This window comes from Rattus rattus, chromosome 10 (genome assembly GCF_011064425.1).
Source record: "Rattus rattus isolate New Zealand chromosome 10, Rrattus_CSIRO_v1, whole genome shotgun sequence".
In the NCBI taxonomy this organism is placed as follows: domain Eukaryota; kingdom Metazoa; phylum Chordata; class Mammalia; order Rodentia; family Muridae; genus Rattus; species Rattus rattus.
The window spans coordinates 3,956,877-4,069,532 of NC_046163.1; the positions used below are offsets into that span (position 1 = coordinate 3,956,877).

General features: G+C 45.8%; 3 protein-coding genes across 3 annotated transcripts; all 3 read right to left on the minus strand.

Moving 5' to 3' along the window:
• Positions 1–8,447: 8,447 nt before the first annotated feature.
• On the minus strand, positions 8,448–14,005 carry Rab29 (RAB29, member RAS oncogene family). The gene is made up of 5 exons (XM_032915429.1): positions 13,485–14,005; positions 11,152–11,223; positions 10,096–10,277; positions 9,282–9,403; positions 8,448–9,007 (listed from the first exon to the last, which is right to left on the minus strand). Exons 1-5 carry the CDS (start codon positions 13,606–13,608, stop codon positions 8,893–8,895), a joined length of 615 nt encoding a protein of 204 aa, XP_032771320.1. The 5' UTR covers positions 13,609–14,005; the 3' UTR covers positions 8,448–8,892.
• Positions 14,006–30,829: 16,824 nt separating this feature from the next.
• Positions 30,830–50,772, minus strand: Slc41a1 (solute carrier family 41 member 1). The gene is made up of 11 exons (XM_032915170.1): positions 50,353–50,772; positions 47,797–48,763; positions 40,246–40,353; positions 39,253–39,324; positions 38,502–38,646; positions 38,213–38,359; positions 37,345–37,492; positions 36,501–36,580; positions 35,408–35,542; positions 35,000–35,148; positions 30,830–33,096 (listed from the first exon to the last, which is right to left on the minus strand). Exons 2-11 carry the CDS (start codon positions 48,169–48,171, stop codon positions 32,911–32,913), a joined length of 1,545 nt encoding a protein of 514 aa, XP_032771061.1. The 5' UTR covers positions 48,172–48,763; positions 50,353–50,772; the 3' UTR covers positions 30,830–32,910.
• Positions 50,773–61,474: 10,702 nt separating this feature from the next.
• On the minus strand, positions 61,475–83,163 carry Pm20d1 (peptidase M20 domain containing 1). Its single transcript, XM_032915615.1, has 13 exons — positions 82,977–83,163; positions 81,695–81,781; positions 78,905–79,137; positions 78,531–78,617; positions 77,914–78,047; positions 77,523–77,642; positions 76,057–76,132; positions 75,538–75,599; positions 75,216–75,294; positions 73,229–73,300; positions 67,529–67,697; positions 65,817–65,916; positions 61,475–63,628 (listed from the first exon to the last, which is right to left on the minus strand). The coding sequence occupies exons 1-13, from the start codon at positions 83,143–83,145 to the stop codon at positions 63,505–63,507; spliced, it is 1,512 nt and encodes a 503-aa protein (XP_032771506.1). The 5' UTR covers positions 83,146–83,163; the 3' UTR covers positions 61,475–63,504.
• Between the last annotated feature and the right edge of the window lie 29,493 nt (positions 83,164–112,656).

Sequence of the window (112,656 nt, forward strand, 5' to 3'; positions counted from 1 at the left end):
TTTTTTTTCGGAACTGGGGACCGAACCCAGGACCTTGCGCTTCCTAGGCAAGCGCTCTACCACTGAGCTAAATCCCCAACCCCAGAAAGTCTTTATTTTAAACAAAGTATCCTTTGTCTATCCCCATCCCGTTCCAGTCCTCCCGTGCACCCCGAACATTTCCCTCTCTACTTCTTATGTCTTTTTTCTCTCCTTTTTTCCTTTGGAAACCCAACGGGTTCAGTTAATGCTGCCTGGTGGGAAGCTGACAGATCTAGTCAGGGCCTTGTGAAGGTCATCATAGCCACAGCGAGTGCCCAAGTGCAATGCCCCTGTCTGGTCCAGAGGCAGTGTCTCACAGCACTCTTCTCAGTCCTCCAGCTCTCGTCTTCCTTCTTATCTCTCTTCTTTGATCTTCACTGAGCCTTTCCTGGGGCAGGTGGTGGTGTTGGCTGATACAAATGTCCTATCTGGGGTTGAACATTCAATAATCATTCGATCTCAGCAACTTAATGAGTTATACGTCTCTGCCTTAAGTGTTAACCACTACAGGGACAAGCTTCTCTGGTCACTGCTGAGGGCAGCACTAATTTATGTATATAAACGTTAAGTATTTAGAAGGAGTGTGGCAGCATGCCTGTCTATTTAGAGAGATGACTGTAGAGGGCTCCCCACTAGGGACTATGGACTTCCCACCCATGTACTTTTTAATTAACTTTTCCAGTATTGAACATGAATTTCCTCCTATGGAACAGGCCTCACATCCAACCCAAAAGTAGCCAGTTACTTCCATAACCTTTGTGTCTCTATCGCACTGGCGGGCGATCTTGATTGGCAGGCCAGTATTGGAGCATGGAGGGTTTGCTGGGAGGTAATATTGTTGATGGCTTTCTCCCCATCTGCCTGCAAGCACCTCCTGGCTATCCAGCCAGGAGAAAAGCTATCCAGCAGGGGGAAAGGTTTCAGGTCAGTTTAAGTTTGGTTTCTCTATGACCTGCAAGGAAAATATGTTGAATCTTTAGCATCACAGTCTTGCAGTACAGTTCTGAATGGCCACAGCCCGTGATCATTTGGAGGCCTTTGGAGCTTATAGGGAGATATCCCACTGCCAGCACTCACATTGTCATTCAAGCACTCACACCTTCTGGGAGATGTACAGTCCATCCTGTATTCAAACTCTTTTTAAGACTCCCTCTGCTGTATTTATTTATACTTTCTTTAGCACCAATCATATTTTCTATTGGATATTTTATGTATTTACATTTCAAATGTTACCCCCCCCACGCTTCTATGAAGATGCTCCCACTCCCATGCTTCCACTCCCACCAACCCACTCCCACCTCAACGCCCTGGCATTCCCCTACACTGGGGAAACAAGCCTTCACAGGACTGTCTTAGTTAGGGTCTCATTGCTGTGAACAGACACCAGGACCAATGTAAGTTTATAAAGGACAACATTTAATTGGGGCTGACTTACAGGTTCAGAGGTTCAGTCCATTATCATCAAGGCGGGAGCATGGCAGCATCCAGGCAGGCATGGTGCAGGAGGAGCTGAGTTCTACATCTTTACCCAGAGGAAACCAGGAACAGACTGAGCATCCCCAGGCAGCTAGGAGGAGGGTCTCCAAGCCCACCCCCACAGTGACACACTTCCTCCAACAAGGCCACACCTTCTAATAGTGCCACTCCCTGAGCCAAGCATATGCAAAACATCACACAGGACTAAGGTTTCTTTCTTTCTCTCTTTCTTTTTTGATTTATTTACTTATTATTTATAAGTACACTGTAGCTGTCTTCAGACACACCAGAAGAGGGCATCGGATCTCATTACAGATGGTTGTGAGCCACCACGTGATTGCTGGGAATTGAGTTCAGGACCTCTGGAAGAGCAGTCAGTGCTCCTAACCACTGAGCCATCTCTCCAGCTCCCCAAACTCTTTTTTAAAAAAATGATTTATTTATTTATTTCATGTATGTCAGTACACTGTTGCTGTCTTCAGATACCAGAAGAGGGCATTGGATCCCCATTACAGATGGTTGTGAGCCACCATGTGGTTGCTGAGAATTGAACTCAGGACCTCTGGAAGAGCAGTCAGTGCTCTTAACTGCTGAACCATCTCTCCAGTCCCCCAAACTCTTTTCAATCTATTTATTCATTTTTTATATGTAGAGTGTTTCGCCTGCCAGCAAGGCTGTGCGCTTCACCTATGTAGTACCTAAAGAGACCGACAGAGGGCGTCAGAACTGCTGGGAATGAAGTTAGGGATATTTGTGAGCCACCATATGAGGTCTGGGAACCAAACCCGGGTCCTTTGCAAGAGGAAAAAAATGCTCTTAATCACTGAGCCACCTCTCCAGCCCCTATGCTCAGTGGTTAAGAGCACTTCTTGCAAAGGACCTATTTGAGGTCCCAGTCCTAACATGGTGGCTTACAACCATCTCCAATTCTGTTCAGGTTCAGGGGATGGACGGCCTTTTCTCAGCTCCAAGGGACCAGGCATGCACGACGTAAACACATACAAGCAGGCAAACCACTCCCGCATATAAAAAAAATAAAGCCTTAAAAAACCATATTTTAATTTGTTCACAGAGTGGTGGATTTCCAAACTATTAGCATTGCTCTCCCGCGTTCTTCCTCACCTGTCTCCACACCGCCTTACCAGTGTAAGCCTTGGATCCCCAGTATTTCCTCCTTCTGTTTTCCTACCAAACACGTCCTGCTATTCACTCTCTCACAGGCCCTTTCTGGCTTCCTGGGCTCTACAAATTAAGCACACAAATCTGAAACTTCAAAGCTAGAATCCCCACGAGATGAGCACGCATCGTTTGTCTCTCCCGGCCTGGTTGTCTCATTTGATGTAGTATTTTCCATCCTTTCTCTTGCAGATTTCATCTTTCTTTATCGCTGCTATTTCGTCAGATATTAGAATAGCAATTTTGGCCTGTTTCCTGGGACCATTTGCTTGGAATGCCTTTTTTCACCCATCCACTCTAACATAATATCTCTCGTTTACGGTAAAGTGTGTTTCTTGGAGGCTCCGGCCTTTGAGACCATTAATATTCAGAATTGTTATGGAATGTTATGTGCTGACTCCTGCCATATTGTTGGTTTTGTTGTGCTTTATAAAAAGGAAGGGGGGGGTGCTGGGGATTTAGCTCAGGGTAGAGGGCTTGCCTAGCAAGCGCAAGGCCATGGGTTCGGTCCCCAGCTCTAGAAAAAAAAAAAGAAAATCTACCCTTATGGGGTTGGGGATTTAGCTCAGGGTAGAGGGCTTGCCTAGCAAGCGCAAGGCCCTGGGTTTGGTCCCCAGCTCGAAAAAAAAAGAAAAGAAAAAAAAAAAAAAAAAAGGAAGGGGAACCAGCACATGTTTGGTAGAAGTGCGGTATGGTGAGGTGGGAGGGGTGCTTCCCGGGGCCCATGCTAAGGCATCCCTTCCTCCTGAGGTACCAGCCATACGATGGATATAGTGTGGAATAGGGTTTATTTAGGGCAAGGGGAGGGAGTTGAGGAGGGAGAAGAAACAGTGAGAGGAGGGGAAGGGAGGGGAGGGAGAAGAGACCGTCCTGGAAGACGGGGAGAAAAGTGGGGGAGGGGAAGAAGGGGGAGGAGAGAAGAGAGAAGGGCAAAGAGTAAGAGGATAAGAGGGTAAGAGTGAGGAGGGGGCAAACAGCCCCTTTTGGTTGGGGATTTAGCTCAGTGGTAGAGCGCTTGCCTAGCAAGCACAAGGCCCTGGGTTTGATCCCCAGCTCCGAAAAAAAAAAAAAAAAAAAACAGCCCCTTTTATAGTGAGTTAGGCACACCTGGCTGTTGCCAGGTAACGGTGGGGCGGAGCCTAGAAGGAATGCTAACATTTGTAGCGTTTGTTCCTGTCTCTTCCTCATTGCTTGTTGGTATTGCAGCATGGTTTATTTTTTCCCGGGGCCTCATTATGGATGTATTTATTTTCCTCTTTAGTCTAAGAGTTTTCCTCTTCAACTGTCTTCAGCAGAGCTGGCTTAGTAATCACAAATTCCTTTCGTCTATTTTTATAATGGAAAGTTTTTATTTTTCCTTTCATTCGCACAGCTAGCGGAGTATTCTGGGTTGGAAGTTGCTATCCTTCAGAACTTGAAATACATCACTCCAAGCCCTTCTTGGTTTTAAAGTTTCAAACGAGTAGTGGGCTGGCATTCTGGCGGGATCGCCTTTCTGTGTGACTTGGTGTTTCTGGCTGTTTTCAACATACTTTCTCTGTTCTGTACTTAGGGTTTTAATCGTCGTCTGACAAGAGGAGATTCTTTTCTGGTCTTGTCTGTATGTTGCCTTGTGTATCTGGATTGGCATCTCTTTTCTTTTCTTTCTTTCTTTCTTTCTTTTTTTTTTTTTTGTTAAAGGGTATCAGACTTTATTTCAGATGGTTGCGAGCCACCATGTGATTGCTGGGAATTGAACTCAGGACCTCTGGAAGAGCAGTCAGTGCTCTTAACCACTGAGCCATCTCTCCAGCCCCGGCATCTCTTTTCCTAACTCTGGGGGATTTTCAGTTATGATTCTTTTGAAATTTTTTTTTAATGTCTTTTTTTTTTTTTTTTTCAGAGCTGGGGACCTAACCCAGGACCTTGCGCTTGCTAGGCAAGCGCTCTACCACTGAGCTAAATCCCCAACCCCTTTAATGTCTTTAGGATGAGATGTTTCTATGCCTATACCTATTAATTTGATCTTTTCAAAGTGTCTCATAGCTCCTTGACTTCCCATCGGTATTTTATCTTTGCCCTTGTTGGACCGTTCCAGCTACCCCAGTTTGTCTTCTATCTTGCAGACAGACATTCTACTGTTTCTTTCACCCACTCTGTTGCTGCGACTTTCTACCGTTTTTTATTTGACTTACTGTGGTTTTTTTATTTATAGGCTTTCAGATTGTTTTTTCTTTTCTTTTCTTTTTTTTTGGTTCTTTTTTTCGGAGCTGGGGACCGAACCCAGGGCCTTGTGCTTGCTAGGCAAGTACTCTACCACTGAGCTAAATCTCCAACCCCATGTTGTAGAAATTTTTAATCCCAACCCGGGGTTTCTACTGGCCTGGAGCTCATGATATTCCTGCCTCAGCCTCTGTGTACAGGGCAGGCCTATACAACCATACTAGTAACCTCTTTCTTCAGAGAGTGGCTTTACAAAAATATTTTCCTTTTAAAAATATTTATCTTGGGGTTGGGGATTTAGCTCAGTGGTAAAGCGCTTGCCTAGGAAGCACAAGGCCCTGGGTTCGATCCCCAGCTCCGAAAAAAAAAGAACCAAAAAAGAAAATATTTATCTTTTGCTATTTTTATGTATGTATGTATGTGTTATCTGTATGTTGGTCATGTCTGTACATGCCTGCAGGGGGCATCACATTCTCTGTAGCTGAATTTACAGGTGACTCTGAGCCACCTGACACGGGTACAAGGAGCTCAGGTCATCCAGAGGAGCAGCAGTGCTTTTAACCTCTGAACCATCTCTCCAGCCTCTGCAGAGTGGTTTTCAAGACTAGTGTGTGCATCAGAGCCACTGGAGAGTTGACAAAACATCCAGATGCCCAAGAAGCGAAACGGAGAGAAGACAATGGTCTCTATCTTTACTGCATTCACCAGCACTCGTTTGCAAGCCTGGCCAAACCTGGGAACCTTTGAAAACACATTCCCATGACTCACTGGACATTTTCATTCACTAGATTTAAGACTGCTCCTCTAAAAAGCTTTAAACATGAAACACACACACACACACACACACACACACACACACATACACACATACATGCACACATAACACACACATGCATAAATGGAGGTTCTGATCAGCCAGATATGGGACACTTCTTTAAGACCTAGCCAATAACTTCATGCCTTACTACAGTCTCAAATTCACTGAGACTAGCCTTGGGTAGTGTGTAAATCACCATTCTGGGAAGAACGTAACACATTTCTGTCTAACTTACAGGACTTAAATTATCTAATGATTTCCAGTGTGTCCTCTCTCCACCCCAAGGTCAAGGCACGTGCATATTTGTTTTCTGTGGCTGTTAAGCACCAGCTACTCACCGTGTTCATAACCGAATTCTGTTTGGCTAACCTCTCCTTTCCCTACTTCCACTCAGATCCCTACAGCCATGAAGAACAGACCCATTGTAGAACACTGGGCTACTTGGTTTCATTTGTAGCACTATGCACTGAGACATCAGCCAAGCTGGATGGGGCCACAGGGTGAGACCCTGTTTTGAAACAAAACAACCAAAATGACAAAATATACCAGCCCAGGACATTCCCCTAAAATCCTTGCCTCTCTGATCAAGAAACCCTAGATAAACCTGAGGGGGGGGGATTATGGGAGCCGGAGAGATGGCTCAGCAGTTAAGAGGACTGTTCTTCCATAGGTCCTGAGTCCCAGCAGCCACATGGTGGCTCACAACCATCTGTAGTGGGATCTGATGCCCTCTTCCGGTGTGTCAGTGACAGGATGCTCATATACATTAAATAAATAAATGTTTAAAAATGAGTGGAATAACAAGGAATGCTATCATGATACACAGTTTTTATTTTTTTTTAATTTATTAGTACATTGTTGCTCTCAGATCTCATTACAGATGGTTGTGGTCCACCATGTGGTTGCTGGGAATTGAACTCAGGACCTCTGGAAGAGCAGTCAGTGCTCTTAACCGCTGAGCCATAGCTCCAGCCCTATACAGACAGTTTTAAAGATTAAGGCTTTTGTTTGTTTACCTTTATTTCACAGGTATTTTCCTGCACCTACACCTGTGCATTACACACGATGCAATGCCCGAGGATGCCAGAAGACAGCACTGGATCCCCTGGAAATTGGAGTCGCAGTCCATCGTCAGCAACCACGTGGGTGTTGGCAATTGAACCTGGGTCCTCTGGAAGAGCAGCCAGGACGATTAACCACTGAGCCATCTCTCCAGCCTCTTTTTATTGTTTTGAAACACAGTCTAATTAGGTAGCCCAAACTGGCCTCAAATTCTTCTGCCTTAGGCTTCCTTCCATCTGCTGGGATTCCAGGTGAGTACCACTCACTGTTCCTAGTCAAAAGCTTGACTTTCTTTTTTCTTTTTTCTTTTTTCTTTTTTTCAGAGCTGGGGACCGAACCCAGGGCCTTGTGCTTGCTTGGCAAGCGCTCTACCACTGAGCTAAATCCCCAAGCCCAAAGCTTGACTTTCTTTTCCTTGTTCTTGAACTTGTTTTGTCCTGTATTGTTTTTATTGTATGTATGTATGCATGTATGTATGTGTATATCTGTATATATACATATGAAGACAGACATGTTATTCCACACATTGTATTGTATGTGTGTATATGTATGCATGTATGTGTATATCTGTATATACATATGAAGACACACATATGTTATTCCACACATTGTATTGTGTGTGTATATGTATGTATGTGTATATCTATATATACATATGAAGACGCACATATGTTATTCCACACATTGTATGTGTGTGTATATGTATGCATGTATGTGTATATCTGTATATACATATGAAGACACACATATGTTATTCCACACATTGTATTGTGTGTATATGTATGTATATGTATATCTGTATATACATATGAAGACACACATGTTATGCCACACATTGTATTGTATGTGTGTGTATATGTATGCATGTATGTATGTGTATATCTGTATATACATATGAAGACACACGTTATTCCACACATTGTATTGTATGTGTGTGTATATGTATGCATGTATGTATGTGTATATCTGTATATACATATGAAGACAGGTGGAGGCCAAGGTGACAAATCGCCCTGCAGCTGGGGTTACAGGTTGTTGTCAGCCTCCCATGTGGGTGCTGGGAATCAAGCTTGGCTTCTTAAGAGCAGCAGAGCTCCTAACTGCTGAGCCACCTCTCCAGCCTGGCTACTCTTGAAGCCAAGTCAAGGCAAAGTTACTTAAAAAACACAGTGATTCTGCTTAACCACCAGTAGCCCCAAATTAGATGTTCAATGTCTTCTCCCAGGACCCCAGAACTTGATGTTGAAATGTTAGATCCAATACAGGAAGAATCTGGACGAAAATGGCTGAAAGACCAACTGGTCTTATTTTTCTGTCAGTCTGAACTCATGGTATTTTTCTACATCAAATAGAAACAAAAAAAAAAAATCTCAGAAACTGGTGAGTATTTTATTGTTATTGGGGTTTTTTTTTTTGTTTGTTTGTTTGTTTTCCAAGACAGGATTTCTCTGTGTAACAGCCCTGGCTGTCACAGATTCACTTGCAGACCAGGCTGGCCTTGAACTCACAAGAGACCTGACTGCCTCTGCCTCCCCAGTGCTTGGGATTCAAGGCATGTGCCACCACACCCAGCTATTACTGTTATTTTTAAAGATGAGATCTTATACTATGTAGCCCGAGCTGTCCTTGTACATTTAATCCTCTTGCTTCAGATTCCCAGGCGCTGGGATTGTAGGCATATACACTACAAGTCTCTTTATAATTACTTTATTTCTACTTTTTATATATTTACTTATTTACTTTGTATGCTTTGTATGTCACCTGCATGGTGTGACGTGGGGTGGGTGCTTACCTAGTGAGAACAAGGCTCTGAGGCTAATCCCCGGCATCACCAAACACAGTGCACAAGTGCTAATTTTTATTCCTTCCCAGAAACTCATCTGACAGTGGAAGAATGAGGTGATCATTGTCATACAGGAAACACTGACTAGAGGACACGGGCTGTCAGCAAGTCACAGACAACATTCGGGAACAACAAATGCATCTGGGTTCCAGGCAGTCATTCCCAAGTCACAGTGGGGTTCCTTTCTAGGCAGTTGGCAAGAAACAGGTCAAATACTCTCAACAGAATTTTTAGGCCAGGTGAGCAGCCAACAGGAGGAGATGGAATGGCTGAGAGACCTGGAGAGGAAGGCGAGCTAGCAGCATGTCCAGCCTGGGGAGGGTTTGGTCTGGAGATTGATGTAGTTCCCTTGGGTGGACGAAGACATTATATCTTCTCTAGAATTGTTCATCATCTTTTCCACGAGGACTCTTTAAAAAGAAAAACAAACCGGAAACTAGAAAAATGAGCCCAAGAAGGTGAATGGAGGAGGAGGAGATCCAGCAGGCACTGTCTTATCACCAGGCAGCATTCCACAAAGACAGGAGGTGTAAGCACCTCTGTGCGCTTCACTTATCCTAGGGAAGCCGGCATCCCAGTGGCTTAATTTGTACTCCTTTGCTCAGAAATCAGAGAAGAGAACCCATGGGGCCATAGGGGACAACGGTCTGTGTGCCTGTCTCTGGAAAACTAGGAGCCACTCACCTCATGGCCTCATTGATATTTTTGTTCTCCTTGACTGATGTTTCTGTCCAGCCTGTAAAACCGTTCTCTTTGCTGAACCGGTCAATCTGGTCCCGGCTCACTGCCCAAGGGGACAGATCACTCTGACAAAAAAAATAAAAATAAAAATAAAAATAAATAAAAAATACATAAGCGGTAACACCGTAATCGTCACAGGAGCCTGTGCATTTTGAAGAGTTTTCAACCGAGACCACCAACATCTAAAATCTGCAGTCAACATTCTTCCTTAAAAAGAGGTCACTCTCAGGGATGGAGGGTTGGCTCAGGAGTTAAGAGCACTGGCCGCTCTTCCAGAGGCCCTTGATTCCCAGCACCACCTACATGTCAGCCAACAATGTTCCGTAACTACAGACCCATGAATCTGACACCCTCTTCTGGCCTCCTTAGGCACCACGCACGCACGCACGCACGCACGCACGCACGCACACGCACAGACGCCGCACGCACGGTGCACAGACATGCATGTACAAAAAACACAAAAATGGGAAAGGAAAAAAAACATTTTCTCAAAACCTCTTTAAAAGAAAGAGGAGGTGACTCTTCCAACTTGAACAAACGGGCACACTGATGTGTTGGTAGACAGGCATGGGGTACTAGTTATAGCATCTAGGCGAGAGAAGCGGGGTTGTGAGTTCTAGGCTAGCCTTGATAGGTGACATGGGTGCTATCTTTAAAAACTAAAATAAAACAGGGTGGGCGTGCTCAGAAACACAGGGCCTTTTAGATACCTCTACTCTGGCCACTGGTCGGTGCCAGGGGCCATTTACTTGCATACCTTGTTAGCCAAGAGCAAGCAGGGCACTGGCTCCCCGCTGGGCAGTGTGAGCTTGCTGTCCAGATCCTGTTTCCATCGTTGGCTGTTGCTGAAAGTAGTGGCATTGGTGACATCAAACATGATGACACAGGCAGAAGCATCTCGGTAGTAGAGTCGTGTCATGGATGTGAAACGCTCCTGCCCTGGGGAGAAGAGAGAGCTCTCAAGAAGGTGGTTCTGAGGGTGAGCACCCCCTCAGACCGAGCACCCTTCCTTCACTGGAGGTAGGACATCTGCATGCACGCAATATATCTGCAAAGGTCCCTTCCCTTCCCCTCTGACTGTGTCTATCCCGTTAAGGGATTGTTTTTTTTTTTTTTTTTTTTTTTTTTTTTTTGTTTGTTTTTTATTTTATTTTATTATTATTTTTTTTTTTGGTTCTTTTTTTTGGAGCTGGGGACCAAACCCAGGGCCTTGCACTTCCTAGGCAAGCGCTCTACCACTGAGCTAAATCCCCAACCCCTTCGTTAAGGGATTGTTAAACCCAGTCATCTCCACTGTGGATTCCGTATCCACACGGCGATGTCCAAATCCCCGTCTGCCCCTTGCTGTCTGTGTGACTTTAAGAAAATCGGGCTGAGCCCTTCAGCTGTGTCATGTGTAGAGGAAGACGAGAGCTCTCATGACAGGGCTAGTGAACCAGTAAACTGGAAACAGGAGGCGCGGCGTATACCAAGGGTTCGTCATGATCATTGTCTCTACTTTCTGGAGATCTTCTTTCTCAGTAACGTCAGCTGAAGATCTGGTGCCCACTCTGCTACTGGGAGAACATCCACCTATGGAGAATCCACCACCTTAGCAGCTTTTCCACCCACACACAGATGGCACCATGTCTGTCTTTGGAGCAGTGCATCTCTAAAATCATCTCGAAAGCTCAGAGCAGCTCAAACTTGTAGCTTCGGGGAAGAAAAATGTCAGCTGTGCTGTCCGATATTCATCCTCCCCACCACCCCACCTCAAAGAGCTTGCTGGTTAAATAATTTCTCCCCTTGTTACTGTCTGGTTTTCCCATTTTACCTGCAATATCCCACAGCTGGAGCCGCACCATTTCTGAGTCGGACCACTGGAGAACCTTCAGAGCAAAATCCACTGAAAATATATGAACATTACACCTTAATAAAAATATGTCTTTATGATGGTTCTGTGAAGGTTTCTGTCGCCAACCCGGGCAACCCAAGTTAAATCCCTATAACCCAAACCTATAAACAATTCTCTGGCTTTCACATGTATGTCACAGTGCACATGTCCACACACACATACGTAAAGTAAATGTTTCTTTTTAATCCCAGCATAAGCTCAGATCAAATATACAGCAACAACCCCAGAATCATGAAACTCCAATTAGGTTTAAGCCTTCAGGAAATGAGATCCCATGGTGTAAAAGTGTTGGGACATATAATTCATACTCTCCTAAGGGTCTTCAGTGTTTTCTCCTCTATCAGATCAAATTATTTCATACTAATTATTTCCATGGCTAGGAACAAGAACGTGGGAATGGTTAAGGCAATAATTCCTATTCTCAGGTTCAATGGTTTCTGGGAGTTTTGTTTGTTTGTTTGTTTGTTTGTTTGTTTAGGAGGGTGCGGTTCTTGAGGAAAGGATGAGGGGAGAGATAGAGGAAAGGAAGTTAAGTGGTTAGCTTTGTATCTCCCACACTCAACTTCACTGTTAGTATCTAATCAAACAGTACTTTGAGAAAACACAATGAAAACCTCTGTATCCTCCTTAGGGCCGTGGTAATTATGTCAGGCAGGTACCAGTTAAGTGAACAAGATGCCAGAGGAGGCTACATGGGTGCCACTTAAGAGCTATGCTGAATCCAACATTGGTCTGCAGGTGCTGAAACTCCAAGAGATTGGGCTGAACAGCTATTCCAGGAGAACCTCCTAAAGTTGTGCAGTGTAGCCTAGCTCCATCTGGAGATCCTCCTGCCTCACCCTTTTGAGTGTTAAAATTGAAAGTCTAGACAACCATACTGTGCTGGAAAAGCTATTCGTTAAAGAGGAAACCAGAATAATTTCTGTTTGGAAACATACAGAAGTAAAAACTAGGGAGAATTTACAATAAACACCGGGAAAAACAAACAAATCAAAACGCGCCAGAATCAATTATGTTCGTACGGCAGGAAAACTAAGACCACACCATGGGTAAAAATTAATTCATAGGACATTTTTTTAACCGAAATCCATGAAATAAGATCTTGTATTTAGGAGTGGTGGGCAAAGTAGTCAGGAAAGAGTCTTTGAAATGTTAAACCTTTAGCATTGCTAGACACTTCCAAAAATGAATGAAAAATATTTTATAGTGTGTGGTTGTGTCTCAGTGCTCCCATGGAGGTCAGAGGACAACTTTATTTGAAGTCTCTGTTCTCCTTCTATCTTGTAGGGCTAGGGACTCCGACTCAGACTTGACCTAAAACCACTGACCCATTTATCTCATCTCTTCTGTCTTTTGCCAAACATTCTATAAAGTTTTCATTTCAAAGTAAAGAGTTAATTAAAAAAGGCTGGTGGGGGGAGATAACATTTGAAATGTAAATACATAAAATATCCAAGAAAAATAAAATAAAAACCCTCTCATGTGTACACTGGCACCCACTTTCAAAATCTATTATGGTACAAGTGTAATTTTACTCTTTTACTTGATCACCTTGTTTTAACTATCTCCTACTTCTCGTGGTTTGTGTCTTTGTGTGTGTGTGTGGTGGTGGTGGGGCCCCGGGTGGGGGCAGACAGGCCGGTGGATGAACAGTTCAGTTGAGTCCAAAGGCCACACTAGGAAAGAAATGAGCTAACTTTTAGTGCTTCTTTCTCTCTTCCTCCCTGCCTTCCCCAGTGTGAGAAAAGATAAGCCACTCAGGGTGTATTTCATATTCTTTCGTGAATCCCTCACATTTCCCACGAAGTTCACGAATTACCTTTATTTAAGCAACCCCACAGGGCTCATCAGACCTGACCATAATCTGACCTCTAATCTCCCCCACAGCTGTTCCTCCTGAATGCTTAGCTCCTGGGCTCTCCTTAGATCAAGTCGATTCTTTCCTCAACACCCGTCTGATGCTGGTAGGAAGCAGGGTATCTGCTCCAGCCTGCATTTGAACCGGGGCTCAGCTCTCTCTGCTGGCTGGAGAAGTTGCTCTGGGCAGCGCATGGCTGCGGGAGGGCGCAGCTCTCTGTTGTGATGGCCCAGGATCAGACCCCTCCACCTTCTCCATCTCTCACCTGCATACTTTGGCCCCATTTTTATAGGCAGTCGGCGCAGGCTGGGAACCCCTTAGAGGCGACCTCAGTACTCAGAGGCTACCGGCTTCAAGCCTCGAACCCTGCTCCCAGCCACCTGAGACCGCTCACCTCCCACGGTAGACTTGTAGTGCTTGCTGAAGCTGTCCTGGGAGTAGCGCTGGACCAGTGACGTCTTACCCACCGCGGCGTCCCCCACCACCAGCACTTTAAACAGGTGATCTCGGCTGCCCATGGCTAGTGGTGGGGAGTTTTTTGTTTGTTTTCCCGGTAATTCGCTTATTTTAACCCCTTTGGCTCCCGGGTTCTCTTCCAGTTGAAGTCAGACATCCCCACCCTCGGTTGGTTGAAGCTTCTCTAACTGGAAAGCAGAAAAGGAAACTTTTGCACTCGGCCTGGGTGCGCTTCCTCCCCACGCCGCCGCAGCCTGGGTGGGGCGGGTACGAGCTCGACCCCCCGCGGTTGGCACCTTCTTGTCAGGGACTTCCGAGCAGCTCGCCAGAGTTGAACCGTGGCCAGCACCTTGCTTGGAGAGGTACAGAGGACCCGGGCCCTTCCTCCGACCACATACACAAAATTGGGGGTGTGCAGAGTCCTTATCCGGTACCTGTGCTGCCACGGGCGGCGCACTTCTCATCTTCCGTCAAAAGCTTGTGAGCCCCGCTGCTCTGGGCACTACATTTCCCAGTGTGCCTCTTGGTAAAGCGACCAGACCAGTGTGCCAACTTGCCGCGTGAACTCTTGGGAAATGTAGTTTCATAGCTATCTTGAGCAACCTTACAGAGCAGTTTCAAGGTTTTCTAACTTTAAAGAATTTAGAAATTTATTTGAAAACAATTATATAATTCAGCGTAGTAGCGCAGGCTCGTAATCAGGCCTTGACAGATGGAGACAGGAGGATCATAAAACCCAAGGTCATTCATCATTTTCTGCAACAAGTGTGTTCAAGGTCCCCCCCCCCTTCCTCTCCCTGAGACCAAGACAAGAAGTTAGAAGCAACTTCGGGTCACCCTGAACTACATAGACTTGATCTCTCTCTCCTGTCTAAATCTGTCCCCGAGATGCTTTCTTAAAATCACATTTAAAAATTTCCCAGATGGGTTTTTAAAACCATATTTTAAAGGTTTTATAACACGAAGATAAACTATTCCATTAATAAATTAATAAAGCCCAAGCTCCAAGTGAAGTCCATGTCCTGTCGTCTCACCTACAGAGTCAAATCTTGAGCCTTGTAAAGATGATCTTATATTTTCCATATGACCAGATAACAGGCTCTTTCAGGGACATTTGACCCAAGAGACCAATCTTTAAAAATATCCATGTCAAAAGTCACAACAGTTTCTAGCTAGCTACATCGAGAGCAATGCAGAATGAGCCAGAGATAGTTCCTCATCGTCACTTCCACATTTCTTACGGCAGCCACCCATATTATTCGAGCACCAGGACATTTCCTTTTGTTGCTGCTATCGCTTCTGAATATTCACAAAACGATTGGCAAATGTTTTTAATTTTCCTACCTGCAATTTTTTTCTGCCCTGCCTGCCCTTTAGATAGGGATTGTGGCCAGTAGAATAAAGTGTCACTTTTTTTATTATTATTTTTTTTTGGTTGCTTTTTGCTTGAGATAGGGTTTTCTGTAGCCTCAACTTTCTACATATGACCTTGAACTTGTGGTTCTACTGTAACAACATCCAGTTTTGTAGTTTTGGAGATCAAATCCAGGAGTGCGAGGTAAGTCCTCTACCAACGGAACTACATCTCCAGCCCTTCCCCTCCTCCTCCTCCTCTCTCTCTCTCTCTCTTCCTCCTCCTCCTCTCCCTCTTCTTCCTCCTCTTCTTTCTTTTTTCTTTTGAGAGAATCTCTGTAGCCAAGGCTGGCTTTGAGCTTCAGATCCGTTTGCTTCTGTCTCTGCGTCTACTCCCTCCACAGGTGCACATGCACACCATGCACAACTTGTGTGTGTGTGTGTGTGTGTGTGTGTGTGTGTGTGTGTGTGTGTGCACTCACACACACACATGGAGGTTGGTTTCTTCTACCACTCTCTCCCTTGCCCCTGTCTTGTAAGCAAAGTAATACCTTCCGTTACAATATTTCCATGTCTGTCTGTCTGTCTGTCGTCTATTCATCCATTCATCTACCTGTCCATCTATCCATCGATCGATCGATATTGGCGTTCTCTGTTCTAATCCCCATGTTTGCCGCTCATCCTTAAGGACTGCATTCTCTCGGTTGTTACGGTTTTGACATGGTTCATGTAGTTTCGTTATTTTTACTTTATGTGTATGAGTGTGTTGCCTTCAGTATTTATGGCCTTGCGCTTCTGTGCTGCGCTTCCTCCTGTTTTGCTCCTACTTCTCTGGTGATCGCTTTTTAAATTTTCTTTTCAGGGATCGGTCCATCCTATCCCTTTAAACGTTGCCTAAGGATTGGTGTCTGGGTTGATTATTCTATAGTCTGTAGAGTATTTCTCATGGCGCCAAGTCTGTCTGTTTTCACTTTATCTGTTCTTTGTCTCCAGATAATTATGTACGGTATTGAGAAAGGAAGCTCCACTCGGGCAAACCCACCACAGCCTTCCTTCTATACATCACTGCAAAAGTAGCTCCTCTCTCATCTCTCCCACACTGCCGTTGGCCTCATCGTTCATGTAGAGTTCATATGTTGAGCATTATTCTATTTTTCTATACATTCATCCTCCTCAATTACTCCTCTAAAAAAGTTAATCACCTCATCCTTATTCTTTTTCTTTTTAAAATCCTTATTCTTAAAAATGTTTCTCAGTGTTGCCTCTGAGGATCCAAACCAACAAAGGAATTGCTCCCGTTGTTGGTTGATTAGCAGAACTAGATGCTAGGATCCTATTGTTGAAGACACCACATGCTTTGATTGCAGTCCATAGAGAAATCAAGATGGAACTGAACTGGAAGCTTCGTCTCTGCTAGCAAGGGCTACACAGGCTGCTGGGGAAGGGGTGTCATGGACGGTGAACCCAGTATGTGTGCTACACTCAACCTCAAGCAAGATGTGTCCAGCGGTGCACTGGGGGTGTGACTATGGTGAGGACAACCAGTCACTTCTATCGTTATTTTTACTTTATGTATATGAGTGTGTTACCTGCATGTATGTCTGTGTACCACATGTGTCCTGGTCTCCACGGAAGTCAGAAGAAGGCATTGGATCCCCTAGTAATTACCATAACCAACTGTAGTTACAGATGGTTATGAGCTTTCATGTGGCTGAGGTGCTGGGACTTGAACCCTGGTCCTCTGGGAGGGCAACAAATGTTCTTAAATGCTGAGTCACATCTCCACCCACCTATTCCCAAAGTATTTTCAAATCGGATTTGAGGTCAGCTTCCCAACAGGGCATTCACATCTCTTTTTTTTTTTTTTTTAAAGATTTATTTACTTTATTTATATGAGTACACTGTAGCTGTCTTCAGACACACCAGAAGAGGGCATCAGATCCCATTACAGATGGTTGTGAGCCACCATGTGGCTGCTGGGATTTGAACTCAGGACCTCTGGAAGAGCAGTCGGTGCTCTTAACCACTGAGCCATCTCTCCAGCCCCGGCATTCACATCTCTTATTGTAAACCTGGTCAAGAGCCTGTGGCTGGGGACCTAGTGGAAAAACGACTATTGTTTTGCTAAATGGACAAATTGTGCCTGTCAAACAGCCTTCTAAGTACTTATGTCTATTCCCATGGATTAGTGCTATCAGCGTTGGGGTGAGAAGCTTGTAGTGGGTGATGGTTCATTGCAGAGACCCCTACCTGGTCAAAGTGCTGAAAAGTGATGGGATACCCTTATTCAAAGTGCAGGAACACTTTGGAAGAGGTGGTAGAAAGAATGGAAACACTAAAAGAAGAAGTAGGTGGGGTGTTGTGCAATTCTGCCTTCTAGCTGTGGTACTCACAAACACATGAACGGCAGCTGGGATCCTCTGCACAAGACCTGCTAAAATGGGCTCACTAACAGTCCATCATGGAGCAGGGGGAGACTCAGGAAGTCCTTCCATTACTCCTAGGAATTGGCAGTTAACAGTGTCAGGGAGGAGGCAATTTGTTTGAGACTGGGTTTCTCCAGTCTGGCTGGCTGCCCTGGAAGCCTCTATGTAGACCACTCAGGCCTTGATCTCCCAGAGCTCTGCCTCTGCCTGCTTCTGCCTCCCGAGTGCTGGGATTAAAGGCTGCCACACCCAGGAACAGGCAACATGTAATTTTTTCCGCAGTGGTGTAACCACTGATAAGATGCCCATGTTTCTGTTACTAAGCTCATCCATGCTCTGGCAAGCAACCCTGATTCAACCCATTGTGGGCACCACAACAACAAAGAGTGAAAGTGGGGACTAGCATAAAAGAAACAGAGTCAGTGGAAGTGAGAGGAGAGCAAGGGACAGTAATTGGGGGTTATTATGACCAAAATAATTGTATGTGTGTATGTGGGTATGCATGTGTGTGTATATATATATGTATGTATGTGTGTGTGTATATGTATGTGTATATATTATATATGTGTATGTATGTATGTGTGTATGTATGTATATATGTAGTGTGTATGTTTGTATGCATGTGTGTATGTTTGCATGTATGTATGTGTGTGTATGTATATATGTATGTGTGTTTGTATATGTGTGTATATATGTATGTATGTGTGTATGTAGATGTCATAATAAGGGCTGAGGAGGTAGTTCACTTGGTAGAGTGCTTACCTAGCACTCATTAGGCCATGGATTTAATCTCCGGCCACCATAAACCAGCTGTGGTGGTACATGTCTTTAATACCAGCATTTAGGAGGTAGAGGCAGGAGGATTTGAAATTTAAGGTTATCTTTAAGGAGTTTGAGGCCAGCAAAAAAAGAAAGAAAAAGAAAAAAGAAAAGAAAATGTTAGGCAAAGGAGATAAAAATATACTATCATCCTAGTTAGTTTGTCAATGTGGCACAGCCTGGAGTCATCTGAGAGGAAGGCAGTGAGGATTTATCTAGAGAGGGCTTGTCTGTGGAGGACTGTCTTGCTAATGGTATAGGAGGGCCCAGCACAAGAACTATGTGGTTCCTGGGCAGATGGATCTGGATGTAAGGGTAGCTAAGCCTCGGTCTGGGGGACTTATAAAGCAGTGTCTCTCCACAGTTTCTGCTGTCCTTCTGTCACCGGTAATGGCTGGTGGCACAGTATGCAGTTCTGCTCTCAGGTTCTTGCCTTGACTGTAAAGTGAAATAAGCCCTTTCCTCCCCCAAGTTGCTTTCGATCAGAGTATTTTTATCACAGCGACGGAATAAAACTCAAACAGCCAGCTCAGAATATGACAAAATTGATGTTGTGATTCTTTCGAGCAGAAATCACTTTAGGATCCTGGACTACAGGAAGCGCCATTTGGTACAGCTTTTTCTGTATGCGTGCAGTAGTCTTCCTGGAGGACTCTTTCACGAGTCAAGGCTAAAAAGTACCCTTGGTCACTAGAGACTGGCCACTAGGGTGGTTTGAGCTTTAATAAACACCTTCTGAAGTACCTTACTTTTCCTCCCTCCATAAAACACCTCTGGATTTTAGCAGCATTGCCTAGAATACCCACTCATTCAATTGCCCCTCCCCAAATGGGTATTGCCCTTTGCCTAAGATGAGTACCATCTCTCCCTCTCATGAGTTCTTTGGTCCTTCCTTTCTTCTTCATGTAAATTGCTATGCTTTGATTTTTGTTAATCAGCCTGTATGTAAACTCTAGCGGCACAACTGGCTAACAGAACTTACATAGAGCCAGGGTTGGGAGCACAGATGTGCCTCGCCCACACGGGAGCACCCCAGTGAACCGCTCTCTGTGACCCGAGGGCTTGTGCAGTCATTTTGTTTATTTTCTCTTTAATTCATCCCGGAGAGACTTCTCGAAAACTTTATTGTTTCTTCATTGTCAACTGACTGTCTTTCCCAAACTGACCAACCGTCCCAGAAGTATTAATAGTTTTCGCCGCACATGTTTCATCCTCTTAACCAACTTACCAACTTTATCTTGCCCAGTCTTTTTTTTTTTTTTTTTTTTTTTTCGGAGCTGGGGATCGAACCCAGGGCCTTTCGCTTGCTAGGCAAGTGCTCTACCACTGAGCTAAAGCCCCAACCCCCTCTTACCCAGTCTTAAGTGGGAATTGCCCTCCTCCCCAAATCCGAGGTCTTACACGTTTTTTAATTTTTCTAATTTAAAAAAATTTTTGACAGTGCCCTGTTATGTGGATAAATTAGAATTCGCAGCAATCTTATGCCTCAGCCTCCAAGTGCTGAGGTTAGCTACCCAGCATGAGCCACTCCATATTCTCACACCCTGAACCCCCACCTCACTCCGCCCCTTCGGGGTCTCCCTGTCCAGGTCAGTCTGTTGGACTAACCCTCGTGCCTGCTGTATAATAGATGAGCCCTCGACCACTAACTCATACCCCAGTCAGCTTCAAAAGCCCAGTTCCAATTCTGACTTTGTCGGTCTACCTAGGAAGTTTCACCCATTGAAATATTCTTCATGGTTTCTCTACACAACTACATCTTCCTGCACTTTGAAAGTCTCAAACTGACTGTGCCAGCGGTAGCACAGGCCTTTAATCCCAGCTCTGTAGGCAGAGGCAGGTGCGTCTCTGCGTTTGAGGCCAGCCTGGTCTACAGAGTGAGTTCCAGGACAGCCAGGGCGATGCAGAAAAACCGGGTCTTGAACTGCTTTCCCTGCCTGCACCTCCCCTCCCCTCTAAGGATCCTCTAAGGTTTTTGGTAAGAAAGGCTCTGATAGTATTTGTGTAAGTACTTCTGTGTAGTATTTGTGATTCTCAGAGCAGGTTCTAAACTGAGGAAGCCGCTGAGGGCCTGATTGAAGAATCAGTTCATTATAAATTGTTAGTGCTGCCAACCTTTCTACTTATGTTTTCTTCCATTCTGTTGCTGTTCTGTTTGACTTTTGGTTACATAACTATGTAACAGCTGGGGTTTAGAAACGACTCAGCCGTTAAGGGCACCTGGCATCTGTGCCAGACAACCCAGGTTTAAGTTCCAACACCTGCATGGCGGCTCAAACCCATCTGGTGGCACAACCATCTGTAACTCCACAATGGCTTCTTGGGCTGCTGTATGCAGGTGGTGTGCACTTATGTGCAGGCAAGACAGCCAGACACATAAAAATAATGCATTCAAGAATATATATTTTTTGGCATTATGTGACAGTTTATAATTATTTGACTTACAAGTAACCAGCATGTTGCAAAGCAAATGAGCACTTCAAGAGTTTGTGTTTGGCCCAGGTTTCTCTGAGAAGAACTAGTAGATTAATAATAATAAAGGTGTGTGTGGGGGGGGTCAAGTCTTTTTTTTTCTTTTTTCTTTTTTTTCAGAGCTGGGACCAAACCCAGGGCCTTAAGCTTGCTAGGCAAGCGGCTCTACCACTGAGCTAAATCCCCCAACCCCGGGGATCAAGTCTTTTTTTTTTTTTTTTTTGGGAGCTGGGGACCAAACCCAGGGCCTTGTGCTTGCCCCTAGGCAAGTGCTCTACCACTGAGCTAAATCCCCAGCCCCTGGGGTCAAGTCTTAAGAGGGAAGATATACAAGTCTGTTGCTCTCCAAAGTCACAGGGTTTCTGCCAAAGGAGGAATCATAGGCCAGGCCTGACAGCCCAGAATTGTAACCTCAGCACCTTAGGAGGCAAAGGTAGGAGAATCAGAAGTCAAAAGTTCAGGAGGTTGGGGATTTAGCTCAGTGGTGAGCGCTTGCCTAGCATGCAAAGGCCCTGAGTTCGATCCCCCAGCTCCAAAAAAAAAAAAAAAAAAAAAAAAAAAAACAAACAAAAGTTCAGGGCTGGAAAGACGGCTTCATAGTTAAGAGCACAGCCCACACTTGAGGAGGACCCAGGTTCAGTTCCCAGCACCCACCTGGCAGGCTACAAACTCACAACTGTAACTCTAGTTCAAGGGATTCAATGACCTCTCCTGATCGGATTGGGTGTTTTCAGGGTGGTTTGCCTATAGACACTGACAGTCTCTTCTGTCCCCCGCTGGCACCAGACACACAACTGGCACACATACGCTCATGTAGGCAAAGCGCTCCCATGAATAAAATTTTATTAAAAAGTCAGAAGTTCAAGGTCAACTTTAAAGTCAATAATGAAAAGGAAAGAAACATAATCTTACTCCTTTGATGGAGTCTTCCTTTCTTATTAAACTGTCACTCTGATTGTAGTTTCCCAGGGAGAGAGTTGTAAAGAAGAGATAGGAAATCTGGAAACTTGCATTGCGTGTACAGCTTTGGAACAGAGTTTGGAAGCCAAGGACCGTGGTCACCTTTGCACGGTCACCGTCACTTTTTTGATAGATGTCTGCATTCCTCATTTCTCACTTTCTGCTTTTCATCTTTTACTCTGAAATATTTTTGACCCTGCCAAAGAGAACAATTCACACCAGCTTGCTCTGTCACTGCATTTATCAATGAGCTAAATGACCCTTAATCTGAAATGGACCCGGCATAGAATTCAAATCACCATGGGGATTTGCTCTGGGGGGCATTTAGAGATGGCTCAGCAGTCAGCTAATCCTGGATGAGTTCAAATCCCATATAAACATGGTGGCTCATAATGGAATTGGGCCCTCTTGTGGTATGTCTGAAGAGAAATGGCGACAGTGTCTCATACACATAAAAACAAATACATGTAGGGGTTGGGGTTTAGCTCCAGTGGTAGGTGGCTCCTAAGGGAATCTGAAGGCCCTCTTGTGGTATGTCTGAAAAAAAAGAACAAAAAAAAAAAAAAAAAAAAAAACAAATACATGTAGCTTTCAGAATCACCATGGGAACATGTAGTAGGCAAGAGGTTCCTCATGCTCAGAGATACACATTAGAGAAACAGGGAATGTTAATAACAAAGAGTGTCGGGGGCTGGAGAGATGGCTCAGTGGTTAAGAGCACTGACTGCTCTTCCAGAGGTCCTGAGTTCAATTCCCAGCAACCACATGGTGGCTCCCAACCATCTGTAATGAGATTTGATGCCCCCTTCTGGTGTGTCTGAGGACAGCTACAGTGTTCTCATATATAAAATAAATAAATGCTTCTTTTAAAAAAAATAACAAAGAGCGTCTCCTCAGTGGAGGGAGTAAAAACCCATTTCCTACCCAGAAAGCTGGGAGTGGATGTTGCTAATGACTTGGTGACCTTTGCTATGGGTAGAGCCAGACCTCACCCAGATGTTCCCTCTCTAGACCTTCCTCTTTAGCTCTCATTGATGGAATCCATCCTTAGGGGAGACATCATATACTTTATAGCCCGCTATGCTATCTCAGTCAGAGCCCACACCAGATCCTAGGCCCCCTTAAACTAAAGAACCTGTCTTCATGGTCACATGTATTTTGAAAAGGAGTTTCTGTTTAGTCACTCTGTAAATTTCATTGTGTACCCGGAACTGTAAGTGTACTGTGTTTAAATATGCTGGCATTATGCAGTTGCCCAGTGTCAGATTCCTTAGAAGCTTGACCAAGCTGAACTGAGTTTTCCTTCTTGTTCCACCGGGTTCGTTTCTCTGCCTGCCGCGACACTCCCCAGGTTAGATTAAATTAGATAGGAAGACCCAGATGACGTGTAGGTGACATCATCCTGTGAGCTGGAGGGCCAGAGGAAAAAGAGGGAGCCTGCTTGCGGAATACCATTGCTCTCTACCTCCTGACTATGGACACAATGTTACTAGTTTCTGCCACTGTAACTTCTCTGCCAGGATACAATCTATCCTGGCACTTCCTGCAGAATCAAGGAAACCATGCTGAAGAAAATTGGTTTCAGTTTGATAGTGTCATCTGATAGTATGGATTTCTCCTTCTCTTTTTTAAAGATTTATTTTATTTATGTGAGTATACTATAGCTGTCTTCAGACACACCAGAAGAGGGCATCGGATCCTATTACAGATGGTTGTGAGCCACCATTTAGTTGCTGGGAATTGAACTCAGGACCTCTGGAAGAGCAGGCAGTGCTCTTAACCACTGAGCCATCTCTCCAGCCCCATGACTGGGGTTTCTCGATGCCACTTCTGTGCCATTTGCGGGACTGGTTGTGTGTGGTGTGGATCTTGGACTTGGCCATGTCTGCACGGTAACCTGCAGCGCCTGGGACTAGAAAGAGCTGTGTTTGTTTTTTGACATAACATCTCATGTTGCATCTCATGCTGGCCTGAACTGTTTATACAAAATAAATAATTATACATATATAAATGTATATTTATAATACATGATATTATTATATAAAATATATTTATAGAAAATGTACACATACATCATACATTATATATAAATATATATTATATACACATGTGTATATATACGAATATGTATACATATATAACATGTAAGGTGCCCCAACAAATGGCTCAGTAACCTAGAGGCAAAGGACAGACCCGGAGAATGGGTAGGCTATGGGTCTTCTATGGGCATAGAACTCTCCTGATAATCTTTGTTTTGTGTATTTGGAGCGCTAGGGATTAAGCCCAATGTTTCCTGCATGGGAAATAAATTAAAATTTATAATAAACAAACAAGCAAATAAATAGAATAAACCTGTCCCTCTGTCTCCTAAGCTCTGGTACTAGGTTTGATTGGACTGAGAAGTGCCCAGACAATTACTAAAGCACATGCTTTAGTAATTTTTTCAGAAAGGAGTGAGGGGGAGAGAGTTGTGACGTACGTGAGGGGCATCATTCCACAGGCAGGGCCAGGAGAGAGCAAAGAGGGACGAGCCAGGAGCTTGCTGGCACATACTGTCTTTAAAACGAGATCCCAAACCTTCGATCTACCAAATGACTAGATGCTGTGGTGAAAACCTGCCAGTTCAGAGAGGCAGAGAAAGCACCTAGCTGACCTTCCTACCCTACTGACTTCCTAGAAGGAAAAGGTTCCATCTCCAGGCTGTTTTAAAATACCCTTCAACTAGAAGCCTCTCCTTTCTCTTTCCTGAGTTTTCTTAGGTTCACTCCCTGTCAACTGGTTGCTTGCTCTGTCTCTGGACATACGGATGACTTTATTGAATCCTATTTATAGAAAGCTCTTGGGTTAAATGTGTGTGCTAGGGCTGGGCCACACGACAAGTTTTGTTTTTTTTTTTTCCAGTTCCCAATCATGGGGTTCGCAGTGTGATCAAACATCCTGCAACAAACACATCCATTCTCTCTCTGCTTCCTGGTCTCCAGGGTTACAGTTCCTCTGCACCTCTAGGTCCCTGCCTCTACCATGCACCGACACTGAGTTCAAACCAAGTCTCTCCTCTTTTAAATGGTCCTGTTAGAGTTTTTATCAGTGCACAGGAGCCTGACTAACAGAGAGACATACATTGTTTCTGTTACTCCAGAAATTGTAGCAACCTCTGCCACAACCTTGGTTTTAGACAAACTTTCACTTTGTAGCTTTGGTTGTCCTGGATATCACTACTTAGGCTGGCCTCAGACTAACAGAGATTCCCTTGCCTTTGCCTTTTGCTGGATTTAAAGGTATGTGCTACCATTCCCAGCTCCCCTTCTTTCTCAATAGCATTGCTTTTCTTTCTCAAGAGTAAGCCAGCAACGTGGCCTAGGAAGCCAAAATCTGTCTCCAAAACCAAACCAGACTATTCCAGTTGCCTCAATAGAAAGTCTTGCTCTTGGGATTGTCTGATCGTTTCTTCAAGATTAATAAAACCGGAAAAAACATTTTTGGCAAGTGCCTTCCTCAGAGGATGTGGTATGCATTCTAGTTGCTACTGCCAGGCAACTATTGGTGTTGCCTACAGTATGCACTCAGCCAACACTTGCCAAAGAAATGACCTCGTACCAGACAATTGCCTAAGAGCGTAGGAGTTTGTCTTCAAATATCCAGACCTTGGAGATCCACCACTGTCCTAGAAACAGGAAAAATGCTTTGGAACTTAGAACTTGCAAGGTGACCCAACAAATGGCCCAACAGACCCTGAGACGGCTGTTCGCCTTCTGTAATCATATTGCCTAAGGTCTCCTGATCATGTTTTTGTTGTTATTCATAGTACCAAAGATCAAACAGGGTTTCCTGCAAGGGATTTAAGCCCTCTGCTGACTGAAACGACATCCTCAGTCCCAGTCCTGGTGTTTTGATGACTGCTTTAGGGAAGAGAAGACAGCTTAGTGAAATGCCCGTGGCCCAGCCAAGCCTGAGACTCCACCACAGAGGTACCTAGGCAGCTCCCTGAGAGGCAGACTGTGGAGTTAAGGGCTAGCTGCTGCCCACTCTTCTGCCAGTTTTTGCCCAAATCTAGGGCAAGTTTTGAGGCTGGGTGTAGCTGGGAATCTTTGAAAAATGTTTTTACCACACTTGTTGACAGATTGCCTCATTCATTAAATATCCCCCTCTTGTTCCAAACAAGGACTAGGGGGAAAAAAAACAAGAGAGAGGAAGGGAACAGTAGCTAGAGTAATTGAGGTTTCAAAACTGAGCCCAAGGTCGAAGCTGCCAGCAAGGCTTTGAGAAAGTGACATCTGTCGAAAGTTGGGAGGGCTCTGTTCTAGCTTCTGCTGTGCTTTTCATGAACACATTTGCTTAGAAGTGAGGAAGCAGAGATCATTGTTCCTGTTAAAGTTAAAAGGACAAGGGAATGGTCTGATTGGGAAGACAACCTGGCAGTTGTTACAAGATATTTGATTATTGTTCATAGAAAACCTTATTAGCAAAACATGAAAACCTAGAGAGATATTATGTTTGTCACATGCAGTTAGGTGTGTCCTATAGAGATGCAGTTAGATGTGCCTCTAAAAGCCTCCATAGATAAGAATGCTAAAGAATGGAAAAGTTCTGCATATTTTAAGGCAAACTGCTTGGGAGAGGTCTTATGGTCTTCATTCTAGGACCCAAGGAGAAATCAACTGGATGGTCTCGTGTCGCCCCACTGTGAAGGTGAAATGGTTCAGGCTTCCACTGACTTAGCTTGGAGCTCCACCATCATGCTGTGGCTTGGTCTGCCAATGGTGTAGGGGAGGAACAAGAGACTCCTTTATAGCAATTGGACCTTTGAGAGCTCTATGCTGGCTTGAGTTTTGGGTGCTCTCTCTCTCTTGGCTTGGAAGAGTTTCTTGGAAGAAGCTTCAGGTAAGAAAGAAATAGGGATCTTCTTTTTAGGGTTTGTAGGAACCACAGAGAAGCAACTGGCAGGATACAGGTGAAACAGGATTCTAGGAAAGAGAGCTAAGGAGTCCTCTGGGTTTGTAGGAACTCAAGAGAAAGGTAGACTAGCTTGGTAGAATGACACACATAGAGAGAGACTTCTAGCAGTTCAGTTGTAGAATCAGGCTTGTAAAGAGATATTTTCTATATAGTTAGGAAAACAAAGTCACCTGACTGAACTAGCAGGTGTTTATATCAGCTCCCATCTCAGGTGTCATTTATTGGTATAAACATTAGATACATTTAAAAAGATCAAATATTACAGGCAGTCGTGTCTAGTTCAAAATAGAGCTTCGGGCAAGCCTGATTCATCCAGAAACTTTCTGACTCTGTCTTTCATCTTGATAGACAAAAAAGGTAACCGAGTGCTAAATCAATGAGAAATACAGAAGGCAGAGGCGTGACTGGACCCATTGTGGGCTCTGTCTTCTACAGCAGAGGAAGCATGGGGGCAGAGGGGTGATACTCTTGTTTTGGGAGTAGGTCTCCAACAGTCCTTGGGGCAATGGTCAATACTCTATTTTTTTCTAAAACGGTTTTGCCTCTGCCTTCCAAATCCCGAGAATACAGGCATATGTCAATGTATGTAGTTGGCATGGTTGTTGAGAGTCTGATGTAGCCTCAGCTGGCTCAGACTTGCTGAGGATGACTTTGAATCCGGATACTCCTACCTATACCTCCAAGTGCTGGGATAGCAGATATGCACAACTGTGTGTCCTTATGCAGTGCTAGGAATCAAACCCAGGGCCTTGTGCATGCTACACAAGCACTCTACCAGTTGAGCACATCCCCAGCCCTGGACTTCTAACTTTTTAAGAATGACAGCAATGGCTAGACTGTGTGAGTCATGCATTCGTAACGACATGTGAATATAATCATAAAGTCTTTCAAATTATGTTTAAAAGTCATCTTCTTGTTGATCAAACTGTCTTTACTTTTCTGCAGCTTCAGTTATTTTTGATCTCTTTTAATCTTCTAAGTCAGACATTTCCAGAGTGTTGAAGTTAAAGCATTTTATTTTTAGATAATATGAAATGCAGGATAGTGCACCCAAAGTGCCGAGTTTTAGCTGAAGGGGATGACCAATTCCAGCACTAAATTTAGAGACCGTCACCTGACTGCTTGGCTACTTTGCCAAGGATTGGAAGTGTTGTCTGTAATTATGTTTCAAAAATGTCATCTGAGATAGGCTGTGCCTGGCAGGTGTGTTTTTTTTAAAGTATCCACTGGGAAATACTGTCTATTCCAAGAATCTGCTGGGAACTACACCAAACCTGACCCCATAGCACACAGCATTATGTGAAAAGAATTGCTGCCGAGTGCTTTCCAGTGGCAGAAATTATCCTTTAACAGTCCTGGTCCAGGACTAACTATTCGAAGTAGTTGGATATTTTGGGCTGACTCTCCTCATCCCTCCCCATCCCCTAGCCCCGTGTCAGTCAGTCAGTCTGTCTGTCTGTCTCTGCATTTGAGATGATGTCTTACTAGGGGGCCATGGCTGGTATGGAACTCACTATGTAGACCAGGCTGGCTTTGAACTTGGGGTAATCCTCTGGCCTCTGAGGGTTGGGATTCAGGTTTGTAACATCACTTCTGGCCTGAAAGAAGCTGTGTTAAGGAGGCTACTTGGGGTAAATAACTAAGATTTTGCAGTTAATTTGTTGTCTGAGTGAAACTGACCTAACACACAAACATTTTAATAATTTCAGCAATGTTTTATGCTCATTTTAATGGGGTGCCTTGGCCAGCGACTTCATCTGTCTCCAGGCATAGTAGGAAGCACTGGACTGGGAGAAACTTGGCTTGAAAAGACCGTAGCTGGGCCAGATATTTAATCTCTCTTATTCTGTTTCTATCTTGTAAAATGATGATAATATCTACTCACAGCTACTAGAAATATTAACACTGTAAATAAGCTTACTAATTTAACAGTATACTGTACGGCACAGCATGCTGTATGGTGAGACACTCTGTAAATCATTGACAAGCAATTATTAGCTTCTCATTAACCCTTAACAGTCTTACTAACATGGGTACTTTGAAGAGTTAGTCCTAGAGCCCAGGGCAGTTAGAGGCATCAGCCCAAGATTTATGCTCTAGACCATTGTGAGGTACCTTGCAGGGACCATGTCCTTTATGGGTGGTGGTTCTTTGCCAAGGGCTTGGACATCAGATAGACCCAGGTGAGGTTATTCTCTGGCTGTGCCTTTCTGTATCTGCCTCATCACGCATCTGTGTCTGGCTGGGGGCAGAGCCCAGCTGTTAAGAGTGCTTGTGTAGCATCCATGAAACCCTGGGTTTGATCTACAGCATTGCATAAACTCACATGGTGGCGAATGTGTATAATCCCAGAGGCAAGAATATCAGAAGTTCAAGGTCATCGTTGGACCCATGGCAAATTCAAGGTCAGGCTGGGCTAAGTGAGACCCTGTCTCAAAGCAAAAGGAAACAAAACCAAAAACAGAAACCAACTCTGTCTGCCCCCATCCCATAATATGCATCTTACAGGTTATGAGGTCAGCTTCTAGGGCTTTTGGAACCTTTTTCAGTTCTCCAAAATATCAGTCTTTTTACGCCTATCCCTCACTAAAATGGCTTTCCCTTCCCTCTCCTCCCTGCTCGACTCTGACCTAATCATCCCTGAGGACGGCTGGCTTCCATGAACCCCATGGCTCAATGAGACCTTTCTCAGCTTTCCCTGTGGTATCTAGACACTGCTCATCATTGGCCTGCATTGCTCCCACTGATACTGATACTGGCTTAGATAGAAAATGTCTATCTTAAAGGCCTGTGTACTAGACTTGCCCCTCAGCTAGGCACTACTGGAAAGTACTGGAAACTTAATAGGTAGGTGGAGCCTAAGAGATTGTTTTAAATCATTGAGGGTATGCCTTGTAGTGGGTTGTGGAACAGAATTCCCCCTTGTTACCAGCAGCTGCTATGAGGTACAGTCTGCCCTCCTGGGTTCCTTGCCAACAAGTGAGAAACATCACAATCAAGAAACAGTGGGGCCTATTAACCAGGTACTGAATTCTTCCCTTAAAAACAAAACTCTATTTTTATAAGTGTGTGCATGCACGTGCATGTGTGTGCATGCATGTGCGCCTACCCTGTCTGTGCAGGTGTCCGTGGAGGCAAGAGGACAGCATCAGGTTGTAAGCTGCCTGATGTGGGTGCTGGGAACCAGACTGCCACCCTCTCTACAAGAGCTGCAAAGCAAAGCAAACCACTCTTAACCTCTGAGCCATGTCGCCAGCCCCTTTCCCTTTTTAAAAAAAGATTTATTTTATGTATGTGAGTACACTGTAGCTGTCTTCAGACACACCAGAAGAATTCATTAGATCCCATTACAGATGGTTGTGAGCCACCATGTGGTTGCTGGGAATTGAACTCAGGACCTCTGGAAGAGCAGCCAGTGCTCTTAACTGCTGAGCCATCTCTCCAGCCCCTTCCCTTCCCTTTTTATAAGTTGGTTATTTCAGGTGTTTTGTTATAGCAATGGAAGGTTGAATAACATAACCCATTTTTAATATTTTATAGTACTTTTGGGCTAAGTATATACCAGGAACAGAACTCTGTCTCTCTGTCTCTCTCTCTCTCTCTCTGTCTGTCTCTCTCTCTCTCTGTCTCTGTGTGTGTGTGTGTTTGTGTGTGTATATATCATCAAAGTCTCATTTTACATCTACCCTACAAACGGGGTATAATTCAGGCTGGAAACGTAAGCAGAGAAAGGGCCAACAACAACTCAGGGAAGGTCATATAAAATCCAAGTACAAGTGCGATTCCTTGGCAGCCAGTTTTGTAACTTTCTAAGGGTTTACAGAGTTGAGAACAGTGAAGGCACACGGTAAATACTCAAGGTAAAAGCATTTCCACACTGATAACTCAACTGTAAGCCTCTGCAAAGAAGGAATTCTAATTCATAGAGGCTGGTATTACCTGCACAGAGCTAATGCATGGGGAGGAAGCACCAAAGAGAGTGTTAATGCACGGGAGGAGCACAGTCTAACATCACTGGACATAAGGACTCTATAAAGAGACCGAGTTATTGCATGGGGAAGACCCAGTCTAATATCCTTGAACACACGGACTCTGTATTCGATCTCTGATGTACGTCCCATGGCATTGTGGCTTATTTCTGAATAGATGCGTGTTTTCTGTTACATGTTCTACGATGGTTCCTTGCTTGTGGCACATTGGCCCCTTCCCACTTCTGAGGTGGGAGTGGGTCCACAGAAAGGGCTCCAAGGAAATGGCTGGGGCTGCTTTTTGATGACACACACAGGGATACAAGTCGTTGAAATAAACTTCCATTTTATTTTACCAAATATAATTTATCAGTTAAGTCGACATTTGTCAATTCAGTTATAGTAACTATAAATAATTCTCTTAAGACACAGTTCTGTAGCTTTTGAGGGATGTGAAAGTAAACCAATGTTGTTTCTTCCAGTCAGGCCAAAAGTACATGCGACAGGTGCAACCCAGCGGGAAGAAATGAATCTTCTCCTGAAGTCACTCTCCTGTCACTCCAGGCCCCTCTACTCAACACACGCTGAGCCTGGGTGTGCCTACCTTTCTGTTTTCTGGGCAAAGGAAGAAGGATGCTTCAGTCTCCAGGCAACCTGATCCAACTCCGGATGTCAGGATAGGGCAAGTGGCTGGGGACTCTGGGGTCAGTCTGAGGGTATGATGCCTCTACACGAGTCTTGAGTTTTGAGGTGGAGTTAGGCCAGAGGGAAGAGCAGAAACAAGCCCAGATCCATACTGATCTGCTTGACACAACTCCAACTAGATAACCCCTATGATTCTGTCCAATTCTAAGGTTCTGATTTCAGGTGACGGGAGTTGGGGGAGGGAGGCGACGACAAGGCCAAGAGTCTCTAGGTCTAGGCACAGTATTGGTAGACAAAGGACACTGTTTAATCCTTTCCTCGGAGGCTGAGCCTTTAGACTACACATGGGGAGGAATTTGTGGGCTCCTGACAAACAGGCCAGAAAAAAAAGCCGCATCCCAGTTGTTGAGTGGTTTGGGGCATGCGTGGGGAAGGGGCTCTGGTTTTCTTCTCATCACAGACAAGGCAGATGCTGAGGCAGCCAATTCTTATCCAGCTTGCTAATTCTAAGCCTTCTCCTGAGCGTGCAGTGAGGTGGGGGGAGGTGAGGAGCTGAGGGAGGGTATTTGAGGACATGATACTGCTTGAGCAGTGGGGCTGGCAATCACTGAAGAATTAAGGAATTAGGGCCTAAAGAGGGTATGTTTACTGCCAGGTTGAAGGGGCACATGGCCTCTGTAACCTAGGGAATGAGGTGAATGTAGAGCTGTGATCCCCTTAGCACTGGCTAGTCAATGCCCTGCACCCTGTAATAACTGCTGGATCAGCTGGTGGTGTGGAAAAGGCTCATCTGGGGGAGGCTGAGATTTGCTGAATGAGTGAATGGTTGATGTGCGTCTGTGGGCAGAAGCCAAGGGAAAGGGCAGAGGGAGCCCTGGTGTGATAGAATGAGTGCGTTCAGCAAGTGACAGAGGCCAAGACTGACCATGTAGTTACATCATGAGAAGCAGTGAGATACCCCAGGTTGCATCAGTCTCCAGGTCGTTTGCCACCTTCCCTGTCCCCAGTCCTAGAAGCCCATCTGGCAAGCTGCACGGAGATGGAGTGTGTGGAGAGAATGAAGAGAGGCTTGAACTTGGTTCTCTAGACTCAGGGGGCACGCGGACCTCTGGAAACCTATGCATGATGTGGATCGGTGAAGAGCCCAGGCCACCACTCATTCAGCTGGAAAGCAATCAGGCAGTTGGGCAAGGCCCATGTGTGCAGACGGAACCCTCAGTTCACCTGACTCTGCGGGGAGGTTGGCCTGGGACAGGGCTGTGATTACAAGAAGCTGAAGCGACTTTCTCCTGCCCAGCGCTGTGAGGTTGGTCCATCTCTATAAAAGCACGTGCATGCGAAGGGGTGTTAATTATCCCTCCTCCCTCTGTTCAACCAAACCCAAAACAACCCAGAGCCCACTTGGACAGAGTTTCTCATCAGGGCCAAGCCGAGGTTCCTAAAGCTAATGTGAAGGTCCCCGGGTGCTGGACAGAATGCCAAGGTCCCAGTCTACCTCCTCCGGAGGCACCCACCGTGGAATTGCACTTGGTGATTGTCTCGAAAGTCTACTTTTACTGCTTATGTCAGCCCATCTGTCCTTCCCGAATTCTTATCTAAACTTGGCTCAATGTATAAAAATTCCCATTGAAAATAATGAGAATTTGGTATCAAAGTGAAATCCCAGAAAGACGTGGGAGTGTAGGGACGGTGGGGTAGGGAAACAAAAGGAAAAAAAATCCAAATAGAAAGTGCAGAGGGGTGGGGGAAGGGCTGAGTGGCTAAGCTAGTCCCCAACATCTGTGTCTCTGTCCCCAATGAGCCAGAGAACATGGAAGCTGAGAGCCAGGAGTCCGGTGCCAAGCAGGTCCCCCAAAGCAGTCAAGTATGGGATGGAGAAGTTGTCGGGGTCCAGGCCCCGGCCCCACATCCAGTTCACCATCCAGTCTGCGATGTACAGGAGAATCAGCACCTGGAGGGACAGAAGGGTTCTGCCTGTAGCCACCGCTTTCTGCAGGGGGAGCCAGAGGCCACCGCACTGGATCTGTTCAGTGCATCACAAGGCTTGGCTGGTCACAACCTTTTTGCCAGGACAGCTCACAGCAAGCCAGGGGCTTTCTAAACTAAATCCCGCCTTTACAGGAACTCTGCCCTTGCCTCAATTCTGGGTCAGATCATTCTTCAGTTACTGCAACTCCCGCCATGTTGGCCTCTCCGGGAGCCTGGAAGGGGCTTGGCAGGTAGAGCCAGTTTCTCTTACAAGGCCCTTTCTTTTCCGTTATCTGGGTAACAGCTGATTATACAAGCTGCTTTCCCTTCACCCTTCCCACCCTGCTGTTGTGGGCTTCTGATATTCGTCTGTAAAACAGGTCTATGAGCAAGTCAGCTAAATATGTCAGTTATAGTACACAACAGTTCAAAAACCCGTTGGATTATCTACTACATGGATTTACTTGCAACCCCGCTTATGTTCTGCAACTGTAGATGGTTGAGGATAACCGAGATCAGAATATAGTTACTGGGCCCAGGACCAGTGGTATCTATCGCCTGCCGTGGGGAGTGTGTCATAAATGTTCATCCTCGGGCCTGACACTGGGCCTTGTGAATAGGAGTCTGCATTTTAGTAAGAATTACATGCACTTTGCAATGGGAGCTGCACTTCTTCTAGGACATTAATACCTGATTTAGTGGTTTCCACATGACCATGTCTATAGGTGAAGGAGATGCTTGTTCCCTATTTTTAGGTAAACTTGGTTGTTTTGGTCTCTCTGTAAGGAAGCCAGGGATTCTGATTCTAGAACCTTTCTCTCTCTCTCTCTCTCTCTCTCCCTCTCTCTCTCTCTCTCTCACACACACACACACACACACACACACACACCCACACTCTGCCCAGCTCTGCCTTTGTACTCCCATGGCCGTGGCCCTGGGTGCCATCCGGCCCCCCTGGAATGTCATAGCTTGTCTGACCACTGCAGAAGAGGGTGGCTAGGGGGCCTTTAGCATATGTACTAGGTTGGAAACGGCGACAGCTGTCTTCACATCTTAGCCTCCTGAGTAGCACAAGGACGCATACTGGGACAGGTGGCAAAGGGACCTGGCAGAACTTTACAGGGAACATTTGTCACCACTTTGCCTCTCCACAGACTCAGAGAAGGAAGCCCAGCTAAAATTGACCACAGGGTCATGACCCATATGATGGGTGATGGAATGGGGGTTTGGCTTTCAACTCTGGAGAAGGGATCAACTGAGACGGCCACAAAAGAACTTTGGCTTGCCTATGCTCCTATCCCATCAGGGGTGTACCTCAACTCTATCTGCAAGGGAGCACGGAGAACTGGGTAACGACTGCTGGGAAATAGCATATGGTTGATTCTCAGCCTGGCTCTCGCCGAGATTCCTAACAGACGACTTTTCTAAGGACTCAGTTGGGGGTTTGGAAGGATAATTGCTTATGGCTAAACCAAATCTAGGAATGCCATGGGGAGAAGGTACCATAGCATTGCAGAAAGGCAGGGCTGGATGAGCCTTGAAGATGGATTTGTCTTATGCAATGGTTTTAACGCTTGTTCTAGCTGCGAAAACCCTTATTTTAAACGAAGCCCAGCAGAGGACCAGGTATAGGTGGTTCAAGGGTATAGCCAGCCATCTGCTAGGCACCCTGTTACCACCTGCCTGAAAACCCTAAGGCTTGTCTACTCCTCTCACTTTGAAAGTGTACCACTGGGGCTGAGGAGGGACACAACCAGGCTGAAGTCACGGCAGGGCGGTAATTCTTCCAGAGCCAAAGTCTACCCTCCCAAGTCCTGGGTGGCAGGAGACCAGGTCCGATCCTGAGGTTCTTACCCCACGTGGCCCCTGCTTCTGCTAGGCCATACCTGGAGCAGTGCAGCTGTCATGTAGAAGATGATGAAGATGAGGGTGAGGGTGGTGTGCCCGCCCTGCATACAGCTGATGGTGTAGAGGAACACCAGGTGTCCTGGGACCACAAGGAGGAAGAGGACCCGGGCTGAGCGTGAATTCACGTCTGGAAGAGGAGAGAGGAGGAGGAGAGGTCACGGGATGGTTAATGCCATAGTCTAGGTCAGCACACAGCTCTCTCTCTAGGGTGTGTTGGGAAAAGACAATGTCTCATCTGGGCTTTCACTCTTCAGAGTAGCAGGCACAGCCCAGCGGAGGAGAGCCTTGAACCCCGGCCTCAGTTGTTTCTCTAGTGAGGTTCCTGGCTGCCCACCCCTTCCCTCTGAGGCAGGGATGGCCCTGGGAGGGTGAGATGCTATGGTTACCAGGGCTGAAGAAGGTGGTACACGGACTGGGGCAGCGGCGAGGGGTTGGCTCAGAGTTCTCCCCTGGCATGCCGTTCATGTGGAGGAAGGTGGAGATGCGGCTGGCCTGCACAGCCACCAGATTGCCCCCGACACCTGCAGAGAGACACACAGGACTCAGACTTGGGGTAGGAAGGACCGGGAGGAAAGCACCTTGTTCTTTGTCCCCGTATCTGGAGGGGCCCTGTCTTCTACCTTCGCTGGGGTCTGTGCTGACTTCACCCTTCCCTCTGTACCAAGAGAGTACGGTGGAAGAAGACAAACACTTCACGGCTTCTGAGGGACACTCTAGGCTTTCGGCTTCCCTTACATGCAGTTCCACATACCCTTGAAGTGGCCCTCAGAGTGTCAGCAGGGACATGGCCTGTATCCCTGCACCTATGTGTGTAGCATGGACACTCGCCTTGGACACAGCAAGGTCCAAGGTTCTCCTTGCCTTCACTTTCTCTGGAGCTGTCCCAGGTACTCGGCACTCACATACTCACTCAGTAGCCAGCTTTCAGCATCAAGTGTGACCTCTAATCTGGTGCTGCCCCGGTAAACTGCTGGGTACTGTTTGCCTTTACACTCCCCTTCCCCGCACCCAACCCAGCCTCTATACACTCAGCTTTACCCTGTGCCCTGCCCTGAGAGGTGCACTGCTTTAGGCCCCACACCAGTCTCTCTTGCTGGATACTGCTATTTAGACTTGTGCAGTGGAAGGCACCAGCAGGTAAGCTGGGAGAGGAGTCTAGTGGGTTGTTTTTTTTTTGTTTGTTTTCCTTCTGGATCTTTTTGATTTTTGGCAGGAGCTTACTCCTGCAGGGAGCAGGGTGTCTAACTGGGCTCCCACAAGACACTTTCTGGGACCCCTTGGCCATTCAGGGCTAGAGGCTTTCATGTTGCTAATTTCGGGGTTCCTCAAGGTCCCCTGTTGGTCCTTTCACCCCATCTCTCTCTTAGGCCTTGTTCTCTCTGAGCTAGATTCTCTGGCCTGCTGGAGCTCTGAGTGACAAAGACGTTAACTCCCGTGTCCCTTTCTGTTCCCCCAGCAGCTGATATACTAAGGCCTCACCATTAATCACAGGTGTGAAGACAGCCATTCCTGCAAAGTTGGGGTCCGAGACAGTCTTGTCCAAGATGAGGCCTCCCACACTATAGAGACACAAAGACAAATGACACAAAAACCGCTGAAAGGTTCTGCTCCGGTCTCTGGGACGGGACGCATAGGTCTATCTAACCTTGGGGACAAGGATAGCAAAGTGGCTTCCGGGAGCCTCTCCTTTCAGTCTCTAGTTCTCTTGCGCTCAACAGTTGTTGCGCTCACAATCTGCTGACTTGGCACAGTGATTGTGGTACAGGAAGGGTGGGCACAGCCACCTTCCCGTGGGGACTCCTGTCACCTGCCCCCCCCCCCCCAGCAAGGATTTGGCTCCTCCCTGAGGGAACCAGCTCCAATCCACTCGTTGCTCTTCAACTGCGGCCATCCAATCAGACAGCTGCATTTCCAAGAGCAAGTGACTGATTGGAGGACAGAAGTGTGACCAATCGAAGAGGAAGCACTGACACTCTGTAGTGGGTCTCTGTCCACTGTTGGGGGAAAGTCTCTCTGTCCTCTTGCTGGAATTGGGAGGAGTCAGAGGGTGAAAACCTGCTCTGCTGACCCCCACAGAGAAGGCAGAGCAATGGAGAGTTCCAGGGTCCTCATGATACTGCCTATGTCCCAGAATGCAGCTGCTTCTCGGTTCTCAAGGTCAACACACCCTGCTTTGGAATGAAACCCAGTAGATAGTTCCCGTCACTTGCAGTAGGACGCGTGGCTGGCACTGCTGATGCATTGCCAGTGTGTGCTCCGTTTCTCCCCTCTAGGGGTTCACAGGGGGTCTGGGCTGAGGTGGGAGTTGTACGGGACAGCCTACCTGCTGATGGCCATGGCAATGATGACGGGCTCCCAGCCTGAATACAGCACCTCCCTTGTGGCTGGGCTTCTTCGGGCCAGCACCACCCAGACAGGCAGCAGGGCCACAAAGAAGGCACACACCAGGGGGTAGATGTATCGCCAGTGCGCTGCGAGGGCAGAGACCACAGGCAGGTGAGCACCATGGCCCTGGTACCCAGCTTCCCCCAGCTTAGGCTGCAGATGTCACAAGAGACCAGCTCGTCCACAGTCATTCTACCCTAAGTGCCTGGAAGCTTGGCACCTCACCTCATCCACATCCTACACAGGACCCGGTGAGGCCGGCTTTGTCCATTTTGTAGAGGAAGAATGAGGCAGAGTGCTACCCGGGCACTACATGGATTTTGAGACAATGTCTGTCATGCTATTGAGCCCAAGTTGGCCTCATACTCACTATTTTACTGCTTCCCCTTCTTGAGTAGCTGGGATCACGGTTGTGTGTGCACGCGAGCACACTGCTCGCTGCCCAGCTGATGCAGCAATGTTAACAGAGGCAGAGAGATCCCAGAAATCTCCACTTCCCTCCTTTTCTCCAGTTGGCAAGCAGATTCTAGTCTTCCATTCTTCCCTTTCCCCTTTCCACATCTCATCCCTCCAGGAGAAACAAAACCCCTAGGATCAAGCAGGGATGAGTCCTGATACTCTCCCTCCTCTGGTGCCTGCCTACAGGAACTGACATCAGTGCCTGTCTACCCTTGCTACCCTGCGCCCGGAAGTTGTGACAAACGGTTCATATAGTTAACACTACAGGAAAAATCTTCACATGTTTGCAAAACAGTCCCTATCTCTCCCAATCGCACCCGAGCCATTCTCAGTGGCCGCAGACTTACTCAGTTCCAGGTAGAGTCCCCAGCTGATGCCTGAGAGGAGTGCCAAGGTGATGAGGTCACCCAGGCTGGCGGCGATGGGAGTGGCCACGTTGTCTGGGTTGATCCCAATCCTTCGAGATCCAATGATGACTCCGATCATGATCATACCTGGGGTGAGGAAGGAGAGGCAAGGCCAGGCAGGGTGAGGAGGGGGAAAAAAGACCTCAGTGAACAAAAGGGAATATGGACACGCAAGGCAGAGTCAACAGCTTGGGGGTGGCGTCTTTCCCCTGTGCGTTCCCCTCCTTACCCAGGACCAAGGAGGCAATGAAGGCTGTAGCCACACTGCTGGCACATAGCAGGAAGGCGTGTGGGATGCTAAAGTGGCCATCAGGGATCCAGCCAAAGACGACGGCTGCGATGGATGCCAGGAAGCCCACCACTGTGGCCTGTACCTGTGGAGAGGTGTGGTAATGTGGAGAGTTGGGAGCAGAGCTCCTTAGCTGAGGTCACTGAACACCCAACAGATAATGCCTAGCCCTTAGCAAGCATGCAGGGCTGGGCTCTACAGTCCTGGCAGGCTAGACAGATGGCTTTACTCAGTGTTAGCGCTACCCTAGTACCGGGTGATGTACCCTACAAAAATCCAGACATGTTACTGGCTGGTTGCATGTTTTCTCTGGAGATGGGGTGAGAACCAACAGCCCAGAGAGGAGTCAGAGTCAAGATCCTGGGACTTGTGGGGGAAGACATTTGATCTGTGTGGCCTCCTGGGAAGATGGGACGGCAGTGGCGGAGGACGCGAACGCTCACGAATCTGATTCTACTGCAAAGATTGGTGGAGGTTCAAAATCCCCCAAACCACCTAGTGCCTGGACATGTGATGTGGAAGCTGCTGGGGCTCTCCCCATCTTGGCCACTTTCCTGAGTAACCAGTCACCTCCTAGCCTACTTTGCAGATGCTGGAGGACCTTTAGGATCCAGCTGGGCTGACCTAAGCCTTTCAGAGATTCTGACTAAGGAGATGCTTAGCCTATTGTCTCTGCTCCATGTTTTCTTACCTGGATAAGGGCCATATTCCCCGTGATCATCCGCCAGAGCTCCTTAGGTGTGTCCATTTGTCCGATGTTGGCCTGGAAGAGGGAGGGTGAAGGGCTGGGGCAGGCTGCACAGGGCTTGGGGCCCTATCTGTTACACTGGATCAAAAAGCAATGCATACAGCCTAAGGCTCTAGGGCTAGAGCAAGAAAGCGCCCAAGGCAGGTGCATTCCAGGATGTGAGGGGGGCTGCGGCAGATTCCATTCTGTCTTGTTTATCCAGGCAGCACGTTCCTGCATGGATCTGCATGACTCTGTCCTGGCTCTGAAGCAGCTTGTTCTCTTAGGGAAGGCAAGGTCAGTTGCTGGCCCAAGGGCTGAGGCTGCCAGTATTTGGAAAGGAAGGAATGGGTTGCCCAGCCAGGAGAAAGGAGGAACAAGTTGGGGTGGGTTAGGCTGGCTGCCCTCTACACCATCTTCTCCAGACTTGGCCACAGAGGGGCACGCCGGGTCCTGAGTTTTAACACCTCTTGCCTCCCAGCCACGGCTTTCTATGGGGCTCAGTCCACGAATGTCTGTGGCTGATAGGAAGGATTGTGTGACGTGGAGGTGCCTGTTCTCTTGAAGAATAAGCTGCCGTGGGGAAAGGGGACGGTTTGAAGGGGTGAGGGACGGCCTGGCTCTGCTCCTACCCAGCTGCAGAGTAGGGCTAGAGATCAGAGGAGGCCCCCACCTGTGTGGCTGGAGGGAGCAGCGTGATGCCTGCCTGTCAAAGCTGTACAAACAGTCACGAGGCAGGTTGCAAAGCAGGAGGTGGGGCAGGCGTCCAGGGATGGCTGGGACATCCAGAGCCTGAGCCTGGGAACCATTCTGGGCAGGGAGCCCCTGCCCAGGACAGGACACCCAGTCTGGGATCTCCCTCCACGGCTTCCCTTTCCTCCCCAGGCCCAGGCAGTTGTGTGGATACCTAACCAGTCTCCATGTTACCCGCTACCTTCCCACGGCTAGGACACTCACTGCAGTGGACAGCCTCGATGCCAGGGTCATTTCCAAGTTCCCTTTGAGCCCCAGCAGTGCAGGCACCAGGATGAAGACCTCTGTCACCTTCTGGAAGACCTCCCAGTGCTATAAGATGAACACAAAGTCCAAGAATTTCAGTACCTCAAAGGACTGGCGTTGATGATGAACAGAGCGGGGTCAGGGGACGTGAGTGGGAAATAGGATCAGCAGGAGCAAGCACAAGAGGCACCTTACCTCCACGCAAGAAGCCTGAAAGTAGAATAAGTCCATGAATTCCAAAAGCGCAGCCTAACCCCCACCTCAGAACAGGGGAGAGCTGTAGCCTGATTCTCCCTTCTATATGCTTTCACGAGGACCCAACAGTGAAGCCACCCCACGTTGGCTTACGCCCCAGTCCTTGATGATATACTCTCAAAGAACACTCTGCCGCTCCCTCACCTTCATCCAGTTGCTCTGTGGCCTCGGCCTTGGGAGGTGTTGTCTCAGCTGTGGAGAGCTTAGCTCCACAGGGCTGGGGCCGGGGTGACTGGAGCGTTTGTTTGGTTTCTATTTCCAAGGGCTTTGGGTCTCGGCCACAGTGACTTTCCCCTAGCGGGCTCTGAATTTAGACGCTGCTTCTCCTATGCTTGGCTGCAAGAGATTTCTGATTCCTCTCCACACTCCCAATCTCTTAGCTAAAAGAAGCAAATACACCTCCTGTTGGGAAGAGGCTGGGCTTGGAGTCAGGAGACATGGGTCATTCAGTCCTGGCTCTCCCACCAATTTCTTTGGCCAACATATGTTGATGCATCTTCTCATTTAGTCACCTCAACAAGCCAATGAAGAGCTTTTTTTGTTCCCATTTTGCACATGAGAAGACTGAGGCTCAGAAGGTACTGCCCTAGTTACTGGACCCTAGGTTGAAAAGGCCTCTCAGCTGTAACCAAAGCTGAGGATCTCCCTAAGAAGCCGGGAAAGCAGGTGGAGGTGTATAGATTGTTTAGAGACGGGAGCTATAACGCACAAGTGAGAGCCTTTGAGTCTCAAAGAGTTACTGGGATGGCTCTCATGCTGCTTCCCCTGTATGCTTTCTCAGGATGGCCAGCTGGGGCCCTCAGACATGTTACAGGGCATCGAGCTCCTGCTTAAGTGTTCAAGCATTGGCACAGACAGTGCTTGGGAGCTCTGGGTATTTCTGAAAGCTCAGGGCCAGTTATCTACAGAGGAAGATTGTCTTAGAAATAAACAAGCCAGGTGATAGCGGTGGCACACAGCTTTAATCCCAGTACTCGGGAAGCAGAGGTAGGTGGATCTCTGAGTCTGAGGTCAGTTTTGTTTACAGAGAGTTTTAGGACAGCCAGGGGTACACAGGGCCTGTCTATGTACTTGAGTTTGGATCCATAGCACGCACATGAAAAGCCGGGCACAGCAGTGTCTGTAACCCCAGCACTAAGGCTTGCTGGGCCTTGAAGATTAATGAGCCACCAGCTTAGCCAATCAGAGAGCTCCAGGTTCGGTGAACGACTCTATCTCAAAAGCTACGGTAGAGATGGGCTTGGCGAGATGGCACAGTGGTTAAGAGCACTAACTACTCTTGTAGAGAACTGTGGTTCTATTCTCAACACCCACATGGTGGCTCATAACTGTCAATAATACCAAGAGATTTGATACCCTTTCTGGCCTCCCCAGAGGCATCAGGCATGCACATGATGTACAGATATGATGCACAAAAAAAATACTAACATATATGTATTTATACATATGCATATATATATGCATGTATTATATATGTATATATACATATGGTGGAAAGCAACAGAAAAAAAAGTCCCCTGTTGACCTCTGGCCTCCATCTATGTACACACACACACACACACACACACGAATGAACAAATAAGTAGAATGGCCATATGGTCTAGCAATCCTGTTTCTTCTCTTGACTATGTAGCCCCGAGTCCTAAGTATTTATCTAAAATCACTGAAAGAAAGAATCTTGAAACGGTATCAGTCCACTCCTGTTTAGAGCTTCACGTATTTGTGACAGCCAAGAGGTGGAATCGGTCCAGCTGTCCATCAACAGCTGAGTGGACCAGTACAATATGGTATGCAAATACTGAAGTGTGGCGCTGCCTTGAAAAGGAAATCCCATCTCATGCTGCCACTCGGATGACACTGTACCACAACAGGCAGCCATGACAAGGAAAATACTGTATGATTCTCCTTATGTAAGCTCTGCAGTAGTCATGGCATTCATGGGGGGTGGAGGGGGAGAGAGAGCAAGAGAGACAGAGACAGAGAAAGATAGAGAAACGGGGTGCTGAGGGCCTGGAGAGAACGGGATTAGCACTACATGGATGCAGAGTGGAGCTGAGAGCATAGCTTACATACTTCAAGACGGTTACAGTGTAGTTTCATGTTATGTGATCTTCTGCAACATTAAAAACAAACAAACATACAAACAACCCAGAAGGTGTGTCTGTAATCCTAGCATTTACAGACTGAGGCAGGAGGATTGGGAGTCTGAAGACGGCTAGAGGTATAAAGAGAGACTTTATCTAAAACACACAAGATGTACAAGGCCATGTCATGGGCTGGGCCAGGGAGCAGACGCTAAGACACGGGTGGTCCTATAAAGCAGACCTTGTGTTTTTGTTAGTGCTTTTGGAGTGTGTGGCCTGAACAGTCACTTCTTCAGGGCCTTGCCTGAGCTCCTGGGCCTAGCCGTCTTTGTAACGGCTCCTAAAGGATCTGGACTCTGAAGCCTCCATGATGGAAGAGGCATTCCCGACTCCATGGCAGTTCTAACCTTTCAGCCATTGCTTTTCAACACTGGGGAAGGTGAGTATCTTCTCCCCTCCTAGGCAGCCCCTGTGAGGTGCCTTATGGAGCTCTCTCAGAGCATGGCCCCTCATCCTATCCTCACCTCAAATGCCTGTCTTCCTCCCTCTAAGCTGCTCACTCTCTGAAAGGTCAGCTCTCCCAGGAGTTGAAGGTGATGGGTGTATGCCGACACAGAGAAAAGAGGAGAAGGAAGCACTCCAAGTGTATGAACTATTTGTAAGGAGAATAGCATGTCTTTATTATCAAGAGAAAAAAAAATACAGCGGGGCTTGGTGGGACAAGTCTGTAAGTCTATCACTCAGGACATGAGATATGTTGTGAGTCTAGCCTGGGCTACACAGCAATACGATCCTGGAGAAAAGAATGTATCAAGTTCAGTTAACTCCCCTAGCTGCCACCCTATGCACCCCTGGTTTTCTCCTTCCAATACATGCCCTCTGCTTTAACTACAGGGGAATCTAGAAGTTGTGGGGTTTTGGAAGGGATGTGATGGCATATATCAGCAAGAGAAAGGATCAGGGCCAGTAGCAGCCTCTTGCAGAAGTCTTCCCAACTCACAGAACGCAGCCTGGAAATCGTACTTCGTGACCTTTTGGCCCAGCAAAGCCCTAAGGTGACACCTGGGACTGAAGAGCCAATCTAATTTTCCCACCCACAAAACTCTCTCAAAGATGAAGCTCGGGCAGGGGAGTCTGTGACCTGTATGCATGCCCAGGACTCTGGGAAGCAGAGCCATGCAGAAAGCAGGGTGGTCCTGAGGTTACGGGGTTGAGGATGGAGTGGTATAGACAGAGTGGTTTTTCTTACCCCTTTGGCCTAATTCAGGCCCATCCAGTTCACCCTGGCTGGGAGTGTCTGCCCGGGAAGTCAAACCAGTCAGCTAAGCCATGAGTCGAGTTACCACCCACACTTCCCTGAACCAATGGGAAACTCTGCCTGGCTTGGGCAGTAGAAGGGGAACACCTAGCTTCTTAGACTCTTAGCCTCTCTTTCCTTTGTTCTCTCCTCGGTTCCTGATAATCTAAACGAACGGTATATGATCAGAGGGCTGCTGCTTCCACATTTAGAACTAACCCTGACCCAGAGCAATCACCCCAAGCCTCAGAGCTCCCAGATCTGGCTGTGACTCCTTCCTTGGCCATCCAACCTGCTCTTCCACCTGCAACCTCGTCTGGCCGAGCCTCCTACCCCGGAAGCAGATTAGCGAGAAGTCAAGTCAGGGTGAGGAAAAGACGGAATCAAGACACTAACAGGACACCCCACACCCACACCCACTCTAAGCACAGGCACTATGCTGTCGTATGACTTTTCAGGTAGGTAATCCAGGGTCAGGCTAGATCACAGTTTCTATCTGATAGAGGCTTGCCCCAAGGGCATCCTGGAGGCGTCCAAGCAGAGGGGCCTCAGGGCAGTGTCTTCATGTCCAGAGCTGTATGAACATGACAAAAGGAAATGGCCCTAGTAGCAAACACAAGGTAGGGATGGGCAGAGCAGAAGGTGGTCAAGGGAGACAGGAACTGAATGGCCTGCCCAGGGGCTCCAGCAGCCTCCAGGAAAACAGCTCTGTTTCTGTTTCCCTCCCATACCTTTTCCCCGTGGCTTTGCAACCATTCACGTTCATCTTTAAATTTAATGGTACGGGGTTGGGGGAAGAAGGGCTCTGCTTGGGGGCGGGGGCATTGTCTACTCTCTTTGGATACTCAGAAGTGCATTAAAACAAGGAGTGGAGAGTCCCTCTATTTTAATCTAGTTGAGAGGTCCTATGGAGATCACAGACCAACTCCTACCCACAAAGGCTGATGGGAAATGGTTGTGATGCCCTGCAGGAGCCCAGGATGGAAGTAGGGGAAGGCACTTTAAAGCTCGGGCAGCTTGAGGCTCCTATGCAATCTCCTGAAGCCAACACTGGGCTCGCTCCTACTTCCCTCGCCAATATTGGCTGCAGTGGGCAAGTCAGAACAGACTGCAGTGTGCTTCTTTTCTAATCTGGAAAATCTCTCTGCTCTGCCTTTCACTGCGGAGGCTACTACACACAGGAAGTGAAGCAGAGGGTCAGATGAGACAGAAGCAAGCCTCTAGGAAAAGCCCAGTCTTAACGCAGTGGGAACCTTGCACCAAGGAGGTGTCTGTACATAGACTCCTGATGCTCTGAACCACAGGGATCCCGAACGACCAGCAAACAACCCTATCTCACCCACTTCCAGACTGTCTCACTGCGGGTTATTTTAGCCTGTGAAAGGAGAACACAGAGGTGTGACTCCTGTATCTAAGGGCGTCAATCATCCCCATCACTTCCCAGGATGTAGAATAAGAACTATCTTGTGGGGCTGGAGAGATGGCTCAGTGGTTAAGAGCATTGACTGCTCTTCCTGAGGTCCTGAGTTCAAATCCCAGCAACCACATGGTGGCTCACAACCATCTGTAATGGGATCCGATGCCCTCTTCTGGTGTGTCTGAAGACATCGACAGTGTACTCACATACATGAAATAAATAAATCTTTAAAAAAAAAAAAAAGAACTATCTTGTGGCTCCCTGCCCTTGTCCTCCTGTACTCGCCCACTCCAGTTATCTTGCTGTAGCCATCTGTGGGCCCTGCTTTAGCCCGGCTGTGGTGGGGCCATGGGGGGAGGGGCATGAGGACAAGCCAGTCATTGTCATCTACACCAACTGAACCCTAGCTCTGGTATGAGCCACCACTGAGGGAGGTGCCAGCTCTTTGTGGGCACGCTAGGCTACTCCAGGTTCCCTACAACCTAGGGCATAAAGCAAGACATCAGAGGGCTGTGGCTACTCTGGAATCCTGATGTGTCTGTCAGAGGGAAGGTGATGGGGGCAGGGGAGCTGTACCTTCCTTGGGTTCCCGTTCACTTTAAAAGCCAATGCCAATTGTTCCGGTTCCCAGTCTGCCCTGTTCTTTAAGACAAAAACAGGAGGCTCCTCAGTCTTAAGCCAGTTTGCAAATCTTGGCCATAATGAAGGTCACAGGGGTTACTGACACAGGCTCGGGGAGACATGACACGTGGCATTTCTATGCCACAGTTTCCTGTCTACAAAATGGAGATCGGTGCCTATTTCCTAGTTTCTAGGCTTATAGGAAAGACCCTCATTACCCTACACTAACGTCATCCTTATCAGAAACTAAGCTAGATGTCTCCTGGTTCACCACAGGACGCTGGTTCTGTAGGCCCCTTGTTCTCATCTTGTGGTGTTTGGGATAGAAACCGGGGTTTTGTGTATGCCGGGCAAACACTGTACCACTGAACTACACCCACGGCCCTGAAGCTCTTTGTAGGAATTAATCGAGAACCCAAAATGGTAAGAGCGAGAACCAGGGCCTCAAAAAGGAGAGGTGAGGCAGACAGTAAACCCAGTCTCCTGTCTTCTCCCCTTCTTCCTCCCTTTGTTCTCAGCCCCAGAAAGAGAGGCAACCAGCAGGCAGGGGAGGAGTCCCAAGTTCTGGATCGGCTTCCTAACTTCCATGTAGGAACAGCCCTCACAATAACAGGTTTGAAGAGAGGGAATGCAGCACCAGGCACTTTGGCAAGCTATAAATATCATTCTCATTAGCTCCCGAAGTTGCAGGGTTCTCCTGTAAGACTCACGGTCTACATGAACATACACAGCACCTACAACCAACTCCCTTCAGTCACCTGAGACGGGCCTGGGGACTCCTACGGCAGTCTCGTGTGCACGGCTTGAGTGGTAGCTGGAAACAAAGGGAGGGGATGCTGAACTTCATATCCTTTTGGGGGATGCCATAGTGAGGGAACCCTGGGGCAGGGTTGGGGGGAATGGTCCCCAAAAACCAATCTCCTTCTGCCCCTGGATAAAGCCAGCATTTATCGAGCACTAGCTATATCCTGATTCGCGCTGGTAGAAAGCTCTGCCTATCGCACTTAGCTTCAAAAGCTCTCACCTCGAAACAGGACTTTCTCTTTACAGCCTGCAGGCTCTTCCGACGTCTGGACTCACAATGCACTGAATACAGCACGTCCCTGCTCTAGCGCTTAGGTCCCAGGTGTCCTACCAGCTCACACTGTTTTGTCTATCCAGTATCCTCATAAAGTTTCCTGTTTGCCCAGAGCATGTTCGTGACTGACGCGGGAGCAAAGAGAGATGGTTCTGTCCAGGTCTGGTTACATTCTGTTCCCATCCACAACACTTAACAGCGTCTTCAGATCTTATACCACCTTCCCAGACCATCCCCTCTCACCAAGGAGACCTTGCCAAGGATGCACCAAGATCAGCAATACGAAATGCCTTAAGAGCTTCCACACTGGGTCTGAGACCCTCCTGACAGCTGAGTAAATTCCTGCCCAGCGGGGGGGAATGGAGGGGAGGAAGGAGCACAGGCATAAAGAGGAGACCCATCTAGAGGTCTCCTACTGAGCTGGAATCATAGCACTGAGGACTGAGGAGGCATAGCAAGCAACGGCCCTGCTCCTCTCTCCTCCCCTAGGCCGAGAGCTCTGGAGCCACATCTGTTACTATTAGGTAACACTGCTCTGACCACCTCCCTGGGGCTACTTGGCCTCTCTGAAAGTTCTGCCTTAAGTGACAAGAGACATAGCGATGGACACCAGATGTGATCCAGAGGGAAAGAGCATTCTAGGAAGCGGCAGTTGCTTCTGACACAGAGGTGGAGAGGAAGTTCCAAGAGTCAGCTTCCCAGAGGGCCAAGGTATGGAGGGCTTATGAGCAGACGCCACCCTCCTCTCGGGACGTACCTGCACAATGTCCAGCACCATGCCAGCGGCCACAGTCCCAAAGCCTGCCAGGAGGAAGGGGAACAGCACTTGCAGTCCAATGGAAAAGGAGGTCTCCTTGAGCGGGGAGGGTGGTGCAGGGACCCGGTCTGTGCTGACATCGTCGCTCTCATTGCTCTGGCTCCCGTTCTCCAGCAGTGCGTCCTCCTCCCGAACTCCCTTGGCGTTAGCTCGAGACTCAATCACTACCACTTCCACCCCAGCCCCATCAGGCCCCAGGAACTCTGAGGTCCCAGCCAAGGGCTCTCGCCCAGGGCCATCCGAAGAACAAGGAGAGGGAGTAGGGCCAGTACCGTTCGGCTGGTGGATGTCCTTTGGCTCTGGCTTAGAGGACATGACAGGCAGGGAGGAGAGGAGGGGAGAATTTATTTATTTTTCTTTCTCTCTCCGACTCTGACTTGGGAAAGAGCTTAGTCTTGGGGTGAACCCAGGCTTGAGTGCCGCAGGACCTCTTCCCACGGCTCTCCACTCCTACCGGGCACTGTAAAAACTGCTCTACCAAAAGACAGCCCCATCAAGCAGTGCAGCCCGGGAGCTGGAAAGAAACAAAGTCCTCACAAGATGCAGCAGGGTGTGGGTGCCTGCTCCCAGCAGCTCTGCGCAGGGCCAGGGGGAATCTTTGGTTCTCAGTGGCCAGCTCCTCAGAGCTCAACCTGAGTCTGGAGTGCCTGACGCTGCAGCCCCTCTTGTGAAAAGCTGAACGGAGTTCAGATGGTCCAGAACGGAGCCTCGATCTGAGGCCGAGGCCGGGGCTTCTTCCCACTCCTGCTGGGTGCCTTCAGCTTCCCACAGCACCTTGGTTGGTCTCAGCTGGTCCCAGTATCTGCTATCTTCCCCCTCTCTCCCAGAGATGTCGTCCCTTCTTGAGAAGATCTTGTACTTTCTCAGTTGCCTGGTCCTTAAAGTCACAAGAACCGGAGTGGAACACCTTATGTTGGGAGGAAGGAAAAAAAGAGAGGGGGGGGAGAGAAGAGAATGTTGGTACATTAGCAAATACCAGTTCCTACCAGGCTGATCTGCAGAGCATGTAGTAGTCTGTTACAGGGGTGGCTACTAGCTGCTCTTTTCCTGCTAACATTACACTGTCCTGCCCCATTTCATGTCGAGGCCCAGTGAGTTCTATTCCCAGCATCCTTCCAGTCAGCAAATCACCACCCAAAAGGAAGAGGCTTCATAGGAAGGAGGCCTTGGCATTGCCTTCTGAGCAACCTGGGGTGGGCAGGGATATGCTTCTGGAGTCCTGATAAGAACTCAGTATTACTTAAGTGTAACCCCTTAGCAGCAAAGTTATAAACTGAGATGCAAACTCCTTACACAGTCACTCTTCTTGAGTGACTTATTACAAGAAAGCAACAGCAAGACAGGCAAACAGACAAGAGAGACTGATCATTGAGAGGAGCATCCCTAGACCTCTAATTGTCCTAGGCCCCTGAGGGGGAAAATGCCAGGAGGACTCCCCAGGCTGGGCAAGCCAGATCAAGGCCAAGAACCAGAGGCCTACCACCTACCCTTGCCCTTGAAAGTCAAGTGTTACAGAAACCACAGAGGCTGACCCTGGTCCAGGCGTCATGTCTCTGTCTCTGTCTCTCTCTGCTTGGCCCTGTGAGCGAGTCAGATAGGACATGGCCGTTAACTAGGTTAACCGAGGGCAGAGGGTGAAACTATTGGTTATTACCTACATATTTTGGTTACCTAGCCTCCCCACTCCCCTTAGGGTTACTGACAGCTGGACACAGTGCAATTCTTAAAAGTAAAAATATCAGTAAAAGGTGTAGGAGGAGGAAAGAAAAACAAAGCCAGGCAAATCCAAGTGTCACAAGCTAATATGCATTTACTCCCAAATCATGTCTCTCGGTCTTTCCCTGCCCCGCTTTTCTTTGCTTAAAGGAATGCCCTGGAATTGACTCCAACTTGTTGCATTTCACCAGCATGGCTCTCAATAGTGAAAAAAAAAAAAATCCCAGAGGGTTTTGCAGGTATGATGAACAGGCTGTTAGTACTCCAAACGCTCACCATTAGTCAACTTCAGTTTGGTTAAGGCAGAATCGAACTCTAGGGCCCAAGTTATGAGTCTTCCATCTACTCGGTCACCAGCCAAGCCACCTTAACACAGCACCGTTGTTTTCAAAGATCCTCACTAGTCAGCCAAGAGGAAACACTCCGAGTCCACCGCCCCCAAGCCAGCAAAGTTTGAGTTCTTTCGCTAAAACCTGACCACCACCCCCCACCCTTCCCGTCTTTCAGCTAGGCCACTTTGACCTGGAAGGGGACTCGCCAGTCTCTCAACTACATCTGCAGTAAAGCCACTACCGATGGGCCTCAGGCTCTAGGACGCCCCATCTCCTTTCCAGGCGGGGATGGACAAAAAAGCCCGGTTTAGGTATCCCCAACTACAGGGGTGGGGACGAGGAGTAACTGGATGGTTTCCGCCGACTCCCTGCAACTCAAGACTGCAAAAGCACTGCGTCCTGGAGCCCCCTCCCTCCTATGCCTCCCCCAAGACCCGACAACACTGACCTGCGCCTCGCTGGGGAGAAAGGGCGCCTGGAGAGTGGTAGCAGGGGCCCGCGGAATCGGGGGATGCAGGGTACCCCCTCTTCTCATCACTCCTCTCCCTCAGCCGTCCTCCTCGAGCCCCCGCGAGTGCCCCGCTACACCCCCAGCCAAGGCGAGCGTCCAACCGCGACACCCGGCTCGCTACATTTCGCTTCTGCCTTCCTGCGAGGCCGCCGCTCCGATTCCACGAGGGGAGGTGGCCTGGGAGGCAGGGTATTTCGCCTCCGGCCGGTGAGGACCGGACTGGGCCTGAGGTGTCGAGCTTGCTCGTCCCCAATCGCCTCTTGCCCGCCGACTTGGACAAGAGTGTTCGGCTGTGGGTGGCAAACGTGATCTGGGGCAGAGCGGGTGGTAACCCCCCTCCATCAAAAAAAAAAAAAAAATAGATTCAGGATGGACAACTGCATCAGCCAATCAGAGCAGGAAGAGGGGCGGGCCCCGCCCAGGCCCCGCCTATTTCCCCCGCGTTTCGCGAGCTGGGGGCGGGGTGAGGGGGAAAACGCACTAGAGTGACGGGAACTCAGAGTTGGAGGAGGGTGTTGTGGGCTCGCGGTGCTCAAGCGCGGGCGGGTGCTGCGTGCCTGAGTTCCCGTGCCCTCTCCAGGCGAGCGTTCTGCTACGCATGTACCCCTGAATCTTAACTATCTCTAGTGAGCTTCTGGGCCTTCCAGAAGACCCGAAACCACCCCTTTGAGCCGGCCAGCTGGCGATCGCACAGGCCTCAGCAGACATCGCGTGTTCCCTCCTCGCGCCCAGCCCCTACCTTCTTCCTGGGCACAGTTCCTATTCCTCAGGCTCGGCATCTCTCCCTCCAGGTTCCTTGTTCCTCTGGGCGACTGGCCGAACCCTCATCCGCCTTAATAAAGTTCTAGCCTTGAAAGGGGTGGGGACGGGCAGGCTGGAGGGAAAATTTGTTAGACTCATGGCTGGGGCTACACACATCACTGAGGTAAGGGCGGAGGGGAGCGGGTTTCCTTTGACCCAGCCGTGGCCCCATGGGAGAGATGTCTCCATCCCGGGCGAAACGAAGGCCAATTTTCCCTGACGCACCTTGTGGGATCAAAGAGGAGAGTGTTTTCATCCTCACTTTTGCCACTTCCTCCCTGGGGTGTCTTCACCTAGTCAACACAAACTCAGTACCAGTTCTCTCTGGGATGTTTTTGTGCAGGGGATGTGACCTCCCTTTAAAGGAACTCCCATTCCCAGCCTTTCATCGGTGAAGCCTGTGACCAGAGATTCCTTTCCTGTCTCTTTCTTCCCTAGAAAGGTGCTTGGGGGCAATCGAGGTATCTATCCCTAGACCTTTGAATAAGGATAGGATGAATCTAGGAGAGAAAGAGAGTGCTGGCTACCAAGCACAATGCCCTACAGCAACCTGGGAGTGCCATTCCTTTGGACAATGATGACAAATGTATCCATAAAAACCTGTCCCCACCTGCCAATCCATTAAACTGGGGTTCAGCTTCATTGCTGGTTAAGGACCCAGCAAAACAAATGTCACTGTAGTAGAACCCCAATTTTGGTTTCACAGCTGAGTCTACGTTTGGATACAGAATTTACTCCTGGACTGGGCCACACTAGGTCTCCACCAGAAGGACCGTTTTTTGTGAATAGTGAGTGAAGATTGGGAGAGAAACTAAGACTGATTGATACGGCTGTTTGAGTGTTGGCAGTCTTAGCCCTTGGAAGACAGAAAAAGGAGAATCTCTACAAAAATGAAGTCACCGGGGTAAACGGAACATACAGGAAAGTGCATAACACCTAGAGTATAGACCGATGAACTATGACACAGTGAACAGGCTCGTGCAGCCACCACCAAAAGGAAGAATTCAGTCATTACTGCCACCCCAGAAGCCCCCTTGGTCACTCTCTCATCCTTCTTCCCTAAGTTAACCTCTGTCTGACACTGTTAATTTTGTCTGTTCACGACGTTTGGACTTTCTATATTGTACCTAGCTTCTCTCACTCACACATCATACACAGTACCATTTGTTAATTCATCTTCATTGGCCCCCATAATGTCACCAAACGAGCACAGTGTGTGATTTGTATCTGTTGTTTCCAGGTTTGCTATTACAGGAGTCTGCTATGGCATGTTTTTGTTTTTGAAACATAGTCTCTCTGTGTAGCCCTGGCTGTGCTAGAATTCACTCTGCAGACCAGGCTGCTTCAAACTCCCAGAGAGCTGATGCCTCTACTTTCCCCTCTGCCTCTGCCTCTGCCTCTGCCTCTGCCTCTGCCTCTGCCCCTGCCCCTGCCCCTGCCCCTGCCCCTGCCCCTGCCCCTGCCCCTTCCCCTGCCCCTGCCCCTGCCCCTGCCTTTACACACTGGCACATTGGAACAGGGCCAGATCATAGGGCAGGCAAGTGTTTAGCTTTAGAAACTACTACTAAATAATTTTCTGATGTGCTTTTGCTAATTTATATTCTTGCTAGGAATGGCTCATTGTTTCATAACCTTATCAACACTGGTACCATCAATCTGAAAAGATTAAAGTTGTAGCCGTTCAATCCTAGTACCTAAGAGGCAGGCAGAGGCAGGCAGATCTCTATAGGTTCAAGGCCAGCCTGGTCTACATAGGGAGTTCCAGGTCTGTCAAGACTACCGTGATGAAAGTTGATTAAAAAAAAGAAAAAGAAAAAACCAACCAACTAAACAAACAAAAAACAAAACAAAACAAAAAACCAAATGTAGCTATTCTAGTGAGTGGATGGCTACTGGATTTCCTGTGGCTTAAGTTTGTATTGCCCTGATAGCCAATGAGGTTAAGCACTTTTCCTACACATTTCTTTGTCCTTTGGAGATATATATATATATATTTTTTTTTCTCCCCCCCCCGGAGCTGAGGACCAAACCCAGGGCCTTGCACTTGCTAGGCAAGCGCTCTACCACTGAGCTAACTCCCCAACCCCTGGATAGTTTTTAAGTTTTTAACTTTCCACTGGGCTTTTTGACCTCTTTTTAGGAGTTCATATATTTTGGATATGAGTCCTTCATTAGCTTTGGGTATTACAAATATTTCTTTAAGTCCTTAAGCGCAGAAGACCTTATTATGGGATACCCTGAAGTGTCAGGATTCGGACCTTCATGTTTTGGATCACTTCTGTGCCTTTGGCACCCGGTGGCACACAGTAAGTACCCAGTAAGCACAGCGGATGACTGATGGGAGAGAGTCTTATCAGAGAATGGCCTCGATAGTGTTAATTTTGTCTGTTCGCGACGTTTGGACTTTCTATATTGTACCTAGCTTCTCTCACTCACACATCATACACAGTACCATTTGTTAATTCATCTTCATTGGCCCCCATAATGTCACCAAATGAGCACAGTGTGTGATTTGACAGAGAGGAGACTGGTCTAGAGTGTGTGGCCCATGTTATGCTGATTCCTAGAGTTAATCAGCAAGAGAGCCTGGGGGAAGCACATTTCCTTCCAGTCCAGTCAGCTGTCACCTTGGGAAGAGGAAGACATCTCATCCCTTCAGTACTGAGAGAGCAGAAATAGCTGTGGTCTGTGAAGTGAGAAACACAGATGTGGGGAGCAAAGGTCACAGATGAAAAGACAGGAATTAGCAGCAGGTAGCAAGCCAGCCAGACACTCCAGGCAAGACTCAGCCATGAGTGACAGGAAGATACTGCGAATCTCTGAGCCTTTTTTTATGGCTCTTTGTAAGACACAAATCTCCATGTGCCCAAGGAGCTCACACCCTCTTCATCTGGCTTCACAGATGTGTCCACTCTTGGGCCAGTGAAACGGTTCGGTGAGAAAAGGCACTTGCCCCACAAGCCTGTCGATGTAGTTTAACCCCTAGAACCATGTAATGGTAGAAGGGAAGAACTGATTTTACAGAGGTGGCCTCTGACCTCTACATGTGTACCTGACCACATATTGCCAAAAACAAAAAATTAAGTTAAAAAGTCTTTTTAAAATTAAAGTGTTATTTTTATTAAAAATCATGTGAGTGTGTGTGCCGCTTCTCTGCATGTATGTGTGTGTGTGTGCATGGGCCATGTGAGTGTGTATTCACATGGAGGCCAGCTGGAGTCACAGACAGTTGTCAGCTGATGTGGGTGGTAGGGAAAGCTTCTTGGGGTGGCCTTTTCCAGTCTTGCTTGGCACTTGTCTTAATTCACAGTTCATTTACTATTCTGTCCCATGGTTCTTCAAACTCCATAGCCTTCCTTCCGGTGCAGCTGCTGACCACTAAGGGCTCCTCCAAGACCAATTTTGGGAGTTGTCTTGATGCATCCTAAAATTCCAGAGTCCCATAGATTTGGAATCCCCCGCCAGCATGCCACGGTCACAAGACTAGCCCAGCATGGCTGGAAACTTTCCTGACTTTTGTTTTTCTGAGAGCATGCGCCCCCTCCCATTTTTCCCCTTGCTGTAACCCCTCCCTACTGCCACCCTCCCTGAGGTCACTTCTTTCCTGCTGCCTGGAGCCGAGGTGATATCCCCTTCCGGCTTCATTCAGCTCCAAGAGGATGTAGGGATGCGGGTGGTATGGGGAGGTGTGGCCATCTGTTCTCAGAGCTAAGTATCATCCTGCCTTGTCTCCTCTCCAACTGAACTCTCAGTTCCCAAACCTTCTTTGATACCCATGCTGGGATTTCTTCAAGCAGAAGAGGGCAAGGTATTTAACAGCATTCTGTGGGTGTAGCTGAGTAAATAACAGTGGGCAAAATCATCCCGTGAATTATAACAGGCATTGCATGGACATGAATGTGGCGTTTGCAGAGGCCAGCATTAAGGGCGTGACCGGGTGCAGGTGGAGTACAGAAGCCAGATGAGATGATCACTTGCACACCCTTTTCCCCCCTCACGCATATGACTACTCACTGTCACCAAAACAGTGTGGCAGGGTAGAATGTGCCCCAGCTCTGAAATTACATGGGTTGAATCATGCTCAGCCACACGTTAAATACATGGCCTTGAGTTAGTGCCTGTATGCCTGTATATTTCTGAGCCACATCTCTAATGGGGGAGATATAGCACCTTTCTGCGATCTTCTGGATTGGTGGTGATGTTGCATTTGGGAAATTCCCTCAGAGAGTCGGACTGTTCTGATTTCACCAAAAACAAACCACCCAAACCAAGCATGAAACACCAGGAAGGGTCAGCTCACACTTTCTGGGCTTCACATCGAATTCTAAACTTTGCAGACTGCCAAGAGTTAAGGACTGGCAGTCTCAGAATAAGGGTGCTGGGAGGAAGCTAATAGGGCTACATTCCTGCAGTGAGTCACAAGCCAGAGACTGGAAACTTCTCATAGAGGTAGCTAGGGAGAACATAACCTGCAAACCTCACATTATCTAGCTCAAACTTTCTTCTGCTTTGCTTAATCATCTTTGGTTTACCAAACTGGTTCAGTCACAGGAATCGCCCATGGGTACTCATTTTAAAATACAGATTTCTGGCTTCTTGGAACTTTTATTTACAAAACTTTGGGAAGATGGGTCAAACAAAGCTATTCTAATAAGGTACCTTGGATAACACTCATGATCTGATTGGTTTGAATAGCAGCGTCTTAGCCTGGAGGCTTTCAGTTGTGACTTTGTATTAGATTCTCCAGAGAGCTTTCATAGAAACACCCTTCAGCAAGAGACCCTTGCCTTTGCCTAGGTAGGCTCAGCCAGGCTCAGAAAGTCTTCAGTGGTGCACGGGAACTCTAACCAAATATGACAGTGTGGGATCATATGAAAAACTCATTTGCTCTTAGTAATTACGCTATAAATTACGCTATGTTTGCTGCAGTATAAGGAGAGTGGAGTCAGTGGATTGAACCCCAGATAGGTAGATTAAAAAGTAACAGAGGTTAGTCATTAGGGAAATGCAAATCAAACGCACAAGATAACACGTTGCATCTGCTACATTGTTTCATACAGGTGGTAGCGGAGGAACAAAACCCAGACAACAGCACCTGCCAATGTACTTTACTGGTGGGAAGGTAAAACGATCCTGGCTGTTGTGGTGAACACGTGGTGTAGTCTCAAAGTTGAGCACAGCATCTCTGCATCACCAAGCAGTTTTGCTCCTAAGTGCTTGCCTGGAAGCATTGAAAGCAGGGAGAGAAAAATCATTCTGATTAAAAGGAAAAGATTGGAATGACAGGTAGACAAGCAAGGGAGACTGCGGCATTTGTAGAGGACAGCGTTTAAGTGCGTGCCTGATGCATGTGGAAGGTCTAAATGCAAGAGGAGATGGCCACTTACACAGCTCAAGATTTCTCTCATATGTATTTTCTTCCTTCCTTCTCTCTGCCTCTCTTCCTCCCTCCTCCTCCCCTTCCCCCTCCCCTGTTCCTCCCCCTCCCCCCTTCTTTCAGTTGCTGAGGATTGAAGCCAGGGTTCCATGCACACCAGGCAAGCACTTTGTCATTATACCTCCAGCTCTAAGAATTAAAAAAAAAAAAAAAGTTTATTTAGAGTGTGTGTAGGAGAGTGGGCACACAAGCGCCACATTGTATGTGTATATGAAAGCCAGAGGATGACTGTGGGATTTAATTCTCTCATTCCACCCTGTAGGTCCCAGGGATTGAATTGTGGTGGTAAAGCTTGGCAGCAAATGCCTTTTACCCATTAACCCATCTCTCTGGCCCACAGACATCTTGTTTTATTACATTCTTTTTGTCTTCCAATCCACATTACAAAGTCTGTGAGCACAGACATGTATATATTTTTAATTGTATACATACACGTTTTTATATTTAAAAGTATCTGCGATATCATTTTTGGGTCAACACAAAGGTGTTTGAACACCTGTTGTTTTCATATCTCTTGACCGCGCACTTTGAAGTGGAACTGCTGGGTAGTATGGTAATTCTCCATTTAACTTCAGAGGAAACACCAGCCGTTTCCACAGCCGACTCTACAGCTGCTGTAGCATTTCACATTCCCACCAGCGATGGCACGAGGCTTCCAACTTCTCTCTATCCTTGCCAACATTTGTTATTTTCCACTTTTTTTTTTTTTTTTTTTGATTACGGCCAACCTGGTGACTATAAAGTGGTCTCCCGCTGTAGTTTCGATTTGCATTTCCCTAATGACTAACAACTTTCACATTTGCATATCGTTTTCCATTGCACCTCCTCTGTTTTCCACTTGTTACACTGCCAACAGCTTGCTTCACAGGCTAGTTCTATCAGCGCCTTGCCTCATATATCACAGTGCGTAGGAGATAGGAAATCCTGCACAAGGGTTAGGGAGAAGGAACAGAAGACAGGACCCGAGAAAGGGTCTTTGCTGAACTTCTTTCCTCCCTGATGCGTGAGGCTCGATTCAATGCTGCTTGGGTTTTCTGAAGGTCTCGCATGCCCAGCTGCTCCCTCATCTTCTCAGCTCTCTGTCTCCTTTAACTCTGAAGTCTCAGCCGGAACAGATGCAGACATACAGAATACAGCATTCTTGCTTACACTTGGGCTACAGAATCACCTGCCCTGGCCTTCTTGCTTTAGAACGAGCCATATATTATAGCCATGACGTGTCTAACACTCAGCATTTGATATCCTTGTTGGTGGAACAACTAGTGACCCTGAGTATACATTCCTTAGAGATTAAGCTCCAGGGAAACAGTTCTCTCTCTTGCTCTATGTCTTGATTTAAATTAATAAATTAAACTAGTTAATATTTTGGCCTACCTTATAATTGTTTTGAAGTAGGTATAGATTAAAAATATGGGGGGATGGAGAGAGGACTCCATGGTTAAGAGCACTGGCTGCTCTCCCAGAAGACTAGAGTTTGATTCCCAGCACATATTGTGTCTCACAACCATGTATAACTCCAATCCTACAGGATCTAGTGCCCTCCTCTGGCCTCTGCAGGGACTACACACATGTGGTGCACAGCATACATGCACATGAAACACACATGCGTGCACGCACACACACACACACATACACACACACACACAATAAAGATAAGGGAAAATTAATTTAAAAACTATGTACCATCTTGTAAATTCCCATACCATCCTTACAGGGTGGATGGGGGGACCCTAATCTTTGTTTGTTTCCAAGTTTGGAGTGCGTGCTTGCCCAAGCAAGTGTGCCCTTTGTCTTCAGAAAAGTTAACCATGTCTGACTGTCCTAAAGGCTTGTGGGTTGGGTTGTTGTAAACTATAGACAGACATGACTTTGGAGTACAGGGAAGAACCGAGTTCTCCCAGTGCTCAGCTAAGACAAAGAAAAGCTTGTTAAAACTTCCCCTCAGAGAGAAAGACAGCAATGATCCTCTTTCTCGTGCGTCAAGGTGTTGAATATGTTTTCTAGTCTTTTTTAAAATTATTTATTTACTTTACATCCAGATAGCAGCTTCCCCTCCCTCCTCTCTTCCCAGTCCCTTCCTCTCACTTCCCTTCTCTAAGCCTCCACCCCTCCTCCCCTTCTCCTCAGAAAAGGGGAGGCCTCCAATGGATATCAATCAGCCCTGGCATATCAAGTTGCTGTAAGATAGGCCCATCTTCTTCTCGTGAGACTAGACAAGGCAGCCCAGTTAGGGGAAAGGGAGGCAAAGGCAGGCAGTATAGTCAGAGACAGTCCTTGCTCCCACTTTAGGATTCCCACGTGAAGGCCCAGCTGCACATCTGTTACATATATGTAGAAGGCCCAGGTCCATGCCATGCATGCTCTCTGGTTGGCAGTTCAGTCTCTATGAGTCTATGGGCTTATTTAGTTGATTCTGTAGGTTTTCTTGTGGTATCCTTGACTCCTCTGGCTCCTTTAATCTTTTTCTCTCCCTCTTCCACGGGATTCCCCAGCTTCTCTCTTTTTTTTTTTTTTTTTTCTTTTTTTTTTCAGAGCTGGGGGACAGGGCCTTGCACTTGCTAGGCAAGCGCTCTACCACTGAGCTAAATCCCCAACCCCCCCCTTCTCTTAATGTTTGGTTCTGGGTCTCGGAACCAGTTTTCATCAGGTGCTGGGTCAAGCCTCTCTGATGACATTTATGCTAAACACCTGTCTGCAAGTATAGCAGAATATCATTAATAGTGTCAGGGGTTGGCTCCCTCTCATGGCGTAGGTCTCAAGCTAGCCAGTCATTGGTTGATCTTTTCCTCAAATTCTGTCCCATCTTTTACCCCTGTACATCTTGTAGACAGGACAAATTGTGGGTCTAAGTGTTTGTGGCTGGCTTGGAGTCCTGATCTCTCCATTGGAAGTCTTGCCCTGCTATAGGAGATGCTGGTTTGGGCTCCATATCCCCCACTGCTAGGAGTCTTAGCTAGGGTCCCCCTCATAGATTCCTGGGAATTTCCTTTTCTTGATGGTCTTTGGGTTCCAATTCCTGGTTTGGTGTTAGGATAGTATTTACAATACTGCAGAATGGCCAGGGAATATTTAATATTCAACGATTTATACAATTCTGAACATTTATGTTTGTAGATCTAATGTTACATAGGCGAAGGAGCATTTTCAACGACAGTGTGTTGGGCAACAAGCAGAAGAACTTTAAGTTGCTTTATTTCAATTAAAATATTTATGTTTTCAAAACGTTTGATGAAACGTTCAGTTCTCTGTGGAAGAACAGAATACAAGCCAGGGGTGGTGGCATACGCCTTTAATCCCAGAATTCAGGAGGCAGAGGCAGGAAGCTCTCTGGGTTTGAGGCCAACCTGGACTACACAGTGAGTTCCAGGACAGCCAGAGCTACAATGTGAGACCATGTCTCAAAAACCAAACCAAAACAAAGAGAACACTAAATAATTTTAGCAACCAAGAGTCACAGTCAAGGACTGTTGCCCAATTTTACTCAACTTGGCTTCCTCATTGTCTTTGCTTACAAATATTTTGTCTTCCTTCCCACCTAGGTTGGGAATGAAGCGAGATGTATGGAGAAAGTTTGGACTGCGTCTGTGGTTAGGGTCAGGGGCTGTGGGTGTCGGGGTTGACCTGTGGTGAGAATTTTGGGTCCCTAAAAAATGTAAACGTTATAGGAATACAGTTTTGTTTTAATCCAGGTGTGGGATGTGGGGCTGCTTTAGATTGTGCACAGCAGACTGTGATTTGCCTCACGCTCTGGCAGGGGTGTGATTTTGCCAGCTGCAGATAAAGATGCTAGAGAGAGGTGCTTCAGTGACTACTCCTCCTGCTGCTGGCTGCTGGTTGCCGTTTGCTTGTTGGAGCCATCCTGACGAGATCAAACTTGCCCCAAGGAACTCCACACCGCCCCCCAATCAGCAGGAAGTAGTCTCACCATAGCTGATACCTTTCTCTCCTACCTAGTGTTGCGGGGTTGGAAGGGATTGGGTTGGAGAAGGGTGGGAAAGGAAAAGGAACTCATAAAGTAGCCAAATAGCCCAGCTACATTCTTCTGCTGGGTCTCTTTCAGGGTGAATTTGGGGACTGGTAGATGGGTAGGGTTTGGGTTGGAGCAATGCCTCAGATTTTTGGGCCATCCCGTGCAGAGTCTAATTCTAGCCATGGTACCTAAAGCTTTGAGCCACCCCTTCCAGGAGCCTTCAAGGACATCGGATTAGCATTTGTGTTCTCTCAGGGCAGGAGTGAGAACCTTTTCCCCCAGAGTCTTTCTTCCTATTGTTCCTGAAAGCTTCTTCTTTTCTTTCTCAGGCTAGAAAAGGAAGTGAGGTGGAAGGGGGAAAGTTCCTTGCTCCTCCCTCCGAGGTCTGATTGTTCTTCGAGAGGGGAATACAGCTGAACCTAGAGGGTGGGAGCAGGGCAGACAGACGTGCTGGCAGACACGGGGAGAGGTCAGCCCAGGGAACAGAACGAGAACAAAGAACTAATTCCAGATGGAGAGAAATCTTTGCTGTCTCCACTTCTCCAGGTCACAAGGAATAAGCCAAACCTCATGGTTTTCTGGGGAGTCAGGACTTGGGGGTAGGGACCTCCTTTTAGTTTTAGATCTGTCCCTTAACATCCTGTCACCTTGGGCTTTTGGGAGTCTGTTTTCTCTTCAGGACTAGTAGCATAGACTTTGAATTCAGAGAGACCCTGTTCTTAACACTGGCATGGTCTTGTGCAGCCTTGGGATTTTTAAACCTGGCACTTCCTTTTTACAAAATGGAGCAATAGTGCATTCAAATTGTGCTACTCTTGTTTTCTGTCTCCAAGAACATGACACAAACCGGGTCGAGTTATAAAGAAAAGAGGTTTACTTCGGCTCACAGCTCGGGAGTGTTAAAATCATGTGGGGAGCACTGGTTTGTCCCCTGATGGATGAGGTCTCCTTGTGCAAGAGATGGTATAGGCCCTCACATGGCGTACATGTATGAACCTGTCTGTCTTCTGCTCTCTTTCCCCCTCTCTTTCTCTGATTTAGTGGATGGAGTACTGTGATGTTTTGACACAGGTATTCATGGTGCCTTGTCCGTATCAGATTAAATGTGTCCATTTGCCCAAACTCTCTTCTTAAAAAAGCCATTAATAAGTCAAGGATGGAGCTCAGACCCAGGGCCTAATCCTAATGACCCTACAAAGGCAAGACCCAGTCGGCCATGTTCCCTCCCTGTGAATACTTTTCCTCATATGACTAAGTTTACAACATAACAACAGTGGGGGTACTCATGCCACAGTAGTTATGAGAATTAAATAAGAAATCAGTGGGGAGTAGGTGATTCAGGATCAGAGAATGGTCCCGGTGGCAAGGTAATGAAGGTTTGACAACTGTTTCCAGCAAGATGTGTAGCCAGTCTCTGTAGGAAGGGGTAATGACAGCATGCTCACAGGGCTGAGATAAGGCATGCATAAGATGATCTCACAGAGCTCTGCACGAAAGTGAAGGATTATCTTTGTTCTTACGCTTGCCCTCCAACTAAAGCTGAGTAAGTATTGAGTTGGCCAAAAAGTCAGAGTGAGGAAGGAATGTGAATCTTAGCAGGAGTAGCTAAAAAGCTCGAATAATCCCCACACTGTTTCTAACGCTAACAATTAAGCCAGAGTTTCAAAGGAACAGTTCACATCCTGGGAGGAAGGTACGGACTTGGGAGGAGGGAGAATGGGGATTTCCAAGGGGGGGGGGCAAGTGAACCTAGAACTGTCAAACTGCTGAGAGACACAGAAGGTGCTAGTCTGGAGAGGGGAAAGAGGGAGCCTTTCAAGCTCCGGTTCTGTGTCTCCCTGTGTGACCTTGACTCCCCTTGTCATCCACAAAGCAGAGATGGTGGCCTTGAGCCAAGAAATGTGGCTTTCCAATGCCCCCGACCTGGCAGCTACTGAGTGCATTCAAATATGCGTAGGGTTGGAGTCCAGAGAGAAGACAAGAGCTCCGATACACTCTAATGGACGCTTGCTTCTTTTGTCCAGGGAAGAGCCCCTCTAACCATCCCCTTCCTTGCCCTCCACTTCCCCTTGGTCATTCTGAAACAGGACAAGCCAGGGCCAGGGAGCCACTGAGAAGCTGGATCTTGAGTGTTCCTCTCTTGGGAGCTCAGCCCATAAACGGTGCCAGGGAAATGCTTTCACAGATTAGAGCTTCCTGAGGTGGGGCAGCAACAGCAGGTGGCAGGAACAGGGCAGGGGAGGGGAACAACAATCCCAAGAGCCCAAGCCTCTGGAACCAGGAGTTCTGGGTTTCTTGCAAAGTCTCCAGCTCCCCACTCACTTGTCGGAGGCCAGCTTGACAGTCACTACATGGACCCCTTTATTTGACTGTGATCACGGGAGCTTCTCAGTTTGAATCTTAACTGCAGATATGGAAATGAACCGGAGGAAGGAAGCAGAGGCAGGAAGAAAGAGGCCAAGGGGCAGCTCCCAAGTGGGAGAGAAGACAGGAGAAAGGAAATTCTAGAAGACAGTCCGGCTCAAGTATCTGAAGTCAATACTCTATTCTAGATTAAACCCTGCTTGAGGTGTTCCCCAAATCTGTATTTGTTAAGACAGGCTGGGAAAGTGGAATAGTTAGTAACCACCGGCATGAGACAGGCCAACAGGCAGGACAGGCAGCAGATGCCACTCATGGGAAGAACACGGGTGTCAGGAGGATGACAGGTGAGATTCTGTTCATCTCCCTTTCCTCCTCGGTGAGTGGAGGAGGGAGCCAGGCAGGTGGACTCTGCGTTATAGGATGGTTTCCACCAAACATTTCCTTAATACCAGCTCCTCTCCCCTTAGGTGAGTCCTGGCTCAGCGCTGGGCACCCCTCACCCAGCTGGGTCCTTGTCTCATAGTTCATGCTGATGAGGAACTGGCTTGCTGTAGGTGTCAGCATTTTGGATCAACTCAAAGATGAACTTCACCTGGTTCTGGTAGCTCTCAACGGAGATTTTCTCATTGATTCCATGGACACTGAGGGAAGAAGAATTTGGGGGAGGGGATAATGTCAAGGATGACAGCCTAAGAGTCGCCACAGAGCACCCTCCCTGCCTCCCTATTCCCCTCGATACAACTGATCTTTGGTCTTCCATGGGTGCGAGGTGAGAAAAGTCAGTCAGCTTATGTATGACCTAGCGGTTATTTCTCAAGGACCTGTGCTCATGTACAAGGACAGTGGGGAAGATAAAGGCTAAACGCATGGAGATGTATCCCCTCTCTGCTCTGAGGTCCATGTCTTCCCTTGGAGAATTATCTTCCTAATTCTTCTTTTTGTCTTAGGATAGAGTCTCCTGCTAGAGTGTTCTCTAAGGTTCTGCTCACCAGGGGTAAGGCAAGGCAGAAAAGGCAACACTTCAGGACACCTCTCAAGTCTCTGGCTAGGAACCCTGCTATCAGATCTCACACTCACCCACAAAATACAAGCATGACAGGAAACAGAGGGGTCACCCTCAATTTTGACAAACAAACCCTCAAACATGAATACTATGCTGTTTGCTTTGAGACAGGGCCTCTCTATGTAGTCCTGGTGCTTCGGGAGATTGCTATGTAGACCAGGTTGGCTTTGAAGTCACAGAGATCCTCCTGCCTCTGCCTCCCTTGTGCTGGGATTAAAGGCATGGGACACTATGACTTGCTTAGTGAGTGCCTTTTTTAAGAATACATTCAAATGCTTTCACTCTGTTTCAAGTGACCTGTGGTGTGGTGAAGAAATCGGGTCTGATGTGTGATACATTGCTGAAGGCTAAATGGAAATTATCTCCCCAAATTTCAAGGGTCAAAATTTGCTGAAGAAACTATCAAACAGTTAAAATCGGTGCTCACATTTTGGATTTCCATAGTATTCCTTCTGAGATGGCAAATAACATGCCCACATTTGAAACCAATATGTTTGCTTATTAAAGAATGTTGGTGGGTCATCTCCAAAATTTTAACCCAGAATTGCTCCTGCTTAATGGAAACACAGGGACAAAGAGTGGAGCAGAGGCTGAAGGAAAGGCCATCCAGAGACTGCCCCACCTGGGAATCCATCCCATATACAGATACCAAACCCAGACGCTATTGCTGATGCCAAGAAGTGCTTGCTGACAGGAGCTTGATACGGTTGTCTCCTGAGAGGATGTGCCAGATCCTGACCAATACAGATGTGGGTACTCAAAGCCAACCATTGGACTGATCACAGGGACACCAACGGAGGAGTTAGGGGAAGGACTGAAGGAGCTGAAGGGGCCTTATCTGGCATCAATGGGAAGGGAAGCTCTTGATCCTGTGAAAGCTTGATGGCCCAGTGTAGAGGAATGCTAGGGCGGTGAGGTGGGAATGGGTGGGTGGGGGAGCACCCTCATAGAAGCAGGGTAAGGGAGGATGGGATAGGGGGTTTGCAGAGGGGAAGGGGATGACATTTGAAATGTGAATAAATAAAATATTCAATAAAAAAAAGAATGTTGGTGGGTCTCTTTATTTTATAGGTAGAGAAAGTGAGGTCCAGGGGTGAGCATTCTCCCAAAGTGAGAAAGACTACTTAAGGGTCTCTTCCGTCTTTCTCCCTCTCTCCTTCCTTTCCTCCCTCCCTCTCCCCCTCCTTCCCTCCCTCCCTCCCTCCCTTTCTAGACATGGTTTTGCTACATAGCTCAGGCTGAATTTAAATTTGACAGTCCATGGGGCTGGAGAGATGGCTCAGCAGTTAAGAGCACTGTGTGCTCTTCCAAAGGACGTGGGCTTGAATCCTGGTTGGCTCACAACCGTCTGTTCTTGGGTGCCCTCTCCTGGCCTCCAAAGGCAATGCATGCAAATGGTGTACAGATATACATGCAAGCAAAACACTCATACATAAAATAAGATAAATAAATCTTTTTTTTAAAAAAATGGTTATCCCTGTATCTCAGCTTTAGATTATAGGCCACTACACCCAGCTTTAGCTAAAGATCTTATTTTCAAAGAGTTCTCACCGATCATCTGATCTCCAGCTTTGAAAAGAGGAGTGTGCGTTTGGGGTGGGGGGTGTTATCCCCACAATTCCCGGAGCAATGATGCCAATCTGGTTTCTACAATCTCCCTAATTTGTCAAAATCCGGCTTTCCTCTATTCTGCAGGTCACCGAAACGGGAAGGGACAGATCGGATACACCTCCTCTCCGCCGTGCTGCCTAGCCACGCCCACTTACCTACTGAAGTCCTGAGGCTTCAGGAAAACGGGGTTGAACCGGTACAAGCCATTGGTCAGGTTGACATAGTGTCGGGTGTCCGTGTTGCCAATACAAATACCTAGAAAGGGAAGAGGAAGAGAAAACGGACTTTATGTGAGCATCACAGCCAGCAAAGGAAGGGGCGCTGGGTGACTGACTGGGCGCCATGCCTGAGACTTCTTCAGAGCATCTGCCTAGGACTTTTTTTTTTTTTTGAAATAGGGCTTCCCTGTGTCCTGGAACTCCCTCTGTAGACCAAGCTGGCCTGGAGTTTAGAGATCCCTCTGCCCCTGCCCCTGCCTCTCTGCCTCTCTGCCTCTCTGCCTCCTCTCTGCCTCTCTGCCTCTCTGCCTCTGCCTCTCTCTGCCTCCTGAGTGCTGGGATTAAAGGTGTGCACCACCACTGCTCGGCACCTAGAAAAATTATTTTCTAAGATGCCCATTTTCAAATCCTTACAAAAGCTTGAACTTTAACCAGGAACACGGAGTCCCCTGGAAGCCCCGTGAGATGGCCCTGAGCAGTCCAGAGTTAAGTCGTTCTCATCTCATGATGCCCAGGGAGGCCAGTGCTTTTGTTTTATCCCCACAGACAGGGCCGTTTGCTGTCACTTAGGACAGAAGAAATAAACTAGAGTGGGGCATTTTACCAAGATAAACCACAATCCTGCCTCGTGGACCAGAACGTTCTGCTGGTCTCATCTTCCGAGAGATGACTCTGCCCTGAAGGCAAAGATTGGATGGGACAATCATGGGAAACTCCCTCTAGTCTCCTACTACCCCAAGGATCGGTAGGTCAGCCAGCTGGGCTGGGATTTGTCTTGGATAGACGGGCCCTTTGGGGAAAGGCATTTCCAGAATCATCGAAAGTGTGGTGAGGTGACTCGCCATGGGATTCTGTGCTATTCCCCTCTTCTGATTTCAGACGGGTACCTGGGTCTAATTCCGTGCTTTGTGGATTTCTTCCTGTTGGTTTTCTCTACCCCTACTGCAGCCCTGCTAGCTGGATTATGGCCAGTGTCCTGGAAGGGGTGAAGGGAGCCTTTGAGGCTGAGACAGGAGGATGTAGACTGTGAGAGCCAGGGTCCAACTATTCTCTGCCTTTTTTGTGGACTTGAGCTGATAGGAAATCCCGCGTCCGATTCCGTCTCTGTAGGTTTACCTGTGGCTCTCTGTGAACATCTCTGGACTCTGGATCTCACAGTAGGTGTTCTAGATTTTATGAAGTTCCCTAGGAGAACCACTGCCAGATTTGGACAGTATGCTAGGAGATGGGGAAAGTGCTCGGGGACCTGCAGGCAGTAGACTGAAGCGGACAGGGTTGACAGGTGTGTCGTGGGCTGACATTCTAAGGCCTGGTGCTGGGCTGTTTGTTATCCTTGGATGGTGGGGAGGTAACTCCTCCAGGAGAGGTATATCCTAGGCCAGTCCCCTCTCGATGTCAGGGAGGCAAAGATCATTGCTGGCCTAGGTGAAGCAAGTACCCACTACCATTCAACTGACCTAGTTTATTGTTTTTGCTTATTTCCTGTTTGCTTTCCCGCTTCCACTCCAAGGGGAAAATACAGTTCCAGGGACAGAAGCAGCCAGCTGTTTCCCGGATGAATGGCTGTGTTGGGGGTAGGGGAAGGGGCGTCGGATAGGAAGCAGACCCAGCTCCCACCACCCACCAGCCACAGCTGATGAAGTCATTACCGGGGACAATGATCTTGACTTCCGGGAAGACAGATTGTATGGTCTGTTGAAGCAGCTGGTAGCCCATGGCCTGGTCATCAGAGGGGCTGACGGGCAGTGGTTCAAAGGATCTCAACACATGCAACTGGACTCGGTCATCAGCCACAATGTTCTGGACGCGTTCTACGACCTTCAGTGTAGAAGCGAAGAGGGTTAGAGTTCTCACTGACTGCCATCTGAGCACCAAATTCAGGTCCTTTGTCTCAGCCAGGTAGCACTCTGGAGTTTAGAGGGAAAGCTGGCTGGCTTTGCAGTCGGACCCCCATCTTTACTGCCTGTGGGGTGATGTAAGAGCTGCCACTTCCTAGAAAGCATTGCAGAACTCAGCTAAGTGTTTGAGGGGATTGTTTTACAGCCATGAGTCAGATGGGAAATTGGATAATCTGGAAACGGTCCCCCCCCCACCCGGGGGTTGTGAGCCGTGGCCTTTAGATAAAGTGTAAGAGATGGCAGGATGGGAGTCTCAGCCATTTCAAGGGGTGATCCTGCTCCAACCAGAGAGTCTTGGAGGGGTCACCACAGAGCCACACCACTTAGTTTCCCCCCTTCTCTTGGGCTGCGTTTTTTTTGTAATCAAATCCACTAAGCCAGAGAGAGAGCTGAGCTCAGTTACACTCACAGTCAGTGTGGAGCTGGAGTTGAAGGTTTTTCCCTTTGCCTTTTTTTTTTCTTGAGAGGGACCATGAGGAAACTCCCAGAAAATGGAGCCTGAGGTGACGAGGGGGAATCCAATGAAATCTGGTCCCAGGAGAGTAACAGACCTGAGGCTCAGGTCATGTGAGGAAGTGGACCAGTGGGGCTTACAGTGGTCCCTGATCCAGTCAGACATACAACAAAAAGCCTAGTGTCAACCATGGGAACAGCGGTTGGTCTGAAGCTGCTTATCTCCTGGCCTCAGGGCTGGAGCCTCAGACCTGGAGATCACCACAATGGGGGTATTATCTGGAGTACTCATGTCAGGCCAACGGCCCCTAGAAGTGTGGTAGAGGCTGCATCTGGAGAGAGCAGTGAAGGCTCCCACATCTAGAACCCCATTGGAATCAAAGCAAATGAATGCCCTTCGGGGGAGTGGAAGGTTGATTTATAAGAACCCATTTTCATTTAGATCAATTTTACTTGTATCCCCAGTGCTCCCAATACTGAATTCACTGTGGGTGTGGCTGGATGGTAGAATGCTTGTCCAGCATGCACAAGACCCCAGGTTCAAGTCTCAGTATGTTAAGAAACACCCCCCCCTGCCATACACACATATTCTTCACACATGTCTTTACTCCAGGAAAAGTCTCTTAAGTCATCCCTTATGCAGTAGGTAGGGGCTGTGCCTGCTTTTCTTGCTTCAGGCCACTCTAGAGGTTTCTACATCTAGAAACTGAAGAAGATACGGAGATTGGTTCCCTTGAGTAAGATTCAAAGGCAGGGGCTGTGTCAGCCCCAGTCCCTTATCTACAGTATTGAGCAGGTAAAACGTAATACATGTAGACTACTTAAGCGGTAAAAACCAAGAACCGATGAAAATAATGAATAACGGGCGTTGTGTCACTAAGTGCCTTGCCCATTGTACACAGTTAGGGGGCAAGGGTCAGGACGGCGTTCTTCGTAGGTGCGCAGTCTGGCGTTGAATCTGAAGGGACGACACGGGACTGGTAGAGAAGAGGTAAGAGATATTCCCAGAGTGGAAAAGGATGGGAAAAGGCATGACGGAAACGTTGTGCTTTGGACAATCACCCCCAGTGGTGTGACCCTGGGCGAGGTCCCGACTCACTGTGCCTTTTCTTGTTCAACTGTCACCCAGAGCTGAGATCCTTCTCCGTGTTTACGTTCTACTCGGTGCAGCATGCACAGTATGAGAGAAGGGAATGGGGTTAGGTGTCACAGGAAGCCATTCCTCAAATTCATCCTAAAGAAGGTAGTCCTAATCGGGTTGCTAAGCGGTGGACTGGTATCTATTGACGACCGCCTGTCACGGGTTTCCCAGTAAGTAGCCCGGGCAGCTGGATGGGAGCTGGCGTTAACAACCATTCAGACCTGCCCAGATTTGAAATAGCCCATGTTCTCTCACCTTCCACAAACAGAACACTCATGAGATAGGAACATAACTCTCCACATAAAAGAGGACACCACGGACTATGGGAATGCGCCGGGACTGCGGACGGACAGCTCAAAGGGCAACCTTGGAGATCTCTCTCCCCATGGAGAGTCCCTTCTTCTAGTCCCATTATCGAGCCTCTAATTATTGCTGGAGGGGTTATGTGTATTACCAACAGATAAACAATAGTCATAGCTCAGAGTGACCTCTCATTGACCATCGGGCAGGGATAAAGGCGGGTCCTGGCTGGGTGTGGTGTGCGACCTTTTTTTTTTTTTTTTTAAATGTTTTTTTTTTTTTTTTTTTTTTTTTCCGGAGCTGGGGACGGAACCCAGGGCCTTGCGCTTGCTAGGCAAGCGCTCTACCACTGAGCTAAATCCCCAACATGTGTGCGTACCTTTAATTCCAGCAGAAGCCGGAAGGCCTGTGAGTTCCAGGCCAGTGGGGGCTACATAGTGAGATCTTGTCTTGATGGGGTATAAAGTGAATAATGAATATATTAACAGGGGGGAATCAGGGAAAGCATGTCAATATGCCCGAGCTGAAACGCCACTGCCGTGGCATTTAACTCTGCTTATGTCCCCTCTGCCACTGCACAATCACTTGGTGACAGAGCAGCCGGTTACCTTGTGCTAACCACTTATACGAGTCTTGTTCTTTCGTTTGATTACTTGCTCCTTGCTGTCTCTCCTCACTAGACCACAGGTACCATTAGAATGGGAATCTTGTCTTTCTTGCTCATCACTATCCCAAGTACTTAGAAGAATGTCTAGCAGGGTCCAGGGGTGCAGGCCTATAATTCTGTCTACTTTGGAGACAGAAGGTAGGAGGATGAAAAGTTCAAGGCCAGCTTGGGCAACTTAGCAAGGCCCTGCTTCAAGATGACAAAGTGGGGAAAAGTGCTGAGGGGCTGGGGATAGAACGGGAGGGCCCTCACCTAGCGCGTGTGTGGCCCTGGCCTCCTACCTCTTCTAGGTTGTGGGCAAGAGTAGTTGCAGACGGGAGAAGAGAACTGTGGAGCCCACAGGATCCAGCATGACGCTCTGAGCGTGTGGCCCCTGGACAAGAGAAGTTTCCAGGACAAATGGGTCCTCTGGGCTTTCTAAAGCATGGAGACTTTCCATCCCTCAATGGGGCATGTGGCCAGGGTGAGTCCAGGGGACTCCAGAGGTGTCATCAGATAGACCAGGCGGGAAGGTCTCTGTGGTTAGGAGGGGAAAGTACCAGGACTAGGGAGATGAAAGCTCTTGTTGGTGGAAAACAGCCTTTGGGAAAAGGATAGTTAAAATGGGACGGAAAAAAAGCCTGGTGGAAAGCTCGGCTGAGGAAATCCAGTGACTTCCTGGTCCTGTGAGCCTCCAGGGAGAGGACAAGGTTGGCACCTGATGGAAAGCTGCTGAATCCAGGATTCACACTGAGCTCAGTTTCCTTCCCCAAGGCTGGGCAGGCTGCTCCCCCACTCCTGAGTCTGAGGCGTGGGCCTCCTTCCACACAGGGAGAGATGAGTCTTATATGGGAAGAGGAACTCTTAAAGACCAACGGGTAGAAATCTAGGTGTGTCTGACCCTTGAGGAGATGGATTCTAGAATTTGCTATTCATCTGCCAGGTGTTGGCTTGCCCCTTTTCTTTTAGTTGTCAGTGTGTGTGTGTGTGTGTGTGTGTGTGTGTGTGTGTGTGCATGTACGCACACATGTGTAATGTGCATATCAGAGGTCGATGCTGGGTGTCTTTCCCTATTGCTCTCTGCCTCAATCTTGACTCGTGTGGTGGTTTGAATAAGAATGGCCTCCATAGGTTCACATATTTGAGTGCTTGGTTATCAGGGAAATATGTCACTGGGGATGGGCTTTGAGGTTTCAAAAGCTCAAGGCAGGCCCAGGGTCTCTCTCTTCCTGGCAACTGTGGATCGAGATGTAGAACTCTCAGCTCCTTTTCCAGCCCCATATCTGCCTGGATGCTGCCATGCTTCCTGCTGTGATGATAATGGACTAAGCCTCTGAAACTGTGAGCGCCAATGAAATGCTTTCTTTCATAAGAATCCCTGTGGCATGGTGTCTCTTCTCAGCAATGGAACACTAAGCTGGCTTGGAACTTGCTATACACACTAGGCTGGCCTTGAACTTAAGGGTTTTACCTGCCTTTGTCTCCCAAGCCCTTGGGTTAAATGTGTGCTCCATCTCATACTGGTCTGAGAGCTCATACAGCTAGACTGACCCGTAGCCAGCAAGCTCCAAAGATCCTCCTGTCTCTGCTCCCCAAGTGCTGGGTTACTGAGGTGCACTGCCTGTCTGGCTTTTCTGTGGGTACGGGATCCAAACTGAGGTCCTCACGCTTACAAGGTAAGCACTTCCTACTGAGCCGTTTCCCCAGCCCCTGCTGCTTTTCATCTACTTGGTTTTGTTGTTGAGAATTTCATATGATATATTTCATATTTCATACTATATTTATATCATTCTACCCTCTAACTCCTCCGTATTCTTTTGAAATGTCCCTACATTCTTTTGAAAATCCGTGGCCAGGGGTTGGGGATTTAGCTCAGTGGTAGAGCGCTTGCCTAGGAAGTGCAAGGCCCTGGGTTGGGTCCCAGCTCCAAAAAAAAAAGAACCAAAAAAAAAAAAAAAAAAAAAAAAAAAAAAGAAAAAAAAAAAAAGAAAAGAAAATGTGGCCTCCTTAATTATTATTGTTACACACACACACACACACACACACACACACACACCCCTGCTGAGTTCCCTTAGTGTAACTCACATGTGCTGTTGTTTGTGAGGCCAAGCCTCTAGCCCAGGCTGGTCTCAAACTCCACTTACTTTCTCATTTACCCTACTCTTTGGCCTTAACATCTTTTTCTTTTTTAAATTTTTTTAAATTTTTATTGGCTATATTTCTTTATTTACATTTCAAATGTTATTCCCTTTCCTGGTTTCCTGTCCATAAACCCCCTATTCCCTCCCCCTTCCCCATAAGGGTGTTCCCCCCCATTCCAGCCCCCCTTTACCAGCCTCCATGTCATTCCCCTGCACTGGGGGTCCAACCTTGGCAGGACCAAGGGCTTCCCTTAACACCTTATTCTCAGCAACATCTTATTGATCCTTTAACGCCGGCTCGAATGTCTATTAATAAAAGACTGTGTGATCTTCGAGTTGGCTTGGCAGCGGTCCTGTGGGATTCTGTTCTCCCCTGATTGTTACAGCAGCAGTAAAAAGCTGCAGAAGGAAGCAGCCCCCTGGAGCTGGGTTATTGCCTACATAATCGCAGGCCCACTGCTTAGCCATTCAGCTGTACCACACCCCAGTTTTCCTTAGCAGAGTGAGGACAGTATAGTTCCTTCCTTACTGGGTGGTGTGAGTGCACACGTCTGTCTACCTAAGGATGGTAGCAAGCACATAGCTATCCCACAAGCCACTATAAAGATTTACTTCTATCATTCATTTGTATTTGTTTCCCAAACCAGATGCCTCCCATCCTATGTAGTTGCTGCATAGGGACTTTTCAAGACAAACCCAAAACCAAACCTTAGGTATTGAGGGTCCTGCTTCTTGATGGGGGGACCTCTCTTCGGAGCATAAGTACATACCTCGTGTACTGTCTGCGAAGGGTGAATTCGGAAGTTGACTGTCGCCTGAGCCAATGGGGGGATGACATTCACCTAGACAGAGAACCATGTTATCTCACGTGAACATCCTCCATAGCTGGTCCCTGCCCAGGAAACGCCAACCACCACCAGGAGGAGCAGGAAGAGCTGCTCTGGTTTAATATGGAGTCTGCCTTTGTCTGCTCCCAGCCCTCCACCTGCCGTTACAGTCACTTTTAGGGCCCTTGCTTTAGGTGAGATCTTTGCACTTAATGGTCCCGGAGGGATCACAGAGCAGTTCAGAGCAGGACTGCTCTCCCTGCAACTGCCCAGACGACTCTGTTCTATGCCACTGGGAGGCTTCCGTGTGTGTTCCCAGGACGCCCTGGCCATTTCTGTTAACATTAGTGCTTATTTGTGGTGGAAGACCCAGATTCTCAATCCCTCAAGGGATACCTGCGTTTAATCCCTGAAGGGAAAATAGTGGTTGTTTTGCATGTCTGATGATTTTTTTTGCCTGAACCTATGACCAGTTGGAGAAGACAGGCTACAAGGCCGTTTCCGCTATGTTTTGAGAGAGATTTCCTTTATCTTTCTGTGAACTGCTAAGAAGCCAAAAAGCAACAGGTACAGGGATATGCTGGGCTGTTTACAAACTGCCAGTGTGAGTTTTGAGGACCTGCTACTTCGCTGCACCTCTGCTATCCTGGCTGGAAGTTGGGGCAATGCTACTTGCCCCAGTTTAATTGAATTCTCGTAGAATTAAATGGAATACCCCGCAGACCCCATGGAGAGAAAACCACAGGTCAAATAGTAGAGCACAGGACTAGTATTATATAGGGGCATAGCTGGAAATATAGGACTATTTGGAACAGCAGCTGGTGGAGATAATCTGGGTTGGGTCGGGTTTGTTATGTCAGGAGTAAACTTGGGAGGCATCATTCACATGTATCAAGCCTGGGACCAGTGCCGTGGCACACGCCTTTATTCCCAGCACTCAGGAAGCAGAGGAGGGCAGGGATCTGTGGGTTTTAGGCCAACATTAGGTCTACATTGTAAATTGTAGGCCAGCAAGGGCTACAGAGTGCAACATTGTATACAAAACAAAACAAAATTTCCAGCCCAAATCAAACTTGGGTTGCAGGTTAGTATAGTTTCTCCAGATCATGTGGTACTTCTGGAAAATGATGGTCCCTGGAACTGTGCTGGTGACACTGATAACTGTGGGTGGGTCTAAGTCTCTTCAAAGCCTACATTGGATAGGCTTGGTCTGTTAACCAGAGATACCTGTTACAAAACAGTACAACTGCAAATGGGCCAACATACTGGAAACGAAATGCTGTCTTTATAAAATCAAAGCTTATCAGATTAGTGATTTTTAATCCTAGGAAATAAGACTCACAGAAATTATATTTACTGAGGTGGACTTTGGGAAAAGATAGCATAGATTTTATAAATGGCAATCGAACATCTCTTTGAACTTATACCAGGGGATCATACATAAATCATCCACTGAATTAATTTGGTGGATAAATCTTTATAAACAGAGACGTTCAAGAAAAAATTCTACTTGGCTGGTGATCTCACTCAGGGGTAGAGTTCTTACCGGGTAGAAGGCGGTAGGCTTGGTCTCTAACTACCAAAAGAACAAGTAAATAAAAAAAAAAATAGAGACCTTTAATGGTAAAGGAGGTTTGAAAGTTTTAGTGTATATGGCCGAAGTGCTAGGAAAGTATAAAACAAGTGGAGTTATATTCAGGGCATGGGTTAGGAGGCCCAGCCCCCTCTACACATACATAGGTCAATGTGACCAGCACCCTCAATGGCCTGTGGACCTTTGTTGGAGCCTTTGCTCTTGAGACTTAAACAACTGATGGCAAGGAAGAGTGGTGGGGGACAACGCTGGCCCTTTCTGTCATTCATACTGTGGCCACAGATAAAGTCAAGGGATGGAGGTGCAGGTGTGGCTGGAGGAACTGGAACACGTTACCTTGATTCCTGCATTGAACATGGTAAGGGCTGTGGTAGTTCTGACCAACGCATTCGTTATGGGATTCCTCTCCATTACCCTGAACCAAAAAGGCCATGGTTAGCCATCAGGAAGAACTGTACAATGGAGAGAAAGGGAAGCTTGGGATTTCATTCTCTTCCCTAAACTTTAGAGATTTTCAATCCTGAGAGAGACACGAGCTATACATTAATAACATGAAGTATCTGTGGTAGAGGGATGACTTGGCCAGGTAAGCCAAGAAATGGGCTTGGGAGCAGGTATTTGAGGTGAGAGATTTAGAGGAGTAAACACAATCTATTACCTGCTTACAATGGGACGGAATAGCCACAGGTTCCCCAAGATTATATTGGTAGGGAAGGAAAACTGAAAGAGAAGGAACAAGGTTAGCAGTAGGAAGGGGGTCGGCAGAGTGAGGACGTTGTTGTCAAAGCCTGAGTCTCTCTACTTCAGGCCTAACTCGGGGCCCTCAGAGCTCAAGTCCCCACTGAGTCAGCTGCTCAGTCTGCATGAAGCCGGAGTGAGGCGTTTTTCCACCTGGGTGGGCACATCTGACTATTTGGAACAATCGTTCAGCATCCTCAAGGATGAGTGGGAGCCAGCTCTCAAGGGGACCTGGGTAATGTTAGACTGTAGGGTCTCAGATATGTCCCATCAGCTGCAGACAACAAGCCCCTTCTTGGCTCAGCTGTCTGGGAATAGGTGAGATTGGACGGAGACCTGACTGACACAGTGGTCCTTTCATTATTCTACAGCTCCTTCTCCACCCCCTTTCTGCTCTTCCTCCATAGCTGGCCAAGGGCATGCAGCGTTCCTCCCACACCTCATTTGCCAGTAGCTTCAATGTCTTCTTCAATGGCCCGTTTCCAAACATGTTTGGCATTGGTGTCTGCTCCAGTCTGGAAGAGAAACAGTTCTTAGGATCAAATCTCTTCCAGACCAAGATCTACATCCTGAAGATAAGGGAGATGGGTAAAAGTTTCAACATCCTTGCTCAGTCATGAGCCTGCCTGCCACCTCCACCAACCTGAATCGAGGAACTTGAGCTCCGTCTCTGGCCATAGGTGTAAGTCAGGGACATGTCCTGCCTTTGCTCTGCTTCTCTGCACCCTGGGTCCAGTCTCGTGGTGCTTACCAAGTTGTGCCAGGACTGCCAGTCTACTCTACCAACTGGGCCTTACTTAGGACAGGGGCCATCTCCTTTCTTTCTTTCTTTCTTTCTTTCTTTCTTTCTTTCTTTCTTTCTTTCTTTCTTTCTTCCTTTCTTTCTTTCTTTCTTTCTTTCCTCCTTCCTTCCTTCCTTCCTCCCTCCCTCCCTCTCTCTCTCTCTCTCTCTCTTTCTTTCTTTCTTTCTTTCTTTCTTTCTTTCTTTCTTTCTTTCTTTCTTTTTTTTTTCTCTATATTCCCTGACACAAAGCCTTGGTAAATGGTGGCTATTCATTCACTATCTGATGGACGCAGTTCTCCGTTCTGGCTAGGGTTAACTATTTGTTGTGATGAAACACCCTGACCAAAAGCTACTTGGGGAGGAGAGGAAAGGGTTAATTTGACTTTTCCACTTCCACATCACTGAAAGAAGTCAGGACAGGAGCTCAAACAGGGCAGGAACCTGGAGGCAGAAGCTGATTGCAGAGACCGTGGAGGGATGCTGCTTACCGGCTTGCTCAGCCTGCTTTCTTATAGCACAAAGCCTACGGGTAACATCACCCCGAACGGGATGGGTCTTCTCACATCAACCACGAGCTAAGAAAATGCTCTACTGGTTTTGAACCAACCAGCCCTTATGGAGGCATTTTCTCAATCGAGGCTTCCTTTTGTCCAGTGACTCTAGTTTGTGTCAGGCTGACAAAGTAACCAGCATGCTTTCTTTTCACTTTGCTGAGAGAACCTAGACACAGGTAGTGTTGCTTCTTGCAAACCCTGACTCTTCATCCACAGCCGGTGTCCCTTATTTATCTTTGTCCTCTTGCTGGAGCAGCAGGAGACTTTAGACAGCTTGACTGGTCACTGCCCACTGCTTGGCTAGGCTCTGGACTACCAGGCTAAGGTGTTGGCTTGGCTTTTGTCTACTGGCTCCCTCATGCCTACTAGTTGTACTGATAGATTTTTTTTTTTTGACCCCAGGACTGTTCTGGGTATTGGTGGCTTTGTCCCTTCTGTCACCTGCACCTTTTCTCCCCAGGCCAGCTTCAGGGCAGGGAGCACAGGCTGGCTCTTCAGTCTCAGAGTGAGTAAGTGCCCGGTCTTCCATCCAAGGCCGTCCTGGGAGCACAGCCAGGAGCTGCTTACCGGCTTACAGCGGCAGAAAGGATGCCAATGCTTGTCTCCTTTGGGGGAGCTGAAGAGTGGCCTGGAGTCATGTTTACTTGCAGCATGAGGTCAAGGGCACCCTTCTCGGTGACTGAAATCCTGTGGGGGAGGATCAGAGGTGAGTCTTCAGACCGCCTCCCTACCGAGTTATTCCAAAGACCCACAGGTCCACCTGTATGATGGTCCAGTGGTCTGGGAGGTCAGCTTCTTGCTGCTTTGGAAAAAAAAAATCAACACTAGAAGAAGCCCAGGGCATGCTGAAGAGGAACGTGAGAGATATCTGAGCGTGTCTTACAGATGGCGGGCTGTATTTACCTCAGATAGAGTGACAACTCTCCAGAGGGTGGAAGGGTGTAGGTGTTCCACTTACATGGCAAACGGCTTCTTGAGGTTTGGAATGAAGTCTTCCAAGATAAAGCTCCCTTCATCCACAAGAAAAGCTAGCTGGACACCCCTCGTCTGTAAGAGTGCTGAGATCTGCTGAGCCCCCTTTGTCCCAGACACCTGCAGACAGATGACCAAAGCCACAGTCTTTCTCAGCCAGAAACAGATAGAGAGAGACAGCAAAGGCGGATTCACTTGTCACTCCGGAATCTTCCTTCCTAGTCTTATTCGGTGGGGCGGAGCCCGAGATGATTGTCTCGCAGAACTATGTGAGAGTCAGAGTCCTTCTGGGCCCTACTAACTTCAGAAATGAAACTGGGACCTAGACAGTGGAGCGGCTGTCCAGGTTTAAAGACAGTGGCATCACCACAGAGAAAACACCCGGCTCTCTTTCTTTTGTACTTAGGTTTCCTGGGGTAGAAATGTCAGACTGTCTGTTTGCCTTAGATATTAGCAGGAGTTTGATTCTGCCACACAGACACATAGAGAAACTGGCAAATGGCTAGAGTATTTCATGGAACCCCTGTAGCTGATGGGCATACTGGGTAAAGCACCCCACCTCCAGAAGGGGCCCCGAGACAGGTACTGGGCAAGGTGGCTTACCTCCTCATCATGGCCCAAAGCAATGAAGAAAGGTCTTTTGGGGCTGTAGTTTCTGATCAACAGGAGCTCCAAAGCCTGCAGAATTGCCTAGGATTCAGGAGAAAAGCTCATTCAAATTCAGGTGATCAGAGCCAAGAAAAGCATGCATTTGTCAAGGTCCACTGAAAGGGCCCCCGTGCAGGAGGTCATCTGCCCCCAATTCCTATGTGGTTGAGAAATCAAGGTTCAGAAAAACGGAGTTAAAAACGGATAAATACCATCCAGGCCTCCTACCACCAATTCTTTCAACATAGCCTCTTTCCTCCCCCAAACCAGTCGAACTCTCCCATCCCGATCAACCCCCTAAGTCAGATAGTAAGCAGAGCATTCCAGACCATCACAGAGTTTTTGTTGTCCAGCGCACCCCGGCCATGGATGAACCCATTGCGCTCCAGGCCTGAGAACGGGGGCACCTCCCATCCTTCTTCAGAGGCAGGAACCACATCAAAGTGAGCCATCAGCATGTAGGGCTGCAAACTGGGGTCCGAGCCTCGGATGGTGAGCAGGTGGCTATACTTCCCCACGACTTCGTGTTGGATAAGGTTGCTGTGGAACACTGTAGGAAAGGCTTGAGGAGGAGGAAGGAGAAGCAGTGAGCACGCGTGGGCCACAGGGTGGTTTCCTTCTGTTTCCCCACCACTTCCTGTTCCCAAGTCTTTTTTTTCTTTTTTTAAAAGATTTATTTAATATATATGTACACTGTAGCTGTATTCAGACACACCAGAAGAGGGCATCAGATCTCATTAGAGATGATTGTGAGCCACTATGTGGTTGCTGGGATTTGAACTCAGGACCTCAAGAAGAGCAGTCGGTGCTCTAAACCACTGAGTCATCTCTCCAGCCCCTTTTTTTCTTTTCTTTTCTTTTTTTCTGTATTTCTTGGAATACAAGTGCCCCTTAGAAATCTAAATTCTGATCCATCTATTCAGATTCTATAATTCCTCTTCCATATATGTGCAAACATTTTAATATATGTATATTATATATAATATATGCAATATATTGTATAGGTACACACAGAGACATTCCCTCCAGGATTAAACCCCTCCTATATATTAGGGCTGGAGAGATAGCTCAGAGGTTAAGAGTATTAGTTGTTCTTATAGAGGACCCAGATTCAGTTCCCAGCATCCACATGGTGACCCACAACCATCTGTAACTCCAGTTCCAGGGGAATCTGATGCCCTCCTTTAGCTTCTGAAGAGTCTGTACACACATTGTGCATAGACATACATGCAGGTAAAACGCACACGCGTGCACGCATACACACACACACACACACACACACACACACGCACACATACTCTATGGGTCATAGCTCAAGATCTGACTCATTTTAGCCCAACATGCTATCACACATTAACGGGTTTACAGATGAGGGTTGTGTTAAAATATAGATGTAATAGTTTCTAATATCCAAATTACTCAGAGGTAAACATAATCACTATGTACAAAATTCTAAGATCTTTTTCTTTTAAGAAAACTCCCAGGACACGTGCCTACAGTTCCAGGACTCAGGAGACCGAGGGAGGAGGACCTTGGTTGAAGACTGTCCCAAAACCAAAACAAGATCGGGGTGAGGCAGACAGAGAGAGAGACAGAGACATACACAAGTGCCTTAGGGTTACTATTGCTGTGATGAAATACTTTGAGCAAAGTAACTAGAGGAGGAAAGGGTTTAATTAGCTTACATTTCTTTTAGCACTGTTCATTACTGAAGGAAATCAGGACAGGAACTCCAACAGGGCCATAACCTGGAGGCCGGAGCTGATGCAGAGGTCATGGAGGAGTGCTGTTACTAGCTTGCACAGGCCTGCTTTCTGATAGAACCCAGGACCACCAGCTGAGGGGATGGCACCGCCCACAGTGGGCTGGGCCCTCTTCCATTCATCACTAAGAAAAATGCCCCACGGGCTTGTTTACAGCCCAATCTTATAGAGCGTTTTCTTGATGGAGATTCTCTTCTCTTCATGACTTTAGCTTGTGCCAAGTTGACATTAAACTATCCAGCACAGCAAGTTTTTGTTTTGTTTTGTTTTGTTTGTTTTGTTTTGTTTTGTGACAGGCTCTTACCACAAAGTCTAGAAACCCATGATCCTCCTGCCTCAGCCTTCCAAGTTCTGGGATTACAGGTGTGAGCCACCATGTCTATCTTTTTAATATTTTCCATTAAAAGATTGATTGACTCCACACATGTAAAATCCACGGATTTGGACAGTTGTGCTTAATATTTTTAAAATTAATACTATTGTCTACTTAAAAAGTATGTGTGTGTTTTGCCTGATTGTATGTTGGTATACCATATGTGCCTACTAGTGCTCATGGAGAGTGGAAGAGGGTGTTTGATCCCCTGGAACTGGAGGTACAGGTGTTGTGGGCCACCATGTGGATGCTGGGAATTGAACCCGGGCCCTCTGGGAGAGTAGTCAGTGCTATTCACCACGGAGCCATCATCTTCCCAGCAACTGTACAATGTATGCTTTAATTGGCTATTTGTGTCGTGATAAATATGTAGGCTGTTTCCATTTTAGGCTATTATGAACAATGCTTTCATGAAGAAAGAAAAGAGCATTTCTACTGTGTTTTGTGGAGACAAAACCGGCACTGTGCAGCCATACTTGTGTATGCAGGTACAGATGTTTCCAGGGCAGGTTATTCACAGTACTGGCAGGCCTTAGGAATGTGTTGATGATTGCTATAAACGGAGCCCACTAGGTGGGGTGCCTGTATCTGTGTCAATGTGCATGGTAGTGGGGACGGAAGTGCCTGGACAGAATTCTAGACATCTGCACAGGAGAGTGAATCCCTTGTGTTACCTGTTAATGACAGAGTTCATTAACCGATACATATATTTACGGAAAAGGTTGGCGAGTCAAAACCCAAACTCTCAGCTCGTTCCCAGTTCTTAGCTCTTCAAAAGCAAATCTGTTGGTTCTCACTTTACCCTCCGCTGTGTAATGTTTGGATTCACCCTTTCACACATCCTACGTGCAAAGTAAAAGGCAACCTCTGGGAAGGTGACTGTCTGCCTTCTATTAATGAAAATGTATTTCCTTATTGCCTTTGTCAAGGACAAAGTCTCCAGCGTAGGTCTGCCACCCTTAGCCCTTAGTTTGTAAACTGACCTTTTCGGATATATTCTCCAAACTCAGCAAGGGCTGTGGTGTTGGATTCCTCGTGGCTGAAAGACACTGTGGGAATCCGGATGGCACCTGTTGGGATTCAGTGGTCAGAGTTAGAGGATTAAAGTTGACAGAGGTTGTGTGTTTCTGATTGAAGTCTCAACCCATAGCTGAATGCAGTGGTGCACACAGCTCTAATCCCAGCACCTTGGAGGAGCAGGAAACTGTCCTGAATGGAAGACAAAACCAAATCCAAAAAGGACAAGAAGGAGGAAGGAAGGGAGGAGGGAGGAAAAAAGAAGGAAGAGAAGGGGGAGGAGGGGGAGGAGGAAGAAGAAAGGAGGAAGGGGAGGAGGAGAAGAAGAAGAGGAGGAGGAGGAAGAAGAGGAGGAGGAAGAGGGGGAGGAGGAAGAGGAAGAAGAGATAGAAGGAAGAGGAGGGGGAGAGGGAGGGGGAGGGGAAGGGGGAGGGGAAGGGGGAGGGGAAGGGGGAGGGAGAGCTAGATGATGACAGCCCACCACTTGCAAGGGGCTATCTCTGTGATGCTCTGGGAAAACTATTCCCAGAAGTGTCACTCCGTTATAGGCACAATCCATCTGCCACTATGGGTTAGCATTTGGTCCCTGTGTATGTTTGCTAAGGCAGGTTTTTATTAATCCACTACTTAATGAACAGAAAAGAGAAGTTGAGCCCAGTGGTCACAAGGCCTCCCACGAGCCTATCCAAATGCTCTTTTCTCCTGAAAGGCTAATGAGTTAGCTGCCTTGCTAAGTTTTTTGTTTTTTGTTTTTTTTGTTTTGTTTTGTTTTGTTTTTTAGGGGAGAACTAGTTACATATTACACTCCACGAATAATTCACTCTTCAGAACCACCGAGTCCTATTGACTCTAAAATGTTATTCAGAGCTTAGTCCTTGCAGGAACCCTGGGGAGGATCACTTAAAGAAGCAAATCAGTTTTGTTTTAAGGCACCGCAGAGATTTAAAAGGTTAAAAGATTTAGAGTGGAAAGTGCTACAATTACTTGTTGGAGACAGGCAGGAGTAGGATGGGTGCCAACAGTGCGGAGAGAAGCTGGAGCCTCCAGGCTAGGCAAGGGAACACCAACGCGAGTGGCATGCTAGACCAGGGCACAGTGTCCCCAACGCCTAGGGGAACGCTGGCTGGGCCTGCCTGATATGTGGCGGGTGGAACTCCAGTCTGAGCAGTCCCTCTGCAGAGGGAGGAAGTCCCACGCTGACTGGGGACTAAGGGACCCACATCTGAGCCCAAGGGGGCGGAGGTTCACCTTTCAGCGCCTCTTTCATAGCGACGCGCTCCTCCTCGCTGAACTGGGAAGGGATCCGCGACGACCCTCGACTTTCCCTGCTGCCAGGGCCCGTGGATCCGGAGACGGTAGCGAAAAAGAGAAGGAGCACAGCTGCCCGGGTGGGCAAGATAACAAGTAGCTCAGCCATGTCTCTCCGATGGCGCGCCGCCAGTCAGGCTGGAGTTTAGACCTAAAATCCTAAAGCCTGACTCGCTGTTGACCAATCATTGGTTGGCCTGGACAGCAGCCAACCAGCCAACCAATCAATAGAGAGAGACCCGCCCTTGCCCTCTAGGCAAGGGTCAGGATTAGCCAGTTCTTGTTGTGGCATTTACTATGACAGGAAATGTGTGTGTGTGTGTGTGTGTGTGTGTGTGTGTGTGTGTGTGTCTGTGTCTGTGTCTGTGTCTGTGTGTGTCTGTGTGTGTCTGTGTGTCTGTGTCTGTGTGTGTCTGTGTCTGTGTGTGTCTGTCTGTGTGTCTGTGTGTGTGTCTGTCTGTGTGTCTGTGTGTGTCTGTGTGTGTCTGTGTGTGTCTGTGTCTTTAAGAGGAAATGTGCGGGGGTTGGGATTTGCTCTGTCGGTGTCTTGTCTGTGTCTGTCTGTGGCCCTGGGTTCGGTCCCCAGCTCTGAAAACAAAAAAAAAAAAAAAAAAAAAAAAAAAAAAAAAAGAGGAAATGTGTGTGTGTGTGTGTGTGTGTGTGTGTGTGTGTGTGTGTGTGTCTGTGTGTTTCCCTGTATGTGCGTCCTGTTTTGAACCTTTTCTTAGCATGCTAAGATGTGTCCTTGTGGGAACTAGGGGTATCGAGTAGAAAGTCCCAGACGCCAGGGAAGGGAGAAGTTCCCAGAACCTATCAGGGATGACATTAGCTGAAATACCCAACAAAAGGGAGATAGAACCTGTAGAGACCACCTCCAGTAGATACACATGGCCCCCAGTTGAGGGTTGGGCCACCCAGCTGATGTGTTTATAAAAAGATGAAGAGAGGGGGATATATTCTATGGAGGTGTGGTGGGGTATGGGGGAAGGGGGTGCCTCAGCAGGCTCATGTTGAGGCATCCCTTCCCCCTGAGGGACCAGCCAGTATAGTGTAGTATAGTATAGTATAGTATAGTATAGTATAGTATAGTATAGTATAGTATAGAGTTTATTCAGGGCATGAGGAGGGGAGTTAAGAGGGTAGTAGGGACAGAGGAAGGCAGAGGGAGAGAGGGAGAGAAGGAAAGGGGGGAGGAGAGAGAGAGAGAGAGAGAGAGAGAGAGAGAGAGAGAGAGAGAGAGGCCAGCCAAGAGCACATAGAGGGTGGGAAGGGAATGAGGAGAGGATGGGGGCAGGAAGGCAAGAGCAAGAGAGAAGCAAGAGAGTGAGGAGGGGGCAAGCAACCCCTTTTATATTGTCAAGCACACCTGGCTGTTGCCAGGTTCTATGGGGGTGGAGCTTAGACAAAATGCTAACATCACCCATCTCAAATTTTTTAACCCAGAATTGCTCCTGTCTAAAGGAAATACAGGGACTAAAAATGGAGCAGAGACTGAAGGAAAGGACTGCCCCACCTGGGGATTCATCTCATCTGTAGACACCAAACCCAGACAATATTGCTGATGCCAAGAAGTGCTTGCTGGCAGGAGCATGGCATGGCTGTCCTCTGAGAGGCTTTACCAACACCCGACTGAGATTCAGATACTCATAGTCAACCATCAGACTAAGCCTGGGGACTCCAATGGAAGAGTTAGGGGAAGGACTGAAGGAGCTGAAGGGGATCGAAACCCCATAGGAAGAACAACAATATCAACTAACTGGACCACCCAGAGCTCCCAGGGACTAAACCACTAACCAAAGAGTATACAGGGAGGGGCCCATGGCTCCAGCTACATATGTAGCAGAGGTCTGCCTTATCTGGCATCAATGGGAGGAGAGGCCATTGGTCCTCTGGAGGCCGGATGCCCAAGCCTAGGGGGATGGTAGAAAGGTGAGGCTGAGGCTGGAGTGGGTGGGTGGGTGGAGCACCCTCTTAGAAGCAAAGGAGAGGGGTGGGGTGGAGTGGGGGCTTTGCAGAGGGGAGACTGGGCAGGGGGACAACATTTGAAATGTAAATAAATAAAGAACCATAGAAAAACAACTAATCCAGTGTGACAGGTCCCTTCCCCAAAGTCTTGAGATTTAAAACCCTGGGGTTTTCCTTTTAAACTCCTGTTGTTGTAAAAATATAAAAAATAAAAATATGGCAGGTGATGTTAAGATTCCACGCTGTTACAGGTTGTTAACAAATGTTTTTAAGGGATGGATGGATTTGTATGTTTATTGGGCAATTATATCTTTTTTTTTTTTTTTGGTTCTTCTTTTTGTCGGAGCTGGGGACCGATCCCAATGCCTTGTGCTTCCTAGGCAAGCGCTCGACCACTGAGCTAAATCCCCAACCCCAAGGGCAATTATATCTTATCAATTGGGCCCAAGGTTATTGTGCTGTGTGGTCTTTCATGTATGGATTTAAGTGTAATGGAGTCTGGGCCGCCATAGTGTGCTTCTGGAGATATCTTAGGGCACTGCAGTGCCGGATCTAGTGGGGATAAAAGACAGCCATACTTTTTTATTTTTTGTATTTTTACAACAGATGGCAAATAACATGATGGGCAAGAATCCACTAGTAATCCTAAGAATTGAGAGAAAGTTTTTATTTTCTAAGTAAGAGGAGGCCAGTGCCATGTTAAGTCATGTGATCACTCAAGGGCAGGAATTTAAACAAAGAAACAGGAAAGTAGCCTGGGCTGTCAGGCTGTAGGTTCCCTGCTGTGTGATAAGTAATGGCAGATCAGAGAGTTAGAGATTAAAAGCTGCTTTTTAAAGAAAGTTGTTTAGAAAGTCTTTCAGGATACTCATAATCCTCCTAACATGGGCTCCATGGGAATTTTGGCTTGAAATCCTAGTTAGACAAGCTACGTCTTAATGACAGGTATTAAAAGGTGATTAAGTTTGTTCTTAGAAAGACGAGAGTAAAGAGATTACCTGAACCTTGTGGGGATCTTCACCCACAGTTCAGAACTTAGATAGGGAAAAATTAGTCACTGACTCCAAGTAGAGAGTTGTGATAAATGTCTGTAACACCAGGCAGAGTGAATGCAGACATATATTATAAAGTTATTAAGGTTAAATAAAAATCTGTGGCTCCGGGTAGAAAGCTTAACAGGTGGATATATTTTGGGCTAAAGTCCTGAGTTTTAAGTTGCTTATTGGTTTTAGAATTGATAGAAGATGTTTAAGTTTGTTTTAAGGAGAGTACAGAAATTATCCGAATCACATGGGGATTTTCAGCCATGGTTCAGAACTTAGGGAAAAATTAGTCACTGACTCCAAGTAGAGTATTGAGATATTTACAAGTTATTAAGGTTAAGTAAAAATCTGTGTCTCTGGGTAGAGGGCTTAACAGATGGACATATATTTAGGGTATTAAGGTTAAATAAAAATCTGTGGCTCCGGGTAGAGAGCTTAACAGATGGATATATTTTGAGCTAAAGTCCTGGTTTAATATGTTGCTTATTGATATTGGATTGATAGAAGGTATTTGGTTTGTTTTATGAATTACCCCGTTAAAGGCCATATGGCTCGTTGATGCTGGCTAGCGAGGGTTTGTGGTTATTTTTTATATCTACCACAACAAGAAGCTCAGATTCTCTTAATGTGGGCTCCACGCGAATTTTGGATTCATTTCCTGATATCACAGAGTACAAAAGCCTATCAGGCTCATTGTTTAGCTTAGTTGCTTTTTAAAAAATTGTTTAATCTTCATGATGAGTGTGACTTTGAGTTTTATGGCTATATTATTACTCTGGGAGAGAGTGCAAGATACAAGCTTTTCTGGTTACAGACTAAGGAACACAATATTTTGGGAGAAAGATTTTGTCTTTGTGTTTTTAAAAATTATGATTAGGCTCTGGAAACCTCACAGAGTCATACTGATCAGATCTGATAGAGGTAGACTGCCTGAAAAAAATTGATTCAGGAGAATCAAACAAGATATCTCGATTCTAAATTTTTGTCTTGAGAGTTGTATTTTGCAGAATTGGATTCCTGGTCTCAAGGACTTTTAGCTGGGTCCACTCAGGACACATTGGCTACAGCATTTGCTTCATTCTTCCTACCCCCTACCCCCAAGGATATCTCAATGCCCATGTACAGCTTGAAGAATTTATGGAGGAGTCATTGCCCTAATTCCTTGGACTTTTGGGGGGCTGAAAGTGGTTATTCTAAAGTTGTTTTTATGAGGAATTTAAAACTTGTTGTAATTTAACAGGGAGGAATTAGCTAGATTGAGTTGTACAGTCATAATCTCATTTGGTAACTAAGCTAAAATCATATCTTTGCTTTGGTATAGAATTTATTTATCAAAAAATGTTTAAAAGTACAGGGTTTAGAGCCAGTCCTTCTATTGATGTCATTACAAACTTTTGAGTTGATTACACATGTGAGTTAAGGGCCAAATAGCAAAATCATGGCTCTGACTTTGTGACAGTATTTTTAAGATGATATTAAGATATAAAGACAACAGTCTAGATTGTCTTCTATAGATGGTTTTCAAAAATGTCAGAAATCCACAAAATTGGAGATTTAAAGTTATTTATCTTTTGTTGAGACATATCTGCTCCTAACAGTTCCCCTTTGGTGGATTTAATGAAGAATTTGAACATCTCTACCTCCAGGTGAGGCAATACTTTGTGGCCAGGCAGCCAGTGGACAAAACTGCCTGTTTCATCTGCAGACTAATGCTGTCCAGAAAACGACAAATTATGCAGAATAGTTAACTGATAAGCTCTGCCAAGACAGGGTGATCAGCCCTTCAAAAATCTGCATTTCAACAGTCTGTCAGTTGATTTTGGGCCAGAAGGCTGAAGACTTGCCCTCACATGTTGCTAACAGAGGACTGTGCTAGTGGAGATTTGTCTGTACAACCTCTCAGTTCTGGAAGCCGTGTTAGACTTCCTATGTGTATAGATATTTGATAATAATTTTGAAAGGGTGGTTTTTCAGAGGGCATATGATCTCAAACCAGGATATAAGTCAGGTATAGAATTATAGTCTTTTAGGATAGATGACAAGGTGCTTTAGTTAATAGACAAAATTGATGGACTGGGTATTGAGTGTATTGTATGTTTTATAAATTGTAGAATGGTGATAATTGTACTCAATTTATTCTTTTTTTTTTTTTTTTCTTTCCAGAGCTGGGGACCGAACCCAGAGCCTTGCGCTTGCTAGGCAAGTGCTCTACCACTGAGCTAAATCCCCAACCCTGTACTCAATTTATATATAAGCGAAAAGGCCTTTTAACTGGACAAAAAGGGGGAAATATTGTGGTTTGCCCTGGAGTTATCTGTATTTTGATGCCAATTCCGCTGCCTCAAGGACAGCTGCCTAGTCACATACTCAGGACTCAGGTGACTTCACCAGAACCTTCTCCCCATTGAATTTGTAAAATACTGGTGAGGCAGGTACAGGATAGAAGGAGGCCTGTCATTGGAGGAGAAGGAAGGATGGGTGGGAGAGAAGGTTGAAGGAAGAGGAGGAGACAGGGAGAGAAAGGAGGGAGAGACAGGAGGGAGAGGGAGGAGGGAGAGGGGGAAGCCGTGGCAGGACGATAAGGCGGGTGAAGTAAGATTCCTCGCTGTACCTTTACAGGTTGTTACAAATGTTTTTAAGGGATGGGTGTGTGCTGGGCTTTGTTTGTTTAGGTGGGCAATTATATCTTATCAATTGGGTCAAAGGTTATTGTGTTGTGCGTTCTTTCATGTAGAGATTTAAGCGTAAGAAAGTGTGTGGTGGCTGGTCTGGGCTGCCACAGAGTTGAGAGTTGTGTTTCTGGCATGGAAACCTGCCTTGGGAACTAGATAGGTAGAGAGATTGCTGCCAGGCTCAGAGAGAGGCCTTTGGCAGTGTGATATGGGATGGGGCAGAGTGGGTGAGACGCTTTGCTGACTGAGAATTAAGATATCCAGCAGATATTGTGGGGCACTGAGGTGCTGGACCTAGGGGGATAAAAGACCACCTTACGTTTTTATTTTTTATATTTTTACAACAACAAACTCCAACAGTTTCTGTTTGAGTATACTCTTTGTCCTCAAGTTTCCATTTGTGATGTCTCTTAAATTCTTTTATAAATGACACCAGGAACCCCAAGCGGGGACTCTGATTTTCCGGGTGTAATATGATAGACCTAATGGGACTCCAAAAGGTCTTTTTTTTAATTCTTGAATTGACAGAGAAAACAAAACACGGTCCTGTGCCTCTAGACAGCACCAGACAGGTTTCATTACTACACTTTATTCATGGATATAATATATTTTGATCAAATTTACTCCTAACACCCTCTCTTCTCTCTCCGCCACTGAACACCTGTTGTCTCAACTAGTCTTGGTCTAGTGTGTGTTCCAGTGAGTTTAATTACGGCTACATCCAAACGTGGCGGGCATGCATTCTGCCACAATCCCTGCCCATGTTCCTCCCACCTCCGTGTGACCCACCACTTCTGGTGCAAACCAGTATAGGGGAGTGAAAACATAAACAACAGCCCCCAGCATTCTGGGAAGTATCTCTCCCAGAGCAAGGGTCTTACAGGGTAGAGACATTTTTGTCTCCTGGATCCCTTAGACTCAATAATTAAAACATAACTGGTTCTCACATCCCCTGTCTCGAATTGTATCCTGAGTCAAATCCTTGACTCCAAAACGGGTACCTGTTTATATTGGGATCTAATAGCCATCAGCTTAATGGCAGGATTTGTCTAGTTCAGGCATTAATGATGCAAGCGCCAAAAGCATTTAACAGAGCCAGAGGGTCAAAGGCCCTGTGATGGCTGACATCCATTATTACCTAGGAGGAACTTGGAAATGAGACCGAGGACAGGTCATTATTTCATCTCAGCCACCCTCCTCCCTTTTGCAATCCTTAATACAGTCAGATTATTTCTAATGATTCCTGAGTGGTTCGTATAGAAACAACATTTTTTTTTCCTCTTATAGCTACGTAATACCTCCTTGTTCTGCGTAAAGCAGGTCAAGTGCCTTGTCATATTGAAGAACTATTTCAGCTAATGAGTCTACCTGTTGATAGATCTGTGCCTATTGGGTTTTTCCACAGGTACCTTTCCTGGTATGCCCATGCGTACTATAGGTAGTCATTTTGTCCTCTGTGCTAGGGAGTTCTCTTTTGACCTGATTAATCTAGCCAGTTAAAGCTATGGGGTAATATATGGTTGGCTCTTAACTACTGCCGGTCTTGGGGCACAGTTGTCAGGGCCCAGGAAGACTGGAATGCTAGTCAAACTCTGGAAGGGGATTCAGGCAATGGGACATTCATCAGGAGCGGCTGGTTCGCTGACCCAGCTGTAGAGACAGGGAACAATCAAATTGGCCAGACTGGCTCACAATCAGCTTTCAGCAAATTCAGAGCTCACAGCTGTTTGTAGTCTGCAGCTGATTCCTCTCCATCAGACTGAAACGAGAAAGGCCATCGTTAGCCATCCAGAACTGTGCGAAGGAGAGAAAGGAAAGTTTGGAATTCCACTGCCTTTCCTAAACCTTGGAGATCTTGATGCCAGAAAGAGACATGAGCTATACATTAATAACATGAAGTATCTGTGGCAGAGGGATGACTGGTCAGGCCAGGTAAGCCAAGAAATGGGCTTGGGAGCAGGTGTTTGAGGAGGAGTAAACATAATCTATTACCTGCTTACAGTGGGATGGAATAGCCACAGGTTCCTCAAGATTATATTGGTAGGGAAGGACAATTGAGAGGGAAGGAAGGTTAGCAGTAGGAAGGGGGTCGGCAGAGTGAGGATGTTGTTGTCAAAGCCTGAGTCTCTCTACTTCAGGCCTAACTCGGTGCCCTCAGAGCTCAAGTCCCCACTGAGTCAGCTGCTCAGTCTGCATGAAGCCGGAGTGAGGCGTTTTTCCACCTGGGTGGGCACATCTGACTATTCGGAACAATGGTTCAGCATCCTCAAGGATGAGTGGGAGCCAGCTCTCAAGGGGACCTGGGTAATGTTAGACTGTAGGGTCTCAGATATGTCCCATCAGCTGCAGACAACAAGCCCCTTCTTGGCTCAGCTGTCTGGGAATAGGTGAGATTGGACAGAGACCTGACAGACACAGTGGTCCTTTCATTATTCTACAGCTCCTTCCTCCCACACCTCATTTGCCAGTAGCTTCAATGTCCTCTTCAATGGCCCGTTTCCAAACATGTTTGGCATTGGTGTCTGCTCCACTCTGGAAGAGAAACAAGGGTTCCTGGCTGGTATATAACAAAACTATGGATGCATTTTTGGTGCCTTTTAGATAGGCCCATTGGAAGAGTACCCTGACTGCTGTACCTAACACCCCCGTTCATCCGGGAGAAGCCAGTCTGTTTGTTGCCCCAAGTCCATAATGGCAGTTAGGGTTAGTTACCTTTCGGGAAGGGAGGATGATGAAAACAGGAGGTAAGATTTGGCTAGGCAGATTAGGACAAAATGACCCCAAAGAAAGTAATCAGTTTATCTCTTGGCGAAGTGCCAGAAACATCCCTGGGCCTCTTAGCAGCTTCATCCTTGCAAGAGGCTAGACTTGCTAAGAGCGCCTGAGAGGCTCAGAGCTCTGATTCAGCTTCTAAGAGATTCCAAGGAGACTTTAGAAGAAGTAAAGCGATGTCTGCAGTGAAGGTCAGTAGACGAGGTTCTCCTGCCTGGTTGGAGACCTAACTTTTCAATTGAGCAAGGTCCATTATCTGCCCAAGGGGTAACACTCTAAGTATGGTGGTTTGAATATGCTTGGCTCATGGAGTGGCACTATTTGGAGGTGTGGCCTTGCTGGAGTAGGTGTGGCCTTGCTGGAGTAGGTGTGGCTTTGCTGGAGTAGGTGTGGCCTTGAAGCCAATCTTCTGTTTGCCTTTGGGACAATATGTAGAACTCAGCTCCTCTTGCACCATGCCTGCCTGGATGCTGCTATGCTCCCGCCTTGATGATAATGGACTGAACCTATGAACCTGTAAGCCAGCCCCAATTAAATGTTGTTCTTATAAGAGTTGTCCTGGTCATGTTGTCTCTTCATAGAAGTAAAACCCTAAGGTAGAAGTTGAGTTCACCTTAATCCAATACTTAAGAAAATGTTAGTGTCTTCACTTTGAAAAAATGCATTTGCATGTGTGTGTTCATGTGTGGGTGCATGTCTGCCTGCGGGGGTACACAGTGTTCTCTCACCCCAATACTCTTCTTTCTTCCCATCCTCTCTGTCCCTTCTATCTATGATTTCACTATCTGTGATTTTATTCACCCTTGGTCAGCTGTGGCTAGACATACATTCTTAGTCAGTCCCTGATAGACCATGGGTGAGGAGAGACATTCTATAAGCTCTTTGCCAGACTGCTTAGATCATTATCTTGCTGTGCCATGAAGGTAGAAATAGCCTGTTTTCTGGTGTTTGGTGCTCATAGCTGTAGCCATTTATTTATGTTTTTTTTTAAAGATTACATATTAATAAAATGTTATATACAAAACATTTTATAATCTTAAAATGTCCCATAAATATTTATTAAAAGCTGCTTTAAAAACCCCCCAGTTTTAAAGAATTTAAATGCTTTGTAAAACTTGAAAAGAAAAGAAACATTGAGTGTTGTTTTTTGTTTTTGGCTAACTGCTTCTGGGCTTTCACTTCATAGAAGAAAACTGGTTTTCCCTTTGCTAGCAGGGATCAGTTGCAAAGGTTTTTGGTTAGGAGTGGGACCCTATGTCCACTTCCCCCTCTCAGTACTGGGACTCTGTCTGCCTTGATAATAAACAAACAAATAAACAACAAGAGGTAGATTACTACATAGCCCAGCAAAACCTGTCCTGAGTTTTTATGTGGAGGACTCAAGTCAACAGATGAGACACTCCGAGAGCAAAGTTATGTTTTACGTTTTAATTACTGTACCTAAGATCCATGAAACAAAAATGCCTCTAACTTATAAGACCCTTGCTCAAGGACAGATACCTCTTGTTGGTGTGATGTTTTTGTGTATGGTATGAAGATGTATCTCTCTCCTTCCTTGCCTGCCCAAGGCACCTTCTGATTGGTTAAAATAAAGTGCCTACAGCCTATACTAAAAGGCAGACTAGTCATGTGGGACATCTGGCAGAGAGAACTCTGGGTAAGAGTCAGACGAGGCAGATTCACCAGCTGGACGTGGAGGAAGTTGGCAGAACTTAGATTAGTATAAACAAGATGATTGAATTAAGAGCTGGTTGGGGAGCAAGCCTAAGCTAAACCCAAAAGCTATTAAATAAATAGAAGCCTCCATATTATCATTTGGGAACTGGAGTGGGCATAGAAAAGCCTGAATGATTACAGCTTCCTAAAATGCTGGAGGCTTTTATGTTTATGTTTGTATCCCCAAACGAGTTTGTGTGACCCAACTGCACCGGGTGAGCTTGATCATGTGTAGGTGGGAAGGTACAGGGGCAGGAAGTCCATCAGGATAAATGCTTGTCCCTGATTGGACCTGATGGGAAATACGGAAGCTTTATGGGTTCTATAAACCCATGCAAAATGTGACTTGTCACTCTTTTCTGGGGACCCTGGGATGATCCTGGCCAGAGTCCATCGACTGTGGATTCCTGCAATATCAAAAAATAAATTGAGTACCTATTTCAGTTCAAGAAGGAAAAAGCAGTGGGCAGCTGTAATCTGGACAAAGCAAAACTAAACTTCAATGATGTGAACAACTCAGTGCTGAGCTGGGATTCGCTCACAATCCTCCAAGCTTCCCCAAGGGGCTCGGGCACCTCTCTGGCTCTACCCTGGGCGACCCATGCAGCCTGTCTTCCAGGCTCCAGTTGGCTCCATTTCATTGTGGATGTTCTTGGTGGTCATCAGATAACACTGGCTTCCTCAGAACCTCCGAGGTCCCCCATTGCAACTGGGCTGGATTTTCACCAGTAGCCTCTCCTGGGCTCTCCTTAGAAACTCCAGTCCTGCCACACAGTGCCAAGCCTCAGCTGCCCTCCATTAGGCCTTCATGTCTTTAAGAATCAATACCACCCAGGTGGTTCTTACATTACAAAGTTTGGCTGCCAACATGAGGTCCATTCTTGTATACGGGCAGATGGAGGCACAGCTTTAATACCCTATTAAACAAGCATTCTTTTAAAACCGCCTTCCTGCCCACCTATTGGCCATCAGACCTTTGTTTTATAGACCTCTTAAGTACAGTAATTTACACTTAAACAATAACTTTAGCCCATCATGTATGCACACTGTATATACTACCTTCCCATCTGTGATTTGTGAATATTCTCACTTATTAGGTTGCCTCTGGTGGAGTTGCAGTACTTGAACTCACAGAACACTTATTGGGGCCATTAATTAGGGGCTCAAAAGGCAACGATAATGCTGCTGATAATTTACACACACACACACACACACACACACTCATACATACATGTATGCACACACACATACATGCATGTATGCACACACACACTCATACATGCATGTATGCACACACACACACACACACACATACACACAAGCTGGGCACACAGCTCAATAGTAGAGCAGAAGTCTGGCTTACGGCCTTAGGTGCAGTTCCCAGCATCTAAAAAAATGTAGACATATAATATAATATATAATATACCCCATACAACATATAATATATCCCATCTTAGCTAGGGTATCTATTGTGATGAAACACCATGACCAAAAAGCAAGTTGAGGAGGAAAGGGTTATTTAGCTTACACTTCCACATTGCTGTTTATTGTCAAAAGAAGTCAGGACAGGAACTCAGACAGGACAGGAACCTTGAGGCAGGAGCTGATGAAGAGGCCGTGGAAGATGCTGCTTACTTGTATCTGTGAGCTTTACCGCCTGTGCACCAGGTCCCAAAAGAATGGCTCTGAGTCTTAATTATGAATAAATGCTTTGGCCATAGCCTTTTCTTGTTTCTGTTACTAGCTCATAGCTTATTTAATGCATTTACTGTAAGTCCTGCCACGTGGCTGGTCACCTCTTCTCAGTTTCATGTGCTTATCTTCCTCAGAGCTCAGGGTGAGTCCCCTCTCTGTGCCTGAGTCTATCCCAGAAATCCCCTCTCTGTATCAGAACTACCACCTCCCTGTTTCCTGCCTAAGCTACCAGGCCAACAGCGTTGGTTTTGACAGATGATGTTTCCATACATTGCACAAGAGATTCTCTCTATATCTCCCCCTGTCAGTTCAAAAAAGGGGCCCTTTTTCTTACAAAATGAGCTATATAATAATAACAATTACAAAGACGGTCAGGAAAGATTACATTCAAAATGTCCAGTCCATATATCTTTGGCAAGTCTGGAGAGAGTACTCTATTATCTATCCTATCTTGGTGAGTTCAAAGTTCTGTACCAAAACCGATTTCTATCATAATTTGCATTACCAATCTAAATGATTTTCTTAGGCTTAAAAACATTTTATTAGATCATAAACAACTTTAATTATGAGACTATAACTATGTAGTCTTGTAGTCTTCAACTCTGTCAGAGACCCAAGAAGGAAAAAAAATTACCCGAGTATGCAGGAAGTTCAGGCAAACAGCTTCCAAAACTATAGGAACAACAAAGTTTACTGCCTGCCAGGACGATCCTCCCAATCTTTTTGTGTTGTAGGAACATCATCTTCAGAATATTTGACAGACTTTTTTTCCTGTGAAGCAGGGATTATGAAGGACTGCTTACCCCGTATTGGCAGAGCTCAGCAGTTGACTTCCCTGTATCTTGTTTGTCCAGTTTGGAAAGCATACTGTCGGCAGTTGAAGCAAGGGTAGTTTCTTGCCCAGTGGCATCTTGGCACATACGAAGCAAATTTTATAAGGGGATTCATCGATGTTCATCCACCTTGCAGTGAAACGGGAATGCTGCCAGGGACAGACCTGTCTCATGGTCAAAAGAAATTCTTTAATAATAAAACATCTTTAAATGCCATATTCTATAGATCTCGAAAGTTTTTGAAGACCATCTATCAATAGGATATCTGAATTGTTTGTTTCTAGCTATTTACTCTCTGTTTAACTTTGGAAACTAATATTTCTATAATAAACTAGACTAGTATAGAATATGACCATGACTATAAAATTATATTATGCTAAATAGTTTGTAATAGCAGATTTCAAAAGGACTAGAATTTAACATTGCATTTTTAACATTGCATTGCATAGGTACACTAATTTAAAAAGAGTTGCTTCATAGTATGTTGTAACCAAATGTAACCTTAACTTTGTATCAGTATACAAAGATCTATACCATTGTAGCCAAATGTAATCTTAATTTTATATCAGTATACAAAAAGGTATACCAATATACCATTTTTGGCCAGTCGTAGCTCTATAGTTTAAGAATAGATTAAACAATCTATACTTTAGTCCTATTATTTCTGTTTTATTCTCATATCCCCCCTTTTCTTTTATCCCTTTCCCCTCCTTTTCCTGTTACACTAGATAGTAGGGAAAGAAGGATAAAGGAGAGAATAGGAAAGAGAAAAAGAAATCACTGAATCTAACTTCCCTCATTTTGTTTTCTCCCTGACCAAGACCATAACAACTTGTCACGAACCCCCATTAAATGACAACAAAGACCCATCATCCATTGAATGACCAAAACCCATTCATCCCGTCTCTTGGGAATGGGGCAGGAAATTGCTTCCTGCTGACTGGGGGCATCATTTTTCCATTTTGTGGGGCCCAAGAAAATTGGGATATTTGTTATTCTTAAGAAAGCTAGCTGTAGCATTTGTTGTCTAGTCTCTCTATGCTGAGCCTGTTCAGGATTTAACTGAAATTCTGACTGAAGCAGTCTGTGAGGCTAGATGATCTTGCTAGCCATTTTGAAATTGTCCTGGATGGAGATTTTTGAGGAAACAGCGTTGAGGCAGACTGGGGTAGGATCAAGAAGGAAACTAGAATAAATATGTCTCAGCCACTCAGTGTCTCAGCATCTCCGAGGGTGAATCTTGACACTGCCTTCATCGGTACCTGTAAACATATAAGTACTCACAGGTAACATACATGTTCACAGTAACATGTGCAGAGTGTGCAGTGTGCACAATTAAAGAGGATTCCCTGCTCTCTGTTTGAGCAGGTAAGGCATCTGTCACCCTTCATAAGTTAATTTAGATTGTATAACCAACCTAATATACTTTTCTATCTGTGCCATTTGAGGGGATGGCATGCAAAGTCTTGAGGATTCTGTAGCCAACAAGATTTATTGGCTATGCTTAGCTGAAGTTCTGGCTGGAGACATTTTCTTTCTTTTTTTTTTTTTTTTTGGTTCTTTTTTTCGGAGCTGGGGACCAAACCCAGGGCCTTGCGCTTCCTAGGCAAGCGCTCTACCACTGAGCTAAATCCCCAACCCCAGCTGGAGACATTTTCATGTGTGAGCCGGTCTCAGAGTTGTTCCCATGTAGGGGGATCAACAATTTATGTCACCTGCTTTGTTTTTCTTGGTTTTGTTCAAGTCTGCAGTCAGGATATTCAGGGGTCTCCCCATATCAAATCTGATTTTTTTTTTTTTTTTTTGTCAATTTGAAAGGGATTCACATCGCTTTTCTTTTCCAAAAGAAACTAAACCAAAGTCTCTCCCCCAGTGAATCTCTCTCTGGGGGTTTCTTTTATACCATTTAGTTTGTTAAGCATCTCTTCAAGTACAACTGCTTGTCCTGTAGAATTGTACGATATATCCATAATGTGCCTTGTGTTATGCAAAAGATTATTTCATTTTATTGGAGACAGATGCTGGGTCATCGTCAGTCTTCATTTGCACAGGTATCCCCACGATGGCCATAACTTCTAATAAATGTGTGATTACAGTCCCAGCCTTCTCAGAACTTAAGAAGGAGTCCATTGAAATCGTGAATGGGTGTCTATGGTACGGTGTGCATATTTTAATTCTTCAAACTCTGCAAAAGAAAGCATATCCACTTGCCAAATTTTGTTTCTTTGGGTCCCCTTGGGTTGTATCTTGCTCCTAAGGGAGTTTGGTTATGCAAAGAATAGGTAGGACATTTTCTTATAATTTCCTTGGTTTTCCAAGGGGTAGAAAAATCTTTCTTTAACCCCTTTGGTGAGTCATGTTAATGTGATGTTTTTTAAATGAGATTCTGAAGCTTCTAGCTTTACTACCTATAGGTGATTAATTCATCATTATTTTGTGCTAGAGGGCCTGGTAGACCCATATGGGATCTGATGCATATTCTATATAATGGATGATGTCTAGATCTGATCACTTGCTGTAATTGAATAAACAATAAAGTTAATTCTGAACCATCCTGAATAAGTTCAGCAGTTTCTATATAAAAAACTTTTATGAGCCTTTTGACTGTTTCTTGCACATCTACATTTTGTAGCAAACTTTCTCCCTGAAGTATTTTTTTTTCTTTTTCTTTTTTTTTTTTTTTCGGAGCTGGGGATTGAACACAGGGCCTTGCGCTTGCTAGGCAAGCGCTCTACCACTGAGCTAAATCCCCAACCCCCTGAAGTATTTTTATAGAAGAATTTATCCTTAGGAACTGTTTGTCTACAGTCCTTTAGGGAATCACCTGATCTTTCACAGCCACAGCGATGGGCATTTTGTGTTTTCACATCTCCTGCAATTGTTTGTCCAACCATAACTGAACTGTGAGCATTAGATTCTATATTCGCAGTAGTTTTAATCTATTTATAAAGAGGTGTGGATCTGGCTCTCAAAGTCTAATAGCTTTTTTTAAAAATCAGCATTAACATTTTCAAAAGCTAAAAATTTAACCAAAATTTCTTTAGCAATTGCATCTAATTGCTTTAATCAGAGCTGTAGTTAATATTTGTAAAAAGTCAGTGAAAGATTCATTTGAACCTTGGGTTATCTTTGTAAATGATTCAACTTGTCCCTGTCATTCAACTTTGTCCCAAGCATTACGGTTATTGTTTGACATTGTTCTAAGACAGCATCGACAAGTGTAATCTGTATTCTCTGTTCAGAATATGGATCTTCAGCTGTCAAACAGATCTTGACAACATCAATGCCTCTAGTCCTATTTTGTTTCTCCATGAGTGAAGCCTCATCTTTCCACCACGTTATCCATTGTCATTGAGGACTGGGTCCTAAGATGAACGTCATCAAATGTTTTGGAATTATATGATTTTGTGTGACCAAGTTATTAAGTATCTGTTTGACATAGGGTGAGTGTAAGCCATAGGCCATTACAGCCTTGTGTCTCTATAAGCTGCCATCTGAAGTATTGATAACCCGTGGATTTCTTTCATATCTCCTTCTATTTTCATTAACAAGGCTGGGAAAGTCGTTTTAGGATTTTAACAGATATAGACTGACTTCTTGCAGTCCTGTTACAATGTGGCGCTGTAGGTTCTGGCCTTCTTTCCTCTGCCTCTATCTTTGTATCTGATTTTCCTCTTGTTCCTTGTTTTGTATCTCTACCATCTTACTATCTTCATTCTTATTTACATACTTTTGTTGAGCTTTGGTATTTTAATGTTAAGTACTGATCCCCAAGGCCTGGTTGCTCCCGGAGATGAGAGAATTCACACAGACTCACAGGACCTATGTAACTTGCCCCCCAGGTTATCCCTGATCAGGGAATAAAGATGCCTACAGTCTGTAACTGGGTAGAACTGAGATAGGCAGAGTTTTTAAATCCTGGGCTTGGGGTCATAAGAGAACCAGAGGGAAGAATAGCGAGAGAAAGAGAGAGGAAGATGCTATAGGGTAAGGAGTTATAAAAACCGGCCATGTAGACTGGCCTATTGGAGTAAGAACAGCCCACATTGAACATGGCAAGTTATCATTCAGAATTATTGATAGAGAAGGAGATTCTAATAGCTTAGAGGGTAGATACCTGTCCAGCTCTAGTGCTGATTTAGGCTTATTATAAATATAAAACTAGTGTTTTTTTTTTTTTAAATCTGGAAACTGAATGTCAAAGGCAGGATAGAAACTCAGATTTGAGATTAAATAGAAACTACAACATACTTTTCTATTTTTTCTTCTAAGGTTTATCTCTATTATTATTTTTTCTCCTTTCCTGTATCTCTGTTATCTTAGTTTCTTCCTCATTTTTATTTATACAATTTCTGTTTTTTTTCTTCTAAGGTTTGTCTTTGTTTTTTCATTTTTCTCTTTTTCTAAGCCTGCTTTATTTTGATCTCTCTTAGAAAGGATATATAAAATTGTAATTTTTTTTACTGAAAGTACAATAATTCATATGCAGACAAGTGAAACAAACCTACACGGGAAACGGATGCCCTCTATCATTGCATTTTACTCTATTTTTTTTTTTTTCTTTTTTTCGGAGCTGGGGACCGAACCCAGGGCCTTGCGCTTTCTAGGCAAGCGCTCTACCACTGAGCTAAATCCCCAACCCCTACTCTATTTTTAAATTAATTAATTCACATTACATCCCAATATCATTCTCCCAGTCCCCCCTCACACAAATACTCCCTCTATCCCCCTCCTTGTCCTTTGAGAAGAGTGACCCCCTTCTGGGTGTCTCCCCTCCACTCCTTGGTATAACAGGTCACTCTCCCACTGAGGCCAGGCAAGGCAGACCAGTTAGGGGAATGGGATCCACAGGCAGGCAACAGATTCAGGAATGGCCCCAACTCCAGTTGTTAGTGGCCCCCCATGAAGACCAAGCTGCTCTTCTGCTACATATGTGTGTATGGCCTAGGTCTATCCCATGCTCTCTCCTTGGTTAGTGGCTCAGTCTCTGGGAAGGTCTGGGACGGTTAACTCTGTTGGTCTTCCTGTCCCTATCTTTTTGGGTCCCTCAATCCTTTCCCCATCTCTTCCACAAGACTCTCTGAGCTCCATCTACTGTTTGGCTGTGGGTCTCTGCATCTGTTTCCATTGGCTGCTGGATGGAGCCTCTCAGAGGACTGTTATGCTAGGCTCCTCCTGTCTGCAAGCATAACAGAGTATCATTAATAATGTCAGATTGGTTCCTGTCCATGGATGGGCCTCAATTTAGACCAGTCATTGGTTGGTCATTCCCAAGTCTCTGCTCTACCTTTGTCCATGAACATGTTGTAGGCAGGACACATTTTTGGGTCAAAATTTTGTGGGTGAGTTGCTCTCCTATCCATCCATTGAGAGTCCTGCCTGGCCACAGGAGGCATGCCAATAACCAGCTTTGGCATCTGTGGGGTAGGTAAACTGATTGTCAGGCTGACAATGGGGGTGAGTGCTTAGGGCCACTGATGGGGTTGGTCCAGATACTGATGGGGGCTGCTGCTGCTTATAGCAGCCAATGAATAGAGAAACCAGTCAGCAGACTTTTCTTTGAGGGAATAAAGCCTAATTTATTGGAGCTGACATTCCCTGAGACTAGCAAAAAAAACCCTCCGAACTCCTTAGAGCCAGTGAGAAAGAAAAAGAAAGAGAAAATTCATACATACATACATACATACACACACACACACACACACACACAGTAAATGAATCAAAAGGTAGATTCCAATAACTTCATATGTACAAATATATACATACATACATACATACAGACATATACATATTCACACATAGAATAGATGAGGCAAAACTGCAGCAATCAGGCTTCAAGCATTTCACACATACACACATACACATATGTACATATACATATATGCACATATACACACATATATGCAACCAAGTTCCAAGACACTTTCACACAAACTTTATATATACACATACATATATACATATATACACATTTACACATATACATATATACACACATACATGCATATATACATGCATATATACATGCACACACATATACATACACACATACATACACACATACATATTACATATACATATATGCACATATATATATGCAACCAAGTTATATACACTTTATATATGCATATATACATATATACACATATGCATATATACATATCTACATACATATATACATATACACATATACACATATACACACATACACACACATACACACATACACACATATACACATATACACATATACACATATACACACACACATATATATAACACACTTGGAGGGTGGAAGGAACAAAGATCTAACATACTCTCACACAAACTTTACATATATACATACATAAACTAGTTGATGGATGGAAGGAATAATGTTCCAACAACTTTATTCTTCCTCTTATGGCCTATATATACCAGCAAAATCTTTCAAGCAGTATAAAATTACAATGTGATCAATGTGATTACGTTTTAGCTTTCTTCTAGTGAATGACTATGAAAAAACACTTTATTCCCAAAACCTTTACAAGAAATAACATTATGAAGTACAGGTAAAGAAAACCAATTATTCCCAAGAACCCATGTACATCCATAACTAAGCAACTTGTTATAGATTAACAAAGTATAAATGAGAAAGATAGTTTTCTCAGCCAGTTTCTCTTACTGGCAGGCAGCAATTCGTGGTTACAAAGAAAAGATTATTTTATTATCTGTCTTTAAAAGAAACCTTAAAAGAATCTTACAAGAATCACAAATCTAAATTTTTACATAAAAATCAGTCATTATCTACTTTAAGTCCTCAGAATGCATATCTTCTCATCAGCAATTCTTACTAGGAAGCTGAGGGGGAAAATGGGTATAGGAAATCACTCATCACCAGTCCAGCCTCAGTGAGAGTCACGTCCATGCTGCCATTGTTTTTGTTCCCTGACCATGAAGGTCCCTAGCTCAACTATTGAAAGTGTGCCTGTTTGAACTTCAAATTGTTCCCTAAGAGTTTCTACATCAAAGCCTGTAGTAATAACATCTTTACTAACTTTTATATTTCCAGAAGCTTTCTAAGGGTGATGATCATAGCTGACGATCCACATCTCTAAGTTCTTTCCTAGAGCAATGACTCATTAATCTGCTCCAGCAGCAATGCTTGAGAAAGATCAAGCATTATTATTGTTAGTGTCAGAGATACTGTCCAGCGAGGGACTGGAAGTCCCCTTAGAGTTCTCAGACAATTCTTAGATGAAGAGGGATGTGAGGGCAGCAAGCAGAGCAGAACTCCAAAACGGCATGACGTCCTCAGGACACCTCTGGGCAGTGTCTCAACGGAGGTGCAACAGTTGTTGTAATTGTGCTAACTAGTGGGCCGCATTCCATGAGTTCTAAAGGAACTTGTTGTTCTTCCTGCATGAACTCCACAGAGGTGGTCACTTCAGGATCCACTGCTATGAGTCTCAGAGTATCCTCCCCCGCAACACACACACCCTAGACACCCTGGGCTTACCCCTGCCCCAGGTCTCTGTCACATTTTAGAGATTTCCCTGCTCTCCCAACACCCCTTCCCCCCCCCACTCCCCTCCCCTCCCCCTCCCTTTTCCCACCCAGTTCCCTCCTTCCATCTACTTCCCATATCTATTCTATTTCCCTTCTGAGAAAGATTCAAGCATTCCCCCTTGGACCCTCCTTGTTATTTGGCTTCTTTTGGTTTTGGAGCCCAAAATCAAATCTCTTACAGGAGATTTTCAGTTTCATGAGGTTCCATTTATTAACTGTGAACCTTACTTAGTACCTGAACCATTGGTGTTCTGTTCAGGAAGTTTTCTCCTGTACCACTGAGTTCAAGGCTATTTCCCACTTTATGTTCTATTAGATTGTAATAGTTATCCTGTACTTTATACCTATTATCCACTTAGAAGTGAGTACATACCATGCATGTACTTGGGGTCTGGGTACTTCACTCGGGATATTTTCTGATTCCATCTGTTTGCCCGCAAAGTTCATGCTGTCCTTTTAAAAAGAGTTGACTAGTGTTCCATTGTGTAAATAAACCGCATTTATGTTGTATCCATTCTTCAGTTGAGAGACATCCAGATTTTTTCCAGTTTCTGGCTATTACAAAGCTGCTATGAACATAGTTGACCAAGTGTCCTGGTGGGATGGTGGAGCGTCTTTTGGCTTTATGCCCAGGAGTGGCATAGCTGGGTCTTGAGGTAGAACTATTCCCACTTTTCTGAGAGACCTCTAAATTGATTTCCAGAGTGGTTGTACAAGTTTGAACTCCTTCCAGCAATGGAGGAGTGTTCCCCTTGCTCTACATCCTCACCAGCATGAGCTGTCCCTTGAGTTTTTGAACTTAACCATTCAGATGGGTGTAAGGGGGAATCTCAGAGTTGTTTTGATTTCCGTTTGCCTGATGACTAAGGATGTTGAACATTTCTTTGTTTCTCGGCCACCAGAGATCCCTCTGTTGAGAGTTCTCTGTTTAGCTCTGTACCCCAGCTTTTAATTAGGTTAGGTTATTGGTGTCTAACTTTCTTTGTATAGTTTAGATATTAGCCCTCTGTCAGATGTAGGGTTGGTGAAGATCTTTTCCCAGTCTATAGGTTATTTTCAGTTTCATGAGGTTCCATTTATTAACTGAGAACCTTAGTACCCGAGCCATCGATGTTCTGTTCAGGAGGTTTTCTCCTGTACCACTGAGTTCAAGGCCATTCCCCACCTTCTGTTCTATTAGATTAGTGTATCCGGTTCTACGTTGGTCTTTGATGGATTTGGACTTGAGTTTTGTACAGGGGGATGAATCTGGATCTATTCTTCTACCTTCAGACGTGCCGTTAGACCAGCATCATGTGTTGATGTTGCTCTCCCCTATCCATTATATGGTGTTGGCTTCTTTGTCAAAAATCAAGTGTCTGCAGGTGCAGGTTTATTTTCTGGTCTTTGCTTCCATCAATCAATCTGTTTCTTTTCTCTCCTTTTTTTTGAAAGGATATTCTTTTTTAAAAATTCACTTGTTTATTTTATTTTTAGGAGTACACTGTGGCTGTCTTTAGACACACCAGAAGAGGGCATCAGATCTCATTACAGATGGTTGTGAGCCACCATGTGGTTGCTGGGATTTGAACTCAGGACCTCTGGAAGAGCAGTCAGTGCTCTTAACCACTGAGCCATCTCTCCAGCCCCAACCTGTCTGTTTCTATATCAATACCATGCAGTTTTATTATTATTATTTTTTTTAATTACTGTTGCTCTATAGTACATCTTGAAGTCAGGAATGGAGGTAATACCTCCAGAACTTCTTTTATTGTACACGTTTTAGCTATCCTGGGTTCTTTTGTTTTTCCATACGAAGTTGAGAATTGTTCTTTCCAGGTCCATAAAGGATTGTGTTGGAATTTTGATGGGAATTGCATTGAATTTGTAGATTGCTTTTGGTAAGTTGGCCATTTTAACCGTGTTAATCCTACTGATCCATGAGCATAGGAGATCTTTTCATTTTCTGATATCCTTTTACATTTCTTTCTTCAGAGGCTTGAGGTTTTTGTCATACAGGTCTTTCATTTGCTTGGTTAGAGTTACACTAAGGTATTTTATATTATGTGTGGCCATTGTAAATGGTGTTATGTCCTTAACTTCTTTCTCAGCCTGCTTATTTGTATAAAGGAGGGCTACTGATTCCTTTGAGTTAATTTTGTATCCAGCCATGTTGCTGAAGGTGTTTATCATCTGTAGTTTCCTGGTAGAATTTTGGGGGTCACTTATACATACTGTATCATCTGCAAATAGTGATACTTTGTCTTCTTCCTTTCCAATTCGTATCCCTTGATCTCCTTTAGTTGTCTTATTGCTCCAGCTAGAACATCAAGTACTTTATTGAAGAGCTAGGGAGAGAGTTGGCAGCCTTGTCTTGTTCCTGATTTTAGTGTAATTTCCCTAAGTTTCTCTCCATTTAATTTGATTTTGGCTATTGGCTTGCTGTGTATTACCTTTATTGTGTTTGGGTATGTGCCTTGTATCCCTGATCTCTCCAAGACTTTTAACATGAGAGAGTGTTGGATTTTGTCAAAGGCTTTTTCATCATCTAATGAAATGATCATGTAGTTTTTTCTTTCAGTTTGTTTATATGGTGGATTATGTTGATGGATTTTTGTATGTTGAACCACCCCTGCGTCCCTCGGAAGAAGCCTACTTGATCATTATAGATAATGTCTTTGATGTGTTCTTGGATTTGGCTTGCAAGTATTTTTCTATCAATGTTCATAAGGGAAATTGCCCTGAAATTTTCTTTCTTTCTTGAGTTTTTGTGTGCTATAGGTATCAGGATGACTGTGGCCACATAGAATGAGTTTGGTGATGTTCCTTCTGTTTCTATTTTGTAGAGTAGTTTGAGGAGTATTGGTATTAACTCTTCTTTGAAAGTCTGGTATAATTCTGTGCTAAAACCATCTGGTCCTGGATTTGTTTTGGTTGAGAGACTTTTAATGACTGCTTCTATTTTCTTAGGAGTTATAGGACTCTTCAGTTTATCTGGTCTTGATTTAACTTTGATAAGTGGAATCCATAAAAAAAAACCCCACATTTCATTTAGATTTTTCAATTTTGTCGAGTACAAGCTTTTGAAGTAAAACCTAATGATTCTTTGGATTTCCTCAGTATCCATTGTTATGTTTCCTTTTTCAGTTTTGATTTTGTTCATTTGGATGTTGTTTCTCTGCCTTTTCGTTTGGCTAAGGGTTGTCTATCTTGTTGATTTTCTCAATGAACCAGCTCTTGGTTTTATTGATTCTTTGAATTATTCTCTTTGTTTATAATTTAATGATTTTGGCCCTGAGTTTGAGGATTCCCTGCTGTCTACTCCTCTTGGATGTGTTTGCTTCTTTTTTGTTCTAGAACTTTCAGGTGTGCTGTTAGGTTGCTTGTATGAAATCTCTCCTGTATCTTTATGAAGGTGCTTAGTGCTTTGAACTTTTCTCTTAGCAGCGCTCTCATTGTGTCTCATTACTTTTGAGTATGTTGTGCCTTCATTTCCATTGACTTCTAGAATAGCTTTAATTTCTCTCTTTGCTTCTTTTTTGACCCAGTCATTGAGTAGAGAGTTGCTCAGTTTCCATGAGTTTGTAGGCTCCTGATGTTTTTGTTGTAGCTGAAATCCAGCTTAATCCATGGTGATCTGATAAGATGCAAGGAGTTATTTCAATCTTCTAGTATCTGTTGAGGCCTGCTTTGTGACTGGTTAGTTCTGGAGAAGGTTCTGTGAAGTGCTGAGAAGAAGGTATATTCTTTTGTGTTTGGGTGAAATGTTTTATAGATAATGTGTTAGGTCCATTTGAGTCATAACTTCTCTTAGTTTTATTATTTCTCTGTTTAGTTTTTGTCTGGATGACCTGTCTGTTGGTGTGAATGGAATGTTGAAGTCTCCACTATTAATAGGTGGGGTTCAATATGTGATTTAGGCTTTAGTAATTTTTTTTATGAATGTGGGTGCCCTTGCATTTGGGACATAGATATTCAGAATTGAGAAGTCCTCTTGGTTGATTTTTCCTTTTCTTCCCTGTCTCTTTTGATTACTTTTGGTTGAAAGTCTATATTTTGTTAGATAATAGAATTCATCTTGCTTCTTGGGTTTGTTTGTTTGGAAACCCTTTACTCTGCTAACTTCTATCTTTGTTGCTGAGATGTGTTTTTGTATACAGCAAAATGATAAAATCCTGTTTATGAATCCATTTTGTTAGCCTGTGTCGTTTTATCAGGGAATTGAATCAACATTGATGTTGAGAGATATTAATGACCAATGATTGTTAATTACTGTCATTTTGATTTTAGTGGTGGTAGTGTGTGTGGTAGTGTGTGTGTGTGTGTGTGTGTGTGTGTGTGTGCGCGCGCGTGCATGTGCATGTTCTTTTGGTTTTAATGGTATAAAATTATTTATTTTTTATGTTTTCTTGAGTGTAGTTAGCCTTATTGTGTTGGAGATTCCCTTCCAGTATCCTCTGTAGGTCTGGGTTAGTGGAAAGATATTGTTTAAATTCAGTTTTGTCGTGGAATATCTTAGTTTCTCCATCTATGGTGATTGAATGTCATGCTGGTTATAGTGGTCTGGGATGACATCTGTGGTCTTTTAGGATCTACAAGACCCTATCTATCCAGGCCCTTCTAGCTTTTAGAGTCTCTGTTGAGAAATTGGGTATAATTCTGGTAGGTCTCCCATTATATGTTACTTGGCCTTTACCCCTTGCAGCTTTTAATATTCTTTGTTTGTTCTGTATATTTAGTGTTTTGATTATTATGTGACCAAGGATTCCTTTTTCTGGTTTAATCTATTTGTATTCTGTTACCTTCTTGTACATTTATAGGCATCACTTTCTTTAGGTTAGGGAAATTTTCTTCTATGATTTTTGTTTAAAATGTCTTCTGGGTCTTTGAGCTGGGAATCTTCTTCTAAAGGTCTTTACAAATTCTAACACATTAAAAAAATTTAGTCTCTTTAAAATGTCTATCAAAATCCAAAGTCTTTTAATTGTGGGCTTCAGTAAAATAAAAATAAACCAAATACTTTCTTACTTCAAGAGGGAAAAATTAGGGTACAATCAAATCAAATCAAAACCCAACTCCCAAGTATAAATAACTCAATGTTCAATTACCTGAGATTCACTCATGATCCAAGGAGCTTGAGTTACTTTCCCAGCTCTGCCCTCTGCAGCACACACAGCTTATCTCCTAGGCTTCGTCTGGCTCCACTCTACTGCTGGTTACTTCATGGTACTGGCTTCTCAAACACTGCTGGGTTACCTTGCTGCAACTGAGCTGCTCTTTCGCCAACGGCCTCTCACACGCTCTTGATGGGGCTAACCCTCAACGTCTCTGCATGATTCCTTCAATCCTGGGCCATCAACTGCCACTGAGTCTGCACCTTCACCAACGGGCTCTACTGGCTTCTCGCAGTGCCAAACCTCAAGTGCTTCCCATGACCCCTTCATGACTTCAAAACCAGTACTACCTGGGTGACTAATGCTACCAAGTTCAACTGCCAGCATGAGGTACAACCGTAGCTACCAGAGCCGTAGCTACCTCTGGAATACAGCTTTTGGGGACTGACTTTCAGGAAACATTTCCCAGAAGATTTCACCTCAACAATGCTGGTCTTTTTGTAATCACTGCTAAATTCCGAGCTCCAGCTGACCAGCATCTAGTATTCCAGCAAAGCAAAGGTTTTTTGCCTTAGTAGTTCTGGTATCTTGTTATCATCATTGATTTCTTCTCATACAACACAATACAAACACATCAAGCGCTTCTTTGAAGTAAAAAGTAAAAACATGAAAGTTTTAAAAAATTAGATGCGGAAGTGCTAAGAATGAAATATATCCATTTGTGGGGTTGTTCACATTATCTTTTATAGTTGAGTCAGCTTCAGTGCATTATGGTAAAAAATGTATACCAAAAATTATTGAGACTTGCTTTAGGACATAGTATACAGTCAATCTAAAAATAATAATTTAGGGGCTGGAGAGATGGCTTTGAGGTGGTTCTTTGAGAGGATCCAGGTTCAACTCCCAGGATCCACGGGGCAGCTGACACTGTCTCTAATTCCAGATTTAGGGGACTCAACACCCTCACACAGAAATATATGCAATACACATAAAATACAAATTAGAAATATTAATATAATGTGTATAAATGAGAAAGGATAAGTGAATTTTATCAGTTGTGCATAGGTTTCTATACATGTACATTAAATCAACATGACTTTCTTGTTGAGCTTTTCTGTACTTGGTAACTTTTTTGGCTCTGTGATTAGTCAACAATGAATGAGGTGGGTTCAAGTCTTTCATTATGCTTTGATTTGTTGATTTTTATTTTCAGTTTATAACATGACAGTTGCCTGGTATATAGGTTTCCATACATATCCATTAAACATACTTTATAAACATTAACCATATCCATATCAACATTACTTTGTTAAGCATTTCTGTACTTAGTAACTATTTTTTTTTTTTTTTTTTTGATTGAGTAGCCTGGTGCCCACAGAGACCAGAAGATGGCATCAGATCCATTTTGTTGGTCTGCCTTCCTACTCTTCTCCTACATCTCCCTTTGCAATGAAATTCTTATCACGATGTAGTGACCTTTTTATGTTCAGTAATTCTTCTTCCACCCTTTAAAGGTTCTCATTACATTGCCTTGATTGTCATTAAATTCAAGATCCCTCTTCTCAGATATGTCAAGTTAACAACCAAGACTGCTTATCACAGGGACCTTCCCCTAAGACGGTTCAGAAAAAGTTATGTGTGTTGTAGAGTGTGAAAAAGAATGAGATAATAAAATGTTAACAAGCAAACAAGAGCAAAGTCGTGGCATTTCTTGTATTATTTTTGGTTTTTTTTGCAGCTGGAGAGGTGGCTCAGTTGTTAAGAGCACTGGCTGCTCTTCCAGAGGGTCCAGTTTCACTCACGTGGTGTCTCAAAACTGTCCGTAACTCACACCCTCGCACAGACATACATGCACGTGAAATAAAAAAAACAAAACAAAACAAATTATTTAAAAATTATTTAAGGAAGCCCGAAAAGTGGGATAAAATCATTTTATATCATTGTTATGCAGTAAACATTAGAGTCAGGAGATCTTACTGTTCTCACTTACTCACTTGGGACCTGATTTCTTTCCTTTTTTTTTTGTTCTTCTTTTTTTCGGAGCTGGGGATCGAACCCAGGGCCTTGCGCTTCCTAGGCAAGCGCTCTACCACTGAGCTAAATCCCCAACCCCAGGACCTGATTTCTATAGCTGGGCTGCTTTGGCTGCCTGTAGAGTATGAGTGTAGGAGAAGAGACATACTCTTCAAAATATTCCAGGTGAGTATGATGTGCTGGCTATGTCCTAATGGCACAGCTGTATCACCTGAGAAATAGGTTTTAAAGATGGAAAGACAAAATTTTACATTCAGTTTAAATACCCCTGTGTGTGCCCTATGCAGACTGAGAGTTCATAGTGGTCTTGCCTGCCAGCCCCTTCCTGGTGTTTGTCTTTTCTGGGACACCCTGGAAAGCCATGCTGCCTGTAGCATTGAGGAGTTCATTGCTTCAAGGCACTGCATTGGTTATTTTCTGGTGCTGTGGTGAAGCACCACAGTCAAATGCGAGTTGAAGCAGAAAGACTTTTTTTTTTGGCTTACGGTTCCGGAAGGATAGAGTCCACCATGGCAGGAAAGGCATGACACAGCAGTAGGCACTGGAAGATTGCCAATCACAGTTTCACCCTCACATAGAAAACAGAGAAACTAAAGGGTGGGGGTGGGGCTATAAAGCCCCCCAAGTCACTCACAGTGATGTCCTTTTTCTAGCAAGGCTCCATCTCCTAAATGCTTTGTAACCTCTCCGAACAATGCTGCTAATGGGACACATTCAAACACATGAGCCTATGAGGGGCATTGCCTACTGAAAGTACAGCAGCCACTCACACATGACTAATGCAAGATGGGATGACAGGTAAATGCTTCTTCAGGACGGCTTCCAGTGGCAGCTCCAGGAATTCCTGGACAGCAGTGGTCCTCAGTAGACCATACCGTGACTCATTCTTACATTGTTTTCCCCTCCACAGCAGGTCTTGCTCCTGGCTATTTCCTGAGATCACCCTTAAAGAGCCTGTGTACCAGCTCTGGTCTCTGATAGAATGGTGGGAAATTAGGAAAGAAAAATATTCTTGGATTTTCTTCTTCTTAGGAGAATTGGACTAAGATGAAGGGTTCACTAAAAGAAAATCCAAAACAAAAGGGGAGGAAGATGGTTGGTAGTTTCCTGAAATTCCCATGGTCCTGAGCAGCAGAGTAAAGCAGGGTAAGTTTATGGTTAAATGTCAATTAAGAACTCACCAGCCTCCAGCCTTTCATTCATTTCTCCTTATCTCTGTTTCCCTGTCTCCTCTTCCCTGCATGCCTCTGCTCTGATCACTATTTGTCTCTTTGCTTTGTCTTCTCTATGGTCCATTTGTCCCTTTGCACTTCATCCTCTTTCTGTTTTCTTACTGTACTGGTTTTTCTGATCTTCTTAGAGACAGTCTAGCTTGTTGGACCCAAGTTCTATTACCTGTGTAATAGCTCACATTTTGGAGGGAAAGGCAAGGTTAGATCGAATTTTCCATCAAGGCTTTGCTGGCTAATGGTGGTATTGATCTCTGTCAGTTAGGGTTTTATTGTTGTAAACAGACACCATGACCCAGGCAACTCTTATAAGGACAACATTTAATTGGAGCTGGCTTACAGGTTCAGAGGTTCTGTCCATTATCATCATGGCAGGAAGCATGGCTGTGTCCAGACAGGCATGGTGCTGGAGGAGTCGAGAGTGCTATATCTTGTTCTGAAGGCAAACAGGAGGAGGTTGTCTCCCAGGTGATTAGGAGGAGCATCCCAAAGCCTACCCCTACAGTGACACACTTTCTCCTCCAGGGCTACACTTCCTAATAGTGCCACTCCCTTGGGTCAAGCATATTCAAACCACCACGTTCCATTCCCTGGCCCCAGAGGCTTGTTCAAACACATGAGTCTGTGGGGGCCATACCTAAACATAGCATAATACAAAGTACATTTAGTCCAACTTTAAAAGTCTCCATATTCTATAGCAGTCTCAACAATGTTAAAGTTCAGTCTCTTCTGAGATTCATTCAATCACTTAACTGTAATCCTCTATAAAATCAAAATCAAAAAGCTGATCACATACCTCAACATCACAAGATATACATTATCATTCCAAAACATCACAGTGAGAAAATATTGGACCAAACCTAACCAAAATCCATCTGGGCAAACTCTAAACTCTGCATCTCTTGTCTAATGTCAAAGCTCTCTTCAGATTTCCAATTCCTTTCAACCTGACTGCTGTTGGCAGGTCTGGCATTCAGCAGCAACAAACTTTGTTCTCTTGGGCTGGTTCCACTCCCTGTG

What these genes read in the sequence shown, in the direction of transcription:
- Pm20d1 (XM_032915615.1), bottom strand. Translation starts at nt 83,145, where the DNA reads ATGGCTGAGCTACTTGTTATCTTGCCCACCCGGGCAGCTGTGCTCCTT. An exon ending in ACAACAAAAACTCTGTGATG is followed by an intron (nt 78,618 to 78,904) that starts GTCTGGAATGCT and finishes CCTGAATCCTAG; the next exon opens with GCAATTCTGCAGGCTTTGGA. An exon ending in CTTCGCAGACAGTACACGAG is followed by an intron (nt 67,698 to 73,228) that starts GTATGTACTTAT and finishes TCTACACTGAAG; the next exon opens with GTCGTAGAACGCGTCCAGAA.
- Rab29 (XM_032915429.1), bottom strand. Translation starts at nt 13,608, where the DNA reads ATGGGCAGCCGAGATCACCTGTTTAAAGTGCTGGTGGTGGGGGACGCC. An exon ending in CTACAAGTCTACCGTGGGAG is followed by an intron (nt 11,224 to 13,484) that starts GTGAGCGGTCTC and finishes ATATATTTTCAG; the next exon opens with TGGATTTTGCTCTGAAGGTT. An exon ending in AATATCAATGAGGCCATGAG is followed by an intron (nt 9,008 to 9,281) that starts GTGAGTGGCTCC and finishes TTCTTTTTAAAG; the next exon opens with AGTCCTCGTGGAAAAGATGA.
- Slc41a1 (XM_032915170.1), bottom strand. Translation starts at nt 48,171, where the DNA reads ATGTCCTCTAAGCCAGAGCCAAAGGACATCCACCAGCCGAACGGTACT. An exon ending in CATCGAGGCTGTCCACTGCA is followed by an intron (nt 39,325 to 40,245) that starts GTGAGTGTCCTA and finishes TCCCTCTTCCAG; the next exon opens with GCCAACATCGGACAAATGGA. An exon ending in TACCACCTTCTTCAGCCCTG is followed by an intron (nt 35,149 to 35,407) that starts GTAACCATAGCA and finishes CTCCTCTTCCAG; the next exon opens with ACGTGAATTCACGCTCAGCC.